This window comes from Neofelis nebulosa, chromosome 1 (genome assembly GCF_028018385.1).
Source record: "Neofelis nebulosa isolate mNeoNeb1 chromosome 1, mNeoNeb1.pri, whole genome shotgun sequence".
Classification (NCBI taxonomy): domain Eukaryota; kingdom Metazoa; phylum Chordata; class Mammalia; order Carnivora; family Felidae; genus Neofelis; species Neofelis nebulosa.
Genome location: NC_080782.1, coordinates 10180809 through 10324987, shown reverse-complemented (window position 1 = coordinate 10324987; position 144179 = coordinate 10180809).

Sequence of the window (144179 nt, the reverse complement as noted above, 5' to 3'; positions counted from 1 at the left end):
TATCATTACAGGGTGTCACTTAGCATCAGAAATTATCAATCTATATTTTCAGAGCTGCTTGCCAATTAATATTAAGACATACCATTGAAAGGACTAAGAATATTTCCATTGTCCAAAAAATAGTTTGTTAGTTTCAGCCACACGTTTGTGTTAAACAGCTTCTTTAGAGTAAAAGACAGTTTGTAGATGTCTTGCTTAAGTCAGCATTACTTTCTCATCTATATTCATGGTTTTTTCAGGGTCTATGCAGTTAGATTTCAGAATCATGAGTCACAACCTTATTTCAGAAAGAATCTTATTTCAATCCATTGGTGAATATTGAAGTCTGAAGTGATAAGATTTAACGGTATTATAGGGTGTAGCGTTGCTCTAAAAATATAGAGAATTTTGGACTCATTGCCCCATTGAGAGTCACACTGAGAAAGAATTTTAAAAGATTTACCAGTCTACACTTTTATATGAAAAGCACTTTTACAACTGAATTTTTTTTAACTTCAGGAAACTCCCAAAATTGTATTCTCTTTTCTTTTCAAGAAATGGCTTGCTAGCTAATTTATCCATATATTAAAGACTAATAAAATCAGAAGTTGCATATATATATATATATATATATATATATATATATATATTTACTTGTACTAGGATCCTTGTTTGAGCAAATATCTACAGACTTTTTCACATAGAATTGGAAATAGGTAACCAAAATAGTCTAAAAAATAAAGTGTATATAATTAGCAGTCAGGTAAAAATTACTATTTAAGATAAATATGATTTAATAATTATATACTGGCCTGAATTAATTTTAGTGAGAAACTTTATACTATTGCATCAAAAGGATCCATTGTGCTACACTTGTAAGTATTAGTTGAGTTTTAAAATGTGGGTATTTTTTTAAGTTAATTAATTAACTAATTTTAAGTTTATTTATTTTGTGAGAGAGTGAGACAGCATGAGTAGGGGAGGGGCAGAGAGAGCGGAAGACAGAGAATCCCAAGCAGACTCCCCGCTGTCAGCACAGAGCCCTACATGAGGCTCAAACCAAAGAAATCATGAGATCATGACCTGAGCTGAAACCAGGAGTCAGATGCTTAACCCACTGACTCACCCAGTCACCCTGTTAAGTTTACTTATTTATTTTGAGAAAGAGAGTGCAAGCAGGGGATGTGCAGAGACAGAGAGAGAGAGAGAGAGAGAGAGAATCCTAAGCAGGCTTCACACTGCCTGTGCAGAGCCTGACATGGACCTCCATCTCATAAACCAGAGCCATGAGATTATGACCTGAGTTGATAACAAGAGTCAACCACTTTACCCACAGAGCCAACCTGGAACCCCAAAGCACTAGTGTTTTAAAATTCAAGTCATTGTTTTTTATTGTATAAATAGGTTATGATGCTTTTCAAATTTTTTTTATTTTTTTATTTAAAAAAATTTTTTTTTCCAACGTTTTTTATTTATTTTTGGGACAGAGAGAGACAGAGCATGAATGGGGGAGGGGCAGAGAGAGAGGGAGACACAGAATCGGAAACAGGCTCCAGGCTCCGAGCCATCAGCCCAGAGCCCGACGCGGGGCTCGAACTCACGGACCGCGAGATCGTGACCTGGCTGAAGTCGGACGCTTAACCGACTGCGCCACCCAGGCGCCCCTCAATTTTAATTCTATGCTATGATCTACTATTTCTCAACATTCCCTAATTAATTTTTATATTCTATTTAGGAAAAGAATTTATTAGTCTTATCTTCCACTTAGAGGTTATAAATTCAGCGTGACATTACCTAGCAGACACGTGAATGAAAGGCTATCAAACACCAACTAGTTCGTTGTATAAGAATTTTCTGAATGAAACACTTGTTTCTATCACTATGATAGACATCGATAGATGTACTTGACAGAATAACTTCCAGTAAACTGGAAGAAATGGATTTTCCTATGGATTTATACTTGATATATAAAATACAAATAGCACAAATGTTTATAAGCACTGTCTTTACACTTTTCAACTGAGAGTATGTTCTCTTCCTCTTAGTGTATCTGCCACTATAGTCCATATACTGTCAACTGTTTTCCTGTTACCTGCACCCTTTCTTTAAAAAGAGTCATTACCAGTCAATTTCAGGTGTTATTCATGGTCGATAAAGCTGTATGCGTAAAAATAGCACTGCTCATCCAACCTTAAAATGGAACATAAGAGCTAAGAGCTTCTGGCAATGCAGACTCTCTTGAAAATATGACATTAAGTTTTTCTGCAATGAGAAATATGTAAAGTGCCCACTTCCAATCCACTGCAGTGAACAAAAGCTGTGATAATTATCTAGAGCCACATTTTTCAAGATCAGTGAGGTCATCACTGGTTTGAGTTTGCTAGTCAAGGACATGCTTCTGGCACTTAGCCTTGTCATTCAGGCACATACTTGAAATGCATTAAAAAAATAAATATATAAAAGTTATTTATAGAGCTCTGTGTTGGGTCCCCTTCTGTCCCACCATGGGCAGCCAGGCCTCCCTGTCTAGAGAAAAGGAATCAATTCAGACATTGCCTTCTCTTCCCTGCCCCCAGCTCATATCAAATTCATATTGTCTCAGTGTCATTTCATATGGCCCCACCAAAAGAAGACAGTGCCCTTGCTTTATATTCTCCGTATCAAGCACTTGGACGTGATTAAATATATGTTGGTAAAAGTAATTAATTCGATTACAGATAACTTGATGTAGGAAGAAGTCAGCTTTCAATTGGGTGGCTATATATTATATATACACACACAGATTTAAAATTTTCACCTAATAAAAATTCTAAAAAGTTTTAAACCTAGATTAGAATTCTTAAAGAATTATATCAGAATATTTTAACTTGGCCATTGGTTTCAAATGATACTGCCATCATTTTTAAATGGACTATTTAAATTATTTTATTAATATATGTGAAAATAATGCAAAAATATTAGATATGCTGTAGTGTGTTGCCATGCCTAAGACTCCAGACTTCTCTATCAGAAACAAAAATTATCCATATGTAGAATAAAAGTATTTTCTAGAACAATGTGTCCTATGACTTTCTGCAATTATGAAAATATTTATAAATGTTTATAACTCAGTGCTTTCCAATAGAGTAATTGTAGCCACCTGAGACTATTAAACATCTGAATTATGGTAGGGAAACTATGAAATTAATTTTTAAAATTGGTATTATTTTAATTCATTTTAAATTTAAGTATCCATAGCTATATAAACTTATGGGTTACAACTCATGTCTAGAAAGTCAGAGAGGAAACAAAACTATTCAAACCACTTAAAATGTGATAACTGAGAAATTGTAAACAGATATTGTAAATATGAAGGTCATAGATGGGACACCTGGGTGGTTCGTTTGGTTGAGCATATGACTCTTGATTTTGGCTCAGGTCATGATCTCACAGTTTGTGGGGATGAGCTCCATGTAGGGCTCTACTCTGACAGTGCGGAACCTGCTTGGGATTCTCTCTCACTCTCTCTCTCTCTGCCCTTACCCCACTCCCACTCTTTCTCAAAATAAATAAATAAATACTTAAAAAAATAAAGGTCATAGAATAAATGAACCAAGAATTATTATAAAATAAGACAGAAAAAAGCTTTTTTTTTTAATTGATTGAATGTCAGAAAAATAATTTGCCTTTTAATTACTCAAAAGGACATTTCAGTTTCTTAGCTGTCCAGAAATCATCAGATGACCATTGGCCTGTGATAAATATAAAACCACCAATGTAATTAACAATAATTTTGTATTTAAAATAGAGAATTCAAAAGAAGAGAAAGTAATGTAGTGTCATCCATTGTTCAAAACAAAATATCTATTTAAGTGATTTCGTGATGTAAACAATTAAAATAATGATCATTAACTTATTTGATCTCTATACTTGATCTCAATAACAAGTATCTCAACGTAGGACTTTAGTAGGATTTTGTACAATGCTCTGCACCACACAAAATCAGCTTTTTCAGTTATATTCACTAAACTTAGACCAATAAAAATGTCTTAATTAAAAATTAAAAGTATAAGTATACAATTAATTTTTTGTTTATTTATTTATTTTGAGAGATCCCCTGTGCCAGCAGGGGAGGGGCAGAGAAAGGGAAATAGAGAATCTCAAGCAAGCTTCCTTGTATCAGCACAGAGCCTGACTCGGGACTCAAACCCGAGTTTGAACCATGATATCATGACCAACTGAGCCAAGTATACAATTACTTTTAATATAGAGTCATTTTTCGTCATGCAAAATGCTGTGATGAACTGTGTATGAGAGAAAACTCAGTTTAAAAAATAAATTTTTACCCCAATGTGAATGTGGTAAAGCCATCGACAAAACACTAACTCGATATTCATCACTGTTAGATTTTGGGGTGGAAATGTTAGGTGTACTGACTAATATCCTAGACTCCCCGTCTTAGAGGACAAAATTAAAACAAACAAATGAATGACGACATAAAACCTCCTACTTTTTAATCCATTAAAAATAAGTCACGAGAAATCGCTGTAAATCAACACGTCAGCCAATAGGAGGACAGAGCAATGAGATCATGTGAAAAATCTCCAGTCAAAAGAGTTTTCAAAATATCTGCTATTGTTAAGGCAACCTCTTCCTTAGTGACCATCCTTCTTTCACCATACAGATGAAAGAATATGCCTTTCCTACAAGAAACACACATTCTTAGGTGAGGCCTCGGAAGGTACTGTGCATTTTTCATCCCATGAATAAAACTCTCTAAAGTTACAGTCGGGGAAATGAGCCAAGAAAGCAACTCTGGTGTAGAAGCACCTCCCCCAGAGACATGAGTCCAGAGAGTTACCCATCCCCCACCAAGAAAGGTGAGGAAATCATACCAACTGTGTAGTATGTTGAATTTCTAAGATGTCATTTACCATGTTCACTGCAATTTGGCTTCGATTTATAATTTTTCTTTGTCAACAAAGGGATCTTGGTGTTTGGAGGGTGAAGGGTTTTGGGTGTTTTGGGAAGGCAAGATTATGCTAATATTTTTAATTTTTTTCTTCTGAATTCATACTTCAGCTGTTTCTTTCCTGCCTTTAATTCTCCTTCCTGTTTTCTCCTTCCTATTCTTTCTCCCTCCCTGTCTCTTCCTGTAGCTTCTTTCCTGCTCTCTTCATCCTGGTCCCCTGTCTGCTGTCTCTTCTCTTCCCTTTTGTTCTTTTTTCTTTCTTCCTGAGTCTGTTTCTCTTTGTTTCTCTTTTCTCTGATCTGTCCCCATCTCTAAAATACACATAGCACCTATCCCACAAATAATCATTTTTCTGTACAGGATGGAAAATACCCTTTACTCTCTGAAAAGTCCATTTAAAAACTCCTCTCTTTCCAGCTAAATATCTGTGTGAGGTCATATTTTTTCATATATGTTAAAAAATGTATCCCAAGAGACTGGATGCTTATGCCTATATAAGATGCCAGCTCTCTTCTATTCGACTGGACATCAAGGATATTTGTAAAATTAAAAAAAAAGTTTTCACTATTTTTTGTTTTGTTTTTTAAATATGGCTATATAGCATAATCTATACTTATATGTTATGTGTGTATTTGTATTTTTCAGAAACTATTTCTATCTTATTTTCTGTCTTCTATTTCTGACAATATAAACCTTATCTTTTTGTCAATATATTTATTTTCTTTCTGTTTTGGGTTCTCTTTAAATTATCAGGTTTTGTCAGATGTGTACTGACACTTGATATGTTATTCATATATAGGATTGGGGTTTAGAAATTTTTTTGAGTATCTTGGGACACCTGGGTGGCTTAGTTGGTTAAAGATCTGACTCTTGATTTCAGCTCAGGTCATGACCTCATGGTCCCTGAGATCAAGCACCACACGGGGTTCTTGGCTGACAGCACAGAGCCTGCTTGGGATTCTCTCTCTCTCTGTCTGCCCCTCCTCGGCTTGCTCTCTCTCTCTCAAAATAAATAAATAAACACTAAACACAATTTAAATTATGCTAGATGCTCCCTTTTCAAATGACAGCATAGAGAAAAGTGCAAGAGACATACTCTTTGATATTTATGTGGAAACTCGTTTATAATTCTTTCACTTGAATGTACTGCTGCCTATTGGGTTTGTCTGTCTCTGCCTCTTTGTCTTTCTTTTTCATCAAACACTAGGTCTGTATAACTCTCTTAAAGAATGAGTAAACAGAAATCCTTTGAATGCACGTTGTCAAATATGTTCCAACACATGATTTTTTTTCCTTCATTTGCTTTAAATATTAAATTATGTTTGTCTTCATTTGGTATCAGGATTATAAGGCCTAAATTAAAACTGACTGCTGGCTCATAATTGGTCTCTGGAAGGTTGTAGAAATGTATGTGTTTTAGTATTCTGAAAGTTTAGTCTCTATTGTGCCATGTAGAGTTTGGTTATCTATCTTCTTTAGAATTCCAGCAGCTGTTAAGTTTGAATTCTTCCATCTTTCTTTTTTAGTGATTCTTGATAAACATTCCTTCAGATGCTTCTTATTTATTTCTCTCCTTTTGAGACTCCAATTTTATGATAAGTGAGTATTCCTGCCCAGGTTAGAAGTGTTGTCTCTTCTATTTCTGCCTTCAGTGTCTTTTAACTTTACTTTCATTTATATTCCTATAGTGATCACTTCTTTATGACTTCTGAAAGAGTTCCCCAATGGCATCTTTCAGCTCAATTAAATCTCATCAACTACGTATTTTGATACTTAGTTCATTTACGGAGTTTTTATTTCACCCGTGATATTGTTTGTACCTAGAATTTCCCTTTGATTTGGCATTTTATCAGGTTAGTCCTGATTTTTATTTTAAAAATTTTTAATGTTTATTTATTTTTGAGAGAGAGACACAGAGTGCAAGTGGGGGAGGGGCAGAGAGAGAGGGAGACACAGAATCCGAAGCAGGCTCCAGCCTCTGAGCTGTCAGCACAGAGCCTGATGTGGGCTTGAACTCACAAACCATGAGATCATGACCTGAGTCAAAGATGGTGCTTAACTGACTGAGCCACCCAGGTGCCCCACCTGCTTTTTATTTAAAATACTATTTCATGACTTTCTGAGGGTGTTTATGTACTTACATAAGATTTTTTTAAAACTTCTGTTATATTTAACTTTACTTATGTATGTATGTATGTATGTATGTATATGAGCTAGAGGGCAGAGGGAGAGGAAACATGTGCATGCAAGCAGGGATGGGGCAGAGAGAGAGGGAGAGAGAATCCTAAGCAGCTGAATGAACTGTGAGACTGAGTCAAAATCAAGAGTCTGATGCTTAACTAACTGAGCCACCCAGGCATCCCATCTCTGTTACATTTTTTTTCTGTTTTGTCTATTATTAGTTTTCTTAGCAAATTTATTCCTCTTTAAGGCCATTGTGGTAGCCAGAATACCAACATGGTCTTCCTGTGAGCTCACATTCCCTCGGGGTGATCAGGCCAATTGGCTATTGAAATATACAAAGAGGAAGGAGCAAATCTCATCTCTCTTTTGTGCCCCTGTTGGTGCGGATGGACAGGTGAGAAAATCTCTAGGCCAGCTACCTCCCACTCAACCACGCTATGATGGTTAATTTTGTGTGTCGACTTGGTTAGGCCACGGTACCCACTTTTGGGCCAAACATCAGGGTGGATATTATTATGAAGGAATTTCTTTTTTAGATGTGATTACGATTTACATCAGTAGATTTGAGTAAAGCATATTACCCTCCATAACGTGGGTGTGTCTCTTCCAGTCAGTTGTGAAAGCCTTCAGGAAACAAAACAAAACAAAACAAAACCCCTGAGGTATCCAGAGGAAGAAGGAATTCTGCCTTCAGATTGCTTTTAGACCAAAAGTGCAACACCAGCTCTTCCCTGGGACTCCAGCTTGCCTGCCTGAAGACCACACGCTCTCTCTAATAACAACCCTGCCCTACCTGTTTACTCATACCTGTCCCAGGGTTTCTTAACCAAAACCACGTTTCTTTTTGATTATACAAAGTATGAGAATGCAAGGTGCCTCCAGAACAACATGGAGAAGAAAGGTGGCCACCCATCAAGTCCTTCCCTTCAACGGAAATTTCGTCCTCCCCTCGCCAACTGTCTACCACTGACCTCACGCTGCTGTGCTGTGTTAGCACCGGCCTTTGCACCAGAAGGAAAGCCATTGATGCTTTGAACACTGATGTTTGTTTCTCAGTGTTCTGCAATTATAATATTTCTAGGTTTGGGTGTTGGGAATGATGTCAGTAGATATTAAGCGATATTCGGTTATTTATCTCGTCAGACACAAAGGAGCAAAAACGTTTTTTGGTTCTGTGACAATTGAAAAATGTATCTACAACTTTAAATGTCTCTTTGTCTCTTTTTTGACAATTGTAATACTTTATATTCCCTGCATATATTGAAGTTGCGTGTTTTGCTTTGCTTTTGTTTGTTCATTCATTTTCACCACTTAAAAATAAGTTTATCACATGATTCCCTAACGTAACTGCAAGTAGAAAATTATTAATACATAAAGTCTGACATGGAGGTACAACTTTTGCAATAGCAAAAAACCCAAAAACCCTCCATACAAGCCATCTATAAAGAGTGAGGAAGAGAAGGAACAACAGGAAGAGGAAGGAGAAGAGGAAGAGAATGATGTCTGCTGATGAAGAAGTCTAAAGCATAACAAATGAATAAAGCACTATTTTATTTTTTTTTCGTTTTTACTTTGATCCCCCACCCAATAGAATGCTTTAAACAATGTCTTCAGCTCTGAGCGTCTTCAGCTCTGAGAGTCCCTGTGTGACGAGGCGACACTCAATGCTCTATACTTGTTGCAATTCATCCTTATTATGCATAAAATCAAAAGTACCTGCAATGCTTTAAAATAGCTTTGTAATGATACAAAGTTGTAAATTCTGTTCAAGATCACAAAATTAAAATAAAAGTGTCATATGAAATTTTAGTTAGAAAAGGAAATTCAGTTTGAGATGCTCTAAATCAATAGGGGGAAGAGTTAAGTAAATGACAATAAGGTCATTGGCTAGTTACTTCATGGGCAGGTCACTTCCTTTTCTCATCTCACACTATAGAAAATAAATTACAAATTGATCAGACTTTTAAATGCAAACATCAGGTCTAAAGAAAATATGGTTGATTTAAAAGTTTTAAAAAAGGACACATTTTATTAAAACGTTTATTGCCTGACCTTCATGTGCATTTTTTATTTAGATTATCTTTTAAATAGACTTAAAAATAAATTCTGCCAGCTGTGTTTTTGTCATGATATTGACCTTATAAATTAATTTAGAGATAATTGCCAATATCAGATTAAATATCAGATTAAGACAAAACATTTATGTATCTCAATTTGATCCATCACTTTTTATATTGCTAAATAGATTTTTGTGACATTTTTAATACCAAAGTAATATACAATTTTTACATATTTCTTTGTAGCTTTACTTTTCTTTCATGCTTATTTATTTATTTTGAGAGAGAGCGAATGAGAGAGAGAGAGAGTGTGTGTGTGAAAGGTGGAAGCGGCAGGGAGTGGGGGCAGAAAATCCCAAGCAGACTCCTTCATGTCAGTTCAGAACCCAACATGGGGCTCAATCCCATGAACTGTGAGATCATGACCTAAGCTGAAATTGAGCATCAGAGGCTCAATTGATTGAGGTACCCAGATGCCTCTGTACCTTTACTTTTGAAATGCTATTTTGAGTTAACTATTTTTGATTGTTTATGAAAGTTATAATAAAAGAAGGTAAGTTAAGTCTAAAAGAGTCAAGAGAGATTTCTGAAGCCATTATCATTTATTGCCTACTATTTTTCTAACTTTATCCAGTCTTTCTTTTGGGTTTCTTATACCTAAGTCATTAATGATAAATAATTACAGTTGATAGTGTTTCTTTCTTGCCAATTTACATATCATTAGTCTTGTCTGCCTCTTTACATAGATTGGTTAATTCTTCCATTAAAACAGATAAATAATTACGCAATAGCAGGAATTCAACCATTTCTGATAATTGTCTGGAATGTGAAAATTTCTTCTATTTTATGACAAAATAAGTCATACTTTCAGATATATTAATAACAGAGTATCACCTGTTTTCTGGTTTACTAACCATAGATTTCTTAAGTAAACAAACCACACCCTAAGGTTTAGGGATGTTAAGGAATACATACATAGGTGGTAATACAAACAAATGGAAAATGATACAGTGAATGATTACCTTAAAATTCAGAGAAAAGAGGGACATCTGGATGGCTCAGTTGGTTGAGTGTCTGACTCTTGATTTCACCTCAAGTCATAATCCCAGGGTATGGGTCATGGTCCCAAGGGTTCTGGGATTGAACCCAGCATTGGGCTCCACACTAAACATGGAGCCTGCTTAAGATTCTGTCTCTCTCCCTCTGCCCCTCTTCCCTACGCATGCATGCTCTCGCTCTCTCTCTCCAATAATTGTTTTAAAAAAATCAGAGAAAGAAGACAGCCAAAGCAGTAAGGTTAAGAAAGTTTCTGACAATTTTTTATTCTTTCTTTGGTTGGTGGTCCCATCAGTTTTCACTTTATAACAAACCACTCACCTCCATTTTTAAAAGTTTTATGAGCATTTTGGTATTTGGCTCACATTTCACAATAAAAAAAATGATGGCCATACTTATGAAAAAAATAAGCTTTAGGGAAGATATCCAATACACTGGATAAAATTCCAAGCAACCAAAAAGTTTAAAAATAGTTTGAGCTGGCAGATTATAGAACAGTTCTGTCTCACCCACACTTAACATAATTTGGGGGTGGGGGGGGAATGGTTGGGAGTGTGGAGAGTTCTTCAAACTAAATATATCAAGAGCGTAATATAGCTTCCAAAAGGAAAAAATGGCATCGAAAGGATCAGGACTTATAATACTACCTAGTGATCTGGTAAAGTACCAACTTCAATCAGATAGAAGAACTTTCTATTCCTTCCCATGCCATGTTCTATTAACTTATAATGCAACAGAACATTTTTGCTGCTACTAATGAAATCAGCAATTGTAAGTTCATTCTATAAATTGTAGAAAGCTTATTCTCTGAGCTGATTTTCTTTCTAACAGTGCAATATGATTTTTAAGTATTTCATCTAAATTATACTGTGTGAAATATTGTGATCCATCAGCCTTGTAACTGGCATGTTTGCAAACAGAATATAGACAGAAGTGTCCTACCCATCTTATTTCCAGAAAACCTACCTAGAGGGAATTTTTAATTAAATATAAAATATGAAATATGTGGCAGTTATTTGTTTTTATAGAAAGATGTTTGCTACTCCAGATATGGGTCCTTGTGTTTTCAAGATTCCCTAATCCAGGACATTAAAGATATCAGTGTTAAATGATCAATGGTACTGAAATGTAAAACTAAGTTACCAGATAAAGTTGAACAACACTCTCATAATTATAATGCTCAAAAGTTTGATAATCAGTTAAATACTTTGATTTACTCAGTGTAAGTTACTATTTTTATTAAATTGATAATCTCATGGTGACAAGGCTTGAACCTATTAAAATACGATGGTTTGCAGCAGTGAATCCAGAAGAGACATGCTGGTTTACATTTAATTTTTATTCCTTGATTTTTTCTTTTATTTTCTCTTTTTCCTTTTACTTAGAATAATGGCTTCAAATAGTTACATTTATTGACTAAATTGAATGATTTTTCTTTAAAAAAAATTTTTTTTAACTTTTATTCATTTGAGAGAGACAGAGCTCTCTCTCTCCGGGAGGAGCAGAGAGAGAGAGAGGGAGGGAGATACAGACTCTGAAGAAGGGTCCAGGCTCTGAACTGCCAGCACGGAGCCGGATGAGGGGCTCCAACTCACTGACCTTGAGATCATGACCTGAGCTGAAGTCAGACGCTTGACCAACTGAGCCACAGGTGCCCCCAGATTGAATGATTTTCTAAATTCACACTCCTTCCCCTCCCCCCCCCCCCCCCCCCCCCATAGCATCATATTAGATATTTCACTACTACGAGGATTATAGCCTTGGGAGGCTTTACCGAATTTAAATTTCCAAGTGATTTTCTCTTTTTCAGGTTTTTGATAGCCATCTGTTTCAGAGTGGCTTTCAAAACTTGAATACAAGCATGGTGTGAAAATGCTGGAACGGAAACTTGTCCCAATCAGCACCGGGAGAAAAAAGCAGGTGAATTTCTCCGCTCGGCCACGCTCAACGCCAGGTGCACGCAGGGTGCCGCGCACGTTTTCATGCCGTTCCTCGCAGCGGACCGCTTGACCTTTCCCGGTGGTTTTCAAAAGGGCAGGTACTGAATTTAGCACAGGTCAAGAATAAAAGTACCACTGACGTACGCTCACTTCTCTGGGTTGACTCTTCTGGAAACCGAAGCGGAGTGAAGCCGTTATAAATCCTAGGGCGTCTTTCATCGCTTTTGAAATGCCATAACCGCTTCCTGCATCTCACCTCTCCGAGAGATTCTGTACAGAGTCATTCTTGTCATTCAAATGAGAGTCCTGGATCCATCAACCCCTTGGCTTATTCTCCTACATTAAAGACTGTAGCGGCACCATCAGGTAATGCAACGCCCAGGTCAAGGGAGGCTCCTCTCTGGGCTCCTGGCACTGCGCTGGGTTCTTGCAGCCCTTTGAGGAGAGCCATTTATCCCTGTTATGTTTTCTCTTCCCCATTAGGCTTAATCCGTAACGTTTAGGAGGGACTTCCAACTGAGTGAGACATCATTTACTTGCTCTAATGTCTTCCGGGTACACAGGGGAGGACGCATTTTGAACCAGGGTCTAAATTAATGCCAAATTCTGCCCTGAGAGGCCTGAGTGATCCCTGCAGGGGACTGATGGCATCTCTGTGTAACACTAAGGTTGGTTTTTACACATTGGTGGGAGGAAAGAAATATCAGAGTATTTCTACTTTCTCTGGAACTAACAGGTTGGACAAAAATAAATGTGGTCCACCAGTCAAAGACCTTTCCGGTCCTCTCCATCTTGCCTGGAATGCGTCTTCAAGAGTGTTTGCCAAGGCTGTGCACCGAAGACAAATTGAATCCAAACCCTGTTATCGTCATGTATTTGTTGCCTTTTCCAAATATTAGAATTGCTACTGTTCGTCATCCATCTGTTAAAGTTCAGGTGGTGATTTCTCCTGGGTGGGAAATACCTTTTGCAAATGCAGCTACACTGTTGTATCAGAGTGCTCCAAATAGCATCCTTATTTTTTAGGTGAAGTTAGAACATGTATGTGCATCCGTGTCACGATATCCTTTAAAACAGGACTAGTTTGCTTTAGTCGTATGTCACATTGTTTGTTTCTTTAAATGGTGATAGGCTCATTGATCCCATGTGACTATATGACTGATTCCTCAACATGAATGGATACAGAGTATTGGTGGGATTTAGGAAATAGTTCAAGATGATTTCATCTTTCAGAAACCTCTAAAACATGATTTAGGCATCTAATTAAAATCTAGTTGGAGCGATATACATTTTTCTAGGAATCTGGACAAAGGAAATTACTTGAAAGTACAATTTAGAATAGATATTCATGTTGTCTTCTGTTCATTAGTTTCAATTAATTTGTAACATCTCCAAAAGAAAAGATGGAAAGCACTTTAGCCTCTTACAGACACACCTGTACTTTCCCAAGTTCTAAATGTAATTGTAAATTCTGTGTTTCCCTATGGCCCTCTCTTAATTCCACTTAGAAAAAAATTATCATTTTTTTGGCCTTTCTCGTAAATGTCACCATGCTCTAAATTTCTGTCCTACCAAATGATCCAAGATATAAAGAAATCAATTATCTGAAATGGCAAGTTTTGATTATGATTTCATTTGTATAATCTGTTGACCTTTCTCTGAATGATATATTTTATGTAAATAAACTCTATTTTAAAATATTTTTAGACTCACAGAGAAGATGTAAACAGAGTACAGAGAGTTCCTATATGCACCACCCCCTGTTAACTTCTTACATCAACATGGTGCATTTGTCAGAACTAAAGAAGCAAATGGCATGTTCTCAGTAGCTGAACTCCACAGTGTATTTGGATTTCATTCCATCCCGCCTAAGTCCTTTTTGTGTTTCAGGATCCCATCCAGAATAACACTTTACATTTAGGTATCATGTCTCCTCAGTCTCCTCTGGTCTGTAACTTTCTCTAGACTTTCCTTTTTCTTGATGGTCTTCACAATTTTGAAGGATACTGAACTGATATTTTTTAAATGTCCCTCAATTTGGGTTTATCTCATTGATTAGACTGGGATTAACATTTTCTGGGAGAAAAACATGGAGAGGAAATTCTATTCATTGAATGAGTAATTTTTTTTAAGTTTATTTACTCATTTCTTGAGAGCAACAGAGACAGCTTGAGTCACGGAAGGGCAGAAAGACAGAGACAGAGAGAGAAGGAGAGAGAGACAGTGTCCCAAGCAGGCTCCATGCTGCCAAGGCAGAGCCCAATGCATGACTCTAACTCATGAAACTGTGACATCATGACCTGAGTGGAAACCAAGAGTCAGGCACTTAACCAACTGAGCCACCCAGGCACCCCATGAATGCTGGTTTTTAATTTAATAGAGTATTATGCAAATTGAAGCATTTAATGTATAACTCTTACTCTTTTCAACTTAACACATCCACAATTAGAGGTTATCTGAGGAGTGAACTTTGACAAAATTCATTAAAACAACAGTTTTCAAAATGAAAAGTTTTAGTAAAACAAGAATTTTTTCCATCTGGCAAAACAATTTCACTCGGGATTTTAAGACACTTTAAAATGTAAACATTGAAAATCTAAAAAAATGAATACAAAATTAAAACATAATTTAGTTATTATTAAAGTTGAGCTTACACATTATTGTAGGGAAAATTTAAGTATAAATATATTTAAATTTTATTTGGAAGGATAAGGAGGAAATCTCTATCAAAACTCACTAAGGGCAAGGCATTTGGGTGGCTCAGTTGGTTGAGTGTCTGACTTCAGCTCGGGCCATGAACTCATGTTCACGAGTTCGAGTCCTGCATCAGGCTCTGTGCTGACAGCTCAGAGCCTGGAGCCTGCTTCCCATTCTGTCTCCCTCTCTCCCCACCCCTCCCCCACTCCCCTCGGTCTCTCTGTCTCTCAAAATTAAATAAAAACATTAAAAAAAATTTTTTTAAAAAGCTCATGAGGGGTGCCTGGTTGGCTCATTTGGCTAAGCATCTGGCTCTTGGTTTCCACTCAGGTCATGATCTCAAAGTTGGTGGGTTCAAGCCCATTGAGCTCTGCTCTGATAGCCTGGAGCCTGCTTGGGGATTCACTCTTTCTACCCTCTCTCTGCCCCTTCTCTGTTCATGCTCTTTCTCTCGAAATAAAATAAAAACAAAAACAAAAATGAAAACAAAAAAAGCCTCACTAAAAATTTCCTCAGCTGGAAAATGAGACCCACAATCTTGTATTGTGAGAGTAGATGATGGGGAAACATTCACTACAAGTAACGGGAAGTCTCACTTTACATGACTTTATGGTGATCAGTGTTGAACTTCAGTTACCAAAGACAGTTGCAAATCAAGGTTCAGAAGTAATAGACCCAAGTCGCCGTTCGTGCAGAGTTATGCGGGGTAAGCAATGCAGGTGTTCATTTCTATTAAATGTTTTACTTTATTTTTGTATTTAGATTTTCAAGAGTAGATTTAAGGATGATCTTGGGAAACGTAGATGTAAATTTAGTTAAGAAACCATCTAGTGACTGGAGTGCAGATGAAGTAGAATTCTGGAGTACAGAGAGCATTTTGGGGTTTTTTGGATTATACATGGAACTCAAAACCATGAGAATAGGCTTGCACCATCACAAAAGCATAGAGCATAGAAGCATTAGTTACAATGTCTAAGGAAGGAGCATAAAAAATCCAATATAAGCCTTAGTTGTCATAGTTTAACTTTCATTATATAATATTCAAATCTCATAGGTACATTTATATATAGAAACTGTATAGTAACTGTGTGTGCCTAATGACTAATAAAATTAAAAAGCATAAACATAGAAACATTTCTATCCTTTAAACTTTAAATATTCATATTTTACATTAGTAAATGTCCTTATACTTTTTCTTTACAGAATACTTCACCTATTTCCTTCATGATTTATCTCAAAACACAATTAAAATTAAAGTCGAAAGCTAGCACCATTCTGCAGGGTATAATTGGTTATTGAATATATATAATATAAACATATTTTTGACCCTTCTTTGATAGACTGAAAATACTCATTTGGTACAATGGTTTGGGAGGTCTCCTTGCTTGAGAGAGAACAAATTTAAAGTATTTTCACTTCTAAGAATGTTTAAAACGTTAGGCAAGAAGGTGAAGGTGTCATCAAAAACAAAATACTATTAATATGAAATGCTCTCAAATGAAAAGAAATGCTTTTTTGAATTAGTAAAATGCTTTCTTTTCCTGAAAACAATCTCTCTGTAAAACTCTCACATTCTCAGAAAACACTTATTTATATTATTCAGTATTCAAGTATTACAACAATAATACTTATATAACATATAATGTGTGACAGCTTCTACTGTACAGACTTTATAAATTTTAAGTAACTTGATACCACAGTAATTCTAAAATGTAGGTACTATTATGAGTGTTTTATAGATGAGTAAACTAAGGCTTGTGCTATGGCTCGAATTCCCAAATTTCCTTGAGTTCCCCAAATTCCTATGTGGAAGTCCTACTCCCAAAGTAATTGTATTTAGATGTGGGGTCTTCGGTAAGTGATTAGTTCATAAGGGTGGTGCCCTCAAGAGTGGGAGTGGTGGTCTTATAGAACAGATGCAAGAAAGATGATCTGTCTGCCATGTGAGAACACAGTGAGAAGGCATCCATCTGGAGCCAAGAAGAGAATACTCACCATGAATTGGATCAGGTTGACCTTGGCCTTTCCATCCTCTGGATCACCATGAATTGGCCTTTCCAACCATGGATCACCATGAATTGGATCAGCTTGACCTTGGCCTTTCCATCCTCTGGAGTGATAAATAAATTTCCACCATTTAAGCCACCCAATCATCTATGGTGGTTTTGTTATAACAGCCCAAACTGACGAAGACAGCATGTGATATTTAGTAATTCATCCAGCGTCATACGTATAGTAAGTGAATTTTTGACATGAGCCTAAATGATACAGTTCCAAATTCCAAAACCTTGACACCTTGCTTTCCTAAAAGTAAGTAATTTTATCTATTGGTAGCATATAACAATTGGGACTTCAGGACTACTGGCACTGTAATCATAGTTTGTTAGATTTGGGTTCAACAAATTAAAATATTAAGTCCTTAATTTCTTATATCTTAAAATAATTATTATTTATTATTCATTTACCAATTATAAGAGGGTTTCTCAACCTCAGTATTGTTGAAATTTGGGGCCATATAATCTTTGTTTGTGGGGGCTATCCTGTGCATTATAGGATGATTAGCATCATCCCCAACTTCTACTCACTAGATGCCAGTTAACAGCCTCCCCTTCCAAATCTAACAAGCAAAAAATGTCTCCAGACATTGATAAATGTCTTATTGGTGGTGGTGGGGGGGGGGGAAATTACCACTAGTAAGAACCATTTGTATATATTAATCAACAATGGGGAAGATTAAACAACTGGGTATTGATATTTGATATTGACAGATGTGGATTGAGTAGATGGCAATTCAATATTCTGAAGTTAAATATGTATCCGAGTACACACACATATCATGTATGTTGCATTATCTATATAATTACTATGCATATATTACAGTGGACCAAGGAAAAATAAATTTGATACTATTTGAAGAATTTAATCAGTGGTATTGGGAAACTCAACAAGTTTATCCATGTCAATACCCAAAAAGCTCATTATTAATATTTTTGAGGCCAAAAGTCTCTACTGTGTGTATGAATCAGGAATTTAAGAGAAGTTTGGGATTTATTCATACCCCTAGACACCCTGAAAAGAAGGGCATTGCAAAGTGCTTCTTTTGTCATTACACAAAAACTATTGATTCATTTAAACTTTTAAAAACCAATATATTAATTTAGTCATTATTAGAAAAGCAACAAGTTATTAAATAAAACACTAAGGTACAAATGTTTGGGAATTATAGATCACAATCCATAGTATCATTCACTGAAGTTCAAGTCCCTTAAAAGACATCTTTGTACAAATAACTTCTCTGGGGCAATTTAACAATAGCAAGAATTTTAGACGTTCTTCCCCTGATTCTGACCTGACTTTGGTGAGTGTTCTCACTTCATGAGTTTATCAGAACTCATATTAGGATGCAGTTAGTACCAAATTTTCTTCAGGGGAAAGGGGGATATTTTTCTCTTTATCTTCTGCAGATTCTTTTCACAAGTTTTTAGCTAGGATGTGAAATATCGAGGCCAAATACGGAAATTTCGTTAACTAGCACTGAGGACAAAACAATTTTGAGAAGTTTAAATCTAATATGGAAAAGAAACTGCAGGAGATAATGTAATGAAAGACATAAGCATCCTAGCTCATACCAATGAGGACCTGTCAATAAAAATTTGTATCGTAATTCTCTATTTCTATTCACTCCACAAGGTGAATGAAGTGGGATCAAGTCAATAAACTGGAAACTCCTTAAGCAAAATCTGAGGACAGCCTGCCTTAACGCTAAACATACTTCAAAACACCTCAAATGAAGCATTCCTTACAAGTTCTACCTCCACAGGCCCATCTTTTTCTCTGACCCTCTTTGACCTTAAGAGAAAAATGGGACAGCTAAGCTAATGATTCTGCATAGTCTTTTCTATTCTCAAAGTGACTCAGAACAATTGAATCATTAATTTTATTGCTTTTATAATCTTAATCCCATAAGTATTTTGGTCTTTAATTATAATGTGTTATAGTTGAACATAAGCATAACTATTTCACAGTGTTTTATATAATCATTTCTATTATCAAAGGTGGAGGGACCTCAAAGTCCAGATACCAGTGGTTCAGAGAATGGTGGAGAGAGCAGGACAGGAGCTCAGGGTAAAGGAAATGGTGGAGAGAGCAGGACAGGAGCTCAGGGTAAAGGAAATGGTGGAGAGAGCAGGACAGGAGCTCAGGGTAAAGGACTGTGCACTGAGAAGCCATTGGAGCTCTCATCGCTTAGTCCCCCTTTATTAAGTGAAAATCCTGACAATACAGAGCCAGAACTCTTGTGTCTGGGAAACACACTTAAGTACATTCTTTTTTTTTTTTTTTTTTTTTTTTTGTCTTCTGTTACTATTTCAGTTCACAGTGAAACCAAGCATATTCAATAACCAATGAAGACAGATCAGGTAGAACTTAACGGATGCTTAAAATCAGGGTTTTACAATGGACCTCAGTCTGCTAAAGTTCTGAGGGTAAGAGAATAGGTACTTGTCTTTGTGGTACATTTTATGACAGAGATAGTATAGGTTGTTTGGGAAGCATCCTTTGAAGCATTTTATGAAAAATGAAATAACATAATTGTGCTTTGCATTTGACCATTGATTGCTTTCATTCTTGCCATTTAGCTGAGATGATCACAACTTCTCTAAGACACGGTGTCTTGCCAGGAGAAAATATAAAAATCAGTGTGTCACAAGCATGTAAACTAGGTCATGAGATTTAATTTGTTATTTACAAGTACTTGTATTATGCTGGAAAAATATGTAAGCCATATAAACATTCTTCTACTTTCATAAAATACGTCATGCTTTTGATTTAAAAAAAAAGCCTGTGTATTAAAAATTAGAGTTTTAAAATGTAATTTCCTTGTTAACTTATACTTCCTATATAGCGATATTTCTTTGCCATCCAGAAATTAAGAGGGTTAAGGCAGGTAATTCCCTCTAAACCAGGTAATCTCTTAAGTAAGCTAATGTACTTGAGCCCTTCTATAATCATTAGCTATCTATCTACCTGCTAAAGGAAATTGGACTATCGAATAGCAAAATCCTTTAGCAATCGTTCTGAATTTGTAAAATAGAGAGCTAACACGTCATTATCACTTGGCTAATTTTCTACTATGTATCGATAATTGTGGTCATAAAATGTTTCTGAATGCATGGCCTGCATTCCGTGAAACGTGCTCTTCGATGCTTAAAAATTCTGAAAGAAAAATGTATGTATATGGTTTTTTTTCTTAAATTCTTTGTAATGTTTTTATTTGTTTCTGAGACAGAGAGAGACAGAGCATGAGCATGGGAGGGGCAGAGACAGGGAGACACAGAATCTGAAGCAGGTTCCAGGCTCTGAGCGGTCAGCACAGAGCCTGACGTGGGGCTCGAACTCACGGACTGAGAGATCATGACCTAAGCTGAAGTCGGACCCTTAACTGACTGGGCCACCCAGGCACCCCTTACATGTTTTCTTTCATAGTTATACATGTCCTTTCTTTTTTTTATTCAATATAAGTCAGTGTACCATATTGATGAGGAGAAAGTCACCCTAATGAGAGTTTAGTGGTTGACTCAAGTGTGAATAATTGAAATACCTGTTGTATATACCCTGGTAATCAAAATGCAGCAGGAAGACAGAACCCAGTAACACACCAATACAAGTGCCTAAAATATTAAGATTATTTTATTATTACTTATTGTAGTTATTATTGCCATTATAAACAATCACACATAATTACATTTCTTCCAGATATATCGGAGCCAATTTCATTGATTCAGTTTGCGGTTTGTTGGTACCTCCGTTAGAACTCATTAGCAACAATAGACTCAATAGGTTAAAACGAAACAAAAACAACAATGACAAAACCTAGCAAGTTCAGGGAGATCTCTTTTTTGTTGAATTTCCAGTCTTAGCCATTTTCAGCTGTTTGCGGCTATTTCAGGAACAATGCAGAGTAACTATTGGGGGCGTGCTTTGATTAATGCTACGCAATTCAGGGAGGAGTTTGGACCCTCTGATCTGCCCTTTGATGATGCCTGAACAGTAACATCTGATACATACAAGGCAATGACATAATTGCCTTGCAAACAAGTCATTGTCTCACAGGTTTGGGGTTCTAATTAACAATTATATGCGTGTATGGTTGGGTTTTTCCTTTTGTGGGCTGCTATTCTAATTTCATCTTCATTGGAGAGCTGTCAATTTTTCTGACATTTTTGGAGAGGAAAAAATTCCATGGGGAAAAATGTCTGCTTTCCAGAGTAAAAGGATTAAGCAAAAACAAAGAACTGGAGACAAGCAGAATAAATAAGTTTTAGTAGAGGTACTTCCAGAAAATTATGTAAATTCAGAGTTAGCAATTTCATTAAAAATATTCAAATACATAATAATTTAAATTAAACATTAAGTGTTTTCAATGAATATTAACTTAAAATATATAATACAAAGATAGCCTATTTAAAATAATTTCTAATATTTCTAAATATTACCAATTTATTTTACTATGGAACATTGATTGTAAGTAGTATGCTATTTTAATTGCATCCATTTATAAGACTATATCCTCACGTGCCACTGATATAGGATAATACATTCGGTATTGAAAGGAACAGCTTTGAATCCAAATGACAGCCCTGCCTTAGTTTAAAGCTAGGTTCTCTTTTCTGCTTATTATGGATCTTTGATAAGAAATACAATTGCTGAGAAGTCTGTTTTGCTTGCTGTTTGCTATGAGCATTGTGAGACCTTTCCTGATTGTAACCCGCTGTAGAATGGGCTGTAAAACTTCCTAAATGTAGTCTGATATGTAATGGAATGAGTGATTGTATACAAACTAACCGGCATTTCTCGCTTCTGTAAACCTGCTTGCTTAGCACATTCCTCACCTACCCCCTTCCCCCTTTCTTCCTCCCACCACAAGTAAAAACCTCCTCTGTGCTATTTGTCTCTGTCTATAAAAATGCTATACCAACCCTAATCGTGGCCTCTTGTGTCACCGGCGACGAGTGTGCAGAGGACCAGGTTCGAACCTGCAATAAACGACCCTTGCTGACTTACGACTCTGGTGGTCTTTTGTGGGAGGTTTTGGAACTTCAGGCATTACAGTATTATGTAAACACTTGCAATAATAAGGATATCAATAATCTATAGTAAAAGAAAACAAAAGCATGGTGATTATATACATAATCAAGATAAGAAATCACAAAGCAAACAAATTACATTCAAACCAAACAAATTACAACTTTCTGAGCATGACCATATGCTAGGAATTTTTGCTTGGTTGATGGCCTTCCTACTCAAAATTGAACTGTTAAAGTGCTAATCTCTATCCACCAAATGTCATTTTATGAATATCAAATGATAGCAACTCAGGAAGTTGCTAGCAAATATCCCTCCGTGTCATTCACAGTTAAAATTAAATGTGACAGAAAATTAATGATTAACTGACATTTCTTGTTTGTTCTTTATTTCATTAGGAAGAATGGCAAGTCCATATTGTGCCTACACCTTCTGGGCATATTTATAGTTTAAGCCCTTTCTCCTCTCTAGGAAAAAAAAAAAAAAGTCATTTGTTTAAAAATCACCAGTAATTAGAACATTGAATATAACAATCCATCAAGTTCCATCAGAAAAGAACAGGAACAAAATAATTTTGGCAAATGAGGGGTAGATACAAAGGGATGGAGTAGATGTGGTAAGGAACTGGAGAGTGGACTGAGAGAACTGAAGAAGGAGTGAAATTTAATAGACGGTGATTCCCAAACATGGGAACTCTTTCTGGGAAACTTTACCAAAATGGGGGAGACTCTGCTATGGTATGAATGTTTACGGTCTCTCAAAATTTATGTTGAAATTCTAACTCCCAAGATGATAACATTAGGACTTCTTTGGGAAGTCATGAGGGCAGAGCCCTCAAGAAGGGGATTCGAGACCTTACAAAAGAGACTCTAGAGAGCTTGCTAGCTGCTTCCCCTATGTGAGGGCACAGTAAGAGGCTGGCAGTCAGCAACCTCCAAGAGAAACTTCACGAGAACCTGACCATGATAGCTCCATGATCTTGAACCTGCCAACATCCAGAACTAAATAATATCCAGAGATAAATTTCTGTGTCTTACAAGTTACCCAGTCTGTGGTATTTTGTTATAGTAGCCCCAGGGGTCTAAGACGGAGTCCGTTCTCAAAGAAGACAGAATAAGGGGATCTAGCCATTGGCAAGCCCCAGTGCTTTTGCAGGGCAGAGTACGTGGAGTATTAATCCACCTGTGACATAGTTTCCACCTGCAGGATAATCTCCCAGTACTTGTACCCAGGTCCAGTGCAGGTTAGTCCTCTTATCTCATTAACATCTGCCAGGATCTTACACATCTTTTGCAATAGCTCAGTTTTTGGCACAAGATATCATGTGGTATTTACACCCTATTCAGGGTGAGTGCCAGACCTCAGCTATTTCCTAAACTAACTAGTGTCTTCTGGACATCTGGTAATGTAGTTGGAGGGAAGTCCTATGAGTGACCTGGAGCTACGGACAGAACAACTTTGACAAACCTGTGCTGGGAAGGGAGAAAATTACATCCCTGATATGCAAACAGGGCTGGTCCCGGGGATGAACTTAGCCCTCCACTAGCAGTTAGGAACACACAGTGAAGACACATGTGTATGGAGAGTCTACGTCACCACAATTTGCATGACTAACCATTCATCTCCTACTTCCATTCTTAGGTCCCGTGCATCAATCATAACTTCAATTTCTCTAAGAATTTTATTTTTATTTTTTTTAATGTTTACTTATTTATTTTGTGAGAGAGTGTGATCAAGGGAGGGGCAGAGAGAGGGAGAGAGAGAATCCCAAGCAGCCTCCACACTGTGAGCACAGAGGCCCACGTGGGCTTCAATCCCAGGAACCATGCATGAGCTCATGACCTGAGCCAAAATCAAGAGTCAGATGTTCAACCGACTGAGTCAGCCAGGCATCCCTCTAACAATGTTTAGATAGATTATAGAAGATAGGCAAATTGACACAGACACATTTGTCTTCCTCGGGAAGCTAATTAAGTTATTGCTAAGCTGGTAAATCAGAGCCCTATTTTATGGTTTTTAGTGACATAATATTAACAAAGTATTCAGCTATTTTTCTATTCACCTCACAATCAGAATATTAGCTGATTAACAAAAGATTGGGTATAGCTCTGAATTTTAAATGCTTGCTAATCTCTTTTTGTTTTCCCTGTGATTTGGGCAAAAATTCCTAACTCTGAGGATTTAAAAGATTAAAGATTACAAGCTTCAATTGATAATAAATAATTATCTCTTTTGCCCCAAATTATGTACGTTCTCTTTAATTAAGTAAATATATGTGATATGCAGTCTCTGTTGATTTTCAAAAAAATATTCAAAATCTAAAATTTTTCAAATATTTTTAACTAAACATATAATATGGTAACACGGCACACAAAAGGAATCTTTGTTCTCAATATTGAAAGACCCATCTCTTTCTTTCTATAAGTACCGAAGAAAATTCAGCTTGATTAATTAAATACATTTTTTAATGCTGCATATAATTCTCAACTCAGTGTGATTCATCATCTAAATTTTAATTCCTGCCATTCAGGCCAGATGCATGGTTGATAATTCAGCATAAATTAACATTCATGTGTATTTAACAAATTTCAAACAATTTCTGGTGCATCTTTCCTCACCATAACATTTACCACTTACGCCAACAGTTCATATTCTTTTATTATACAGTAAGGATGGTTAGGTTGAATTTTCTTCCTCCTCTGGCTACTAGTTGAACAAGTACTTAATATGCAAAAATACATCTGTGTAAGCAAACATGAAACTATGTACACAATATGTTCTTTAGTAATAACAGCAAGTTCAAAACAGACTCTATGTATCCATCTGTCTATAATTCTATTTTAGTCAAAACAGAAAAATAAAAAAAATAATGTGCTTATCTTGCAGGGAAAGAGAGAGAGAGAAACAAAGAGAGAAAGAGACAAGATTTCTGTTCTACCACCTCCTACGGCACATCTAGGATGGCTCTGTTTCAGTCTAGAAGCTGGCTGGTGGGATGCAGGTTGTTGGTCGGGTTCAGGTTTGTGACATATGTGTTCATGGATACAGTATTGTGGGGAATAAGCTTAGAAATTCCCTGGGCTTATACCAATGGGTTAACAAGTCACAAAGAATTACAAAGCCATAGGATGCTCTCACCTAGTCTTGGGTAAACAAGATAAGACCCCTAGAATAAAGTAGGGAGGGACCAGTGCCCCCAGAATAGAGAAGGAGGGGCAGAGTCCCCAGAACAGAGAGGAGGGCAAAGGTCCCCAATATAAAGGTATATGAGATAAGCAAGATTAGGCAGTCAAGGCAAAAACGCCCCCCCCCCCATTTAGTACTATAGCAGAAAGCTACTTCCACAGGAAGGAAGGACCAAGTTATGTAGACAGGTAAATAGGGCTATAGACCGTTGCTCTGTGCTTCAGGTAAAGCAGCCCAGAGAAGAGATGATTAACAAAAGAGAGGTGTTTTGTTAACCCTGAGGTCACATGCCCTATCTGTCTCATCCCCTAGACTAGCTAAAATAAACAGAGGTGGTGCCTCATGTACCCCGTAGAGAACCTTCAGCCCAGCTGCCCACGGTCAGGGTTTTGTTTTGTATTAACCCAAATCCCTAACCGCAAATATCTTCGTGACCCCCTTTCCCTCACATCCATGAGTTAATGTTCACAATTTCATTGTCTCTTTGCGTATGTCCATCACCATGTTTGTAAGCCTTCTGGTCCTAATAAAAATGGGGCAAGGACCCTTATTTGGGACTCTTGTCTTTTCTTGGACATTAGCCATCACTCGCATTTTAATCCTGCATCCCCTTTCTTGCTAGACAAGAAAGAACTTTAGACCCAGAGTCTATGACTCTATATTAGTTTCCTTTAGAGTCTTAGGGGTCAGAAGCCCAAACCTCCAGGTGTTGACAGGGCTGTGACCCTTCCACAATCTCTAGGGAGAACGTTCTCTAGCTTGTTCTGATTTTTAAAGTTCACTCACGTTCCTTGGCTAGTGATTGCTTCCCTGTATCTCTCCAACCTCTACAACTATCATCACATCTTCACTCTCTCTTGTCTCTCTATTCTGCTTTCTCCTTATGCACACCATTGTGAATAGATTGACTCCATCCAGATAATTCCAGATTATCTTCCCATCTCAAGATGCTTAACTTGGGGTGCCTGGATGGCTCAGTAAGTTAAGCTTCCGACGTCATCTCAGGTCATGATCTCACAGCTTTTGAGTTTGAGCCCCGTGTCGGTCTCTGTGCTGGCAGGTGAGAGCCTGGAGCCTGCTTCAGATTCTGGGTCTCCCTCTCTCTCTGCCCCTCCCTAGCTTGCGCTCTGCCTCTCTCCCAAAAATAAATAAACGTTTTAAAAAAATTAAAAAAAAGATGCTTAACTTTATCACATCAGCAAAATTCCTTTTGTTATATAACAAATCTACATTTTCTGGGGTTTCTGGGATGTCTTCGGGGAACCTTTTATGCCTTCTTACCACATAATGCCAAACTACTTGGGGATTTTATTCTTTGGAAGACTCACTTGAAGGTAAGGGGCAAGCCAAACCAGGTGAGTCCATTTGAAGCCTAGGTTCACATCTTATGCAATGACATTCCATCCACCAAAGGAAGCCACATAGTCAAACTCCACATCATTGGTGGGGGCAAGTATCTTTGGCCCAGAGTTAGAAAACACCATATGAAAACCATACACAGTTGCAGTCTATTTTGTAGTGTAGAACAAAATCTTCTCATTATATAAATAGCCAAAAAGAAACCAGCATCATACCCCCGAAGAATTGTACTTCTGCTCAAATTTTCGTGTTGGGTATATTCACTTCCTTATGGGTAATATCTGTGGGAAAATATAATTCTCTTGTTTTCTGACTTTCTGGAGCGGTGTCCTCATTTACAGAGGAGGAAGATGAACAAAAGACAAGATATAAGCGATCCTGCAAAACAGATGATATACTTTGGAAAACTTTCTCTTCTGAGTCTACTCAATACCAGTTCAGTGTAAGTTTGAGCAAACAAGTCTATGGGACGATACCCAGGGGTCTTCTAGGACCTAGCTAGGGAAAGGCTTCCATGTTCTCACTTCCTGAGAATTGCTCTCTAAACAAGCCAAACGTGCAAACTTTAATAATTTGATGTATGGACTTCTGAACAGATATCTCATGCTACACACTGAAAATTATTTTTATAGAAATCTGTCTAATTAGGAAACCTTGCAAATATTGCTATAGTATCATTTATGGAGTGTAACAACTATAGTTCAAAGTGACATATTATTCTAAAGAGGTTAAAAATTTTTTTAATGTTTATTTATTTTTGATAGAGACAGAGCATGAGTGGGGGAGGGGCAGAGAGAGAAGGAGACACAGAATCCAAAGTAGGCTCCAGGCTCTGAGCTGTCCACACTGAGCTTGACCTGGGGCTTGAGCTCATGAACCATGAGATCATGACCTGAGCTAGAAAGTGAGACGTCTAACCAACTGAGCCACCCAGGCAATTCTAAAGAGGTTAAAAAGTGATTATATTTTAAGATGGACTTTAGCAATTTTTTAAGAAGCCAGGCAGCCAGTACTCTCATATAACTTGAGAAATTAATATTTATCCAATACACTCTGGCATTTTCCATTACAAGATTTGAAGAAAGCGATTGAAGATTTTTGTATGTTCTAAAGAAATAGATCATTGAGACTTCCATAGAGTAAACTAGTCAAACTAATTTCACAAAGGTCATCTTGATGTAGTAACAGCTGTACTTTGAAAAATATTTTTGCCCAGCCTTATCTTCGGGCCCTTAGAGTAGAGATTTTCACAAAATAATTTTGCTTATGGGGTGATACATCCTGAGCCTAACTAGAGCCAAAATTGCTGCTGGTTTCAGCTGTTATGTTACTGCTGGAGCCTTTCATGGGAATATCACTTTCTGATTTTCAATTGCATTTTTAAAATTTCATGTCCTAAATTGCATCTGGCATTTTATTTTTGAACAGGTAGGCAGTATTATTAAAATGGAGAGGGAATCCCCTGATCATCACATATAAAAAAAGAAATCAATCAGTTTGAATCAGTTCTATTAAATTAAGAAACATTTAAAATAATATATGAAACCTACTTTAGAAGAAAACTATACCATATTTCTAAATATAAAACAAATTTCACTAAGCGTAATGAACAAGTCTCAATGAAGAGAAAATTATTGTAATCACACAGGGTATAGTCTCTGACTAGAAGTCTTATATATTTACCTATTTATTATTTATCTATACATAACATTTCCATAATTATATCAAGGGAGCACCAGCTAGATTCTTCTATGCTTACAAATGATGTCCCTTTTAATGTCTTGTTGGCAGAAACACAGATTAGGTGCTTTACTGTTTCATTTATCACTTGGACTATCTTCTAAAATATAAATTTAAAATTGGTTACTACAAAATTAGTTAAGTTTGATTTAGTCCAAAAGGAATAAAATGAATCTTTACTCTTTATGCTCTCCTTGTCCTAATAATAACATTTCTGAATGTTTGCTTAATTAAGACCAAGAAATATTAATTTTTAATTATTACTAAAGAAAATAAAAAAAAATAAATGTTCTCAGGTGTCTAGGTGACAAGAATGAAACTTAACTTTAACTTAGGAATCCAAGTCTCACAACACAGAAAAGCCCATGACCGCATGGTTGAATTCACCACATTGGTGAATTCTACCAAACAATTAAAACAAAAAATTAATGACAATCTTCATCAAAATCTTACAAATAAAGGAATAGAGGAAACACATTCAAAATCATTCCATGAGGCCGGTTCTACTCTGATACCAAAGCAGGATAAAAACGATATAATAACCCAAAGTCCAGTTTGTCCGATATACATATTGCTACTCTGACTTTCTTTGGACATCCATTTGTGTGGTAAGTGTTTCTCCACCCCCTTGCTGTCCATCTGTATGTATCTTTAGGTCTAAAATGAGCCTTTTGTAGGCAGCATATAAATGGGTCTTGTTTTTTTGTTTTATTTTTGTTTTTTTTTTTTTAATCCATCAGAAGGGACTCCCTATGTCTTTTGATTTGAGCATTTAGCCCATTTACATCAAAGTAATTATTGATATATATGTATTAATTGCCCTTTTATTACTTGTTTTGTCATTGTTTCTAGAGCTGTCCTCTGATCCTTTCTTGTCTTTGTCACTTTTAGTCTCTCCTTTGCACTCAAAGAGTCCCCTTTAATGTTTCTTTCAGGGCTGGTGTAGTGGTCACTAATTCTTCTGTTTTTTATTTGTCTGGTAAACTATTTATCTTTCCTTCTATTCTGAATTATATCTTGCTGGATAGAGTATTCTCGTCTACAGATTTTTCCCATTCGGCACTTTGAAAATATGCCACTCCCTTCTGGTCTGCCACGTTTTTGTTGAGAAATCTCCATTTGGCCCTATGGGTTTTCCCTTGTAAGTTAAGGACTTCTTTTGTCTTGGTGATTTTAACATTTTTTCTTTATCACTATATTTTGCCTCTGCAGACAACTTGCCTAAAGGATAGAGCAGCCAAAACACTGCAGCAAAGCAAATGCAACACAACACATCACAGACATCCCCTGAAGCACCAGGTCCTAGGAATTACATGCCCTCTTCTTCATAAGACCATAACTTTCAGGATCAGGAGACATAAGTGGCTTTTCTAACACAGAGAAGGAAGCAAAGACTTAGACAAAATGCCAAGATGGAGGAATTTATCTCAAATGAAAGAACAAGATGAGGCCATGGCCAGAGATCTAGGCAAAACAGATAAAAGTAACATGCCTGATGGGGAATTTAAAGCAACAATAATAAGGATACTCACTGGACTTGAGAAAAGAATAGAAGACATCAGTGGACCCTTACCACAGAGATAAAGGAGTTGAAAAAGAATCAATGAGATGAAGAATGCAATAAGTGAGATTAGAAAGGCTTGATGCAATGAACAGCAGGCTGGAAAAAGCACAGGAACAAATGAGTTATCTAGAGGAGAAAATAATGGGAAAAAAATGAAGCTGAACAAAAGAGAGAAAGAAGAATTATGCAACACGAGAATAGACTTCAGGAACTCATGTCTCCATCAAACATAATGACATATGTATTATAGGGGTCCCAGAAGAAGAAGAGAGAAAGGGGGACAGAAGGTTTATTTGAGGAAATTATAGCTGAAAACTTCCCTAACCTAGGGAAGGAAGCAGACACCCAGATCCAGGAGGCACAGAAAACTCCCATCACAATCAACAAAAGCAGGCCAACACCAAAATATGTTGTAACTAAATTTGCAAAATGTAGTGATAAACATGAAGATTTACATGTGTATATATATGTATATATATATAAAATAACATTAATCATTAATTGTTAATAATGGTATGTATTGGCCATGTTTATTAGACTTGTTTTGTTGTTGGTTATTTTGTTTTGCTTATATGCATTTGGGGATAAACCAAAATTCATAACACTAAACTATTAAAGTTCATTTTAAAACATGAATCTCCATATCCATACAAGACATATCCTATGTTAAAGTAGAAAGGTACATAAGGATGCTGAGTGAAGGTGATGGGACAGGACAAGGGAACAGAGTTCTAGAAATACGAAGCATGGTTCTGGTTCTATTCTCCTTCCCTGCCAGCAATATGATGTTGGATTCCTATGAGCCAAGTGGCTCCTGAGACCCAGGCATCTAGATGTATCTGCATCCCAACAAGGGGGAATTGTCCACAGTTTTCACCTCATTGGCTGAGAAAATTCTCAATAACAGGGTCAGAAAGGGATAGATTCTGCAATGAGATTGATGATCCTCATTTTTGGATAACAACAACCTCATTCACATGGAAGTTTTTAATTACTCACGTATACTAGGGATTTCAAACCCAGGAAAGGCTGAGAATAAGATAGAATCAGGTTGAGTCTTTCAGCCTTTTGGAGCTGGAAGAAAACCATCTGATCAGAGAGAAGAGGTCCGTACCCATGTCACATGGTCTGCCACACTTCATATCTCCTGGCCATGTAAGTAAATACCACATTTCTAGAATCACCAGTGAACATGTTTTTTTTTTTTTTTTTTTTTAGTACTCTCCTATAACCAGACCTTAGTAAAAATATGAGCCGTATGAGAAATCAAAAATTCATCTGAAAGGACCCAGAACATAGAGATTACCAGGCAGAGTATTCACAATTCAGACCCACAGAAACAATGCTGCCAGAGGAAATTTATGAAAACTTTAATTGAAAAATTAGAGGGGCACATGGATGACTCAGTCAGGTAAGTATCCAAGCCTTGATTTTGGCTCAGATCACGATCTCACAGTTCGTGAAATTGAGCCCCTTTTCTATTGGATTCTCTCCCTCCCTCTCTCTCTGTCTCACTCTCTCTCAATATAAATAAATAAACTTTTAAAAAGAAGGAAAAATTAGGGTACCTATTGGCCGTTGTGAATAATACTGCAATGAACATGGGAGTACATAACATGTCTTCAAGATTCTGATTTCATTTCCTTTGGATATATATCCAGAAGTAGGATTGTTTGATCATATGGCAATTCTATTTTTTTTTTGGGGGGGAACCCTCCATACTGTTTTCCACAGTGACTGTACCAATTTACATTCCTGCCTAATAAGTGGAAAAAGAAAATGTGATATGTGTATATATATCTGATATTCTATTGGTCAAAAAAATACACACACACACACAATGCCGTAGTATTCAGACATAAAAAAAGAAGGAAATCCTGCCATTTGTAACAACATCAATGAACTTGAAAGACATTTGAAAGACATGATAATAGTAAAATAAGGAAGACGCTGAAAGACAGATGTTGTATAACCTCATTTATACATAGAATCTAAAAAAAAGGAAAGAAAAGGTGAAGCCCATAGAAGCAGAGAATTGGAGAGCAGTTGTCAGGGGCTGGGAGTGTGGGGGAAATGAGGAGTCAGTCAAATGGCACAAACTTTCGGTCATAAGATAAATAAATTCTGAAGATCTAATGTACGGCATGATGACTGTTAGCAAAAAAAAAAAATAGTGTATTTTATGCTTGAAATTTTCTGAGAGAACAGATCTTAAGTGTTCTCACCACATACACATGCAAAAATAGTCACTATGTGAGGTAATAGATGTGTTAATTACCTTGATTGTGGTAAGCATTTCACAGCATGTACATATATTTAATTACATTGTACACCGTAAAAAATAAAAACGTCATGTTGTACAACCTAAATACATACAATTTTAGTTTGTTAATCATACCTCAGTAAAGCCAGGGGAGAATTAAAATACATAGATCAAATGTGAGAGCATTAAGATTGAAGGGAAAAAATTATGAAAATAACAAGAAGTAATCTTCATATATTATTTATCTATCGCTGCTTAACAAAGGACTTCAAAGTTAGCGGCCTCAGCTGACATGTATTATCCACAGTTTCTGTGGGTCAGGAGTCTGCCCACAGCCTATCTGGGTCCTCTGCTCAGTCTGACGAGGCTACAGTCAAGACATCTGCTGGGCCGTGTTCCTCCACAGAACATAGTGTCCATTCCCCAAATCGAGTGGCTGTAGGCAGGAGTGTCTTGTGGCAGTAAAACCAAGGTTCCCACCTCCTTTGGGCTGTCAGCAGAGGGTTTCTTCACCCTCAGAGGCTGCCTGCAGTTTCCTTCCTACTGGCCCTCCCACAAATGATCTCACACCATGGAACTCAGGAAGAGAGCTGGTCCCTCCAAACCTCTGAAAAGGAAGTTTGCATAATTTAAATAATGAGGAGAGTGACAATCCCATATGGTTTGTCATATTCTGTTGGCTAAAAGCAATATCAGGGCTCCTAGGTGTCTCAGTCCTTTAAGCCTCTGACTCTTGATTTGGGCTCAGGTCATGATCTCACGGTCCTGGGATTGAGCCCTGCGTCGGCTCTGCACTGAGCCTGGAGCCTGTTTGGGATTCTCTCTCTCCTTTTCCCTCTGCCCCTCCCCACCCCACACACATGTGCGCTCTCTCTCAAAGTAAGTAAACATTTACAAAAAGTAAAAGTACTATTTTTTTTAACGCAAGTATCAACTTGTACCTGCACTGAAGGGGAGGGAGTTACTGCAGGTGTAACTTATTGAAGCGTGATGGCATCAGTTAAATGTCTAAAGTGTTGTTTGCTGTTCATCTTCCAGCCCATGAATCTAGGCATAAACCAAAAGCTTGAAAAAGTGGAATGCATACTACAGAAGATAAAAGAATTTTGAGATATAAAAGAGCCATAGCATAAAAGCATGAAAATATAAGTGATAGATAAAATGTAATGATAACAGAGAAATATTTCCCTCTTTCGGAATTAAAGACGTAAGAGTTAGCAAATAATTCAGATTCATGTAATGCCTTAGGAGTCCAGGAAAAGAGAAGGCATCTATAAATAGAAAGGAAAATGATTTGCAAATTTACATGGGAAAATTGGAAATGAAGAGCGATGATCCAACCAGAGAAAAAAGAGAAAACAGTGGCAAAAATAAATAAATGTCCCAAATAAGCTCACAGAAATCAAAGCATAGAAGTTGACACCCTACATGTTAATGTTCTGAACACTTCCATATGACAGAATGCCATGAAAACATACTATTAATAACCAGAAAACTATGTACTTATCCCTTTAAAAATAACAACCCATTTGCAGCAGACTTAAGATAGGTTGAACATAAAGAGGCAAGTAAAGAGACAGGCAGATGCTAACAAAGAGAAGGCAAAAGAGACACTGGAACTTAAAGCGGGGAGAGCAGGGAATCCTCTGGTACAGATGTGATCAAATTGAGAAGATATAGGTCATCTCTGCTTTTTGGTGCAGGAATGTCACAAAGTGTAAGACTTCTGCCATATTCATTAGTGTCCGGATATTATGGGGAGTATTTGAGTGTGTGAGGGTTGTGACAATTGAAAAATATGACTGGGGAAGGACTTGTTTATTCTGCCTTCTCTTTGTCTTTTCATTATTAATTTGCAAATGCCATCACATGATCTAAGACTCTGGGGTCTTGAAGTGAACTCTTAAACAAAAAGGATTCAATTTCCCACACCCTAATTAAAGGAATGTTCTGACTTAAAATGAAGAAGAAGTTGTCCCCAACTGTTGGACACATTTGAAGGTCTTAGTAAAATTATTTATTCATTGACAATTAATAAATTAAAACTTGGCCTACAGAGCAAATATTGCCTATTTTTTCATAGATTCACATTATCTATGACTATAACCAAGAGCTTAATCGAACTTGAATGAATTACAATGACTTTAATTCCCCTCCCTGCCTCACTGGGTATTTCTGGAGCACCACCCATTCTACTCTGATATTGACAATTTCTGTCTCAATTTTTATTTAGCTTTAGTACACAACAGATGGATGACAATGATAGGGAAGTAGGTACATAGGTAGGTAGACAGATGATGGACAGATGATGATAGATAGATAGATAGACGACAGAGCAAAATGTTTAAAAGACTGAAAGTTATATGCCACTTTCCACTGTTAGTAAATATGTGGTAATGTATTATTTTTCCCGTAGGGCCCCAAAAATGTGAATGATAACATAATTCTGGGCACTATGTTCACTGAAATCATTTTTGCAAAACATCAGTACACTTACACAGTGTGGAAACAAAATGTCTCAGAAAGTCAATTCAATAAAAATCAATCAGATATAGTAAAAACACTACAGATATATTGCTTAGATTCACATTGTTAGAATAATGCATTTCTGTAAATTACTTAACACCTTCTGTCTCACTTGTCTTGTTTCTATAGATGTATAGTAGTATCTACTCGGGGCGCCTGGGTGGCGCAGTTGGTTAAGCGTCCGACTTCAGCCAGGTCACGATCTCGCCGTCCGTGGGTTCGAGCCCCGCGTCAGGCTCTGGGCTGATGGCTCGGAGCCTGGAGCCTGTTTCCGATTCTGTGTCTCCCTCTCTCTCTGCCCCTCCCCCGTTCATGCTCTGTCTCTCTCTGTCCCAAAAATAAATTTAAAAATGTTGAAAAAATAAAAAAATAAAAAGTAGTATCTACTCATAGGATTATATGTGAGGATTAAAAGTGAGTTATTTTTCATTTGAAAATGATGATTGACAAATATTTATTTACCAAAATTACATTCACAACACCTATTTTCATATTTACTGTGACATGGGATATTTTTAACGACCTGTGATATTTTTAAAGTTACCATGTAGCTTAGCATAATTAATATTAGTATAGCATAGCTGAAATCATTTTCCGAGAACAAGCCCAAATGTAGCTAATTTCAGAATATAAGACACTGCAAAAATGAGAATTTCTTATATATTTTGAAATTCTAGCATAATACACAGGGCAAGTTTCTTTCTTCTAATACATTTCTGCTCTCCTTTTTTTCCCCCCCCTAATTTCTTTAGTTACCAATTTACTAGGCTATTATGATGAAAACACTGTTTGATATGTCTGGAGATTATGACATTTAGAAGCTGAAATAAACATGTAATTATCATGTCACTCAACAACACAGACAATTTTGACTAAGCAAGTATGATATTGTTGCTCAAATAAAAGAGGTACTGGGAAATTGAAACTTCAAAAGAATTTTCAAAATTGTTGTAACCAAATTTGAAGAATAATTTATAACATTAGCTAACCTATGTCAAGTTTTGGTAAATCAAAATTTTGTTCAATTGGTTTTCATGAACCAATTAGTGAATTAGTGGAGTTCACTAATTTGATTCGGTCAAATAAGTCCAATACCCAGGATTTTACACACACATATGCACACACACACACACACACACACACACACACATCCATACACTCAAACCATGCACACACTCACAGTATTAGAATAACTAAACTCTAGAAGTGTGAAATGAAACAATTACAAATGAATAATGATTCATTCTATGCTCCTAAAGTACTCATTGTTTAAGAGAAGGTAGTTTCCCCAGTAGTGGGGGTCACGTGTATTTTATTCTTTCTCTGCCAGGCATAGAGTGACAAAACCAGGGCATTGCTTGGAGAGTTATTGAATGTTTTCCAGTGAGAAAGATCTTAGTTTTAAAATTAATTTCAAATAACTGGTGTAGCAAGGGAAACGTGTGCCTTGTCATATATGATTGGTGACAGATTGCCAAGCACAGCAGTTAATAATTTGATCAAGTAAGTGCTAGTCACTACAAGAAGACACATAAAAACAGTAAGTAGGCATTGCAGGTATTTTTTAAAAGGTGACTTTTCTAGACCATGAAGGATGCTGCCTAATTCTAGAAATGACTGTAACTACAGTGTGCCTGGTGGCAAAGGTGAAGTTTTAGAACTTAACCATTGTAATAGATTTAAGAATGGTATTAGAAAGCATTCAGCATCAAATCAAAGACACACATAATAAAAAATAATAATAATGTAGCGATCTTATACCTGATTGTAAAACATAATATTACATTTTCAATTTTACGGAGTTAAATTTTACCACGGATCTATTTAAAAACTTTAGAAAATGTGTTATCTAAAAATAATGGGGGAGGACATGTGTATTTTACTTTTAAATAGCTCATAGTTTAGTAATATTTCTTAAGTTACATTTTAAAACATATGATTTCAAAGTTTATTTTTGCCACTTATTAGCATGTCCCTATATGTTTCCCTTTTTTCAGGACTTAGGATGAAAATTAAATACATTTTTCCTGGATTTTTGTAGTACGTAATATTTTACTTCTCATCTCTACTTGTGATATAAACAACTCTATGAAAGAAGAACTATAAAGGAAAGTGGTTTATTAGAAACTTTTATGAGAGCCTAAATAAAAATCCCTATACAAAGCTAAGGAACCGTAAAATGTTTTGCAATTATGACGCCTTAATCTATAACAATAGAATCTGGTGAGATGAACAAAACAAAATAAACAAATTAAAAATGCCACCCAGTCCACTCTTGGGCACTTGTAATGATGAAGATTTCTTTCCTACTAGAGGTTCATAACCAATGGTGGTTAGGAAAAGGACCGAAGCAAAATTCTGCCATTTTGCAATGTTTTTCATGGCATTTCGCAACTGCCAGCTCATGAAAATTGAGCATAGAAAAACAGAGCGCTGGCTCCTGAATATTTTTGCCTGGATGTAACATACCCTCCCACCACAGCCCATTGGCCAGTTTTTGGTAATAGAGCACAGCCTCTCTCTCTAAGGGGCTGAGAAATGTGGGAAAACAGGGTTTCATGACTAAACGATACCGGTCTCTGTTACAGTCTTCCCTCCTAGTGTTTAAATACCCTTTTGCATCCTTTTTTTCCTATACATAGAACTAACTAGATCCCTGACAAGGAAAATAGCCCTAAAGTACTGTCTCATTTGCTATCAACTGAACATTTGTGTCCTGTCCCCAAAGTTCATAGTTGAAATCTAATACCCCATGGATGGCATTTGGAGGTGAGGCTTTGGGAGGTACTTAGGCCACGAGTGTGGAACCCATGTGAATGGGATTAGTGCCCTGATAAAAGAAGTCTGAAGATAATTACTTTCCCCTTCTACCAGGTGAAGACACACTGAACAGAAGACCATTTGTGAACAAGGAAGCAAGTCCTCACAGGGCGCCACATCTGCTGGTGCCTTGATTTTGGACATGTCAGCCTTCAGAACTGTGAGAAGTAAATGTTTGTCATTTAAGCCATACAGTCTGTGGTACTGTGTTATAGAAATCCGAACAGACTAAGGTACCGTCGCTGCATCCAGCTTAATGTCTGATGCACAAATATTTCTGCATCCTCAGCAAATTAGTAACCAAAATTGTAACTTTTGGGGTCTCTGGTTTATTAGAACAAGTTGCAAAATTGTTATGCATTAATATGTATACCAGCACACAAAAAAGGAAAAGCATATACTCTGTAACTTCTCTGTAACTACTCACTGTAATCGAAGGCTTTCATTGAACTGATGGCATGTTTATAATTATCACAAATGCTATGTATGATATCATTGTTACAATTTAGTGTTGAAAAATGCCTGGAACCTTCACTTTGTTGGTAAAAGCTGGAAGGAATTCAAATTTATATGTAATAAAATGAAATACTTTTAGCCATCTGCAAGCTAAAACATAAAAGTTATCCAGCATTCATAAGTATGTCCTCCAAAAAATTTTTTTGAAACATTGAAGACAAAGGAAACATTAGATTAATAATTAAAAATGCATGAATTTAGTGCCGCTTACACACCAGAGTAGACTATCAGGCTAGTTTTGTAAAGCTATTTGATTACTTAGTATTTTATGTGAGTTTCTATCTCTTTGGTCTTCTTCCATAATGGATTGTTTTGAGGGAAAAAAAAATAATGTGCTCCTAAAACTTGACTTCTGACCTCAGGTACCATGTTTTCAGATGAATATTCTTTAGTGTATATTTTCTTTAAAAATTTTTTTCAATGTTTATTTATTTTTGAGAGACAGAGACAGAGCATGAGTGGGGGAGGGCAGAGAGGGAGGGACACACAGAGCCCGAAGCAGGTTCCAGTCTCTGAGCTGTCGGCACACAGCCCGACGCTGGGCTCGAACCCATGAATGGTGAGATCATGACCGGAGCCGAAGTCGGATGCTTAACTGACTGAGCCACCCAGGTGCCCCTAGTGTATGTTTTCTTTTAAAAAATCAAATAGTCTGTTTGTGGTTTGATACATGTTTCCATGGAAATTAATCATTTAGCTATCAAATAAAGGATTTTTTAAAATGAGGATTAGTATGATACTTTTATGAACCAGCTGAAATAATGAATAGAGAAGACCATAGGCGTCTAGCTTGTGCAGTTGAAAAGTTTGGGGAAACTGGCAACTATTACCTAGCTTATGTGTTTGTACTTTAGTTTCTTATTAAACCAGCAAATAAGCAGTGCATTGGATCTAGGACTTTTTAAAATTTTTATTTATTTATTTTCAGGGAGAGAGAGAGCACGTGCACACAAAGGGCAGAAAGAGCAGGAAAGAGAATTCCAAGCAGGCTCCATGCTGTCAACACAGAGCCTGGAGCAGGGCTCAATCCCACAAACCTGTGAGATCATGACCTGACACTTAACCAAGTGAGCCACCCAGGTGCCCCAGCAATGTGTTGGATTTAGATGCTAAGTATCAAAGTAGAACTATGGGTCAGAAAATATTTGTACAAAGAAGACTCACTAAAAAGTTGTAACTGCAAAATAAACACAAATTTATAGATAGTATTTCAAGAGCAGTCATATATATTAACTGGATGAAAAAAACCATGAAATAAGACAATAATAAGGAATTATAAAATATTATAAAATTTTTTAATTGCCAAAAAGAAAAACTTGGGAAGAAAAAGATCTTACAGACTCAGATAAAATTGCAAATGGAAGAAAATGTTTTACATGTGATGATCAAACTAGAAAGAATATAAGAGAACAATGCACAAATTACAGTATGCCAAAAAGTGGTGAGAAAGAAAATTTCTTAAACCAGAAACCATAAAACAATTTCAAAAATACATAAATACATTAATTTGGAAGGATTAAAAATACATTACAGATCAAGAGATGCTGGAAAGATACAAATCAAAAAAAAGCAGAGGACATAATTCTTATATATGAGTCCTGACCAAAAGAACTAAGAGAGAAAGACAGATACTTTATGATGATTAGGGGTACAGTTCCCACTGGCTAGCTAGCGATAGGAAAATATATGCACACAATTACATAGCAAAAACTGACATGAGATGAAATAACAGAAGACTCAAGGAGAAACAAAGATAATAAAACCTTTTTATATACTTTTCAGTTACTCAATATTTTATATGAATTTCTTTGTTATTCTTCCAGAGTGAGTTGACTTTTGGTGGGGTGGGGGAAAAGTGATGTACTTGTACCAAAATTTGATGTGTGAACTAGTGAAGCATGTTTTAAGATGGAAATTCATATGTGTATATAGCAACAATAGTAATTGTACCATTACCATATTTTATTTTTATTATATATTTTAATTTATTTAATTTAGAGAGAGAGAGAGAGTGCACCTGCACCTGTAAGTGGGTGGGGGCGGAGAGAGAGAGAGAGAGAGAGAGAGAGAGAGAGAGAGAGAATCTTAAGCAGACTCCACACATAGCATGGAGCCTGACTCACAACTTGATTTCACGACCCTGGGACCATGACCTGAACCAAAATCAAAAGTCTGATGCTTAATCTACTGAGCCATCCTGGTGCCCCTGTACCATATTTTTCAGATACAGTGGAATATTCACAACATTTTTTAATAGCGTGACTATAGTAAACAACTCAAAAAATTCAAAGGAATAATATAAAGAAATTACATACCAGGTTCTGGAGATCTAATGTGCACACGGTGACTACTGTAATTGTATTATCTACTTAAAATTGGCTGAGAGAGGAGGTCTACAGTGTTCTCATTGCACACACATACATGACAATGGTAACAATATGAGGTGATGAGTATGTTAAGTACCTTGATTCTGGTAACTATTTCACAAAGTATACATATATCAAAACATCCCATTGTATACAGTAAATATCTACAGTTTTTATTTGTCATAATGCCTTAATGAATCGGGGATTAAAAGGAAATAGTAGGAGGAATTAACAACAAACCAAAAACAAGAAAAAACAAAACACTTTATGCCAAAAATCTAAAAACAAATAAACAACAATGACAATGTTTTTTAAGGAACCCTCGCTTCAAAAACAAAATTAGGTAAAAATTTTAAATTTCTCAAATATAACGATAACATATGAATAATAATCCCCATACTAAAGAATCCAGAAAAATCATGTACCAGAGGAATATTTGTAGCATAAGACATTAATATCAATATAATTTTCAAATGACCTATAAACGTATAAAACCTATAAAAACATATAGTACTTCTCAAAGGCACATTATTATGTCAGAACAAACACAAAGCCCTACTATGTCCCCTATGTTTAAAAGACTGTGGTAGTGGCCTATAAATAGACAGACCTTTGGGAAAAAAATAGAAATTTCAGAAACATAAACTACAGCATGTGGGAATTTAGAGTACAAAAAACGTCATTTCAAAACAATTGGGGAGACCTGAATTTTGTAACTAAGAATATTTGGGATAACTGGGTAGTCATATGGAAAAAAAAAAAGAAAAGATAAAACTATAACAATTCCTTACATCTTAGCCAAGGATAAATGACAAATAAATCAAATTGTTAGATCTAGAAAATAAATGATCCTATTAAGCCATGAAAAAATATGGAGAACAAAGTGAATGTTACTAACTGAAAGAAGCCAATCTGGAAAGGGTACCTACTGTGTGATTCCAACTGTATGACGTTCTTTAAAAGGCAAAACTATGGGGGCAGTAAAAGATCAGAGGTTGCCAAAAATTGGGGAAAAAGGAACTAATAGGGGAAGCACAGAGGATTTTCAGGGCAGTGAAAGTACTCTGTATGCTATTTAATGATGTATACATGTCATTATTCATTTGTCCAAACCCATTGAGTCTACAACACCAAGAGCGAACCCTATGGTAAACCCTATGGACTCTGCACTGATGTAGGTTCATCAGTTGTAACAAATGTACCACTCCGGTGCCACGTATTAATAGTGAGGCAATATGTGTGCATATGGATGCAAAGGGCGTATGAGAAATCTTGTACGTTTCCATTCAATTTTGCTTTGAACCTAAGAACTCCTCTAAAATCACTAGTCTTAAAAAATAAATAAATAAAAGCACTCAGTGAGAAAAGCAAGATTGCCTCTAAAGATCAGCACTTAGACTGACAACCAATGAACTGAGGTCTCAACAGCAACAATGTAACTTGTGGAATAATATCACCATGCTAAATGAAAATATGCAAATAAAGATCTACTGTTCAAAAAAAAAATAAAAAATAAAAAAAATAAAATCACTAGTCTTAATAAAAAAGAAATGATTGATTCTAGTTAATAGGTAAAGAAGGAATAATAGAACTTGAGTGTTATCATTTAATTTTTTAATTTTTAATTTATTTTTATTTTTTTAAATTTATTTTAATGTCTATTTTTGTGAGAGAGAGAAAGAGGGAGACAGAATATGAGTGGGGGAGGGGCAGACAGAGAGAGAAGGACAGAATCTGAAGCAGGATCCAGCCTCGGAGCTGTCAACACAGAGCTCAATGCAGGGCTTGAACTCACGAACCACGATCATGACCTGAGCAGAAGTGGGACACTTAACCCATTGAGCCATCCAGGTGCCCCATCATTTTATTTTTCTAACGTTTATTTATTTTTGACGGGGGGGAGGGCAGAAAGAGAAGAAGAAACAGGATCTGAAGCAGGCTGCGGGCTCTGAGCTGCCAGCACAGAGCTCTACACAGAACTCAAACTCATGAACCAGAAGATCATGACCTGTGCTGAAGTTGGACGTTTCACTGACTGAACCACGCAGGCGCCCCAATGAACGTTATTATTTTAAAAACCTTTTTGAAACAAAAAATGTAGACAATAGTTATCAGTAAGGTTATCATCGATACTGGAAGACCTTGGATAGTATGTGTATTCCGTTTGGGTTGCACCTCACCATCTATGAGGCATTCCTACTGAATATGGGAACTGGATCAAATTAGATCTCCAGATTTAATACCAGAAAAAATAACTGGCAGAGTGTAGACAACACCAGGGAACAGAGGCCTATGCCATGGGAATGCATTTTGCAGAGTCTAACATATGATATACATAATTTACAGCATAAATTTAATAAATCAATAAAATGAATTATAAGGCCAGAGGAAAAGACAAGAAAGCCACAAAAGATAAAACATGAATATACAATGTATGGACTTTGACTAAATCAACTAGATTTTTTTTAATGTTGCGAGTGGAAAAATTTGAACACTTTCTAGATTAAGTAAATGTTTTATAGTAACCATTAATTTTCAGGATGGATAATGGCTTATGTCTTCATTTTAAAATATGCTGTATCTTCTTTTTAAGCATATTTATTTATTTTGAAAGAGAAGGAGAGTGCAAGTGGGAGAGGGGCACAGAGAGAGGGAGAGAGAATCCCATGCAAGGCTCAATTCCACAAACCACAAAATCATGACTTGAGCTGAAACCAAGAGTTGGATGCTTAAACAACTGAGCCACTCAGACGCCCCTTAAAACCTGTGGTATCTTTTAAAGATGCACACAAGTATTATCATGAAAATTTTGATTTCTGTGGTTGATTTCACAATAAGTGAAGTAAGTGTGTATGAATGTTATAGATGACATAAGAATAACTAAGTGTTGGGAGGGGGCTGGCTGGCTCAGTTGGTAGAGCATGTGACTCGATCTCCAGGTTGTGAGTTGGAGCCCCATATTGGGCATGGAGCCTACTTAAATAAATAAATAAATAAATAAATAAATAAAGCTATGTCTTGATGTTTGTTGGATGGCAGCTCTTTATACTTTTTTCTATCGTATACATTGGAAATTCTCCACAATAAAAAGTGTAATTTTTTGAAAATGAATAGCTTACTTCTATAGGAGTGATAATAATTTAATTTACTGTTTATGAGATGATTTTCTTTTCTCATGGTTAAATATAACTTTATAAGCTTATGTTTTCAAAATATGTTAGGTTATTTTGATGTAACCTTGAATATATGGACCTCATGGAAAACTTTGGGGTGTATTTTATACTTTATTTGACTGGATAAGCTGAAAATGAAACGTATTTCAGACAGGAGCTCAGTCTGAAACATAATGTAGAGGACACTGCTCTAGGTTCTCATTGTTAATCTCACTCTTATTTTTAGTTGGAGATCCTGCAATCAATGTTGAAGCATTAATTTAGAGCAAGAAAGTTGAAAAATCACCACTTGTAACAAATTTGGACCTTTTGTTATTGATCACGTTCCCGAGGAAATGAAGATTGCTGAAGCAGAAAAATTCTACTGGACTGCTAAATGCCAGAAACATAATGGCAAGTTGCCACTTTGACAATATTGATATTATATATATATATATATATAATATATATATTATATATATATATATATATAGTTTGAATGGAACATAGCAATAAAATAAATATTTTGGTCTGCTGTGCTTGATTTGAAAAACAGCAAAGGATGTCACAAGTGTTATAGTATTTAGATTAGACTCAATTCCAAAAAATAAAAAATAAAAAACCAAAACCATAATATATACACCACTAATATATGAACTTATATTTTGGTGGGAAGAAAATGAAATACATCTATAGTTACCTTTCATTTGGCATTATTGGGCATTAGTAAAGTGTACATAAATGAGGCACATAATCTTGTTTGCCTTTGTCACAATTTAGAGGGTTTTGAATTGAAATAATGAAATAATTAGTTGGATTCCTATTTGAATTACTAAGCTTTAATTTCTTGTAATGACTAAAAGAAATAATCAATAGTTTGCTACCTGTTTTACATCACATAACTCAATTGGAAAATAGTGTCTTGTCAAATAAAAACCATGAATTTATTTTGTGATTTCTAACAATGACTGATTGGATCATTATAGCAATCTATCTTTATTATCCTACTCTAAATTTAAATAGATTTAGTACTAATTAGTTTAGTATTCAAATTCTTTAAATGACCAAGTTGTCTGCCATGCTATGCTAATTAGTTGCTAAAGCCAACACCGTCCCTCCGTATCGCTTGAAATCATGGCAGCTCATCTCCAGAAAACGTACTTCTTGAATACCCCCCATATTCTTACAGACCCAAGATGATTGAAATAAAATATATATACAATTTTCCTGTACTGAATCAATTGTAGCAGAAGCTGTCAGCACCACGTTTAAATCCTTCGGTCCTGATACTGCAGTGATACTTGTCCAATTTCCAACAGTCAGCATCTGTGTTTCTTTGCCTGATAACTTTCTCTGTCAACTGGCACCTGATTAGACCTCATATGCTCTAGGCCTGTAATGCTATGAAATACTGACCACCATCTTCAGACCCCACTCCAGGAGTCATCCTGTAATGACTTGCAGGGCTTCATAAATAAATAAATCTGTCTCAAGTGGGATTACTTTTAGATAAGTGTTTCTAAACTAGAATTCAGGTGTTTTTTTTTTTTTTTAGTGGGATCAAGCTCCAGTTATTCATAAAGGTGATTATTGATAGTATACCATTTAATGTAGGACCTCCGGTTTCCATTATACTTTCCTATTTTATACCAGTGGAGTTCCTAGGATAAACGTCTAAATAAACTACTGGCACTTGAACTCTTGTTTTGTGTTGTAGACTCTCAGTCTAAAGTTCTCTCTTGTCTAGCAAGAGAGCAGGATGCAGGATGCAAAACAAGAGATGACTAACGTCCAGGAAAAGACAAGAGCCCTGAATAAGTGTCCTTGCCCCATATTTATTAAGATCATAAGGCTTACAAACGTGATGGGCATGCACAAAGAGACAATGAAACTGTGAACGTTAACTCATGGGCATGAGGGAAAGGGGGTTTTGAAGATATGTGGTGTTTGGGGTTTGGGTCACTATAAAACAAAACCCTGGCACTGGACAGATGGGCAGATGGTTGTTAATGGCAGACAGGAGGCGCCATGTTGGTTTATCTTAGCTGGCCTAGGGGAGAAGACAGATAGGGGGAATACCCTCAGGGTTAACAAGGCACCTTTCTTTTGTTAATCATCTCCGCTCTGGGCAGCTTCACCTGCAGCACAATGCAGGGTCTATAGCCCTGTTTGCCTGCTTTCTTAATTTGGTCCTTCCTTCCTGTGAAAGCAGCTTTCTGCTATAGTATAAAATTAGGGGGTGTTTTAGCCCTGAACACCTAATCTTGCTTACTTCATATATGTTTGTATTGTGTGCCTTTGCACCCCTCTCTGTTCTGGGAACTTTGCCCCTCCTTCTCTATTCTGGGAGCTCTGCGCCCCCTCTCTAGTCTGGGTACCTTTGTACCTCCCTATTCTTGGTACCTTTGCACCTCCCTATTCTGGGTTGCTAATCTTTTTTACCCAAACTCCGGTGTGAGCATCTCGTGGCTTTGTACTTCTTTATGTCTTGTTAACCCATTGGTGTAAGCCTGGGGCATTCCTAAGCTTATTCCCCACAGTTTTGGGATCTGATTTGGAGAGCTTAAACATAGACACCTAGTAACAGACTTTGTCCTAGCAAGTAGGTCCTTGGGATGGAATCCTGTCATTGACTGACATGCGAGCCAGATATCAGCCAGCCTCCCTTTGCTGTTTTTCATTCAGGTGATGTATATGGTATTACTGTTTGTAATACTATCACATATTGTGAATGGGGATGGCATGTAATTGGAAACATTCACTTGTCAATGCAACATCTATAGTGTTTGAGAAGAATAACAAGTGATTATAAAGATTGTAGGGTTTGTTGCTTGCTGCAAGGAGCCACATACAAATAACAGGCCTAAGATAGATAACTATGAATTCATGGCTTGGTGTGAAAGCTAGAAGGCCACTGTGGCAAGGGCTCATTTCTTTAAGCTAGACAAAAGCTGTGCTGATAAGATTCCCAGTATCAGATTGTGTGATATCAGAGTTACAAAAACATAAAGCATACAAAAATATGTTTTATGCTAGAGTTGTAGTCTGATAGGTTAGTCATGGAACCCTGAAACCTTGAGTACCTGCATTTAGGTGAATACACTTTAGATCCCCCAAATTCCAGATTTACGTTGGTCCTTACCACTCTTGTCCTTAGCATCATAGTCATTCATGTCCAGTGTCCTGAAATCATTATCTGTGATAGAAGAAATAATCCTCTCCTTTTTGCTAGGGGTAGTAGAAAGGAAAGCACATGAAGACCTCAGTTGAAGTACATCTCTCACAAGATTATAACTGATATTCTTAAATTCTGCTTCAACTTCACCTCAATAACAGAGGGAAGGATAAAGCCTTATCTCCCACTACATAGCAAGAGCAACTATCAAGGTAACAATGTTGTGTATATTATCATGAATGTCAATTCAGAGGAGCTATGTGTCATTATCAAAATCTTACCAGTTTTCAATATTTACATAGTAATTAACAAATGAGTGGTTTAGAAAAATGAGTTTTAGCTTAACACTGGCAATGGGAAGCCTTTCTTCTGATTACCTTCACTTCAATAAGTACTTGCTCCAAACACACTTTCAAAATGAAATGCTTGGCAAGAGGCAAATGGATAGAGCTATTCTATGATCAGTTGATGATTTATTAATGTCTCAGGATGTAATTGTCCTGCTTTCTATGCATTGCCATCATCCATATGTCCTAGATCACCATTCTGTCTTCCCCATTTGCTGGCCTTCTATTTTAACTGTGTTGCTTCCATATCCAAGTATACCTGATTTCTACGTATTCTTTACCTCCAAATATGTCAGCTATATGTATCAATTTCCAGGAATACAAAAACTGATGTCTCAAATTATTTTGTGCTTATGTGTGTGACTGTTGGATTGCAACCCACTCAGGAGCTTACTGGGTATAATTTGAAATTGACCCCTGTTTTTAGAGGGCAAAGAGAAACTAAAGAAAAAGGCCACTCCAGGTAGCTGGTAGCAGTTTTAATAATAGCAAAGGGAACTTACATGAGTCTTGTCTCATGTGGCAGCAAGACAAATGGATCCCACCACCTTCCCTTCAATTTTCAAAGTTTAAAAAGAGACCTTATCTCTGTGAACTCAGTCACATGTATCGTCCTGGTGTTTTCAATACCATATCCCTATCTTAAGGCTATGTCCTTGGAGCAGTTTCTGGGAGTGGAGGGGGAAAGGTACAAAGAACCCACATTGCAAAGACAGGGAGAGGATGAGGAGCCTCTGAGTGCTTGGGTCCAGTTCACCAATCAGTGGTCACATCTTTTGGATGACATTTCCCAACAATGACTCTGAAATTACATTTTATGTAGATATTATTATAATATTGTAGCACTGTAATGTCAACAAGTTTATCTCAAAGGAATTTAAAAGTAATTAATCTCAAGTGTAGAATAGGAAAATGATTATAAAGAACAAGGCAATTTACAAGAATTTTTTAAGTTAATGTTTTTTTGTTGAGATAAGGTGTACATTGTGTTGATCTGATAATTTACTACTGTAGCATTACCTCTCCCCTACATTATATTGCAAAATTATCAGTTTTGTGTGTGTGTGTGTGTGTGTGTGTGTGTGTGGCAAGAACATTTAAGGTCTAATTTCTTAGCAACTGTGAAAGATACAGTAGAGTATAGTTGACTTTAACCACAATACTGTGCATTAGATCTCCAGAGCATGTTCATCTTCTGTCAGTTTTTACACTTTGGCCTGTATCTATCTCCCCAATTCCACCACCTCCCAACCGCTGAAAACCAACAGTCTACCCTCTGTTTCTATGATTTTAACTTTTTTTAATTCCACATATAAGTGGTACCATGCAATATTTGTCTTTCTCTGACTTATTTCACTTGGCATAATGACCTCAAGGTCCATCCATGTTGCCACAAATGGCAGGATTTCCTTCTTTCTCATGGTTGAGTAATAGTCCTCTCTCTCTCTCTCTCTCTCTCTCTCTCTCTCTATATATATATATATATATATATATATAAAATAAATATATAATTTATTCAAAGGATACAGGAGTGCTGATGCATAGGGGCACATGTACTCCAATATTTATAGCAGTGCTTTCAACAATCGCCAAATTATGGAAAGAACATAAATGTCCATCAACTGATGAATGGATAAAGAAGATGTAGTTTATATACTCAATGGAATACTACTTGGCAATCAGAAAGAATGAAATTCTACCATTTGCAGCAATGTGAATGGAACTGAAGGGTATTATGCTACGTGAAATAAGTCAGTCAGAGAAAGACACATATCATAAGTCTTCACTCATATGTGGAACATGAGAAAGTTAACAAAAGACCATGGGGAAAGGGAAGGGTAATAAAATAGTTACAAACAGAGGGAGGGAGGCAAACCATAAGAGACCCTTAAATACAGAGAACAAACTGAGGGTTGATGGTGGGGGGAGAGGGGAAATGGGTGATGGGCATTGAGGAGGGCACTTGCTGGGATGAACATTGGGTATTGTATGTAAGCTATGAGTCACGGGAATTTACCCCCAAAACCAAGAGTATACTGTATACACTGTTAGCCAACTTGTCAATAAATTATATATAAAAAAATAAATAAATGAATTTGGAGATGAAAAACAAAAAATAAATGACAATATATAAAATTTGATAGGAAAGTTAATGTTTAAAAATAAGTGTTATTTACTTTAATTTGATTGTAAAAATAAGTGTTTTTATTAATTTTATGCATTTAATTTATGTTCATTTTTGGATTTATATTTTATAACATGGGTGTTTATGAAAGAAAAATGAAAATATTCCTAATGGAATGTAAATTGATATTTTATTATGCCAATTGAATAATTTTTTATAAAACTTATACACAAAGAAATGAATATCTTATCTCATAAGAATTTAGAAACATTGAAATTCATTGGGGAAACTGATTTACTTTTCCTATTGAAATTTACATAACCACTTAGTATCATTATCTGCACTTTTCTATGAATTTCTATAAAAGAAATAAACTGTCTTTTGTTTAGTATCAAAGAACACATAGATAATATATGACCTCATTTATTTCATGTTCCAACATTGGTGATAAAAAGTCACTTGACAATGATGTAATAAATCATCACTAAAAAAAATGTAAAGCTGTTAAGTCAAAAAACCAAGATGTTAAGGGAAAAGGTGGGTGTATATTCTGGAATGTAATTCATCATCATAATAATACAGTTATTATGGGGGTAGGATAATTTATATTGAGTTAGAAAATCATTCATTTTCTCTATTTTTCAAATTTTTACAGATTTCATGTAGCTTTTTTTTTACCTTAAAGTTATTTTTTTATTTTTATTATGTGTACTTTTGCATACTTTTAAACGGTAACCTTATTAGCAGTAATTATTAATAAGAATGGAATTTTTCATGACACAATTATAACCACCACACACAATCATGTACAGTATTAACATTTTAATATTTTTATCTCTAATTGAGGTATTTCTATTGCTGGTAAATTTGGGGGTATCATATATTTCAATGTGTCTACATTTTATTAATAACTTTCAGGAAGCTATAGTATGAGCTAAAACTATGAGACTCTTTAAGGATCTTTAATAGAGATTTACTAAGAGAAGATCCGGAGTTACACAGGATCTCCATAGCCTTTTAAATGGTGGATAATTTATTTTTTAGAGAAAATCAGGATATATTAAACCATTCTGCAGTTTTTGATACATTATATTGCATATTAAGATTATGTTGGGATATCTTGCCATTATTCATATATTACTGATACTTCCCATTTGGTAATATTCAGGAGCATACTTATTGGGTTAGGTGTTATGAACATTTTTAAGAATTCTTATGCAAATTGTCAAATTGTTTTCCAGCATTGGGCTGAATTCTGACAAGTGATCACAATTAAACAGAATACGAATTTTTGATCAATTAGGATGCCATTGTTAGAATTTGCAATGACTTGATAATGAGGTAAGAATTTTTTTTTTCAACCTGTTGATTAGGGTTTTGACCGTCGTCTTCCATAAATGCTCATGTCCTGAGAAAGAAAGATCTAGTAACACACTGGAGTTCCCTTTTTCACTGGGGTACTCTGACGGAATGATTTCGCCAAACAGACGGACCCCTTTGTAAACATGCTAATCATATTTGCTAAAAGAATATTACTGACAAGTTCTTATCTCTACCAAATTGTACTTAGCAGGACATATCCAATCTGCTTAAATAGTTAATAGTTAATACCCCTGCATTTTATGGTTTTAAGGGGCATGTCCAGAATAATGACTAAAACAGGGATGGCTTGCTTTCTGGTCCTGATAATACTCTGTTTTTTAATCTGTGTGCCAGTTACATGGATGTGATCAGTTTGTAAAATTTTGGCCAGCTGTCCACTTTATTTTGTGTTCTATTCTACATGCATATTTGAATAAAAATAAGTTTATTTAAAAGGAATGAGTTTCTTACGTTTCTGAGGGATTTTATAGCTTTTGCCTCTTCCTTACAAACATTTTGACTCGCCATCACTCATTTATCCACCCATTCATTCAATGTATATTTATTCAGTACCTAATGTGTCTTTCAGGCATTTATCAAAAAACTAGAACAAGAGAAAAGTATTCACCTCTTGCCTGGAGCTTGCATTCTACCAGAGACGAGCAAAATAATAAAATAAACGAGTATAAGATTTCAAAACGAAATAAGCTTTGGCTGTCAAAGGATGTATGAAGGCATTTAACAGAGGTGTTTGGGCAGATTTTACAGGGAGGTAGTCTTGTTGTGAATCTTGGCTCATGAGAAGCCAGCTATGTGAAAGGCCAGGAAAAGGAGTTTTGAATTGAATTAAAAGGTCCTGAGAAACTTCTTGGCAGGTACTTGGCATAAAAAACCATCAGCATGGTGGAACATGATTGGAGACATGGATTGGCTGGGGTCCCTTAAGCCATGGTAAAATGTTCTCAGCATAAGAGAAGAAGATCGAGGGTTGAGAACATGTACTTTGGACCCTCTACCTTGAAAAAAACAGTCCTTATTCAAAACCATGGATTTTTTTTCCCTTGTGTTATTGCAGTCCCCGAATTAGGTAAACATTTTTTAGTAATGCACTCTTTATCAATATATAACTAATCTGTGGAAGTAACTACTCTTCTAGTTGGTGGCTCTCATGTATAAAATTCCATACAGCCACAAGCAATATCACAGAACTTCTGAAAGAGTAGAAGGTCTCCTAATAAATTGCTCAGGAAGTAAAGACTTTGCTCCAAAGTCTCCATAACAAACTGCTACTTACAGCTTTAGTGTAAAACAGCACGCAAGTAATTGGTCAAATTCAGGGTAATTAGCTATAATGCAGACTGTGATGTTTAACTTGCATAACATTAAAAAATGAAAGTTGATTTGCTTGTCAAATGTTAAAGACAACATTTTGGATTAGTTGGGGTGAGGGTATTTGCATATAGGCCACTCTAATCTATTTAATTTTTATTTCAATGAAATGGAAATAATTTTAAGAGAATCTCACACATTCAACGGTCCACAGAGCTGTCTATGTGTCTAATACAAAACTTCTGCTAATTCGGATGAAACCTGAGTATAATTTATTACTCTTAATTAGTGTAAATGTGATGTAGTGAATTATGATGAAGCTGATAATATGCATTTTATAAAAATGTATGTAAAGCATACATATAAAGTATGTATGTATATTCCTTTAGTCCCTTATAAAATAAATACATGTCCTCATGCTCTCTAATGGAAAATGCTCAATGATCTCAGGCTATCTATCTCTCTGGGTGTCAGTAATCATGTATTTCCTGGTAAGTCTTTAAAAAAAACCTAAAAATATATTCAGCAAAGATTCAGACTGCAGCCCGTCATATTTCTTCGTCTTTTTCTCATTCGTGTCTTTTCTTGCCTTTTTGAAAAACCCATCTTCTGCACACTGCCGTGATACAACTTGTACCTTATCTATTCATAAATATTTATAATCCACAAACATTTTATTAATCCATACTGCTACCCACTGCTCCATAAATGCCATTGGATATACTTATGAAGCATTCAGCATGCGTTGTCTTTTAGTCAGGTAGGTACTGTTCTGTCCCGTAATATAAAAATATGGGCTTCTAGAGTATGAGTTTCTGGTAAGCCTTTAACAGGTTGCAGGACAAGAACACACCAGTCAGGTAAGAGACTCATTTCACCTCAGGATATAACATTGACAGGGATATATTTTGTCAAAACAGCTGTTTCCCAACGATTCTAAAACACAACACACTTTCCCCTGAGTAGTTACTATGGAGAAATCAAATTGGTTAGAGCAGGTGCCGTACTCCCCGATGTTACTTGCTCCTTTTTATTGCTGAATCTGAGGAAATGCACCATGACCTAGTAACTGTAACGATGGGGTAAGGATGAAAGTGCCAAAACCAGTGTCGAAACAAAACGTAAAAACCACTCTCACAAGAAGGGCATGGAAAATCTATTACTTATCCTCTAATCTTCTCCCCATGGAGATGGTAAATGGGATATGTAAGTGACGAGAAGAACTGAATTATACTGATTTTAAAAAGAAAGTGAAATTCGTCATCAAAGAAGATATCTTAGAAATATTGCCAACTGATTCAAAATGAAGGCAGATCAACCTAGCTGTGATTTTTCTGACTCTGAGGGAGGTAGCAGAAGATTCATCAGCCAAATCAGTTAACTCAGAAGGTCAAGAGCTGAAGGTCAAGGTTCAGAGTTGGGGCTCCTTATGATCCCTGCAGCATCCCCAGGAAGCATATCCAGGTTCCAGGTGGATATACTATTGCTATATAAAAAGTGAGGGCAGCCATGGTAATCAAAACTGGGGTGTTAATTGACTGGCCAGTGCAATTATGATAAGCAAAGAATGGCAATTCTATCCAAGGTGCTCTACAGCTGCCGCAAAACCATGGAGAGTAAAAAAGAAACCAGCGTGATTATGATGACCTCCTTTCGAATAAACTGATAGATATCTGAAATGTTATAACCTTCTTCCTTGGTCTATCCCTGGAAAGCAGGGACCCACACGGTGTCCAAGAAAAAGAACTTTGATTATCAGCCACTGATCAACTTAGATCATGCCCTCTAAATATAACTTAATAAAAGTATAGAGGCAGTATTATTACCATTATTGTATGATTGATATTTATTGGCTAACATTGAGATTCTAGCCATGGGAACAAGTAGGTTGCTTGCTTTCTCTGTTACCTCATGTAATCCTCACAAAACACTACACCCTATTTTTAAATATGAGGAAGCAGAGAAATTTAGATATAACCAGATTGCTTAAAATGGTCAAGCTAGAAAAATGACTAAGCTAGGATTCAAACATTGGAATGTATGGATCCAAAGCCCATAGTAGCCCCAGCAGATACGTTCTACAGTTGTGTTGTAGAGAATTCTGTTGCTAATCTCTCATAAGATTACGTGAAGAAGGACAAATAGTGGGTAAGATGTATAAGTGCATTGTGATGAAAAAAATGTCAGCAAAATATTAACAAAGAAAATCCAGCACTACGTGAAACAAGCAATGGAGACTAAATAGAATTGACAGTTTTCAGGAACACTAGTGGGCTTTACTACCAAAGAGCATTTTAATATTTCACCATGATAATACTTAAAAATTTGAAACCATATTAATTTTTACCAAATATGCTGATAGGCACTTGATTAAAGTAAAAAAAAAAATAAAGCTCAGATGAATGAATCGGAAGGATATTTACTCAACATAATTCAAAATGTGAACTTCAAAACAAGTATCTATTTCTAAAACATATGCACAAACATAATGTTAGAAACAAGTAAACATATCCATGGCTGTTTGCCAAGTTATTTTTCATGCTTTGACTAGTGTTGTACATATTGGAACAAATACATTATATTATATTATCTACGTCGAAAACCCTAGGAAATTCATTAGAGTATCTGGACTTCAGGTTGGGCATTGGTTTTTTAATAGATAAGCAAAAATCAATAGCTTGACTATGTAACAGAAATTACCAATTAAGACATATAATGAAAAACAAATCCCAGTCACAAAAGCTATAAAACTTTAAATTATGTAGAAATGGACTTTATAAGAAATTGGGAAAGTCCATATTAAGAAAATCATAAAAAGTTTTACTCTTTTAAAATAGAAACAAATGGTGATACAAACCATATAGGACAGGCAAAAATAATATATAACTTTAATGTAATTGAAAAGCAAAATATCTATATCCTTTTTTGGGTGGGAAATTGGCAAATTCACTTTAAATTTCATGGGAAATAATAAATATGTGAGAAGACCAAAAATATTTTTTAGAGATGCTTCATTATACTACATCACGGATTATGCTAAAAAACTACAGTTGTGAAAAGCGGCAAATTTCCTCATAAGAGACATTGATTAGATAAATACAACAATAGGAAATATACAGTCAGATGTATGTACAGGTTTTAATTGTATGAAAAATCATATTTTCAAATCAGAAAACAGGTTTGGACTTTATGTTAAGAATTCGAAAGAAAAATACTTTATATCTCTACCCCACATCATTTAAAAAAATAAGTTCCAAATAATTTAGGGCTTTTAAAACAGGGATATCTAAAACTACATATATCTACAGCAAACACAAGAAAAATATTATATTAATTTTGTAAGAAATAGTTTTTTTGTCACAAGAAAGCTAGAACCTATCATAGTTGTATTTATTTATTTTTAATTTTGTTAATGTTTATTTTATTTTTGAGAGAGAAAGACAGACAATAAGTAAGGGAGGATCAGTGGGAAGGAGACACAGAATCTGAAGCAGGCTTCAAGCTCTGAGCTGTCAGCATAGAACCAGATGCAGGGCTTGAACTTGTGAACCATGAGATCACGACCTGAGCCGAAGTCAGACGCTTAACCTACTGAGTCCTCCAGGTGCCCCCCCCCCCGTCATAATTTTAAAAACTGGTTGAACAAACCACATAAAATTATAAACCCATATGTGGTAAATCAAAAAATATTAAAACTTAGAAAACTAGAAAATATGTGCAATCCATATGACTATTTGAAAGAATGCTTCAAAGCGGAAACCATCGTGAGTTGGAGGTGAAGACAAGGACTTTATTAAACATGACTGCCGTAGGAGGTGGTGAGCAGTAGGAATTGGTATTGAACAAGGACTAGGGCGGAAGTGTTCTGAGAGAGGGTTGGTGGTCAAGCTAGAGTCCTTTCTCAACATTCGTGTGAATTTATAACCAGTCAGCTCCTGTTGAGGAAGGACGAAGGAAACTGCAACCATCTACCTCCTGCTTGGTGATGGTTTGTTCCTCAAACTATATAACCACCATTGCTCTTCTCAGTTCTCAAAACTGCCTTCTGTGAGAAAGTTACGGATTGCACGTGGAAGAGTACAGCTTCTCAAAAATGATTTACTGTGAGTAACAAGAAGCCAAATTAAATTGGCTAAAGCAATAAAGGAACTCTATCTCTGATATCATTATCACTGAAATGTTTTGCCTCAAGTAAGACATCCGGAAGACAAGGAGGGTCACCGTGTAATCGGTTTAAATTTGTTCCCGGGGTGTCTGTAGGGTGCCATCCTCCATATTTGTTGGCTCTCTTCTCGGCTGACTCAGAAGCTACATCACTCTCCACAGCTGGAGCGATCACATGTTTCTTTTTCATAATCAGAGACATGAAGACGGTGTAAGTTACCATCAAGTTTATGAGCATAATTTCTAGGCTTTCCGTTAATTGGCCCAAAGCAGATCTCCTTCCTACTCTTAACTCCGTTTGGCCCCACGTGGGTCCTCCCTCACCAGGCTATGAATATATATGGCGAATAAACAACCGTGGGTCTCATCTGCCCCATGTCAGGCGGTGGTGTTCCTCCCTGTAGCCCTAGAGTGAGAATCCCTCCCTTGCTTACAGGGTGGATAGGAGGCGATCAAAATATTCCTTGTCCAGACCGCCACTTGTCTAAACTCAAAACTCATCTAATAGCCTGCTGTGTAACTCTGTCTGGATGTCCAGTAAGTGTGTCAAATTAAAAACTTCCAAAAGTGAGCTACAATAGCCCAGAGCTTAGCGCAGACCTTGGTACACTGTGTGCATACAATGTGTGTTGCATAAATGGAGCTACAGGTTAAATGGGGACTCTCCTATTACCCACGTGTTCTTACAAGTTAACTTGAAAAACAAATGAGATGTTTAACAAGGATTCTAGATTTTCTCATTTTAATAACCTTCTTGATACAGATATAGGTATATGCGTATACGCTTGTGTTTTGTATATGCATGTATACATACAAATGTGTATGTCTCTATACGTATGGATGTCTTTTTTAGTATTTAGCATTTTGTCTTTCCCTCTTTTTCTCACTTTTTTTTTTCCTTGTCATGCCAGCACTTTTTCGGGACTAAAAAATTTTGTATGGGCACTCTACACACATAGACACTTAATTTCACGGCCTCTCCGGAAATTCTGGACAGGCTCTGCAATTTAAGTCTGATTTAATGACTGAATTTCACAGCAAGTCGTTCAAACACGTGCATTACCATTGAACAAGGCTCAGCATTATCCTTTTGGCTCCTCCCAGATCATCCAAATGACGGTGAGTGGTGAATCCACTTACAGAGAATGGAGACGCATCTTTACCCTGACCTTTTCTAAACTGGGCAAGGGCCATGATAAATCCTATTTCAGTGGACAGTACCATGCCAGAGTGATAAAGGTGTCAGAAGGCCGGCTACGTAGTGGTTTGAGTTCTGGGAGTTACGGGGAGGAAAATACAGATAAGAGATCTACAATCCCAGGTCCCTTCCCACAAAAAGAGAGGTGGCCTTTGTGAGCTCCGCCCTCCTCCTGGCTCACAAACAAGTCAGGGGTCCTGGTTTTTGCTTCTCTCCCCAGCTCTCCTTACCTTGTGCACCCCCTTGCAGCCCGAAACCCATGCCACCTGGCTGGGGGTGCCAAACCCACACCCTCTTTTTTTTCACTTTAATATAAACGATTCTAAACAGCAGTTCAGTCATACTATGATATTTGTCTTAGGTATTGCTTTGCCGGTGTTGACAATGCTATTAAATAAGCATTTTGCAATTTTAGAGGGTTCAGTTCACCTTCCTAATCAACACAGAGAAGTAGATTTCTTTCATCATCTCCTGAAGGGAGGCAATGAGTGCCCAGAGATAGGAAAAAGTTTGTTTTTGTTTTTTTTTTTCTAATTTGTACAATTCGGGCTGAATTTTATTTCACTGGATTTCACTAGAATTTCAAAGTAGCCCATAAATCTACTATATGCACATATAAAATAGTATATAATATATACACATGTGTTTAGCTCATTCTAGGAAAATAAAGAAATATAGAATATTTAGAGCCCATATTATATAATGATATTGAAATGTTTATTCCTCGTTGGTAAATGGAAACATAATGCACAGAAAAATAGCAAAATAATGTAATCAATTGTTAAAAGTATTATCCATTAAGTCAGGGATTGTAGACTCTTTCTACAAGGCAAGACAATAAATATTTTAGATTTTGGTTGGCAGACCGTAGCCTATTGACCCCTACTGTAGGTAGTGAAATTGTGTTTTTTTTATTAATTATGTATTATACTTTTCCAAATGTTCAAACTGACTGTCAAAATCATATATTGCTTTTCTAATAAAATGCCAGTAAATAACATTAAAAATAAGGAGTAATAATTGAAGCATGTATTTATGATAGTGAAAAAGATAAAGATTTATTTAGTTATTAAAAATAACTAATAAATGACCTATAACTAATAACTAATAACTAACTAATAAAAATAACTAATAAATAACCTATAAATGATCACTTCCTACAGTGTTGAGGAAATAACAATACATCTGAAAGTCATCTTCTAGCAAAAAATAAAACAGTTCATTTATTAGCATTGCTTAGTCCCTATGACTCTCAAGAAGCTTTTTATTCACATTTAATTCTGCTGCTCTTGGCTGGCAGAAAATTGCAATGCATTTTCACGTGCTAAATGCACTTCACACACATTCTTAAAAGTCAATCCAGCGTGGATCAGCAGTGCTGGAAAGAGAGGCAGACATTGAGAAATGGCACATCAGAAGTGTTAATCTGTCTAAAAGCTCATGAATTTTCTCAGATAGAGCTTGTCAGACAAACCTTGATTTATAAAGTAAATATGACACTTCCTGTAAATGTCACCTAGTCCTCACCTGACCTTACTGAGCCTCAGTTTTATTAGAGCAAGATGGGATTGTTGACCCCACCTCATCTATTTGTTGCTACATAAAAAGTCTATTCTACTGTCCTGGCTTAATTTCTAGCATACCCAGCATGGCTTAATCTTTCCCTCTTTTTTCCCTCTGCATTTCTAGATAGATTTTAAAGGCAAATTTAGACACTCAGGCTATAATGTTCTATAATTTCACTAGAACTCTTTATTCATACTAAAAAATTTTACTCCAGTATTCTCCAAATCTACTTATCAATAGTCTGTAAAGTAATTTAGCCTATAGGAAGAGCGCCCCCAGAGAAGAGCCAATTTTAATTAAGATATGCAGAAAATTACCAGCCTCATATCTACAAGTCAGAAGGAGTCTAGGATTAGTTTCCATGCTGTGCCTTTGGTTCTGCATCAAGCTGCAGGATTCCATTAATGACTACCATATTGATCAGTCAGAACAACTTTGTTTCTGCTTTTGTTCCTGGTAGTCTGCCCTACAGCACGAAACAATCTGCCTCATACATGCTTCTTCGGTCATCCAGGAGTTGTCTCTGCTACCACCAGCCTGAGCATGGCCTAGCACCCTTATAAAAGTGACCCATCCCATGGAATGACCCTAAAGCCATTTCAGCCTGACAGTAAATGTCCACAAATGCACCTCTGTGTTCTTACCGTAGGCCTGAATCGACTTAAATATTAATGGCCAAATGCTCTATTACCATTTGGAGGAGAAATAGATCTAAGTCACAGGACCACCTCCTCTGACCCGTATCTTGACCATTCTGACTTATTGCTGATCCTTCCAACATTCCCATTATGGGCCTGCCTAAGTAGTCACCAAATAATCTATCATTTCAGAATAGATCTACGGAACAATAAAAATAAAAGGAGAGAGATCTAGAACACCATGAGTGTCCTGCCATTTTCTTCCCTTCTATATTTTTTCCTTAGCATTTTGAAAGTTTCTCTTACACAGGAAAAGAAGTGAAGCATTTTACTTATAATTATAATAATAATAGCTGACTCATAATTTCCATGAAAAATATTATCAATCGAACATGGTTTTTATCCCACTTTCTATTCATGACTTTAAAGAAAACAAAAATGTCTTCAATTTCCCATTTATATTTAAAGGTTATTCTTTGTTTACTAAAACATAGTTATTGTGGTAAATATTATGTAACACATGCTGTAAGTTAAAAAGACATACTATAGATAAGTAAAATGCTATATTGCTATGATAGTTACTCTAATAGAAAAATATTTAAAATAACCTATCCTCAAGAACTGAAATTATACCCAGACTAATGGAAAGGTTGCATCTACCTATGCTTTTGAGAAAATTCTTGATTTTGATTTTGAAGTTGATCAGACTCAACTAAGCCATGACACTTCTTTTTTTTTTTTTTTAATTTTTTTAATGTTCATTTTTGAGAGGAGAGACAGAGACAGAGCACAAGCAGAGTAGGGGCAGGGAGGGGGAGAGAGAGAATTCAAAGCAGGCTACAGGCTCTGAGCTGTCAGCACAGAGCCTGATGCGAGGCTTGAACCCACGAACTGTGAGATCATGACCTGAGCCAAAGTTCAATGCCCAACCGACTGAGCCACCCAGCCACCCCCCAGCCATGGCACTTTCTAACTAGTATTGCTTGTTATGATTTTATTTGTTTCAAAGTCCTAATATAAACATACATAATAAAAGCCAAATGGCGACTGTTATAATCATGATGTAAAATAAGCAGCTGTGCTCGCCTCTTCTTCTTCTTCTTCTTCTTTTTTTTTAATATTTATTTGAGAGAGAGAGAGAGAGAGACAGAGCATGAGTGCGTGAGGAGCGGAGAGAGAGAGAGAGAGACACAGAGTCTGAGGCAGGCTCCAGGCTCTGAGCTGTCAGCACAGAGCCTACTGTGGGACTTGAACCAATGAACCGCGAGATCATGACCTGAGCTGAAGTCAGACGCTTAATTGACTAGGCCACCCAGGTGCCGCTGGGCTTTCTTCCATATCCCTACATATCACTACCTGACATATGGTATGTGTGCAATAAAGGAAAGCACCTCTGCTTTCATTCTATTTTATTTGAAGTTTCATGGACAATTTCAAATGTTTTATGACCAGGTCATCTACTTCGTCATTTGAAATGATGGTGGAGTATAATTTAAGCAGATACAATGACTATGAAATGATACTGAAGTGTTATTAGCAACAGTCGGTTTTAAATAATTGATCCACTTTATTCTCAACCAGCTGAAGTCACTGAGTGAGTAGTTTCAGGTGTGTATACTCAGTGAATTATAGTCATCAAATCTAGAAATTATAGAGCTGGGAACATCTGTGGCTTGCTCTGCGTTCCTGGGATGAGGTTTTGACCTCCATGTCATCTGCAGGTGCAGATTTATTCCATTTGCTTCAAAATGAAAATTGATTCTCTCTTGTCCCATCACAGCACATCATGTAGCAAATTACATCTTGACTTAGAGTTGGGTTGAGTCAGAGGTTTCCACTAATAGCCACATCTGAGGGAATTCATGACAGATGACTAAGCTGGTGTATCTCTATTGGCAAAGTAGACTATTGCACTCCACTCAGGAATTATGCCATAGTTTTGAGCCTCACAAATGCTTACACACTAGACATGTTCCTTAATTATAGCAACAGTCTATAAAATTTGACATTGCAAAATAATACTATTGGAGATAATTTTTAAAATGATGTTATTATTCAAATATAAAGCTCTTTTACTGAAATTTGTGGCTTTACTTCTAATATAGAAAAGTTGTCAATGGAAAGCTGTATATAATTTTGGCTCTTTTATTCTAGGAATAAAAAAGCCTACCAGAAAACATTTTCAAATAATTTTAGATTATATTCTCAATGCTACCATCTAGAGAGTTATAAAGTGATAGTTTTCAAATGAGAGTTGGCATCTGTGACTAGAAAGGGGGCAGATGTCTATTTGGGCATCTTTTTGAAGCACTTTGTGGACTGTTCTATCTAAATCTGTGTTTTTCTTCTTTTATCCATTTCATTTCAACATAATGCTCCCTCTCTTCCTTTTTATTTCTATTATGAAATTATTCTGTCATTGAAAGCAATGACATTGCTAATGTCTACACATCTATTTATTAATTCATGCATTACTTTGTGCATTAATTCCATAATTCAACATTTATTAAGCAATTACTTCATGTCAAGAGGAGACCTAATGAATATGAGATTAATAGATGAATACGTCAACATTTTGATGTATAGTTTACATTTGAGCTGGTGAGCAGAGTTCATATTTAAAAGATGTGATCCTTAAAAATGGTTGATCTTGGCTTCTGGCTAGAATGAAGTTACAGGGACCAAATTTATCCTCTCAGCTTAATTAAAATATTCACCAAATATATGAAACAAAGAGTTCAGATTTTGGAGAACTGGCAGTTCAGAGAGTTATCCCTGAAAGAAAGAAAACAAAAACTGATGGGAATGACTTTGCCCCAGATTACAGAATGGAGAAAATTTTCAAGTCACAATTTAGGGAAATAGAGAAACCCAAACTAAGGCTAGCTAATCTTGGTTGAGTTGAGAAACAGCTAAGTATTTATGGAGGTAAAGGCAGCCAGAATCCATGGGCTGAGTACTAAGGAGAATGGTGCACAGAGAGAACTGTACAGAAAGAAAGGTCTAGTGATCAGAGGGTTTCTCATTGAGTGTTCAGTTGAATTCCCATCAGTGCATGCACATGAAGAAACTACTGGAGGATAAGAAAGAACCACCAGAGAGAAAACAGGTGGAATCTCTTCCAAAGCTCACATTTTAGAACTGTGAGTCAATGTCAAACAGGGTAACATATATGTATTATCTCAATGGAATCATATAAATTTTATCAATAGACCTACATGTATATGATCCACTGATGTTGACAAAGGCACCAAGGCAATTCCAAGGAGAAAGGATAACACTTTCAACAAATAGTGCTGGCTCAGTTAGATAGTGATATAAGAAAAATAAATAAATAATAAACATAAGATTTGGACATTTCACAGTGGGGTTGAATTGTATGTCCCCATCCACTCAAAGAAATGTTGAATTCCTAACCCCTAGTGGCTATGAACATAACCTTATTTGGTCATGGTATCTTTGCAGATGTTACCAAGGTGAGGTCATTATCAATTAGGATGAGCCCTACTCCAGTAGGCCTGGTGTTTTAAGAAGAAGGAAAACAGCGACACAAGGAGAAGAGTGCCATGTGAAGACACAAAGACATACATACGTGAGAGAAGATGGCCTTGAAGAGATGAAGACATAAATTGGAGTTATTTTGCCCAAGCCAAAGATGGATTATTCCTAGCTTATTTCACTTAGCATAATGCCATGTGGTTCATCCATGTTGAAGCATTTATCAGAACTGCATTCCTTCTTGAGGCTGAATAGTATTCCATTGTATGTATGTACCACCCTCTTTAATCCGTTCATCCATTGATGGACCCTGGGTCACTTCTACCTCTCAGCTATGATAGATAATGCCTCTATTAGCATGGGTATGCAAATATCTCTTCAAGACCCTGCTGTCAATTGTTCCATGTATACCCAGAAGTGAAATTGCTGGATTATATAGGGACACAGGTATCCTTTTGCAGTGATGAAATTATTCATTTTTTTGATTGTGATTATAAGGACAGAGTTATAGATGTTTATCATAATTTAATAACGCTGTTTCTTGAAATAGATTTCATATAATATGAATTACAAAGATTCATGAAGAAATAGAATGGTAGAACCAAATTTGCAGAGGATGTGAGGCAAATGTGAATCTCACGTTGCTTATGTAATTGTAAAATTGTCAAAACGCTTTGGGAAAACCAAGTTTTACTCTTTCGACTTAAGTGCTACACTTAAGCCTCCATTCTTACCCAGGAACCTCATGTTTAAGTGTGTGCTTGAAGGAAATGAGTGCACTTGTACACAATAACATTCACAAAAGTTTTATGTCACCAGTTAGAAGTTGGAAACAACCTAAATATCTATGAAAAGAATAGACAAGTGTGGTCTCTTCTTACGTGAACATTACAGAGCAATGAAACAGCATTCTTCCAATTATCTCACAGCAGCATAAAATGAATTATGCAAGAACACGGATGAATCTCCAAACATTATGTTGAGAAAAAAAAATATGAACTATCCATTTTTATTTTACAGTTTTTTCTGGGTTGTTACATGGGTATAAAAATTTATTGAATTGTGCCCTAAGACTTGTGCATTTTACCCTTTGCAGATAATACCTCAAAACCCAAAAATAACACTTTGACAGTATTTTGACATCTGGAAAAGCATTTATCAAATGTTTCCATGGATGCGTGCTTACTGCTTCTTTGGGAGAGTGTGAAAGTCTCCTTGCTCTTTCTGGAATGAAGGTTGTAGAGTGAAGCTTTATATGTGATTTATGTGTGATTCTTCTGTAATGTCTAGTGTTCAAATTAATGCCAATGCAATTTTTCTCTGCATCTTATCTATATTTGGATTATAACTAAAATCATTTCTAAAAATCACTGATTCCAAGAAACTTGTCATGCATATAGTTTTGCTTGGCATATTTGCTTGGGGACTCAGACTCTAATTTGACAAGCTTCATCTTGGGGCCTTCCTGTCATACTATTTGTAAAATAAATAAAAATTTTAAATTATATTGAGACCAAAGTTCCCAAACCATGTTTCATTCTGTTTCAAACATAAGAAATATGACATAAAATAACAAAGACATAAAATAGAAGACATAAAAAAGAAAGACATAAAATGACAATAATGAACTATTCAACTATACTAAATGACTAAAACTTAACGAAGATTCTTCTGAATGTAATGTGATATTCATAATTTAATACAGGTCAGAGAAGACATCTAATTCACGGGCAATCCTTTCTGAACATCTCCTTGTGTCAGGGACATTATCAGCCCCAGACCAGTCAAATATTGTCACACATGGTGACACATTTACTGATAGAAACTCAAGCATGTGTTTAGAACGTCACGAAATCCAATGAACTAACACAAATCTTAATTTGTAGAAATAGTTTGATATTTGAGACTTACAAAGGTATTGACATTATTGCAATATTTACAAGTGTCATGGGACAACATATAACTTTGTTGGATTTACCTATGTATTTCTAATTATCTTATTCTGTTCTTGTTTTCAAAACATGTAAGGAAGCCATCATGATTTTTCAGATGCCAGGGCTGTCACATACAGTGTTAATTGTGCATCCAGTCAATGAAGTGGGCTCTCAAATTTTATCCTTGGAGAGGAAGGGCAAAGAGAGCAAAGTGTGAAGGCAGGTTCACACTTAGGATTCATCTCCTTTTTTTTAAGTTTTTTTTTTTTAATTTTTATTTTGAGAGACAGAGAAAGAGAGCATGAGCAGGGGAGGGGTAGAGAGAGAGGGAGAGAGAGAGAGAATCCCAAGCAGGCTTGATGTCATCAGCACAGAGCCTGATGTGGGGCTCAATCTCATGTATCGTGAGATCTTGACCTGAGCCAAGATCAAGAGTCAGATGCTCAACCAACTGAGCCACCCAGGTGCCCCATTTCCTCTTTTCTTAAATAACAGAGATCTTGTTAGATGAGTTCTTTTCTTAAATAACAGAGATCTTGTTAGATGAGTTAACACTTCGAAATTTTAGTTTAGAGAGAATCTCTGTCAGTTCTGCGACAATGAGATAAGTTATTGAGCAAAGTGGTCTTTTATCTGGGGGAAAGTACTTAATTGGTGATATTATCTTATCAGTTTAAGCTGTAGGTATATATGATTCAAGCACTCAAAGTTTCATAATTGATAGGAATAGCAAATATTATAAAATACTGTACTGAAGGTTTTGCATATTTTTTTACTGAACGTACATAAGTTATTTATAGAAAAACAACTATATATTTTCAGGAACATCTAAGAAGAGAATTACAAAATAAAAATAGATTGGAAGAGTCAACGGTGACCAAAATAATCTATAAAAGCAATATGATCACATTTATACTAACAAAAGACTATTTCCATGGAATAAAATAAACTGATTGTAAATGTACGGAAAAGAGAAAGTTACATCAGGAAAGATATAATGGTATGATTAACAGAGAAAGAAAGAAAATAAATTTAGAGTTTTAATCTGCCAGATTTCAAATTTTATTTTGAAGCTATAGTAATTAAAACATGTAACAATATAATGCTAGTTAAACAAACTGATGATCTCTGTATCCGTCTATATGATACGTACTTTTCTGATTATACTTATTCATGTTTACATATAACAGTATATACTCATATAAATATATTACATATGCGGGGCGCCTGGGTGGCGCAGTCGGTTAAGCGTCCGACTTCAGCCAGGTCACGATCTCGCGGTCCGTGAGTTCGAGCGCCGCGTCGGGCTCTGGGCTGATGGCTCGGAGCCTGGAGCCTGTTTCCGATTCTGCGTCTCCCTCTCTCTCTGCCCCTCCCCCGTTCATGCTCTGTCTCTCTCTGTCCCAAAAAATAAATAAAGAACGTTGAAAAAATTAAAAAAAAAATATATTACATATGCACATATATGTACATGTGTAGATATATTATGCATACATTTATGCAGAGACACACTTAAAAGGTCGAAATAAAAATAATAAATTAATTTTAATAATATATTTAACCTATTTCCAAAGTAGTATTATTTAAACATGCATTCAACATAAAAAATATTAATGAGATATTTTACAGTCCCCTTTTTTATGAAGTTTTGGAAATCAAGTGTATACTTAATACTTTCTAGAACATTTAAATTCATACCAGCCACATTTCTAGTGTTCAATAGCCACATAAAGCTGGAAGCCACTATATTGAAGAACATGTTTCTAGTGAAGCTCTAGCTTATGTTCATAGGAAAGACTGAACAAAATGTTTACTGAGAAAAAAAATTGATTTAAGACATTGTTAATATCCAACAATAGGGACCCAGAGAATATCATGTAACATATGATGGGACCAACAAAGTTTTCTTTTTCCCTAGAATCTAGGCTATACTTGTAAAAGTATGAAATGGCCCAGGGTGGTTTGTTGTAAATTCAAGCAGCACTTCTTCTCAGGAAAGGAGTATTGGGATTGAGAAAAAAAAACTTCACCATGACACGAATTATTTGATTTTATTGATTCAGGATAAAATTGATCAAGTGATAAAACAACAATAATTTCAAGTCCTGGTTTTTTAAAACAGTGTCCTTCATATCTTACATTTGTTATTTTGTGAATCTTAAATATTGCGTCTCATATGTAAACTTTACTAAATATAGTTCTCTAGAAAGTAGTACAGGATCCATTCAATGTCACTGCTTCTGTCATCACTACTTCAGTATAACTACCACTATCCCTATTTTATCCAAATCAGAACATGTTCAGAATAATTCCAGCTTTAATTTTTTTAAGGGAAAATATTGTAACAATAACCCATCAGCTCCGAGGAGCAGAAATGAGGATTTAGGAAAACCGGAAATTTTTTCTCTATTCCCTGTATATATTTTCTCTTCATAACATTTTTATTTTTATCATATGCATGCATTTAAATTTAAAGCCAATTTAGAATTATTTAAGCATATTTCATAATCACAAGCAATTTGGGTTAACGCTTACGAACACATTCTTGATCTGTAGAGAAACGTTAGTTTTGGTTTACTTTGATTTTTTCCACTCTTAGTTTTAAAAGACAAACAGTGTTATTCGATCTAATGAATCTGATTTGCCTCAATGAAATAATAAACTATATAATAAATGAGCTAATTGTAAATCAAAAAGTCCTAGGAATAAAAGGATGCAATAACTACCTAAGTTATTACCAAAAAGTATAGCCAGGAAGAATATAACTCACACTCTTTCCCTTTGTTCCTATAAATGCCCAAGTGAAGTAAGATCCCTTCCAATACCATCATAGATACACCAACAGAGTTTTTAAATGAAAAAGCAAGTATTTATAGTACAGTGTAGCTTAATTTGTTTTCCTACTAATCAACATATTGCTGTGCAATCATACAGCTGCCTCTATTTGGTTTTCCTCTGCCCAGCATCATCATGAAGATTTACATACATTTTTGGTTTTCTCTTAGCCCAAATCAAAGCTATATTTGCAAGAAGTTGCATCTAAATGACTCATATAAGATATGCAATTAAACATGCAAAACTGATTACTGCATGGAATTGCAGCTGAAACCGTAAAATTTTAGTGCAAACTTAGCATGATTTGAACATTTAACAGTAAACCATCATAGCAACTGAACCCAAGGCTTTCCTGAGCTATCAAGCCATTCCAAGTCAGATGTAGCAAACTAAACTGGGTCCATGCAGCAAGACCAACATTTATGTATTTAATCCTTAGTTGTAGTGGTCACACACATGTATAATGAGAATTGCAAGGACAAACTTGAAAGGAATATGTTGAAAATTGTTTTGAAAAGTGGATAGCACCCACCACCACTGCTCAGACATTCATGATATAGCCGCTACAAGTGTTTTTCAAACTGTGACCTTTCTTTTCTTCTTTTTTTATGTTTATTTGTAAGAGAGAGAGAGAGAGAGAGAGCAAGTGGGGAAGGAGCAGAAAAGGGGGGGGGGCCGATGCAGAATCCAGAGGAGCCTCAAGGCTCTGAGCTGTCAGCACAGAACCCGACACAGGGCTTGAACTCACGACAGAAGTCAGATGCTTAATCGACTGAGCCACCCAGGTGCCCCTTTCCTTCTTTAAAAAAAAAAAAAAAGATAGATAGATAGATGATAGATAGATAGATAGATAGATAGATAGATTTATTAAGGTGGGTTGACACATAAACATTATATATATTTGGTCTGTACAGTGTAGTTTTTTAAGGTGTATAATGGGATGACCTAATATGTGTCTACACAGTAGAATGATTACTACATTGGCTTAATTGGGGCAACCATCCTGTGACCTTTGGAAACCTAGCAGTAGACCAGAGCTCATCTAGGGGAGGAAAGGGCCTGGAGAAAACCCTTCAGGTTTTTTGGATCACCCATACTGGCTGCAGTCAAAGAAGATTTTCATTGTTTTCTACGTTTGGCAAAAATAGGAAGATGGTAGAAAGAGATGTGAAACTAACAATGATTGGAACATCCCAAAATCAAGGGGTACATTCTCGAATTTTGTAAGGGGGATGAAGTCAAGGATTGGTGGTAACTAACACAAGCCAACTGCAAAAAAGTGTTAAAAAGCCAGACAAGGTGGTTTAATATTACTCCATTATAGTGCTCATGTAAGCTGTATGGTATTCCCTACTGTGTTTATTGATTGCCCCAGCATTATCTTCACCCTTCAGGATAATTATAATTTGCCATGAGACCATGGTAGAAAATTCTTTCTAAGGGCATCTGGGTGGCTCAGTAGGTTAAGCCACTGACCCTTGATATCAACTCAGGTCATGATCTCAGGGTTTGTGAGATTACCCCTGCATTGCTGACAGTGAGGAGCTTACTTGGGATTCTCTCTCTTCTCTCCTCTGCCCCTCCACCACTCACCCATGGGGGCTTTGTCTCTCTCTCTCTTTCAAAATAAGTAAATAAACTAAAAAAAAAAAAAATCCTTTCTTTCCTCAGACACAAAAGTAAATCCTTGTAAAAATGTGATGATCTAAGAAGATCCTTATCCTTCGGAGAACTAAATTCCAAATGTATTTTTATCAACAGTCTGATAATTTATACATGACTCTACATATATTGTATATGTAGGTATATATATGTATAATATATAATTTTAATTTATGATGAATTACATTTATACTTTTTGCCTTTTCATTTAAGGATAGGCATAGTATTTTTTAAAAATAATTGAATGACACATTGTATGTAACGGCCCAAGATTGAAAATAATCAAGCAATCAATAGGGCACCAGTTTCAAATTTTATGATACATGTACACACATACCCACATACAACTTTAAGGGATTCTGCCCCAGTCATTTGCACCAATCTGCATTTCCAAAGCACTGTGTAGCAGTGTGGGTTTCTTTTACTGTATTTTCTCGCAAATACTCAGTGTTTTCTTTTTTTAGTTTAGCCACTTGCTATAAGAATTTGGTTTTAAACTGCATTTCTCTGCTAATCAATAACCTCATGCAACTTTTCCTAGATTATTGGTCCTTCGGAGATCTGCCCCTACAAAGTTTCTGTTCATGCATTTTGCACATTTACCCAGTGTATTATCTCTTTTTTAATTAGTTGCATGTATTCTTTCTTATATATTCAAGACAGGAATCTTTTTACACAGGTATCAAGAATATTTATATCTGGGGTGCCTGGGTGGCTCAGTCAGTTAAGCGTCCGACTTCGGCTCAGGTCATGATCTCACGGTTGGTGGGTTCGAGCCCCGCTTCAGGCTCTGTGCTGACAGCTCAGAACCTGGAGCCTGCTTCGGATTCTGTGTCTCCCTCTCTCTCTGCTCCTCCCCCACTCATGTTCTGTCTCTCTCTCAAAAAGTAAATAAACATTTAAAAAAATTAATAAAAAAAGAATGTTTATGCCTTCTCTCTGTATTGCCTCTTTCACTGTCATGTTATTTTTAATGGACATAATTTAACTTTACTATATAAGTTTTCCTTTCTCCATATTAGTCTTGTTAGAGTGGAGATCACTGATTGTAACCAGGTTTAGTGAAATAGCATTCAATATTGATTGCCATTCAGCTGGATATTAATAGATATTCTCTATCAGATAAGGGAATTCCTTTAAAATACTAACATGCTGAGAGTTTTCTCATGGATTGGTGTTAAGTTTTATCAAATGCTTTTTTGGCAATTTCTCTTTTGCTAATACGATTAATTATATTAATTAAATTTTCAATGTTGAATCCTTTTGAATTTGTGAGTAAACATCACTTAACCATCATGTATTACTTTTTTATCGCACTGGGCTAATATATAAGGATTCTTTTATTTAAGTTTGTGATAAAGATTGTCTATATTCTCTTTCTTATAAAATTTCATCAACTAATAATGGGAAGATTTTGCTGGTCTCATGAGAAGGTTTAGAAAGTCTTCCATATCTTCTATTCTTTAAAAGCGTTTCTGTAAGATTAACATCAATTCTTCCTTAAGTATTCAAAAGAAATTCTCAGAGGAGCCCTCTAGCCTTGGGATTTTCTTTATGGAAAACTATTTAATGATGGAGTTAATTTCTTCAAAAAATATATGACATTCATTTCATTTGTATTTCTTCTACCAAATTTAATAGTTTGTATTTTCCAAATAATGTGGATAATTCTTTGTGACAACTGTTTTGTGGAAAGATATTATATATATGTGTATATATATATATATATACACACACACACACACATATATATACATACATATATATAATTGTATGTATATAATTATACATATATTATATATGTATGTATTAGATATGCATGTATTGTATATAATTATATTATTCATATATATGATATTTGTTTGATATTTTGAACAACTACAGGGAGTTCTTTTTTCATTCACAATACTGGAAAACTTAATTTTCTATCCTTTTAAAAATAGTTTGCAACCAGGCACCTGGATGGCTCAGTCAGTTAAGCATCTGACTTTGGCTCAGGTCATGATCTCGAGGTTCATGAGATGAAGCCAGCTTCAGGCTCTGCATTCTCTCTTCCTCTCTCTCCCTCTCTCTGCCCGTCGCTCATTTGCACTCTTGTCTGTCTCTCTCTCTGTATATTAAAAAAAAAAAAAAAAAAAAAGCTTGCAACCTACAAGAAATTGCAAGTTCAGTACACAGAACTTTGATATATCTCACCCACAATATTCAAAATGTTTTTTTTTTAAAGTTCATTTATTTATTTTGAGAGAGAGAGAGAGAGAGAGAGAGGGCTTGCACACATGAGTGGGGAAGGGGTAGACAGAGAGGGAGAGAGAATCCCAAGAAAGCTCCATGCTAATAGTGCAAAGCCTGATAGAGGGCTGAAACCCAGGAACCATGAGATCATGACCTGAACCGAAAGCGAGAGTCAGATGCCTAACCAAATGAGCCGCCCAGGTATCCCAACAATATCCAAATTGTTAATATCATGCCATCTCTGTTCCATAATTTTCTTTCTTTCTTTCTGTATATTTACCTACCATCTAACTGTAATGTGTCTACGTGCAAATATCACCCTAAAATGCTCTACCATATACCTTCCCGACCAATGACAATTCATGAGTTCCATAGAACCTTGGTGATAAATAAATCAATATAGAGATATAGATACTATTCTAACTTACCTGCTTTTTGTCACACATACACTTCGTTTTCATTGGTGGCACCCAGCTGTATCAATCACCATTACAATGACTTCTAAATGGGAATTATCTATTTCTATCAGACTCTATGGAATATCAGTTTGAATTGTACTTTAAGGGAGAGCTTTGTCTTCTCAGCTAATGTATTAATTTATCTATTCATTTATTTAGATTAGTACATACTAATGGATATCTATTGCGCTCAATCTAGAGGTTGTTCAAATTATTGTTCTTCTGTATGTAGTGTGCTATTTTAATCTGGGTGTTTTAAAGATTTGGTCTTTATTTTTGAGCAGCATAACTATGGTTTAATCTGACTTTGTTCTTGTTAGGGTTTGCTTATCTTCATAAATCTGTAAATTCTTGTCTTGGACCATATTTGTGAAATTATCAACCATTATCTCTTCAAATACTTAGTTTTCTGCCACATTCCATTTCTCACCTCTATGGAATCCTTGTTACAATCTCTTTAGATCTTTGGATATTGTCCAAAAATTCCATGAGAGGCTGTTCTCTTATATTTTCTTTATTTCAACATTTTATCTTTTTTTTGGGTCATATAATTTCCATTAATATGTCTTTATGATATTGAATCTTTCCTCCCTTAAATTTCTTATGGGTTGAATTGTGTACACCCCAAATCCCTTATGTTTAAATCCTAATTCTTAGCACATCAGAATGTGACCTTAATCAGGAATAGGGTCTTTCAAATATAATTAGTTAAGTTAAAATGACATCATTAGGGTGGGCCCCAACCAATATGACTTTTGTCCTACTAAAAAGGGGAATTTTGTACACAGACTCATATTGGGAAGATGAACATATAAGGAGGGATAGTACTTCCACAAACCAAGGAATGCCAAAAATGGCCAGCAACTATCAGAAGCTAGGGATAGAGAACGGTTTCATATTCAGAGCCTTTAGAAGAACCAACCCTTATGATACCTTGATCTTAAATGTCTTGCCTCCAGAACTGCAAGACAATAAATTTTTTCAGATTTATTTCTCCAGCTTATTACTTTGATATAAAGAACCCTAGCAAACAAATGTAATCTCCATTGTACTATTGAGCTCAATCAGTAACTTATTCAGATATGTTTCCACTTCTAGAATTTTCTTTTCATTTGCATTTATATGTTTTATCTTCCTTGCTGATATTTTCCTACCTTTACATTCGTGGTAAACATACTTTCCTTTAAAATATTAAGCCCAGTTAAACATACCTTTGTAAAAATCCTAACCTGATAATTCCAACACCTGGATTATTGGGTTGTCAATATCTGATGTCTTTTTTCTTGAGAATAAGATGCGTTCTCCTATTTCTTCTAGGTCCAGCAATTTAAAATTATATCTTCATTAAGGTCTGAATAGATGACTCCCATCTCCAACTCTGTTGTGTGCTACCTACCTACCACCCCCCCTCCACCCCCACCTTGGTGAGATTTGTGATTTTTCCTACCACTCTCTTCTGTCTTTGTAAGCCAGTCTGATTATGAATATTCTATGAGAATTTTCGCTGCTGCAAGTGAAGCAAACTGCAGTGTGCCTCCAGGCTAAAAGCTGCTAAACACAAGATATTCACCTTCTGTCATTCTGTTCTTGCAAATTTCTACTTCCTTTTAGAATCTGCCTGCTTTTATCCACATTACAGAAAGTTCAGGTTGTTATTTTTTCCTCCAGAGTATATAGTTGTTATCTTTCTTTACAGCCTTTTCCTCTCAATATTTTCAAAAGATTCAATATTCTATACTTCATTCTATATACACATATGTATGGTCACTGGATTTTGGGGGGGAAAGAATTACATTAATTTATGGATAATCACAAAACTGAAAGCATTCCTTATTTGTTTTAGATTTTTAAAAAATCTGCATTACTTACTTATTTGCTTACTAATTTTTAAAAAATTTTTATTCATTTTTGAGAGAGAGAGAGAGACAGAGCATGAGCAGTGAAGGGGCAGAAGGGGGGGGCGACACAGAATCCAAAGCAGGCTCCAGGTTTGGAGCTGTCAGCACAGAGCCCGATGCGGGGCTCGAACTCACGAACCATGAAATCATGACCTGAGCCGATGTCAGATGTTTAACCGATTGAGCAATCCAAACATCCCTTTATTTGCTTAGTAGAAGAATGTGTTTTTAATTTTCTAGGTCTTTACCCATAAAATGTCACCTTTGTCTTATTACATTTTTGAATAGCTTTAGGACATATGCCTCATGGTGCACGATGACTTTAAGCACATAATACTTTCCTTATAAATTCTATGAACATATAGCAATTACTTCATCACCTCTTTTTACCTTATTTCACATTCTATCCTTCAAGTCTCCAATTCTAGTTCTTCAATTTCTTTGTAAAATTCATTCTGAGTAAATTCCTTCTTGCCTGAGATATTGCTTGCCAAGTGCTAGACTAAATCATATTTAATGTGTTTGGACTGAGGTTTAGAGTGATGGGTCCAGAGCTGAAGGACAAGAATGAGAAGACTCCTAAGATACCAGAGGCCTTGCTATTGTCAAACTAAGGTTGTTTTCCCTCTAGTGAGTCATTGAATCTAAAGACAGTTGTTGAGTTCCTGGAGGAATGTTTTGCTCTGTATTTGCCTCAAGTATTTGTCAATGGGCTGCAGGTTATAAAGAAATTTAATTTTACCTACCATTTCCTTCTTATCTTTGTTCCCCAAATCACTATGGAGGGGAGGGTGATGCTAGGCTCCAGGAAACTGAGTCTGTAGGTTTCTAGAGGTTAGGCTATTGATAAGATTACCTTTTTTTCTTGTAATTTACTAAGACAATTGTAAACTGATGGAGACTCTGTCCTGCAGTGATCTCTTATCAGTGAACCTTTGGTTTCTCCTCTTAGCTTTAGGGCAGACAGGAGTGTCTGAGGAGTGTCACATTTATCCTACAGGGATGCGGGTGGGGAGGGGTGGGAGGGGGTGGTGGAGGGAGTTTGCAGGGTATCAGCTTGCCTTCTGCTCCCTCCTCATGCTGCATGACATTGCTCAAAAGAAGGAATTGAATGGGGCTGGGGAATATTGGCTCAAACAACTCAATCAGTGAAAACTGGACTGGAATAAATACTTCATTCTTTTAAATGCAATTTATCTCTGTCATAAAAGTGTAGAAGGTGTTTTGATGGTGTTTCATTTACAAAATGCAAGGCAGTACTATCCAGATAATTAAATCATTGTTTGTAAGGTCACTAACAGAGAAGCCAAACAAACAAAGGAACAAACAAGTAAATATGCATATGTGGTGCCATTTTTTTTTTCAAGGAGGGATAAGGCCAAGATGCCATTAATATTATCCACAGTAAAATGCTTGTTACTATCTGATAACTAAAAGATTCAATCTCTAAATAATGCAACATGGACAGTTGCACAACAAATCAATCAGATTTACGTTCTGTGAGCTTACAGATATTTAAATAAATTTAAATATATGGTGTTTATCTTAAAATGTGCTTACTAAAAGAAGAAAGTGTACAATTTGACTATAAAAACCAAATGTCTTCCATTGACAATTAGTTTCTTTTGGATTCTGAGAAGAAAAAAAAAAATCATATTGATGTAAGAAAACTCCTTAACCCCTTTAAAAGCCTGTAGTCAAAAACTCAATTTTTTTTAGCAACAATGATTTTCTAACTTGTGGTACATTAGGCTAGATCATCACGTTCTTCAATACAATGGAATTCAGATTCATTTATGGTAATAAGTATTAAAACTAACTAAATCATCACATTCAGAATAGTATCAGCTGTATTGACTGGATTGATATAATCTACAGAAAAATTTGCTTTCTGTACATTAGTTGTTACATAGACATAGGTTTGGATTTTCATGTCAATATTGCTTACTTACCCCCACTCCAAATAAGTCAAGTATACCTCCCTTTACCCTTTCATTTCAAATTCAAGGTTTATATACTTGATACTTAATGTATATTTATAATGAATGAATGCCACCCTTTAATATGATTATATATTTTATCTAGCCTATTTTTACTTGTAAATAAATTTTCCAATTATTGAAATTTGTCAGATTATTTCTAAGTGGTTGAATGAGTCACTTCTCAATTATTTGATTTCACTGTCAAATTGGTCTTCATATAGGCTGTGTGCATTTTCTTTGCCAAAAACAGGTAGTGTGTGACCACTTAGGTCCTAAAAAATTGGCCAACACAAAATTTGAGCAAACTTTTATAAACCTTGCCAATGGAATTTTTGTAATCTATCACATGTATGTTATTATAGTAACATATAGTACATAATATAATATTAAAAACTTACTTTTAATATGCAATTTATATGGTTATCAGATATATTTACACATTTATTATTTTATTTATCTTAACAGTATTATATACATTTGATTACTTCTTAGAAAATTTGAAAACACAACTAATTTATAGTACTTTTTGTAATAGGTCAACTTATAAGATATCAGAAAGCTTATTGTATATAAGTTCAGCTTAAACTCACCTTTCATGAATAATTGAGATAAAAGCTTACGTAGTTCCCTTTTAGGGTTATCAGAAATTACTAACCGCCCTATCTCGCTTCTGTAACTTTGCCTTTTTGCTAAATAGATAACTTAGGTTGCAAAACACTCCCTAACCCCTTCTACCAAGATCTGGCCTAGGCAAGACCAACATGCAAAAAGTCACGAACTCACTGCCCCATGGTATCTTAGGTGTCTAACTATGATTGATCATTTTAAACCCTCTTAGGACAAAGAACTTTAAATTGATAGGTTCCCGCCAAAACTAACGTCTGTGGGTCACAATATAATTGGCTATCATGAAATGCTGTAAATTGTAATTGGTTATCTAAATAATTACGTATTCTGATTTGCTAAAATCCATATAAGCCCACTGTTACCTTTGTTCGGGGCCATTCTCTGCACTTTTCTCCTTAAGATCAGGAGATCAGGTTTGGCCCGGCCGTGAATAAAATGTTGCTTCGCTTCTATTCAGCGTCTGGTGGTTTTTTTCGACAGTAACCTGTTTCACTTTTGTATTCTTCCTATTGTGCAGTTGTGATGAATATTTTCTTGTATCTTTTGCCTTGCATGCTATTTTTTTTTTCCAATTACCTTGCAAGAGCTTTTGTTACAGTTTACCAGTTAATAAGTGGTTAAATAAAATTGAAATTTATTTTAAGTTTTTATTTATTTATTTTAAGAGAGAGAGAGAGCGCACAGGGGAGGGGCAGAGAAAGAAGGAGAAAGAGAATCCCAAGCAGGCCCCATGTTGTCAGCATAGAGCTGGATGCAGGGCTCAATCTCACGAACCATGAGATCACGACCTGAGCCAAAATCGAGAGTCAGACACTTAACCCACTGAGCCACCCAGGCACACCAATAAAGTTGTTTAAGTAACATGGGAGTTTATGTCTTTCTCCCAGGAAAGATGAAAGGTACTATGTTTGCATGACATCCTTCTTTACAGAGTCTTTCAGGAACTCTACTCCTTTTGGGACACAGTGTTTATATTTCTAGTCTGCGAGCCTCATACTCACTGTCTGTATTTGAGACCAAGGCATGGAAGAGAGATCAAAAAAAAGAGATGTAGGGATAGCCCATTTGTTCTAAAAGGAAAACCCTTGGAAGCTGCCAAACTATTTTTCATGTCTGTAAGTAGGTAATTCTTTAACCGCCTGACCTCTGGCTTTAGAAATATAATTACAAAATGTGCCTACCTTCCAAAACTTAAAAAGAAAAAAAAAAGATACCACCTCAAGCATGTGAGCAGTTTGATAATTTTGCTATGAACTTGTGCTTGATTCTGATATGAACTAAAATCCATCTTGGATCTAGGTGTTGACTTGATCAAGCTCTCATCATGGCATATTATATTATGTTGCTAATTTTATGTTTACTGATATGGGTATTTATTATATCTATGCAGTCACTTTAAAAAAAATTTTTAATGTTTATTTGAGAGAGAGAGAGAGAGAGAGAGAGACAGACTGTGAGTGGGGGAGGGGCAGAGAGGGAGACACAGAATCCAATGCAGGCTCCAGGCTGTGAACTATCAGCATAGAGCCCAACTTGGGACTCAAACTCACAAACGGTGAGATTATGACCTGAGTGGAAGTCAGACACTCAACCAACTGAGCCATCCGGGCGTCTACATTGACACTTTTTTGAAATTTAGCGATAATTAATTTTTTGCACATCTTTGCCAATGATATCTGATTTAACCAATGATATCTGATTTAACCAACTCCCAATTTGTTGGGAAGCTAATATAAACTTGTGGCATTCTCATGGAGCTGGAATGACAAAACACTGGTAGTGATGACCTGTTATGAAATGGTATGTGATAAATAATCTAGGCTTCCATTTGAGACATCCAAAACACAGCCTGTATTCTAGAAAACGTGGTCTTTCCACAACTGGCCCTAAATGGCATGATTATGCTACCTTGCTTTCTTGCCCATATTTGAGTTGGTCACTGGACTTTCGAGGTTTATGCAGAATTCAGCAGTCGGTGGCCATAATGAAGGCTCTGAAGTCTTTAACGGATGTTTGACTGCTGATGGATTGCTTCTCCCCTTTGCCCACACCTGGGCAAGCTGGCAAGCTGATCAGAAGACCCCAGTGTTCCCTCCTCTGGCATAAACTAGAGATTCAAAGCACACAAGGGGCGCCTGGGTGGCTCAATCAGTTAAGTGTCCTGACTTCAGCTCAGGTTATGGTCTCACGGTTCGTGAGTTCGATCCCCGCGTCCGGCTCTGTACTGACAGCTTGGAGCCTGGAGCCTGCTTCAGATTCTGTGCCTCCTTTCCCTCTGTCCCTCCCCCACTCATGTTCTCTCTCTCTCTCTCTCAAAAATAAACATTTAAAAAATTAACAAAAACAAAAAGCACACAAGCCTGTACACATCCTCACGAAGCCTCACCCTGTCCCCAGCCCCTAATCACAATAAGATCCCAGAAGAGTTGCCTTTCTAAGACATTCCATACTCACTTGACATGCCTGTCCTGCTCTCCCCAGAGTCCTCAAGTATGAGTAGTAGTAATACCTTTTTCATATCTTCTTGGGGGTCTGTGTGTATGTACAAGTGTGTGTCTAGATGTCATCTTTAGTCACAAAATCCCAACCAGATTTTGGGGGGAGGGTTTATCTGACTCTGAAGGTTGAACATTATAACAACCAGCCCAAATTATGCCGCACCAGCAATAGAATGTGCTTCCACATCTTCTCCCAGGGTTGGTCTTCTAGTAATCCCGCCTCCTTACAGCATTTATACCTGTGCTATTATTACAGGCCCACCATTCCTCACGTCTTTCCAATGTTTCATTATTTTATTTGCTCTCCATCTTATTACTAAATCTTCCATTTCCCTTTTGCCATTTCTTTCATCCATCTTTTTTTTTTTGACATCTCAATATTACATATACTGTTTGTTCTGCGTTGAGAGGCAGCTTTCTCCTTAGCCAAGCAAGGTGTTCCGTACGTGTTCTAGTCAGCCATGTACACTCTTATTTTTTTATTTTCTTTTTTTTAGTGACTTACCACTAGTTTAACCTGGAATGAGTAAAAGCAGGTAATGTTTGAAATTAATAGACACCCACCAAAGGCTTACACCAGAAAGTCAAATGCCTTCCCTTATTAACTCCACCTATATTAAGGCGACTACAACTGAGGCCTGGAGAATTCCCATTAGCACAGTCAGGATGGTGCTGATTTTCCAATAGAATGCTGCTCAGTGGATATCCAGCTTCATTTTGCATTTGTCAGCTTTGATATTAGAGAATTCTCTTAACACTTATTTATTCTTAAGAGCGAGAGAGAGATTGAGAGAGAGAGAAAGGATACGCGCAGGGAAGGGGCAGAGAAAGGGAGACACAGAATCTGAAGCAGGCCCTGGACTCTGAACTGTCAGCACAGAGCCCAACGTGGAGCTTGAACTCATGAACCTCGAGATCATGACCTGAGTGGAAGTCAGACGCCCAGTTGATTGAGCCACCCAGGCACCCTTAGAGAATTCTCTTAATGCAAAGGATTTACCCTCCTCAAGTGGGATTTTTCTTTCATCACATTCCCCTCTGCCTGGTGTATATTAACCTTTCTTTCTTAGTATTTGTAAAGCAATGTTTAACAGTGGCCAAAGTCCTACATTCTTAACCACCTGTCTACCATTATTTTAAGTCATCTTCAGAGGGACCTTCTAGTACACATCTCCTGAATCCATATAAACACACATTCACATAGGAAAATGGGGGACTGTCGACCCAGACTATCCATTGGAAATCCCTGCTATGGTCAACTTGTACCTGAACACCTAGCATAATAAAGGCACCTTCTTATCCCGGGTATAAAAACTACACTGACAGCAGACACAGCAGAAGCCTGAAGGCTACAGATCTTTCTTGTACAAGTTGCTGTTCTTGAACACAGGCCTGCTTTGCTAAGGCTCAGAATTTCTGGGCGCGGTTACTTTTCCCATGTTTACATTTGCACCTGCTCCATGCAGAGACCTAATGTAGGAAATTTAAAAAAAAGGTGCTTTTGGCGGGGGGAACTTCATGCCGTGATTAGAAAAGAGGGCCTGAGAAGATCTCCTTAATTTGTAGAGAAGAAGCTCCTTTCTAGCAGAATTCCAAAAGAGACAGATAAAGACAGCACATGCCAGGTAGAAGCCCGAAAACGTAAAAATCTAGCGCAGCATGTTGAGAAATCCAATCTCAACCTTGACTCAAGAACGAGTCAACAGGTACCTGGAAACCCCCTAAAAGTCCACAGTGCTCTAGAACTGGATGGAACTTAGAGACTCAGCCAACAAGCCTGAGGTCCTTTTGCAGGACAAACATGCAACCACACGTATTAACAAACCACTTTAGCACAGGGATGATGGTATTTTTATGACAAATCTTTTCTAAGTTTTCTTCTCCCTTCTTAAATGGCTCTGGAGAATACAAGTGTTTGATTTACTCATCTGCTACTTGGTTGATGCCAATAACCCAGTAAATGCCAGAAAAGCATAAAAGGGAACCAGTTATTCATTACACAGTGTATGCTTTCCTCTTGTAGCATGCTCTTTGCTCTCCTTGCAAATTATACAGTAACCGTCAGGTCTCCTGACTCTACTCTGAATTTCTCCTTACTGGGAGAAGGCAAACCAGATCCTTGGTGTATTTTGCTCTGGTACATCTGTTCTTTTGTGAAAAAAGACATAAGAAAAAAATAAGGAGACCTAGCACTATTCCCCTGCAACCTCTTTTTTTTCTTTATTTACTACATGAATTATTTAGCCACACTAAAGGAGGGCGTCCTTTGAATCACACAGCTGTAAATATACCAAGAGATGGGTAATACAAACATATCCAAGAAAATGTCAGTGAGCTTAACTTATCAGCTTCTTTCTCAAAGCCTATTGAACGTATGCCGTATCAAAGTCCACATGAGGTATGAACTATACACGAAAGAAACTCCATCATTACAGGAACTTTAATCAGATATAGAGAAATCCATTTCAAAGAAGGATAGTGTAGTAAAAAACTCTAATGTTGAGGCATAAGTGGCAGAATAATTGAAACTCTGTTAAAATAAAATATTTTCAATAAAACAGTTCATGAACTAGTAAATAAAATGGCAGGTAGGACTCTTCTAACTAGAAATAAATTTAGCCTGCTTTTTTTTTTTAAGTTTATTTATTATTTATGAGAGACAGAGACATCATGAGTGGGGAAGGGGCACAGAGAGGGAGACACAGAATCCAAAGGAGGCTCCAGGCTCCGAGCTGTCAGGGCTTGAACTCACAAACCATGAGATCATGACCTGAGCCGAAGTTGGACGCCCAACAAAGTGAGCCACCCAGGTGCCCCAAATTTAGTCAGCTTAAAAAACAAACAGAGGAAAGAGGAAATTTAATCCATCTAGAAACAACTTGTAACATGAAATCTGTTTTTATGGTTTTTCATAAATGTGGCCAAAATTGCCTTTGTTAATGGTTACAGAGAAGAAAAAAAAAGTTTCTTGATTTTGTAATAAATGTGTAGACATTTTATGAAACTGTTGCAGAGAACTATTTCCTATCTAAGACTTTTGGCATTTTTTATATGTACCGGTCAACATTTTGTCACATATAAAATATTAAGATAAACTCCAATAAAAGTTGCAGAGGGGCTCCTGGGTGACTCAGTCGGTTAAGCTTCTGACTTGAGCTCAGGTCATGATCTCGCTGTCTGTGAGCCGTTGGACTCTGTGCTGACAGCTCAGAGCCTGGAGCCTGCTTTTAGTTCTGTCTGTCTGTCTGTCTGTCTCTTTCTCTCTGCCCCTTCCCTGCTCATGCTCTGTGTCTCTCTCAAAAATAAATAAACATTTTAAATTTTTTTTAAAAATTGCAGAAATATATTGCATTGGTATTGACTTTCAGTATACTAATTAATGAGGAATAAACACTTATACTATTGTACAAAATACAAAAACTCACAACCTTAATATTAAATAAGTGTTATTAAGGTATTTCAATAACAAATACAATACCTGCCTGAATTTATTTTCATGGTAGTGTTACTCCCTTATATAATAAGTAGAATAATAAGAATTTTTGTGAAAAGGTTGGTCCCCTCTTCAGACTGCATGAGTTGGCTTATTGATGATTTCTGAAACTTTTCCCAGTACCATTTTAATATGCCAAAAGCACACGTATATGATGGCAGTAAGTCTTCAGCAGCAAAATTTTAATCCCAGGCAAATCTAACACCTTAAACACTGCACCGTGGAGCTTTTATGGTAGTGATCCTTAGAAAGAACCTAACTGCCCAAAAGTAGTATTTTTAATAAAACTATTACATACCCATAAAATGAAAGATTAGGATCCTATTAAAATAGTAATGCATGGGGCGCCTGGGTGGCTTAGTCAGTTGAGCCACCGACTTCGGCTCAGGTCATGATCTCACAGTCGGTGAGTTCGAGCCCCGCGTCGGGCTCTGTGCTGACAGCTCAGAGCCTGGAGCCTGCTTTGGATTCTGTGTCTCCCTCTCTCTGCCCCTCCCCCTTTCATGCTCTGTCTCTCTTTGTCTCAAAAATAAATAAACATTAAAAAAATTAAAATAGTAATGCATACATGCATTTATTAAAATTAGAATAGGGGCGCCTGGGTGGCTCAGTCGGTTGAGTGTCCGACTTCGGCTCAGGTCATGATCTCGCAGTGTGTGGGTTTGGGCCCCGCGTCGGGCTCTGTGCTGACAGCTCGGAGCCTGGAGCCTGTTTCACATTCTGTGTCTCCCTCTCTCTCTGCCCCTGCCCTGCTCATACTCTGTCTCTGTCTCTCAAAAATAAATAAATGTTAAAAAAAATTTTTTTTAAATAAAAAAATAAATAAAATTAGAATAGGCCTGTGATAGGTTAAGTGAAAGCAGGGATTTGGGGTACAAGTTAATCTGTATGTATTTACATTAAAAATCATGGGTTGTATTTATTAACAGACTAGTCTGTTAATGAGCATTAGGATTACATCCGTCTTATTCACTACTTTCTTCCTAGCACTCTGCTGATGTGTGTCTGAGTTGTGTGTCCTAATGAAGTCCATATTTCCATCTCATCATAGTCATTTCCATCTGGACTCTCGGTTCTCCTACTTCAGATCAAGGTATTTATCCTAGTTTGCTATGTCTACCTTAACAAAATACCATGGACCATCTCCCATCTATCTGTTTATCTATGTCTCCATGCTTTTCCAAAAGTGGGATAACACACGGACATTCGGTTAAGCTTGAGGGAGAGCCCACAAACTGCAGCTGGGAATTTATATTATAATATCATAAAGAATGTTATCAGTTTCTTTTTTTTTTTTTTTTTTTTAAATTTTTTTTTTCCAACGTTTTTTATTTTATTTTTGGGAGAGAGAGAGACAGAGCATGAACGGGGGAGGGGCAGAGAGAGAGGGAGACAGAGAATCGGAAACAGGCTCCAGGCTCTGAGCCATCAGCCGAGAGCCTGACGCGGGGCCCGAACCCACGGACCGAGAGATTGTGACCTGGCTGAAGTCGGACACTCAACCGACTGCGCCACCCAGGCGCCCCTAGAATGTTATCAGTTTCTATGTCCATTTCTATTTGGCAGAGAGATGACAGTGTCATAATAAAAGAGTTACATTTCACCTCAAAAATCCAGTCAATCTCAGCCCGCACACTCACTAGCCCAACTTCTATCTGCACTGGAGCCCGCGTGTTTGTCTCTAGGATCATGCGTCTCTGAGCTCATTTGATCGCCGTTGCAATATTGCTATCACCGTGAGTCATACGGTGGTGTGAGAAAGTACTTCACTAAGTTTTCTTTTTAAATGTTCTAGTGTCCTTTTGTCATGTGACTGACTTCTGTGATGCCCAGAATACATTTTTCATTTAACCGTTGATGTTGTGGTCTGTATTGAAGTAGACTTCAGATTCATTCACAGACGCCATTTCACTCAAAGCAAGCTTGTTCACATGCGGAGTCCACAAATGGAGATCTAAGCACCTTCACGACATATGCAGTTTACATGAAAATATCTCATGCAAGGGGTCCTGGATGGCTCAGTCACAAGACCATGCAACTCTTGATCTTGGGGTCGTGAGTTTGATCTCTCTGTTGGGTGTAGAGACTACTTAAATAAAGAAAAAAAAACTTTCAAAAAATATCTCATGCATGTCTCTGCTGCGTTGAGATCTCATGTACTCCGTTGTCAAAGTAACTTGTAGACTTTCAGATTGAGTCATTGTATAATGCATTTAGGAATCTATGTTAGATTATCACATAACAACCACCATTCTACGCCGCTTCTTTGGGTTTGACTCTTGTACGTACCTCACAGAAGTGGCATCATATAGTATGCGTCCATCAATGACTGGTTTATTTCTGTTAGTGCAGTATCTTCAACATTTATCCTGATAAAGATAAATGGTTTATCCTCAAGTTTATTCATAAAAGAAGGCAAGATTTCCTTCTTTTTTAAGACTAATATTTCATTCAGATAGATGGATGAATGGATAGATAGATAGATAGATAGATAGATATAGATATATATCTTAGGTTTCACCATTCAAAATTAATTAATTCAGAAAATCTACATAATAGGAATAAATTTCTTCCTAAAATAATTTCATGTAAGTCGTTATATTCACAAGACTGACCTCAAAGTATTATTTTAGGCTGCATTTCACATAAGATTAGTTAAATATGTACCTAGTGCTTTTAAAATAACACTTCATTAAACCATTTCAAGAAATCTTTAAAGTACATTTTATTTACATACCCTTAACAAATTAAAGAATTTATTCTGAGTGACAGTGCAATAGTGTGTCTAAATGTATCTCTAATGTGACTTTTGTAGTACTTTGATTATAGCTTAAATATTCTCTTTCCTGTAGCCAGAATTGAGAAAAATCAACCTATAAATTACACATTATATATAGTGTAACATTAAATTATAAGTGTATACTATTCATTTTAAGTATATACTTATAATTATAGGTATTTAAGTATTATTAATACATAGTAAATTATAAGTAATTATAAGTATAATATATAATTATGTATAATGTGTGTGTGTGTATATAGATAAGTAGCTAATCAGCCATAGTATACATCAAAGACTTCTGTATTCTACCCTAAAAATTAACTTACTCTTTTTTTTTATTATATTATTTTATTGTGGAAATGCATCCTAAGGACTGCAGAATTCAGATTTTTAGGACTAAATCTCTGTCTCTTTACCAGCCCTACTCATCCTTCATCTGTAGGCAGAGTGATAATCGGGCCTGGGGAGAATGAAGGGAGGTAAAATACGGAGTCAGAGACTGTAGCACAAAGGTTAGCCAAGATGATATAAGCTTAGCCAAGACTATATATAACCTATTTCACAGGGAAAATTTGAAGAGTTTTATCAAGTGCTTAAAGTAGATCCAGAGGCATTTTATATGCTATATACAGGGGTTGAGTTTGTTAATTTTACTTTGTTTCTGTAGAAAGCATCAGCCACACATATGCATGGACCATAGGTATTACTGAGTCTCCTGTTTGTAAAGATGATATTATTTGAAAAGAACTGTAGGATAAGGAGCAAGGAGTTAGCTGTGTTGACATGGTCTGGTCTGCAGCTTAATTATAATATTGCCCTTCTACTTAGTTTTGAATGACTTGAAGGTGAAACATGTCATGTTTTTGATATCAGTTTCTTTGTCTGTTGGGACTTTGTCTCTTAGATAGCAAAGGGTTATGTATAGAAGATTTAATTCTTCTCTTCTGGACCCTTCCATCTTTTTCCAGCTCAATACACTGCTCCATCTTCTATAAATGTCTCATGATTAAAACTGATTGCTTTTCTACATTATGCATCTGTTGCTTTTCCACATTATGATTAATTCTGCCAGCCCAGAGGGCCATCACAAGCTTCTCCTCTTCCTATGGAAAGTCTAGTAGAGTCCTTGAGCCTAAAACATGCACAAACCACAGATAAATTCAGACTCAGTAAATGTCCTCAGGTTTGAATTGGTCAAATATCTCAGTTCCACTAGGAATGACCCTTTTAGATATATTTTTTCTTTTTACTTTATTAAAATTTTTACTTATTTATTTTTGAGAAAGAGAGAGAGATAGACAGCAAGTGGGGGAAGGGCAGAGAGAGAGGGAGAGAGAGAATCCCAGAAGGCTCTGCACCATCAGCGTGGAGCCCCACATGGAACTTGAACCCACGAACCATGAGATCATGACCTTAGCTGAAATCAAAGGTCAGACTGAGCCACCCAGAGGCCCCTATATATGTTTTTTCCTTAATTGTATTTTAAGTGTTTGCCATAGGATTGGGGCCTTCAATGGCTTCTAATAACTGAGACATACTTCTTGCAAAGAAACCCAGAATTTATAATTTATGCTCTGACTTAAATATTCTTCTAATGTAAAATCTCTAATGTAAAATATGGAGAATTAGGAATACAAATATTTGGAAAGTAAATGCATGACAATGCGTAAATACTTATATTTAAAGCATGCAGACTAGTTTCTGATAATTACAATGCTATATTAATGAGTGATACTTTCATCTTGTGAATATAGTTCATTCATACTAAGTTCTTTAAGTTGTTAAAATTTATTATTTAACTTTAGGTCAAACTTATGAGATATATTTTAGTATATATGTCAAAAAGGAGACCTATACGATAGAGATTTCAACTAACTAAGGGGGAAATGACAGCTTAAAAAATAGTCCGCTGGAAGGGAGAAGAGTCAGGAGGAAGTAAAGAATAATCTGCCTAAATATACAATACCAAATAAAATAAAGGAAATATGTCAATTTGCCACTTTCACTAATCACAAATTTAAGTGGTTAAACATTTCCCGCTCGAAAAGATTTTGTAACATAAGGAAAATTAAGCAAGAGAAAAATAAAAGTAAAAACTTAAAAAAAAATGATAAAGTTTAGTCTTTGCTCTTTTATCAGTGAACATTATCCACAAGCTTCAAGAACTTTGAAAACATTTGTTTTCGTGCTGTTCTCTTGGTGTCAAATTTCTCAACGTGTGTTTAGCTCAAATGTCTATTTTTCTCTCATTTGGGGGATACAATGGTTGCACATAGGGTTGTGGACCAGTAGTCATTTCTTTCAAAAATTTAAAGGGAATCCATCATTTTCCATATTACATCATTTATTTACAAATGTCAGTGACTAACTTATTGTAGTATTTCAAAGCAATATGTTATTTTCTCATTTTTTCTTGATTTTCGCCATTAAGATTTGTGACATTGTTGAAGTTGTAGTAATATTTGTATTCTGAAAAATGTAAACCAGTTTCAAAGTAGAATACATTTTGAATCTGAAAATCAATTAAGGTATTAGCTGACAATATTAATCTAATAAGGGATTTAAGTGATTCTAAATTGATTTTTAATTTTTGAGAAGACGTTATATGTACTTTACCATGATTTCTAGAATAAAGACTGTGTTTTGGATGTCTCAATGGAATCCTAGATTATTTACCACATACCATTTCTTAATAGTCCATCATTACCAATTTTTGTCATTCCAGCTCCATGAGAATGCCAACAGTTTGTATTACCTTCCCCCCAAATTTCGAATTGGTTAAATCATATACTCGTTGGTAAAGGCACACAAAAATTTAATGATAGCCAAATCTCAAAAAATGTGTATATAGATACAATAAATGCCCATATCAAAAAATATAAAATTATTAGCATAATATAATATGCCATGATGAGAGCTTGATCAAGTCAACACCTAGACCACAGATGATAGTGGCTTCAGTGAATCTTAGATGTAAAACTGGATAGAATAACCATTTGCAATAACCATTTCGTATTGGCTAAGTAAGATCTTTGAAAGATAAGGAGAGTCAGTCATTGGAAGGCATAGAGAGTGAAAGGAAGGGTATTTTGTTATTAGTTTTGTTAATGTTTTTTGTTTTCTTTCAAGATGGAAAAGAGTTGGCACTGTCATGTATCTAAAAAAAGTATTAGTAAGAGGTCAAAATATTAGAAAAGAGGGTATGTTTGCATTAAACACGATGTAATTTACAATTACCCTGTTAAATCTGAGAAGAGATACAACATCCTGGCAGTGTGAAAGCAACTTTGGGATTTGGGGAACATAGGAAAGATCCCAACAAATTGTGGGTGGCTACACAGCCATATTAAACTTCAAGGGAACATGGAAGTTTGATCTTCCCATGTTCCTGGAGAGAAAAGAAAACCAGACACACAATAACCACCTCTAATGTCTAAAACAGTGTATGAGATTCAGATATAGATACCATAGTCTTTCACTGGTTACATCTTATATACACATCTTCAAATTAATGTCAAAAATCTCTAAGATTATTGCACTGTCCAAACTAGTAACACATCAAGAAATGTGTTTTTCTTCTGAAAACTCCAAGCTGTTTAAGTCACCATGGTCCTCATACTTCCACGATGCCCTCCTCCTCCTTCTTTCAAACACAACACGCTCTTCACAGCTGAGCTTATATATATCTTTTTGTGTGAATTTGAATTACTTTCCAAATCTTTATGGCAGAGTTAATTATTGTTGTTCATCATGGTGGTGGGGTTTTTTTGTTTATTATTTTAATAATGCATTTGTTTTAATGTACTCTAAATGTATACTGTGCATTTCTTTATTTGGAAAAGTAAACCAAGAGCTCCTAGAAGCCTAAGAAGCATGTCTTCCTAACCTTTCAAAATATGCCTATCCTCATCGAGAATCTTCCCATCATTACTATTCAAAAAATGACTATTAAATAAACAAATTAATAATAATGATAATAATAATAATAAACAAATTAATGTATATGAAGAAAGTGAGTGGGCACTATTCTGTGAAGGGCATTGAATAAGATGGTGTTACTAAGTTATATTGTCTCTTGAAAAAAATTATTGTAAGGACACTGAAATATGCACAGGTTGCCATTTTAGAGGCATTTGCATGATCCTTCAGAGTCAGAAGGAAAGGAGAGAGTTTGAGGAGAAGTAAGAAAGTCTTGCCCAAAAGGTGACATACAATCTTGCTCTTATCTCTGCAATATGTTGAAAGACCTCTGAAGGGAAGGAATCAGCCTGATGTATATATTCATTTCCTAGATTTGCCAGGTAGTATTGGCTTCATAAATTGAATAGTTAATAGTAACACCATTGAATTAAAGTGCAGCACATTAGTAACCATGATTTTAGAAGAAAATTAGTATGTACAGGTATAGCAATTTTTTGGATTACTCACTTAGTATTATACCAATTGCAAATATCAGAACACCCAACTAATAGTGGCTAAAGAAATAAATACTTAATTATCCTGCTTCCAGGGAATCTTACAGAAGGTCAACAAATTAACCTATCCCTCTTTTCAACCATTCTCAGTGTTTTGCCCTGAATCTCATTATGCTGTCTCCTCATTCAGTCGCACTCTTCAGTGCAAATTCAGACAGTGCATGGTAAGCAAAGGGGCTTTTCTTCACATGGATCTTTTCTCTCTCAGAAACCCACCAGAAGCCTGGCTTATTGCCTTATGGGAGATAGAAATATATTCATAGCTGGGGCGCCTGGGTGGTTTAGTCATTTGAGCATCTGACTCTTGATTTCAGTTCAGGTCATGATCTCAGGGGCATGGGAACGAGTCCTGTGTAAGGCTTTGCACTCAGCACAGAGATTCTCCCACTCCCTCTCCGGCTGCCCCTCTCCTTCACTCACACTTGCTGGCTTGCTTGCTCTCTCTCTCTCTAAAAGAAAAATATATATATATATATATAATATATATGTATGTATGTATGTATATCCATAGCCATGTCTAGTTTGCAAACTAAGCTGAGAAAACAACTATCTGGGAAAGTTGCATGGTGTTATCATTGTCACTCAGCAAAATATTTTGGCTTTATTTTGTTTTGTTTTCATAAGGAAAATGTGAAATGGCCTCTCGATAAGCAAATAATATTGTCTGCCATGAAGAAGGTATGTGATGCTGACTTATGAAAGAACGAGAAGGTTGAGATGAGTATTGAGGGATTTAGTATCTATTTAGAATCCTCTGTATGAAAGCCCTGTGGATACTCTCCATGTGTTATCTGATTTGGAATTCTAATCATTCAACATGTTGCTTATTAAGATTGCTCTGATGCATTGGCTGATGCTGATATCCCCTGCTTTTCTTCCTTGTTGCTAGCCGAATCTCTATATCTCAGCCTTGCCCTTCTCTAGATAGGGTAAAACTGAAGTGGGTCCTTCATGTGGTGTCCCTGAAGACGGGGGATGCTGGTTCCTCACTCTGCCTTCCCTTTCCTGGTGAAGGAGTCTCTTTCCAGTTAGAGAGTTACTTCTTGGCAATGAGCAACATTGACTTAGAGGTGCTGTGATAAGGCAAAAATGAAGCTTCCTCCCCTTTTTGTGTAATTATTGTCAGGTTTTTTGTTTAACTGTGTTGCTAAGGCTTTTAAGTGTACTCTGGAGTTTTCTTTGTGGACAGCAGTCTGATTATTGATCTTTGTCAGGGGACAGGGGTTAGGGACTCATACTCTGCCATCTTGGAGACACCACCCTCTCCATTTATTAAAGCCCAGGTAAACTTGGCTGTCTGTTATCAAACTATTAATGTACTTATAATATGGTATATTTGATCTACTAATTTGTTAGAATGATGCAAGCTGCTTGTGCAAATAATATGAAAAATTCTCAGTATGAAGTAGAAGTGTTAGCAAGAGCTGCCTCGTTTTTAAACTGATTACCTCAAGTACACATTTTGGTTGACTGGCAACAAAATAAGCATTATTGTAAGAAGAACAAAATGATTAACTGCAAAAAAAGAAGTTTACATCTTATCAGGCATTTGTCTCCTGATAGCTGTAAATACAGGCTTTTTTCTCTTTATAGAGACTGTGCTTCCAAGAAGTTGAATGTGTTCTATTTATATCTCTCTTCTGTGTTAGGCAAGTGTGCAAAATTTTCTAATTTAGTAGTTGAAGGGCTCTACATAAAATGCAATGAAATTCTCTTATTTCCCTTGAATAGGGAATAATTAAGCAGAGGGCATGAATCTATGAGTCTAGCCAAGAGATATTTTTAAATGTTCTAGAGAATTTTAACAATTGAATGAAGAAAATTGGTAATTCTTGTTATTTTTCTACATTTTAATCTATTTTAAGAGGAATAACCCTGGCACGAAGTTAAATATTTTATTGTTCACTGTTTCAGAGGCTATTTCTGTAGAGATGCACTCCATACATAAGAATTTGAATTGATACTGAGATTTTATATTCATAGAATCATAGTGTTTACCATCTAATCATGTGAGTGATATTTCTTCTGATATTATATTTACTAGCAGGTGAATATAAACAGGCAATATTATTAACATTTTAATGGTGAGTAAACTGAAGCTCAGAAATGTTAGTTGATTTGTTCACTGTTATATAGCTTGTTAGAAGTAGGAGCAGGACTTGAATCCTAAGACACAGTGTATCAAATAATACGCTTTTTGGTAGAGAAGTGACAAGAGCTGAACTACAGTTAATAATGTATATTGGAGTGCCTGGGTGGCTCAGTTGGTTAGGCGGCCGACTTTGGCTCGGGTCATGATCTCACAGTCTGTGGGTTGGAGCCCTGCGTCGGGCTCTGTGCTGGCAGCTCAGAGCCTGGAGCCTGTTCTGATTCTGCGTCTCCCTGTCCCTCTGCTCCTCCCCTGCTTGCTTTCTGTCTCTTTCTCAAATAATACACATTAAAAAAATAAAAAAAATAAAAATAATATTGTATTGTGCACCTAAAAATTGGGGTTCTTACTCCAATAAAATAAACTGGTTGCATTAAAATTTTAAAAAGAAAAGGAATCCTGTTACAGTAAAGCTGACACAATTCTTCCATGGGACACTTGACTAGCACAGTGTACAAAAGAACATACGAAGATATGCAAAAATACATGGTACAAATGTTTACAAATATCCCTTCAATGACATGATACTTATGAAGGAGTCTTAAGCGTATGCTGCTGGGTGCAGCCATATGCTTGCAGCTATTTGACGGAGATTTTTTTGTTTTGTTTTTTGAGAGAGAGAGAGGCAGAGAGAGACAGAGAGACAGACAGAGAGAGAGAGACAGAGAGTGAGTCCAGGAGAGGAATCGAAGAAGAGAGAATCTTAAGCAGGCTCCATGCACAGTTCAGAGCCTGACACAGGGTTCAATCCCACAGCCCTGGGATCATGACCTAAGCCAAAATCAAGAGCTAGATGTTTAACCAACTGAGCTATCCAGTTGCCCAGTTTTTTGCTTTTTTGTTTTTTGTTTTGTTTTGTTTTGTTTTGTTTTGTTTTGAGTGGAGCCAGATATTTGGGAATGAACATATCCTTAGAGAGAAAATACTATTCTCTAAATAAAGGAGTAGGGTCCTAGTTATACATTGACTGTGCTCCTCATCTTGGCCAAGTTCAGCTGTACTCATCACTGATTTTCACTTCACTTGTCCAAGGATTTCCTAAGGTATTAAAAGCTTATGGTAATCAATAGATTTATGAAGAAAGAGGCAATCTCATGAAATAGAACCCAAACCTACCTGCTTGGTAAAATGCCAATAGAAATTTAAGTATTTTAAAAATTGGAGGGGCACCTGGGAGGCTCATTCAGTTAGGCATCCGACTCTTGGTTTCAACTCAGGTCACAATCCCATGGTTCATGAGTTTGAGTCCCATGTCGGGCTCTAGGCTGGAAGCTCAGAGCCTGGAGCCTGCTTGGGATTTTCTGTCTCCCTCTCTCAAAATAAATAAATAAACTTAAAACAATAATTACTTATCATTAATTATACATTAATATTTATAAAATCAATAATTATAAGTATTATAATTCTTATTCATTTACAATTTAATATGTAATGTATAATTTGTAGGTTGATTTTCCCTAATTCTAGAGACTCAAAAGAAAAAGTGTTTGTTTTAAACTACTATTGAAGTACGATGGAAGTCACATTAGAGACATATGTAGACACACTATTGCAGTTACTCTGAAAAAATTCTTTAATTTGTTAAATATCTGTAAAAAAATAATAAAATATTAATGATTGTACCTGCATAACAGATTTTTTGAAATGATTCAATTAAATGTTAACACTCTAGGAAAATATTTAACTAATATTATGTGAAATGCCTGCTAAAATAATACTTTGAGGATAGTCCTGTCAATATAATACTTTACATTAAATTATTTTATGAATAAATTTATTTCGAGAAAGTAAAAATACTTCTAAAAGAATATATGTATGTACATATGTGTATCTCTATAAAAAAATGAGTCTTTGGCGCCTGGGTGGCTCAGTCAGTTAAGTGTCCAACTTCGGCTCAGGTCATGATCTCAAGGCTCATGGGTTCGAGCCCCGTATTGGGTTCTGTGCTGACAGCTCGGAGCCCAGAGCCTGCTTCGGATTCTGTGTCTCCCTCTCTCCCTGCCCCTCCCCCGCTCATGCGCTGTCTCTCTAAGTTGTTTCATCACTGATGAATTGGAAAGATATGCAGACTCAAAATATACAAGAAAATAGATCTTGGGTAATGCTTTTCTTATTTGTTTATTTATTTTTTTAGCAGATGGTCCATGATGCATCTTAATTTGTTCATGTACATAACTAAAATTTTGACATAACAACACATGCTATTTGATTTAAAGGTAGAGTGTTGCATCCTAATGGCACCGATATAGTACAAACCACCAAACTGGTGGGGACCTTATAAAATGTTACCTATAAGTAAAAAAAAAAAAAAAAAAACTGCAAGAATAATACAATAGTAGAGTTGCTTTTCTCTTTTTTCTCTACCAAACTTCTTATATATGGAAGCAAATGGACATATTTGAAAATTAAATAAGATTTAATATTTTGGCACAGTTCATACAGTCATTGGATTGGTGATCCACATTGACAAGTTCATATTTTAGAAGGAAAAGAGGAATATACTGAAGTCTTACATTTATCTGGTTTAATATTATGTTCTCATGGTCATTCTTAGAAGCTTCTCTAATAATATTTTGCTTATGAAATTTCTTCTTTCTTTTTTTTAATGTTTATTTTTATTTTTTGAGAGAGAGAGAGAGAGACAGAGCATGAGGGGGGGAGGAGCAGAGAGAGAGGGAGACACAGAATCTGAAGCAGGCTCAAGACTCTGAGCTATCAGCACAGAGCCCTACACAGGGCTCAAACTCGCAAATCATGAGATCATGACCTGAGTTGAAGCCAGACGCTCAACCGACTGAGCCACCCAGGCGCCCCTAAATTTCTTTCTATTCTACTTACAAAGACGATGTATGTATCAGCAAGTGATACTTGTTCCTTATTTTGCTAAGCTAATTTTTAAACAAATGTATCACAAAATACCCATTGATATTTAACTGAATAAAATAGGGATGTTGTCTCTTGGAGAAATGAATGATACTTATGTTGAAGGTTACACTCATGAGGAGAGTGAGGAGATGAGGAGATACACCATCTTTTCTTACTTATATTAGAATTCATCAAAAATTTAAATCATTAGGATCACAAATGGTACCATCCCAGATGCTTGGCAGAGTGAATTTCAGGACCCGTGAAATAATAAATGCTCATGGTTGAGGTTTTAATTTTAATAAACTTGAAATGCTAGTTGATTTATACTTTCATTTATGATTTATGTTTGCCTTTTGAATACTTAAAAAAATTTTTTTTTAATTTTTTTAACGTTTTTATTTATTTTTGAGACAGAGAGAGACAGAGCATGAACGGGGGAGGGGCAGAGAGAGAGGGAGACACAGAATCGGAAGCAGGCTCCAGGCTCCGAGCCATCAGCCCAGAGCCCGACGCGGGGCTCAAACTCACGGACCGCGAGATCATGACCTGAGCGGAAGTCGGACGCTTAAACAACTGAGCCACCCAGGCGCCCCTGAATATTTAAAAAATTTTTAATGAATGCTAAGTAAAGAAGTAAAACAAAAATGTGAATTCTATCACTGAAGATTCTATTATTATATATTGCAACTTGAAGCGTTTCAGTAACACTCATGAATACATGTGAGACTGGGGTTTCTCTGTTATAGACATTTTCATCATATTTTGTAAAAGATTCAATTTTCTTATTATGTCATAGCTTTGAATAGAAAAGCAATTGCTTATGAATTTTTTAAGTGAACCAAAATTGATATGCTTATTCTATCAAAGCCATGCTAAATGCAGAAATAAAAATCAAAGCCAATGTTGAATGTACTATTTTCATCTCTTAAAATAAATCCTGTGGTCTTGTCAAATAAGCCATTTTGTAATGTAGCATCTTTAAATATAACATGGCACGTATTCTGGAATGGAGACATTTATTCTGAGCAGCTCACATCTATCTTTGATGTCATTATAAGCTAAAGGGCATGCGAAGAAAAAAATGCCTTAACTTCCCCTATATAACTTCCACGCAGGGGAGATTCAAATGATAAATTATTTAAAGGAATTAAAGAAGACACTGCGGGGCTCTTGCTGCTTATTAAGGGTGAGTGATTTTCAAATTTGGTTAAGTTACATTTCAACAGATTTTTTCTTCTACTCAAGCTTTATTTCACCAGGATCATAGCAAGGAAAAACATGTTGAAACTTTTTAGTCATTCTTCAAAGAAGATAATGATGAGTATTTCCTCTTTCATATCATACTGAAGCATTAACTTGTAATTGTATTAGCACATTAAATTATTAAGCAGGTGATACAAAGCAAGTCCCGTAGTGATCAATTTCTTTTTGATACTCCTATAAGGAAATTTGTTTAAAGATTCATAAGATGGATGGTAAAAGTGCTGTTTGAGAGCAATATCGGCTCGTTTTATAGTACTAAAGGAAAAATAGTCAGAGGCAACTTCAGGTGAATCTAGCAAATGTTTTCAGATCAGGCTGAGTCTTTTCTCCAGGCAGTGAATTTCGCTAGCTGCTAGAAAGACCGAAGGAGGGGCGCCTGGGTGGCGCAGTCGGTTAAGCGTCCGACTTCAGCCAGGTCACGATCTCACGGTCCGTGAGTTCGAGCCCCGAGTCAGGCTCTGGGCTGATGGCTCAGAGCCTGGAGCCTGTTTCCGTTCTGTGTCTCCCTCTCTCTCTGTCCCTCCCCCGTTCATGCTCTGTCTCTCTCTGTCCCAAAAATAAATAAAAAAAAGTTGAAAAAAAAAAAAAAATTAAAAAAGAAAGACCGAAGGAGGTGGGAGCAATCATCAGGGTTGTCTAATAACTAAAACCTCGCTCCAAACCATGGAGTTGCCAAGAAACGCACAGTTAGGTCTCATAGGCTCTTCTCATAGGCTCTCACAGTAAGCTCCAACTGACTGCCTGTTGTCTTTCAGGAGCTATAAAGTCATAATGTCCCAGAGGGATTGAATGTGACCTCCATGGTTCCAAAGTAGACCTAAATCGATAAGGGGAAAAAGTAACTAAAGGTAGGTTTCCACCTGTGTAGGAAGTCTTTCCAAGAGGAACAGACCACATCCATTGACCCATGGGTATTGGTGTATCAATAAATACTTCAGCTCCTCGTCCTTGATTTTGTGATAACTCTGAGGCATATGATTTTCACTGTCTGATAGTGTTCTCCAGAAGGATTTCGCTTCAGGTACTCTCAGTGGTTACATGCTTCATACATTCTTCCCCTTATCTATTGCGTTTCCTTCACAAGAAAACCTGGGATCATCTTCCACATAAATTATTTGCACTATAAACCTTGCCCTCGTGTCTCAGTGGCTGCTATGGATACTGCTGAATTTGGTGTCCCTATAGAACTAGTGAAGAACAAACATTTCTCTCATAATCTCTCCACATCTTTGACTTGCTTGAGCTTTTCAGTATTTCACATCTTGAGTAACATTGGGTATATTTTCCTTGTAACAGCCGAACATGTTTTTGTTTTTAATTTTGTTTTATTTTTGTATACATCAGGGTTTCTCAACCTAGATTTTATTGACATTTTATGCTGGATGATTCTTCTAGTGAGGGGTTGTCCCATGTATTCGCACTGTCAGATGTTTAGTAGCCACCCTGGCCGCCACCTACCAGATGCCATTAGCACCCTCACTCCCAGTTGTGACAACTAAAAAAAGTCTCCAGACATTTCCAAATGCCCTATGGAGGGAAAAATTACGAGTTGAGAAAAACCCTGTTCTACATCTTTCAAAGTTCTCAGTTACAATAATAATAAAAACTGTGTTATTATTACTACTATATTTTTCATGTCTGGCACTGATGGTTGCTTCTAGATCACACTAGATTTTTTCCCCTTAACATCATTATAAATAAGTTAAATAATTCATACTAAAATAGCTTGTTATATTTCCAATAGAATGAAGCTTTTACACAGTTCAAATAATTAGTCAAATCTTTATAATTATTACAAGAGGAAAATTGTACGGCAGAAAAAGTAGTAAATTTGCAGTGAGAATCCCTATAATCTAGTCCCTGCTTAGGAAATTTCTTTCTGATATTTTAATACTTCATTCAACTTGATTGGACATTAACTTGCTTTCCTTTCTTGTTTTTGGTTGTTAGAAAATCAAACAAAAATATATTTAAATTTTTTGTTAATGTTTATTTATTTTTGAGAGAAAGACAGAGTGCGAGTGGGGAAGGGGGAGAGAGGGAGGGAGACAGAATCTGAACCAGGCTCTGAGCTGTCAGGACAGAGGCTGACGTGGGGCTCGAACCCACAAATGGTGAGATAATGACTTGAGCCGATGTCGGTCTCCCAGGTGCCCTGAGAAAAATATATTTAAATAATTTTTAAGCTATATAAACAATGCATAAAATATTTTAAAATATGAAATGTATTTCACAACACACACACACAAAAAACAAAAACAAATGAGAGTTTACTAGCATTGCACAATATAAAAATAATCAATGCAAACTTTTCAGCTGAAAGTTTAAATATTTATTCAAAAATAGAAATTGCCATTATTTATTGAGAATTTGCTTTTGGCATATACTGTGCCAAGTTTTCAACATATTTTTTTCCTATAATTGTTCACAACTTTCCTGTGAGGTGCATGTTGTAGCTATGCCCATTTTATAATGTAAAACCACAATACATGGGTGCAAATAATTAAATTCAAAAGTGAACTAAGCAAGAATGATGAGTCTCCAAAATCCATAAAAACATGAAAAAAATCTCTAATTTCCAAATATGAAGCTATATGGAAATATTAAAAAAGGATGATTGAGACTTAGAATTTTCACTTTCTTGAAAATGGCATTATTCCTAGTTTCAAAGACTAAAAGAGACCATTTCTTAATGTATATTTCAAGCAGTCATGTACCAAAAGGAGAGGAAAAGGAAAGAATGTCTTAAAATACACTGATTTATATGAAATTTTTACCAATAAAATCAGATCTCACATTTTGAAAACTTTTAATATGAAATAAAAAATACATATTCTCTTATGAAGGATGTTTAATGATTATTATGAGGGAATATACTTAGAACAAGCTGGCTTCATTACCAGAAATCATCTTCAAGTAGACAGGAAATTAATTTGTATTGTCTTGTATAAATACAAATTTAAATATGTATCAACTCTAAAAATTTCAATATTAAACTTTTTCCCCCATCCTGTCTTTTTAATCAGGATACTCTATAGATATAGGTAGGTAACCAATATAATAATCAAAGTTCTACTTTTCAGTTATTAGTCTAATTTCAAAGTCAGCAATTTAAAAAAATAGATTGCCACAAAATAGCAAAGCTGTATTTCTACATGATGCCAAATGTTATTTTTTTCAATAAGGGAAGATGCTAGGACTGTTCAGTAGATAACAATATATAGGCGAATTTGGAGAAAACATATTTAGTTATCTGAACTAAAGTCACTACTTTTCTAGGCTTTGCAAATAGCAGAAACTAGTTCTCATGCATTCATAGACCCCCAAAAAAAGTCAGATTAACAACAAATCAGTGAAATTAGATTCCCAAACATATCTAGTTCTGTGCTTCTTACAGGATTAGCTAAAAATTCTCACAGACAATAAATATGAATTATACTGATTAAAAATGTATTCTTAGAAAATAATTGCCCCTACATTGTCATCAAAGTTCAAAACTGAAAAATATCTTGCTGAAATACCAAATACATTCTTGGAAATACATTAAAATAGAAAAGCAGAGGTTCTGTAATTTTATAAAAAATGCACTGGGATTTTGTCACTCATTCATTCATCCACAAGTGCATTCAACATTCTGCATCTATACCATACCGTACTAAATCTGTATTAGTAAATGAACTTCGAGTATTGAATGAAAGAGATAAAAATTTCCATAGCCCTGGCTTCACGATGCTTACATTTTGGTGTGTAACGTTCTAATGTTGGAAAATATACACGATCAGTAGAACATATAGCATGTTATTTTAAGTGCAAAAGATAACATTAGGGACTGCTAGTCTAGAAGGGGATTGCAAATATAAGTAGGGTGGTCAGAGATTCACATATGGAAAAAGTGGTATGCGAAGTAAAAAACAAAAGCTGAAGAAAGGAACATGTGCATATAGGAGAAAAGAGCAAAGCATAACGGTGTGAGGTGGGCTCTGTAGGCATCATGGTCTAGAACAGCAAAGACACCTCCATGCTGCATCAGAGTGAACTAGGGAAAGAGCAGTAGAGAATGAATGCATCATAAAGCATTGGAGGAACTAGATTTTATAGGATGTTGGAGTCATTTGTGTTAAAGGGATTGGCATTTCCTCAGTTTGATGGGAGAGATTAGGAGAGGTTTTAGCAGAAGAGTGAAAATATATGACTTACTTTTCAAAGGCGCCTTAATCTGGCTACCTCTGGAAGCATCTGAATTGCCATTTAAAGGGAAGGTTGAGGACTTGAGTATAGATAGTCAAGGAGGATGCAGGGAAGACATATAAGACATATACTAAAATCAAAGAGGTGTGAAATGATGGCGGCTTCAACAGGGTAATAGCAGAGGAGGTAAAGAGAACACTCAGTCTTTGGATGTGATTTGAAATTAGAATAGAATTAGTATGGATTGAACGTGTGTTGGGACAGGCAGAAAAAAAAAAGTAAAACAGAAGAATGATAGTGGTGCTTTTCAGAGAGATAAGAGAGACTCCTGGAGGAACTTAATTATGGGAGAAGAGCAATTTGCCTTCCCAATTCCTACTTCCAAAAAGTCTAGTAACACTCCAACAGCAGTTTGGGCTCCCTCTTTTCCTCTGGGCTATCACAAGCAACTGCCTTTCTGGTGCTTCCTTTCTCAAAACAATGTAAGGATTACTGTGATTCTATTTTATTCTCAATTGCTCATATTTTGGCATTTCTTAGAATATGTTGTCACTTAATGTGGCGTATTAAACATGGCTGCCAATTCTTAACAATTTTCCCATCAAAGATGGAGCCTTCGCCCTACACCTTAAATTTGGGACGTCTTCATGGTGGCTTGGATAAATAGCACCCAGTAGAATGACACTGTACCAGTGCTCAGGAAACTGGAAGTTTCTAATTGCTGTTGAGTCTAAAATGTATAGGGCAACCAGATGTTTTTCCTGAATTCCAGTATCATAAAATCAAATTACTTTCCATGCTTTGAACACTTCCCTAAGTTTCTCTAAGGAACTCTCTACTCTATGAAGATAGCTGTCCTGTCTTTTGGAATACTCTTATCTGGAAGCCCTGAGCAACCATGTAAGAAATCTTACTACTTCTCAACCACCATGTAGGAGCATCCTCAAGTAGGTCAACTGATTGGTAGTTTGAACTAATTTCAGCCCTTTAACCATCTTATCCAAGGTTCCAGACCTGCAAGAGATGCTTTGTTGTGTCCTGTACACCAGACCACCTGTCAGTTGAACACTACTGAGAGACCTCAGTCAATACCACCTGAAATAGAATTGCCAACCAGAGCCCTACTCAAACTCCTGACTCATAAAAGTGTGAGTTGTAATCAAAAGTGTGTTTTAAGGCACTGATGTCTAAAGCAATTTGTTGCATGGCAAAACATAACTGGGACAGATCTATTTTTTATTTTTGCAAATGTTTTCTATGGAGTTTTGGCTTTCTTTTCCTAGTTACTTTGTTTGGGAAGATTTAAAATTGATCTCTATATCACCACCATCTTCTCAGAGTTCCAGTTATTTTCTCTGATGCCCTACACAACATTAATTCAAACAAGAAAATAATTTTACAGTAGTGGGAAATGCAGAGATTTGGGTTGTACCAAGAATGTGATAAATGCTTTGAATCAAATAGTAACATTTGGCCTGGATTTTCCCAAAGCAGAACACATGTATTTGGAAATCAGGAGTCCAAGTGGGAATGACTCTTCCTCTGCCTAACAATATCCTCATTGAAAATTTTCTTTCCCCAGTATTTTCCATGTTACTGCTTTTGATGTTTTAATTATAAAGAATGGAACATTTCTCAAAACTCACAGTTATTCCTTAAATTCAGTGTAACATCTGTGAATTTGGGTGTCTTCTTGCTACTGAACCAATGGAAAAATAAAGGATTATTAGATACACTGGGTGTGATTGATCCTTTCTATCTTTAATAGGCATTGAATTATGGAAAATTATTTTCTCCATCTATAATCAATGACCATGTGAGGAGAAAATATAGTTTCTTAGTAGTGTGTTTCTTAGTGTAGTAAGAAATATGAATCTCTTTCTTGGTGTGGCATATGCATACACACCAATAGTATGAATACTTTGGCCTTCTTCAGTTATCTTTATATTTATGGAACCTAGGATTTTTTTTACCATAAACTATTTAATACTTTTTATTTAAAATTTTCCAAAGATGATTGCTTCCATATTAATAAAAAATGTTCATAAAGTTTTCTCTACTGTACCATCCCTCTCCAGTATTATTATCAATGTTTTGATAGTCCAGTGATAAAACTTGAGATGTTTTCCATGATTGTTTGGCTGCATTTAAGAAGTCTTTGTATTAAAAAAAAAAGATAATTGTTACCAGGCTTTCTGGGTCCAACCATAGAGCCAAATGGGCTTAGTGTATTCTTTATGAGAGTATCTTTGATCACTATTATATTTTATCTTATTGATCAATTCTGGTTTTCAACCTTTCTTTTGTACCTCTTAATATATATATATATATATATATATTATATATATTATATATATTTGATTTTGTGTTCATTTAATCTTGATTTTCAAATAAACTGTACAGTATTTTACATACAATCCTCCTCCAATTTAATATTAATTTATTCCTCAGTTACATGAGTTGCCAACATCGTTTGACAGTTTTTTTTCTCAACTAAACTGGTGTTTCACTTGGATAGTAGCTGAACATTCCTCCCTTGGTTTTCTTCCAAAATAACTAATTGGCCTTGTGAGTCTACATTGCCACTTTCCCCTCATCTTTTCGACCTCATAGCATCTGTCTAAAGAAATCTCATAATTTTAAATATCATCTAATTGCTGTTGAGTCTAAAATGGATAGGGCAACCAGATGTTTTTCCTGAATTCCAGTATCATAAAATCAAATTACTTTCCATGCTTTGAACACTTCCCTAAGTTTCTCTAAGGAACTCTCTACTCTATGAAGATAGCTGTTTTCATTATATCTTTAATAAATATTGAATTGTGGAAAACTTTTTGTCTCTATGAGAGATGATCATGCGATTTACATATATTCTATTCTTCCCAACTAATTACTAAATTGCTTTCCTTACTTTATTTTCACACTTTAAGAATATTTACTGCATCTTTCTTCTGCCAACATTCAAATTAATTATATATCTCATATCATCCAAAATAATTTCTTATCAGGTTCATTATTTTTTAAAGTAAGATGCAATACATTAAAATATCATATTTATTATTTGAAAAAGACAAGCTTACTTTAAATATCATTTAATAGAAATATTTGCAAATGTAAAGATTAAGATAGTATTAGTAAATTATTCTTTAAAATTAAATATAAGAATGCACTTTCTATCAGGTCACTCTTAGAACTCTACAGATCATGATTTCAATGAGCTCATTACAAAGTAAACTTAAAAAAAACATTGCTTTAATGTTTATTTGTTTTGAGAGAAGAATGAGTGCAAGTGGGAGAGGGGCAGAGAGAGTGAGGAAGAGAGAAACCCAAGCAGACTGCAGTCATCCCAGAGTGTGATGCAGGGCTTGAACTCACAAACTGTGAGATCATGACTTGAGCCAAAATCAAGAGTCAGACGCTTAACCGACTGAGCCAGCCAGATGCCCCTAAAAAACAATTTTCTAAGCAAAGTATTTATATTTATTTATTTAGTAGTATAAACATAGTTTAGGTACCTGATATATATATTTTAATAGTATAAGGTTTTAATTAACTTCAGTATTAGCCTTAATACCAATTTATTTTATTTTATTTTTATTTTATTTTTTTTTAATATATGAAATTTACTGTCAAATTGGTTTCCATACAACACCCAGCGCTCATCCCAAAAGGTGCCCTCCTCAATACCAATTTAAATAATTCTAAGTAATTAGTTTCACAAAAGAGTGTATTTGCTACAACCAAGATCGAAAATGAAACCGGAGTGAGTAATCATTTACTTAGCTTACAAAATTATAATGCAACGTCTACATTACAAAATTATAATGCAATGTCTACAAAGGTAAAGGAAACCAGAAATAAACATAACAAAATGATTCTAATCTTCTGTCTCTAGATCTATGAATTCTAATTATAAGTTATTTCTTTACGACCTCCCTATGGAGAAAATGAGAACCACTCTTATTATCCTATAGCTGTGGGTTAGGAATGCTTTTAGCATGGCACACAAAGTGATATTAATAATACCCAAGATTTGTATATCACATCTCAAATAAGAAACTACCAATATCTGCTAGGTAATTTATCTCCTATAACAGCCTTAAGAGATTGGTAATAGCATTTGATTATTGTTCTTGTCCTTTATAAAGGAGAAACATGAAGCTTCAACAGCTAAATAGCCTTTCTTAGGTGATAATAAATATTTTCTTTTCCAATTCCTTAAGCTCTATTCACAGTATTCTGATAAAAACATAATTTAAGAAACTGCAACTAATTAAAAATCATTTATTTATCTCTTGTTATGGAAAGCAAATAATTGGTACAGGAGAAAATGGGCTAAATAAGATAGATTTCCCATCTTGAGGAACTCCTAGTCAAGAGGAGCCCTAGGACCCATAACTACTTTCTTCTTAATAGCATGCAGGAGGTGAAATTGGATTTAGTGATGGCTTTTATCATGTTGAACGTTCTTCAGTCATTTCTGTGATATATTTTAATATCATTTGTGCATGTATAATATAGGACTAGTCTATTTAGTTAAGGCCATATGAAAAATTGAATCTTAATGATTGATCATAGAAAAATGTATACTTAAATAAATGGAGTTTTGATTGGAATTCATAATTATAGTAGAATCATTAGCATGTTTACTAGGCAACCTATGGAAGGGAAAGATTCTAATATGTGATGAAACTCCCATCCTAGTCGAACCACTAACTTGTACAGTTGAGACTATTGCACTGTGTGGTAACTAACTGGAATTGGAATAAAAACTTAAAGAAAGTACCCTGTCATAAATGAATCAAGGTTAACACATATAATCCTTTGAAATATCAGACAAAGATAGAAGGAACACAAAACGTAGACCTTCTTTTACAGACCTACCCCAAATAAAAATATTTTTAAGTGACCATTTCACATGTGTGTGTATGTATGGGCGTGTGTGTGTGTGTATGTGAGTGCGTATGTATGTATGCCTATACACATATATACTGGGCATAAGTCATTATTTTATAAAATTGGCATTCAAAAAATAGAACTACAAGCCTTTTAGTAGTTATACTTAGTTTCATTAAGTTTTTAGGATTTTGAGAAGCAATGAAAAAAATGAAGCAAATAGACATCTAACAAATATTATAATAAAGTTGTCTTTACATCATATATATATATATGATACATATATATATATATACATAATATATATATATATATATTAATTCCTCAACAGTTGCAAAACATTAAAAATATGTATAGAGATCAGAGAAGATCCACACAGAGCTTTTAATTCAAGCCTACGACTATCAATATATTTTAGGGAAAAGCATAGAATTCAGGATGAGACTTCTCCACATACACATTTGGATAGATAAGCAAAGATTACCAAATATTGGTTATAACCAAAAGCATCAGATAAAGGATCATTTTTTTCAATGGGATCACACAAATGGAGAACGGATGTGAAGAACGAAGTATAGAAGAGAAGCACATATTAATTTTGAGAGAGAAAGAACATAAAATCTTCCCATTTCCCCAAAGTTACATGCTTATCTCCATGTATTGGATGGGAAATATTTGTAATGTGACACATAACGCCCAGCTGTGTGGGATGGATTGCCAGAAAAAGACTTTGCATTCAGTCCTTACAAACTCTAGCCTTTAATCCACAATGGTTCTGTTGCCAACACCCTGCCTATTATTTTGACTTCTGGCTTTCAGTGCTATTGCATGAATCTGATTTACTTATTCAGCCAGCATGTGCAAAACACATCCTATGTGATATTCAGTGAAAACATAAACTTTGCTAGAACATACTAGTCCTTCAAGGTATTGAGGCAGTGAAATAACTAAATTTTCATTTAACCATTTTTAAAAAAAGAATTAGGATGAAATTCCAGAGAGTTAATAATGTGCAAACATCGCTAGAAATATTAAGGGAAAATGAAGTTTCTGTCTGTATACAGGGGGAGGGGACATTTTCAAGCAGAGGAAATATCATATTCAAAGGTACGGAACACTCAGGTCATGGGACAATTGTTCCCCAATCATGCGAGAACATAGTGGCTCTGAAGCGGACTATGCTGGGTTGACATCTAACTGCTAACATTTATTAACTGTGTGATGTTGCCTAAGTTTCTTAATGTCTCTGGGCCTAGTTATCTGCAAGAGTAGAATACTAATGTTTTCTATCGAATAGAATTGTGATTTAAAAAAAATCAATGTTTATTTCTTTATTTTGATAGAGAGAGCACATGTGCACACATGTGCATGCAAAGGAGAGGCAGAGAGAGGGAGAGAGAATCCCAAGCAGTATCTGGGCTGTTAGTTCAGAGCCTGATGGGGATGGGGGAGGAGGGGACTTCATCTCAGAAATCAAGGGTCTGACACTTAACCTGCTGAGCCACTCGGGCACTCCATTTTTTTAAATGTAGTTATATGCAACGAAGAGAGTTTATCACAAAGAACCATTCAATAAATTTTAGCTATAAATAGTTAAAGCGTAGATCAAGTACTGAGGTATAATTAGTGATAATTCTCTATATGTGGATAGGAGCCAGATTATGCATTACTTAAACGCTACAGTAGGAAGTGTGGAATTTATAGGATACCACTGAGTATTTTAAGGAAATGATCCAATTCTTATTTTAGAAACATTATTTCAGTAGTAGTGAGAAAATTATAGGAAAATGAGACAAAGAAAAGGAAAATACATGGGAATGTACTCTATTTGAAAAACTGAAAAAAATTATGGGAGCTAGCAGTGATGAAAAAATAGACAATTTCTGGACATTATTTAGGAAATGGGCATATCTTAGGGATCTATTGCATTTGCATAATGTAAGATGATGGGGTTTAAATTCAGATGTATGTTTAGGTTAATTATAGTAATCTCCAGATTTTCCCCACAAGAAGAGAAAAGAGGATTTAGGAGAGATTATGAATTCAGTCTGGGGTGTATTTAGATTATCTACAGGCCATTTTAGATAGGAGAGACCAAAAATCTTTTGACTGTTTGGGTCTGAAACTCAAAAAATTCCAAAGGCTGCATTTATGTCCATCATAAGAGATACTAGTCCCTTAGTAAATTATAGTGTTCCAAAATTCCATTCAAAACTCCAGATCAGGATAACTACCCATATTCCAAATATCTTCACTTGGTTTTCTAACAATACTACAGTACTTTTTTTTTTCTATGAATACAGCAGTACTTTTAGATTGTTGTTTAAGATCATGTTTGTTTTGCCCTATTGCAAAAATACAGAAATGATGAATCTGTGGTTTCTAAGAAGTATTGTGAGGAGCCCATAGTATTAGTGTTATTAATATGACTCTATGAGATTGCCTTTCAATGTTTTACTTAGGAGGAGGGTTACCACTCAACATACAAATTTAAAAAGCACCCCAAGTATAGAGAGGTAAGACTGTAAGTTTATAGTAAGACATCTCATCAAGTTTTTCTGAATGAAGAAAGAAATGTTAATAAAATGGCAACTAACAGAAGAAAAAAAATGAGGTCAAAGAGCGGGAACTTTTGGAGGCTTCTACATTTCTAAAGGATCAGGTGTTCTAACTATTTGCAGTAAACTTTTCAGTCCATTAATTTCTGGAAGGCATAAATGTACGTGTCACTGCATCTTACTATGTGTCAATATCTATAATTATATTATGCAATCTATTATTTTTGCATGCATTCATCTCTTTGCTGGATTATGGCCTCCGCAGAGGCAGGCATTTGTGTAGTAGATCATACCCTTTCTCGTAAACCCAAAGAAATCATTCCCGAAAATATATCCAGTTTGCAAGAATATTCTGTGTTTTCTTGTGCTAGTCAGGTTTGCTGTGATAACAAAAGCCTCAAAATCTTAGTGACTTACACAAAGGATTTACAAATGGTCGTGACTTACAATTGTTTGACTTAACGATTTTTCAGTGGTGTGAAAATGATAAACATTTAGTAGAAATAGTAGTTGGAATTTTAAATTTGGATATTTTCCCCAGGCAGTGATATGTGAGATGATCCTCTCTCGTGAGGTTGGGCAGCGGGGGCAGCTCCCAGTCGGCCACTCAATAAGAAGGTCAACAACCATCAGCAACCAAGATGCTGACAACCTTCTGTACCCATTCAATGATTCTGTTTTTCATTTTCATTACAGTATGCAATGAATTACATGAGATAATCAACACTTTATTATAAAATAGGCTTTGTGTCAAATGATTTTGCCCAATATAGGCTCATGGAAGTGTTCTGGGCTTGTTTAAGTAGGCTAGGCTAAGCCTCAGGAGGCTAGCTGTGTTAAATGCAATTTCAACTTTGTGATATTTTCAACTTACCATGGCTTTATCTGGATGTAGCCCTATCATAGGCTGAGGAAGAACTGTATTTATTATTAACAGTTTATAGTAGCAGCTATGCTTTTGTCTCTATGGCAAATGGGTCTGCTTTGTTTTGTTTGACTCTTGTCCGTATACCTCCTCATACTGGGGTCCAGCATGAAGTTGCTATCTGTCTCTGGGACAGATCTGCTCCTGTGGGGAAGAAATCAAATGGAATTATAGAGTATGTATAGTTTTGGCCAGCTTTGTTTGCTCGGCAATGTTTTTGATATCAGCCACATCATATTGTGCAACGATAGTTCATTTCTTTATCTGGATGAGTAGTATTCCATTTTACAGATATTCCCAAATTTGCTTATCCATTTACTCGTTAATGGACATGTGACTTGCTTCCAAATTTTGACTTTTAGGAATAAAGCTGCTATCAACATTTATGTAGAAGAATTTGTATGGAATTAAATTTTCTGTTCTTTTGGACAAATTGCAAAGTAATGTGGGGAAATTGTATTTTTAAGTTTTCAAAAATTGCCAAATTATTTTCCAAAGTTGAAATATTTTCCATTTCCACTAACCATGTATAACTATTTGCTCCACAAATCTGCCAACTCTAAACATTATCAGTCTTTAACTGTAGTCATTATGCATGGAGTACTATGTATTGGTATACAATAGAAGCTGTAATTTGTATTTCTCTGATGACGATGAGGTGGAATTCTTGTTTACATGGTTGTTTGCCTTCATAAAAGTTCTTTAGCAAGGTGCCTAGTCAAATATTTTGTCCATTTTTGTTTTTTCATTTTTATTATCAATAATTTTAAAGGTTCTTAATATATTCAGTGTACAAGTCCTCATTAGATTTATATAATCTCAAAATAATTTCCCAATTTGTGTATTTTTATTTGTTATTTCCCAAATGGTGTCTTTAAAGAGAAGACATTATATTGATCTGTTTATCCAATTTTTATTGGCTCACGTTATTTGTGTTTTATACAAGAAATTTTGCTGGCCTAAATGTCTTGCAAACTTTCTCCTGAATTTTCTTGTAGTTTTACATTTTAGTTTGGATATGGAAGTCTATGATCCATTTCAACAATTTTTCATCTATGGTATGAAGTGACTTTTAGAGTTCATTTTTTTCCATACTGATATTCAGTAGTTCCTATGCAGCTTGTTAAAATGAATGTCGTTTCCTCATTAAATTAACGTAGCTCCTTCAGCAAAGTAACTGGTGAGAAAGAATGAATGAGAAAAAGAAATAATTAAAACAAAATTAAATAAAGATGCAAAAAACTACATGAAGGAAGAACCACTGGCAGAGCTGAGTGGTCAGAAAGGCTCCAGGGGCACCTGAGTGGCTCAGTCAAACATCGGACTTCGGCTCAGGTCATGATCTCATGTTCATGGGTTCAAGCCCTGCATCAGGTAACATGCTGACAGCTCAGAGCCTGGAGCCTGCTTTGGATTCTGTGTCTCCCTCTCTCTCTGACCCTCCCCCGCTTGCACTCTGTCTCTGTCTCTCAAAAAATAAAATAAAACATTACAAAAAATTTTTTAAACATGAAAGCCTCCAGAGACAGGAACAAAGAGGTGAAATATTTATTAGTTCAAAATTTAAAATGAGAAACTGAAAACAAAATTAAAAAGGTCACCATTAAGGAGATGGATGCAGTTATTATTTTCCTCCATCAATTTGAAAAAGATTCCTTGAAAATTGACTAATTAGCCTTGCCACCACTATCCCAGAATTCGCTGATATTTGCAGCCAGCTGGATGCTCTTTCAGAGGGTTGTCGATGGACTCTACACCTTGTGCATCTGTTTGTAAAACAAAAATTGGAGATGCTCCTTTAATGGGGGCAGGACCCAACAGGGATGGCAACAAGGATACGATTGGTGCACTGAGACAAATACTTCAGAGAAAGATGAACTAGCACCATGCCTTTCGGGGTGTATCTGTTGTCTCTGGATGTGCAAAGGTTGTAGGAGTCCAAGTTCTAGGGTCTCCGTGAGACATTCTTTGGCAGGTGAGAAACACCAATAAATTTTTGATACGAATAATTATCCTGTAATTCTCCATTTCTCCGGAGTTTTGAAGAGGAAAATAGTGACGTAAAAATATTCCTTGAAATTATTAATTTGGAAAATAAATGAAATGAATTGACTTAAGTGATTTTATCATAGCAGTGATTACACATAATATCCCAGGAATGCCAAGAACCGATGAATGTTGTGCGAGGAAAATACAGTGCGTATAAATTTTTGGACAGTAAATACCATGAAGAAAAACAGCAGAGTTAACTCCATCTATTCCAATTCCCACTAGCATGAGTTAGCATCATGTACGTTTAAATTAGCATAAATTAATGCCACTAACATTGCATGCTGAGTGTTTTAAACATATACACTGTATCATGCAGTTGTCCTAAAAGCCCAAGAAATAGGGTCTTATGGTGACAGGTATGAGGAAACTGGGGTTCACATGGATGGAACAACTGTCTACATATATTGGCTGGTAAGTAGGAAAAAGGGTGTGTGAACCCAAGACTCTCTGACTCAGAAGTTCACATTCCTGCCACTGTATCATACCGCCACCCATTAATGCCCTGATTAACATGGAAGGGGAGAAACATTTACAGCCAAATGATAGATTGTGGTTCTCTTTCACACACTCCCAGCATGCATGGCATCCTTAACACACACTGTATCCCCCAGGGACTCGCCTGGATGACTCACTGATATTTCCAGAAATCTCACTTCCTCAGGAACCTTATCCTGACCTCCTAATTCACTAGTGCACACAGCCATTCCCGCATCACACAATGACAATCGTGTTGAACCCGCTTTGCTTTGCTTTTCCTCACTAGCACATATCATCTTCTAATATACCATATCATTTAAATATTTATTCTAGATTTTTCTACCACCCCAAACAGAAGAGAAGTTCCACAAAGGCAGAGATCTTTTATTATTATTATTGTGTTTGTTGTTGTTGTTGTTGAAGTCAGTGTGGTTATTTTATGTTTTCTTATGTATCTAGAATGGTATCTGGCATAAAGTAATCATTCAGTAATTTTTTGATGGAAAAAAGTAAAGAAAGGAAAGGAAGGAAGGAAGGAAGGAAGGAAGGAAGGAAGGAAGGAAGGAAGGAGGGAGGAAATTGAAAACTATGGGAATTCAGGAGAAAATAATTTTATTCTTTATTTAAATTGGGTATATCTTCCTAGAGATATCATGCTGTTGCTACTGTAACCATTTTATTGTCAAAATTGAAATGTAAGAAACAGTATTCAAAATTGATTGAATTTCATCTCTATTTATAATTTTTATAATTACATTAATGTGCCACATTTGCCTCATAGATGATAGTCACAGTCACCTACTTGAAAGGACACTCTTCATTGGCTCAAGTTGTATTTGCTTAACTAAATCATTTAATATGATTCTTAAAGTTCTGCTTCAGCATGAAGACTTTCCAAATGAATTATACATTCCCTCCGTGCATTGCTCTAAATAATCATTTCCCACCCTCTTGACAGATTATAACAGAAGGAAACCATCATGACAAAGAATAAGGCTGCATGCCAGAAGACAAAAGGCAAGATCAAAATAAATAATATCAAAGACAGAAGTCAAAGATGGAAGAGAGTCACAAAAAGTGAATGATGCAGCCAAGTGACAGGAGTTGCAGTAAATTCAGAAAGACTTAGAACTTCTTCTTTAGTCAAATATATGACAGGCCCTGCTTTGTGCATTTACACCCCCCATGGTATAACACGCTTCCGGATTCTTTAGAGGGCATATTACTGACTACAGTGCTTTGTAGCTTGTGAGGTTCAAAGTTCTTCATGAAATACACCTGAGATCCTGCAGGGCTTTGCTGATTGATTTAACATACCTTCCGCAGATTTAATTATCTTAAAATTCAACATGAAACTACATTTTGATATACTCTCGTGAGAAAATGGTCTAATCTTTCATTATACTAAGGCTTTTACAGTTCTATGAGGCATATCTTAAAAATGAGAATTCTCTTCTGAATGGACGTAACGCTAGCCAGGTAAATAAAGAAAGACAACTTCTACATGCTAGCCTGATCCCCAGTAGTCCTCTCTAATCATGGATACCAGGGTGCACCCCAAAATATAGAGTTCTTGTCAGGGTTCAATCAATGAAAAGTGTAGTCACCTGGCAGCATTTTAATTAATACAGAAAAGAAATGAACTCATGCAAGCTGATCGAAATAACTCTTAATAAATACGTTCCAATGTCAAATAGTGTTTCGATGAGAAGGTTTTAGCTCTGTCTCCAGGGGCTAGAGGTGACGTACATATTGGCTGAACAGTAAAGATGGAGATAATTGCAATGTAATTCATGAATCGCATCTTTCAACAAGTTGAATGTTATATTCGCCCTCTCTTAAAATGATATTTATTATATCTGAACTCTAGCATCTTAAGTGGCTAGAGTGTTGCAGGGCGTATCCTGTCAGTATGAGTCTTAGAAACATAGCCTGAGAACTATACTGAAAGGTCAATCGATGTTTCCATTTCCAGTTTCTCATCGTTTTACTTCGTCATGTTAAATTACATGGTAATATAATGTGCTTTCTTTCCATTTAGATTTCAGCTTAGTAAAAATAAGACAATGGCAAGCTGGTGATGTGACACATTTTAACATTCTCCTGGCACGTTACGTGTTTGTTACTGCTGTTCCTTTTGAAAGCAAGGAGTAATCGAAGGAAAGATAGAGAACTACATCAGTTCCACTTTGTGCACGTTTTTGGCAAATAGATGTAGAGAAGTTAATGAACAATGGGCTAAAGTAGATGCGTTCTTATTTTCCCCAGAAAATATGAAATGAACAGATATGTCTTGAAACTCTCTTTGGGCTGTTATAAAAAAGTCCAAGGACATTTCAAGGTGGGGAAAAATTAAACTTTGATTTGTTCGCATTTATACCCATAAGCCTACAATGTTGGAATAACTGTAGGCATTGAAAAAACATGTCTGGGTAGAATAAACTGAGAAATAGATAATAAGGCTACCCTCTTAAAAAAAACATCTCACCTCACATCCCTTTGATGTTGGAGAAAGCTTTTTAGTTCTCTATTCGAGAACATGCAAAATTTTGTGAGATGTAACATGATTTTATGTATTCACTCCAAATTAAAAACTACAGCTAGAAGGCCACTAAATTAATTTTTTTATGTCTCCATTTTAACATCAGTTATTTAACCGAATGTAAAGAGGAACTAGATGAAGATAAATATTCACAAATATTTATCTGATTAATATGATTACTTTTTGGATACTTATTCTTGTACTCTGCACAACATATCATATCAGATTCTATAGAGAGAAAACAAATTTAAACTGAAAATAATCCAAGTACTTAAATGTTTTTTAAATTTACCTCCTACTGCTACTGATGCATTCATTTTGAAAAAAATCACACATATTCACACTCCCACACACATACACCCACAAACGTACATAGGGGCCTGAAAATCTATCTCATTTCACGCACTTACTAGAATAGGAGCAGGGCTCTGCCTGCCTTCACAACTCAAATGAGCTCTGTCCTTGGGTTGGTAGCCAGCCTTTTCCCAAATGCCACACAGCAGATAGCTAATTTTTTTTTCAAATGCATGTTTCGGTGTTGTTACAGCTTTATTGATGTATAACTGACAAAGAAAAAATTGTGCATATTTAAAGTATACAACATGGTGTTTTGATATATGTATACATTGTGGTATATTTACTACAATCAAATTAATTAATGCATCTATCACCTCATATAGTAACCTTTTAAATTAGTTAATCGAGTGATTGATAGTTGTAGTGGAAACATTTAAGATCCTTTTTTGGTAAATTAAATATCTATTTACTTCCCTAGTATTTATTGTGATATTTTTCTTCCGTATTTTTCTTATTGATATCTAATAATGCTATTGATTTCTTTAATTTAAAATTTTAATGTTGATGATGTTCTTAGTCAATTTTTCTATTATTTCTTATAGATTGTGTATTAACTTGGGTTCTCTATGTGGACAATATTTTTTCCAAACCTAATTTTCGTATGAAATCCCATTTTTATTTGAAAACTCTAAAATCTCTAATTGCATTGATTGTTGTCTCTACTACAATGGCGGATAGAAATAATTGGTGTGGGCAGATGATGTTTGCTCATGGACTTAAGAGGAATGATAAGAAATATTGTATGAAATACAATACAATGAAATATTGTATGAAATATTGTATGATTGTATTTGGAGATAAGGCCTTTAAGGAGGTAATTACAGCTAAATGAAGTCATAAGGATGGAGCCCTAATCCAACATGACCGGCGTGTTAAAAGAGGAAAAGACACCAGCGGTGTGCGAGCAGAGAGGAAAGATTAGGGTTCAGAGAGAAGGTAGTCATCTGCAATCCGAGAAGAGCAGCCTCACGTGAAACGAGACCTGCCAATTTGACACTGGACTTCCAGCCTTCAGTACTCTGGAAAAATAAATGTCTGTTGTTTAAACCATCCAGTCTGTGGTATTTTGTCATCCACCTCTACAAACTTTGAATATAGTGACATACATTTCAAGTTCTTCTGCAATGTCTTTGCATAGCTTGATAGCTCATGTCCTTTTAATTCATTCACTTATTAAAGGACATCTTGGTTGCTTCTCAATTTTTACTATTATGAGTCGATCTGTGCTAAACATTCATGGGCAGGTTTTGGGGTGGGTATGCTTCCAACTCACTTGGGCAAATATCTAGGAAACTGAGTGAAGGCTTATATGATGACCTGATATTTAGCTTGCCAAGAAACTGCCTGACTGACTTCCAAAGTGACAAACGGTGAAGTGGACACCATTTTGCACTCTCACCAGCGATTAATAACATTGTTAATACTGCTCCATACCCTTACCAACATTTAGTGTTGTAAGTGTTTGGGATTTTAGCTTTTCTAATAGGTAAAGAGCCTGAATAGACCTATTGACAGTGAAGATATTCACATGGCCAAAAGGAACATGAAAAAGTAGTCAACATCTTTAATCACTAGGGAAATGCAAACCAAAACCACAAGGAGATATCAATTCATGCCTGTTAGGTTCAGGACCATTAATATCCAATGAAATACTATTTAGCCATAAAACAGAAGGAAATCCTATGCTTTGTCAAAACATGGATAGACCTTGAGGGCATTATGCTAAGTGAAATAACAGACACGGAAAGACATATATGGTCTTTCTTATATGTAGAAACTTAAAACAAACAAAACTCATAGAAAGAGAAATCAGACTTGTGGCTGGCAAAGGGAGGGGTGGGGGGTGGGAGAATTAGGAGAAGGTGGTCAAAGGTACAAACTTCCAGTTATATAAGATAAATAAGCACCAGGGATATAATGGACAACATGATGACTATAGCTGATAATGCCGTGTGTTATATTTGAACGTTGCTGAGTTTTAGACTTCAGTTACAGAGTTTGGTTGTTGTGAAAGTCATACATGTAATTAAACACATAAAATGAACATGATACGGTGATGAAATGCGAAAAAATACATATTGAAAAAATATAAGTGTTCTACCATGTGTGGTTTACATGAAAATATCATTCATGTAATTTTAATCTTACAAGCATTTAATAATAATCTATATAACTGTATATCTATTATTATCTATCTATCTATATATCATCTAAGTATCTATCTATCTAGAGAGAGAATTGGAGAGAGAGAGAATTGCACAGAATCTAGTTAGCTTAAGAAAAAGGAGCATCTGTAATGGAAATTTATATTTAAGTTCTAAATTCTAATGTTTTTTTGATCAACAGATACTGTGTACATTTGAAAGCTTATATGTAAATACTGGTATAAGCATCATATTTATACAACTTTACATAATACTTAAAACTATAGCGTCTGGTCATTTGGGAGATGAGAGATAAGGAGTATTCTTTTTAATGGTAAGTTTATAGCATTACTGGACTTTTAATTATGTACAAAATAATTGTGATGAAAATAGTATTAAGTAGGACAATTATATAAACTCTACTTTAAAAGAAAGTTGCAGGAGAGGCGCCTGGGTGACTCAGTGAGTTAAGCCTCCAACTCCTGATGCCATGTCAGCTCTTGATTCCAAGATTGTGAGTTCAAGCCTCACATTGGGCTTCGTGTATAAAAACAAAACCAAACAACAACAACAAAATAAATAAAATGATAACATCATCTACATGAAACAATGTTTACTTTTTCATAATTATCATTAAGACAATGATGATTTTGCCTCATATTTGCTTTTGCCTTCGATTCATATAGTGATTTTTAGTGTCATACAATATTGTCTATATAATAAAATTTGTTATAAAGGACACAGGTGTAATAAAAATAAGATAAAATCCAAATTTGAAAAACCTCAAGGCTTAGACTCAGCTGTGTGAAAGTAATTGAAAGCCTCTAATAAATAAAAGAGGGGCACCTGGGTGGCTCAGTCAGTTAAGCGTCTGACTTCGGCTCAGGTCCTGATCTCACGGGTCATGAGTCCCAGCCCACCCCACCCCCCCATCGGGCTCTGTGCTGACATCTCAGAGCCTGGAGCCTGCTTCAGATTCTGTGGCTCCCTCTTTCTCTGTCCCTATCCTGCTCAAACTCTGTCTCTTTCTCTTTCAAAAATAAGTAAACCTTCTCTGTCTCAAAAATAAAAAAATAAATAAATAAACGTTTAAAAAAAAATAAGTAAACCTTAAGAAACAATATAAAAAAAGATTATGAAATAATTATCTGTGGATACAGGGATAGTAACTACCCAAAAGGAAAAATATAAGTTCCCTTAGAAAAGAAAACCCAACCACATTTATGAGTAAATTCCAATGAGGCTGAGAACAAACAAGCAGAAGGAAGAACTCTACACCAGCCAAGCAGGATGTAATCCATCCGGGAAATCACAAAGAGGCAGAATAGCCCTGGAGAAATCCCAGCTGAGGTCCAGAGCATATACATAACCTAAAGACATAACCCCAGTTGTCAGAAACTAAAATGAGAGAGCAGCCATGGTGGGGAGGAAGGGGGGGCTGCGGGGAGGGAAGGTTATTTAAATAACAAATACACTCAGGAAGGGGGAAAATCTAAGTAGTGAATATGTAAACATAGAAATAAAGAGCTTCAAAAAACAGCAGGAACAGCAAATACTAAAATAAAAAGAACATAAAAGCATAATACACTAAATTTGAATAGGAGAAGATTGCCTCAGAGATCAGAATGAACCAGCCATAGCAGGAAATCTATAGATTAGAAAATAGTAATGTCTTCCTATGTTGCTCACAGCATTTAGTAGAAAAGGATGAAACCCAATAAATGGACAAAGTTACAAGTGCTTAGGGAAGGTAAACAAATATCACTGGGCAAACTGACTTATGTTTTTAACAGCGTGTAAAAAATTATGCTCACATCGACCAGTTATAGGCGAACTATCGCATACATTAATCTTCAGACTGATTTAAAGGTCAGTGTTGACTATGGCACTATAATTTTTCAATTCTAAAGAATGGCATCAACCAAAGAGTCAGCAACATTTTGATTGACACATGAAAAATTAAAACCCAGATGTTTCATACATGAGCATTGCTTTATTGCCACGGGAATCTACGAATCTATGGCAAATTATGTGCTAGATAGCTATATATTGCATATATTTTCGAGCAGTCAAATGAGGATAAGAGCAAAACTATTCCGTGGCATGTAAGCAACTCATTACAAATCCTTAGTGCACAGCTACTCACACAAGCCACATTCCAACGTTTACTGCGCACATGTGCCATTGGCTGGCATGGAGGCAGGTTGTATCTGTTAAACACATTACATTACAACACAGGTTGTAACTCAGCACAATTTCCAGATTGGAGCATGACTGATCCTTAGTCCATTGCGCGAAAGGACAGAAATTTTGGTTGACTGTTAAACCACCTGTTCCTTTAAAACCTCATCCTTTTAAAATATGAAGTTATATGGATTTAGGTTAATATTGAACAGAGAGAAAGAAAAAGAGAGACAGAGACTAAATAAAGTATACAGTAAGGTGGGGAATTATTAAGGTTAGGCATAAAATAATAAAAATTAAACAACTGCTTATGAAAATTAAATAGCTATATATTATGACAAGGTAATGCCGTTTCTGAATCTGCCTCTTTTTAAAGAAATGCTCACACAGAGCCACAGCCCCATGCACAGGGCCAATCACCTGATTCACGATTATTAGCTGTCAGTTGGATTTAACACTAGGTTGGTTTAGTGACCAACACTAGGGGAAGAAGTAAAACCTCATTGATTATTGTATGGTATGCTATGCACCAGAGGGAAGCCAAGGTCCATAACTGTATAATCCTGAACATATTTTGAAAACACACGAGTCAATGAAGAATATGACATAGAATGACATTTGCGGAACAAGATGTGTTCAGATTAAATTGTATACGTGCAATATCTAACCTTTGCTGTTGTTCACGTATACATACGTATGCAAGGATATGTGCATCAAACACTAAGAATGAGTACTTTTTATTGAAACGGGAAGTAGGCATCATGAGCCTTTGCAGAGATTGGATTAATGATGCTGAAAATTTGATATGTATTCGATCTTGTCAGATGGTCAAACCAAGGTATAGAATAAAATGTACAGGTTTATTTCTATTTATTCATTAGAAAATTTTGTATTTAAAAATATGAATTCGGTTTTTCTTTTCAGGAGAAAAGCAAAACAAAAAAATAAATTTTAATCATGATGGAAAATCTATAAATTGGAAAGGAAGGTAACTAATCACAGTGCCACATTCTAGGACTATTCCTCTCTTGTTGTACTTTTATGGGTTTTCTAACAAAGTTGGCATAATTTTACTACTGTAGAACTTTCCAGAATTTTATTATGCTTAAGTAATTTAGACCTTTGCCTAACAAAGAAAATGTAGTTTGCGTTTTTTAAATATAATGATCTCAGACATTAGGGGGATTTTTATTTATTATTATTATATATTTTTTTGCTTTATTTGTTTTAAAGGTTATCCAGCAGAACAAGATTCCTTGGGATACACTTTGGTAAATCATGGTCTATAAAATATATATTTGAATGAATCTTGGTAACAGGTTTAGACTTTGGAATTTTAAGTGATGTGTTAATAATTTGTTAGAAAAATACTAGCAACCTGGAAAGGATATTATTTACCAAAGTAAGCTACATGCTGAAATGGAGGTGATGCAGGGAGGTCAGGGTCAAGGGCCCCGAGGGGTCCAGCAGGACCAGCCAAGAGGGTGGTTGGCTTCAAACAGGATGCCAGCAGGAGATGGAATCAGAGTTTATTGAAGATACAGAGAAAGCAAATACAGATGGATCTGGACCATCTGGGAGATCCGGGGTCTTTCCTTAGATCTTCTCTATTCTAGTCATTAACTCCTTGTCCCTTATAAGGAAGACAATGCTTTTGGTATTACATGACATGTGTAGAATGGGGTGGAGCACCGGTCTTAGCAAGAGTAGAAACCAGAAAAGAAATAAAGGAATGGGGTCCCTTTGGTGTCACTGAGTGACCATTGCTCCCATCCACATTCACTGACTTCTTTCAGTGATGGTTTCTATCATTCACTATTACACTAAATTTTCAGTTCAATCACTGTTGTCTACTTATATGGATCACTCAAATACCTGCAGTTTTGTGGTTTTTTTTGCTTTTATAGATTATAGAACAGATCTATAGATCCCAAAACCCTAGTCTACCTCTCTTTACTACAGAATGAACCATAATCATTCATTTCATTGCCTTACCTAATAGATTGTTAGTAACATTAATAAATGTTATAATTTAAATATATAACAAAAGAACATAAGAATGAATTCAAAATTTATTAAAAGCGCATACAAATAATTTTTTATGTTGCACTATGTTTCGCTTCATCAACACAGAATATTTTTTTTTAATCTACCTGTATCTGTTCTTCCCCTGAGTAAGTACTGAAAATCATTCTCCCTTTAATCACATTTTTGAATCTAACAATTTCTACTTTTCATTATATGGAGCTGTTTTATAAAACTTGCTTATCTAGAAAGTAAATTTAATCTCTAACGGAAGGGATAAGATGGCACTATGATTCCATTTGAATATTATTATATTTTAAACAATATTCTTACATAAATGATACTTGTAGTTTCCTTCAAAGACTTAAGAACACTTGAATATTTAGTAGTTACCATAAACAAAAGTGGAGTTTCTGAAAGTGTTCTATGTTTTAACAAGCAACCAAATTACTTTTTCATTTCAAAAGCTTGCTTTATTTCTGTAGCAAAAAAAAGAGTATATTTAGCACCATGATCCCAAACAGTGATTATTGTTCAATCATTACCATTTTACAAAATGTTAACGGATATGTGGGGGCACCAGCAAGTTTTCCTCCATAAACTTGCCAGCTGATGGGCTGGGATACTGTGGCACGAATGAGAGCTTTGCCCCTTGTGAGCTATAGTTGTTGAACAAATCACTTAACCTCTGTGACTTAGCAATGAAATACTAAAATAGGAATGCATATGTCATAGGGTGGTATAAGGATTAAAACGACAGAATGCAAAACAGCACTTCCCATTGAGATTAGCCTAATGAAAGTCTTTGATATTTAGATGCTCTAAATAGTTATCTATTAACTTACATTTGATAAATCAAGATTATTGATCATGAATAACCCTTATATTAGAAAATATTTTTTGTTTAATTATTTTCTTGAGAGAGAGAAGGGAGAGAGAGAGAAAGAGAGAGGGAGGGAGAAAGAGAGAGAAAATCCCAAACAGGCTCCACACTGTTAGCCCTGAGCCCCACGTGGGGCTCCAACCCAAGAACCATGAGATCATGACTTGAGCCGAAATCAAGGGTCAGATGCTTAACGAACTGAACAACCCAGGTGCCCCCAGAAAATAATTTTATTCTATTTGATAATCCTCGTTTGGATAAAAGGAAAATAGGAAAAGGAAAAAAAAAAAGGCTTGGAGAATAAATATATCATCATGTCTCATTTCTTTTCTGATCTCTTCTTTGATCCATTGGTTGTTCCAAGCGTGTTATTCAATTTCCACAACTTTTGTGAGTGTTCCAAACAGTTTTCCTTCTGTTTGATTTCTAGTTTCCTTCGATTACGATCAGAAAAGGTATTTGGTACAGTTTCCATTTCCTTAAATGTGTTAAGATTTGTTTTGTGTTAGGTCCATTTGATCTCTAGTGTTGTTCATGCCTGCTGTTTCCTTACTGCTTTTCTGTCTGGATGTTCTCTATCCATTATTGAAAGTAGGGTGCTGAAGTCCCCCACCATCACTGTATTGCTGTTCCTTCCTTCAGAAGATATTGTAAGTTATGTCTTCCTAATCCTCTTATAATTATGTAATGATCTTTTTTGTCTCTTATGATAGTTTTTTTACTTAAAATCAAGTGCAAGCACCCAAGTCCCTTGAGGTTACCATTTGGCTGGAATATCTTCGTCTGTCCCGTCACTTTCAGCTTATCGATACATGTTTAACATAAACATGTAACAGTGTATTCCAGAACAATTCTAGTCAGCATCTGAAGAGCTTGCGTTTTTCTGTCAAAAACAACCTAGCATCCATGTCCTATGGTAGTCTGGCAGGAGACTGTCATATTCTCCTGTCACCCATCTGGGAAGAGAGATAAGATTCAATAGAAGAGACATACCAATCAATGGCATGTCAAAACCATCACCAAAAACAATCACATCTGACAGTAGTAGTTTATCTTTTTTGTCAACTGCTTTACAATATATGTAATGATAGATTTCATTCTTTTTATAAAAAAGTTATGGAGCCAATCTGGGCTTGGAGAATATAAGGCACATTCAATAGTTCCCTGTGTCCACATGGGGTATGTTGTGCAGATGGCAGGATACTGTCAGTGAATTTAGGCTGTTTGGAAACCGGAATTAGACCAATCCATTTTTGGCGTAGTTAAGAATTCATATAAGGCCTTGGATAGAGATGACTGTTAATTAGAAGTTATTCAACAAATATCTATTGGGATATGATTATGTCTAAGGCATGTGAGTGATAAAAATGTGAACAATTCAAGATAAACCTTACGTGAGATAAAATTAGTGTAACAAATATAGAAATTATCAAAGAGCTGGGAACAGGGACAGAATTACCAGATGCTTCAACTTGCAAAATAGTTGTAATGATCATTTATGGAAAATTCTACATTTGTTTTATTTTATCCTCCATTTTATACGAATCTAAAATAAGTTAATAATGTAGTTCTTTCACTTAGAGTTTTTTTTTATTAGTATTTACAGTTCTCTTTGTTAAGAAAATAAATGTGTTTCAAATTGTGGCTTTTATTTAGCAAGTAAAGTTATATCTCGAATGTCAAAGGAAGCACTCATTACTCGCTTGCAGCGGACGAACAAAACGCTGAATTTATGGCTTCGTAAGTATGGGAGAGCAGTGCTTGCAAAATACAGACTCCTGGAAAATAGCAAGTGCTGTACTTATGGGATCTGGGGGAACACAGAATTCAAGACGCGGTGGACTTGACCAAGTTGGAGTGTTTATAAATTGGCTGACTTTCAGCTGTGGAAGGACGTGACTGGGGTGTGAATCTCACTGACCCACTCTCGGAAGCTACTCACCAGTGCCTGTTAGCTCCTCGCTGACTGGCTGACTCAGAGACAAACTGAGATGAACCTTCACTAATTGGGCCAGGACCAATTTAATACTGCTTTTGCAGCTACTTGTTCGTGGGATCAGGACGATGGCCAAAGAACAAATGATCTTTTTTGTGTGTGTTTGGAGAATAGAAACATTTTATTCTCACATACGCAGGTTAGTTAAGTAAGGAATTATTTCCACCCCATGAAATGTATACTGAATTGAGTAGCTTTGTGCTTCTCAAAATTATTGGTGTTGGCTGCCTGCAGATTTTTTGACTTCCTAAACTAGTGATGATAGATGCATTTATCTATACAAATTTATCTATACAAATGAAAAATTCTAAAGAGTATAGAAATTGACTTGACATACTACAATTAAGAGTTTTTGTGAGGAATCCTTACATTATAACCAGACCAGGATATTAGTCTTTTAAGAAAAAAATGTATATTCAAATTTAAAATCCTAATATTCACTTAATATTTTAGTATGTATTCTTTTATAGAAAACCAAAATAATATATGCATAAAAAGGGAAGAAAAAGAACAGCTGATAAGATATAATTTATTAAATTAAAAAACAAAGCTTTTTCACTACTTTCTTATATTTTCTACTTAAAGCGCTCAAAAGAAATAAAGTACATTTAGAATTATAGTTGTATGTGGGGCGCCTGGGTGGCGCAGTCGGTTGAGCGTCCGACTTCAGCCAGGTCACGATCTCACGGTCCGTGAGTTCGAGCCCCGCGTCAGGCTCTGGGCTGATGGCTCGGAGCCTGGAGCCTGTTTCCGATTCTGTGTCTCCCTCTCTCTCTGCCCCTCCCCCGTTCATGCTCTGTCTCTCTCTGTCCCAAAAATAAATAAAAAATGTTAAAAAAAAAAAAAAAAAAAAGAATTATAGTTGTATGAAATTGAGGACTACATATAATCCTTGTGTACTCTAAGTTAAATTTTAATTTTTTTAATGTTTATTCACTTTTGAGAGGCGGAGAGAGACAGAGCATGAGTGGGAGAGAGGCAAAGAGAGAAAGACACAGATTCTGAAGCAGGCTCCAGGCTCTGAGCTGTCGGCACAGAGCCCGATGCGGGGCTGGAACTCACAAGTGGTGAGATCATGACCTGAGCCAAAGTTGGACGCCTAACCAACTGAGCCACCCAGGCGCGTCTTATATTTTAAATGCTTATATTGTGTATTTGCAGCATACATTTATAATAGTATGCCATGTTAAAATAAGCATTGTCAAGCTATTTTACTTACCTAATTTTTCAACTGTATCTCTGCCTATAGAATTCAGTATTTTGTGGGGCTCTATTTTAGCAACACCTGGTAGAAATGAATTACTATAGAATTTGTCAAGCTGATAGAAGGATTAATTACTAACTCAATTTCTTGAAGCCAATCCTTTAAAATGCAGTTTGAAGAAAGTAGGGCTAAATCAAGTGAGTTTTCTTATATATATTTGCAATTCCCTTGTAATATAGAAACTGGGGAAAAGCTTTTCCATGCCATGGTGTGCAATGTATGCTGTTTAAATATGGACAATATGATAGTTTCTCAGTCTTAGCACTGTTGACGTTTGAGCCTGGGTAATTCTTTGGGGGATCTGTTCTGTGTTTACTAGCATCCCTAGACTACCTACAGTAGCACCTCAAAAAGGAAGTATGACCCCAAAATGTTTCAGGATATTGCTAAATGTTTGTTGTGGGGAACTGGGGAACAGAAAATAGTCCCAGTTGTGAAACTCTGGTCAACTGTGAAGTACATATTTATTTTGCTTAATGCCTCCTCCTGATGTCACCTTGAACTGTGATTATATGAACGTCTACATGGGAAAACCACCAAGACAACAAAGTAGTTTACCTGTGATATCTTAACCAGTTTCAAGTTTGCTAGATTCAAGAGTCATTTAAAAAGAAAATCTCATTGCTTTTGGACCTTCATAACCAATTAGAAAAGACAATGTAAAAAGAATCCAATAGTGTTGAAAATGATAATGCATATAGAAATTACTCTGGGGGCGCCGGGGTGGCTCAGTCGGTTAAGTGTCTGACTCTTGATTTCGGCTCAGGCCATGATCTCAGATTCATGGGTTTGAGCCCATCACTGTTCTCATATTTTTAGTATATTTTATTTCAATAGATTTTTTTTCTTGTCTATTAATTAGTTTAGTTAGTGGACTGCTTATTTTATTATTTTTATCAAAAAGAAGGCAGATTTATTAATTAGATCTTGTTTTCCTATCTTCTGTCTCATTACTTTCTGGGTTTATATTTATGATTGCCATCCTTGTACTTTCCTTTGTTTTATAGTTTTTGAGACTGGATTTGAATTCATTTTTTAATCATTTCTTATTTTTGTTTATTTGTGTTTCAGTCTTAAAATACATTTCACTGCTTTAAATATACCCCATAAATAGTGATGTTCTGTCTCCACCATTATTATTTAGCATGAGATGTTTAAGAGAAGATTATTAATTTCATTTCTAGTTAAAGGGCTCTTTTTTTGCTTTGCAATTATATTAGATGTCTAATTTTTAATGCATTGTTATTAATGACATTTAAAAATATTTCTATTCCATGATACTTTCTGATGGTCTCTTTATAACCTTATATATAATCATTGTTTTGTGATTATTCAACGTGCACATGAAAAGAAGGTATATTCTGTATTAGTGGGGTGTGCAGTTTAACACATGTGACGATTATCTACCTTACCAATTTGCATTTCGGTCTTCTATTTTTTTAAAGATTTTGTGAGTATATCTGCTCTATGCTGATACTGGTGGCATAATATCTTATATTTTTAAATTATTTTTATTAGGATATTTTATTTTATAGCTCCTTGAATATACTGTAATTTCTAATTTTTAAAGATGTTCTGTTATCTGGTGATTACATATTCCAGTTTATAACTTTATTGTAAAGTGATGTTGTTTCTGGGAAAGAAAAATAACTTTATTGTAAACTGTGGTTCTAACATTAAAACATGTCTTTCTTTGGCTGCTTCAATGATTTTGGTCTTGCATTGTACTTTGTTTGATATTAAGATCACAAGCCCTTTTTTTCTTTTATTTGGCATGACATTGACCACTCTTTTTCTTCTTCTTTTTTTTTTTTCTTGCCATTTGAACTATCTTGAGCTAAATGTGCATGCATCCTATGTAACATACACCTAGGCCTTTCTGTGTAAGTAAAACTGAACATGTTTTTTAATCAAGTGGGTTAATAGCATTTGCATTAATTGATAAGATAGACAGCTTGATGTGTGTTCTCTTATTATCCTGTGGCTATCATGTTTGCTGTGTCTCTTTCTCTGTGTCATGTGTTGTCTTTGTTCTTTATAAATTGTTTTAGAATTTTAAAAGGTTCAGAGTTTCATTCTAGTGGTTACCTTTGAGCTTATACTTTTTGGTGCCCTCACCATCGTTTCCTTATTTTATCTTTTATTACCACTGTGCCAATGGTAGAGATTTCTTTCACTCCCACCCACAGCCTATGCAGGTAATATGTTTAATCTTCTTTCCTGTCTCCCACGTTGTTCCCCTACTATTGTTTCAGTTGCATTATTTATTGGAAAAGTATGTAAAACATTTATGCATTATTTTCCCGCCTTTATCCCTGCCTTCTGTGAATCTTAGATCTGCAATTAGGTACACTTCATGTCTACCCGACAGCCTTTGCCCACATCTTGTCCTTCAAGATGTTGAACTTCTCCATCTTGTTTCCTTTTCTTTCATCTTCCAGTTCCAGAATTCACCTGCAGCTTCCTTCATACCTGCTTCTCTTTCTGAAGCATTGCCTTCAAAGACTGTCCCACTTGTGTCTGTCCATCTAGTTATAACCTCACTGCTTTCTCTCCAAACAGCTTTTTGCTCATTTGCTGACTTGTTTGTTTTGTTTGTTTTGTTTTGATTCTCTAGCTCTCCACAAAGACTTGCAGCATGACCACAGTGTTTTTTTTTTCTGTTACAAATAAATTTTTATTTTTCAACTTTCGTAAGATTCCATGCCTTCCAGTTTTGCAGGGATATGTTTTTTTGTATAATTTAAGGTAGTGTGCACAATATGTTAGAAGATTTAGTAGAGATGTATGGAGATCGTCATAATTAGGGAGTTTCAAATGGCCACCACTAATTTAGCTATCCAAAAATAGCCATTTTGAAAATTTTTGAAGGAGTTGATATTAATGTTTACGAATAACACTAATATAATCTGAATTGATTTCATTTTAGATTTTTTCCAATTTTATTGACATATAATTGACATAACTACATATGAGTTTCAGGTATACAGCATAATGGTTTGACATATGTATATATCACAAAATGATCACCACAATATATTTAATTAATATCCATCACCTTATATAGTTACAACTTTTGTTTCTCGTGATGAAAACTTTTAGGATCTACTTATTTTTTAAGTTTTATTTTTATTTATTCTGAGAGAGAGAGAAAGAGAGAGAGAGGGAGAGGGTGACAAAGAGCAAGTGGGGGAGGGGCAGAGAGAGAGAGAGGGAAAGAGAAAATTCCAAGTAGGGTCTGCATGGACAGTGCAGAGCCTGTGCAGAGCCTAATGAAGGGCTTGAACTCATAAACTGTGAGATTGTGACCTGAGCCAAAATCAAGAGTTGGTGGCTCAACTTACTGAGCCACCCAGGAGTCCCTAAGATCTACTTTCTTAACAACTTTAAAATATATAGGGTCACCATGCTATACATTATATTTTCAGAACTTATTTACCTCATAACTGGAAGTTTGTATTTTTTGACCACCTTCACCCATTTCCCACTTCCCACCCCACACTTCTGACAAGCACCAAACAGTTCTCTGTAACTATGAGTTAGATTTTTGTTCCATGTATAAGTGAGCTCATATAGTATTTGTCTTTCTCCATTATGATATTTTATATTAAAATTTCCTAGAATAATAGGATCTCATAAGGGGAGTAGATGGTTTGCTTACATCAAATGCATTATCTTAACAAACTAACATTTTTGGTGTATAATTGTATAAGTTGTTTTTTGTGTCCCCCAGATCAACTCTTTCCCTTCCCCCTTCTTCCCTCCAAACAGAACTTTGGTTTATTCAGATATCCACTCTTTTCCCATGTTATCACATGAACTTTAAGATAACATGGTTCCAGACCCATGTCCAGGACTAAACTGTCATAAACTGCACTAGGATGGTTTCCTGGTTTCATATCCCTTGTTTCACTATTCACTCAAAGAGACATGTGGTCCACGGGCACCTGGGTGGCTCAGTCGGTTACACATCTGACTCTTGATTTCAGCTCAAGTCATGGTCTCAGGGTCATGGGAAAGAGCCCCACATCAGGCTCCACGCTGAGTGTGGAGCCTGCTTGGGATTCTCTCTCTCCCTCTTTCTGTGCCCCTCCCACCGCTCTCTCTCTGTTTCTCAAAATCAATAATCATTTTTTTTTTAAGATTAAAGAAAAGATATGTGGTCCCTTTGGGCCAATGATGTGTGAAGAGAGGCACATTTGCATTTTCTGAGAAAAAAGTTTCCTTGTTTCTTCTGGGAGAACTTCCAGAAACATCATTACAATCTTTAGGAGGGAGCCTGATGCCCTACATATCATTACAGCACCCACTACCATGAAGACACGGACCTCAGGACGGAAATAGCACAGTGCCTAGAAAAGCAGAGTCAGAAAGGCCCTGGGATCCCTTTGCAACCTTTCTGACATCTGTTTCATATAAAAAATTAATTTATAATCCCAGAATGAGCCTAGCTTTTCATAGGAATATGAGTTGGGTTTTTTGTGTCTTAATTCCAAAATTATCCTAACTAACCCCTGATTATATTCACTGCTTAGCTGTTTGTAAAATCATACTTTGTAAAGCATGATTATTTGTTAAATCCGAGTTAAACATATAATCTTCAGTGAGAAGTCATTGGTATAGGCATAAAATAAAAAAAATACATATTATGAAGTGAGACTTTAGGAATTTTCCAGATTTATCTCACAATAAACTCTTCACAAGCATTTACAGGGATCATGAGCTTGCTCGTTTATAAGGTGTACCTTCCATTCCTGAAGAAGCCTATTTCTTTTTAAAGTTTATTTATTTATTTTGAGACACACACACACACACACACACACACACAGAGCGAGCATGAGTGGGGAGGGGCAGAGAGAGAGAGAGAGAGAGAGAGAGAGAGAGAGAGAGAGAGATAGAATCCCAAGCAGGGTCAGTTGCTGTCAGAGCAGAGCCTCAGGTGGGGCTCAAACTCATGAACCATAATAAGATCATGACCTGAGTCAAAACCAAGAGTGAGAAGCTTAACTGATTGAGCCACTTAAGCCCTGAGCAGCCTATTTGTTAACCAGCTACAGCGTATCTGAAGGATATGGAACAACTGTACCCACCTTACAAATATAAGGAAATTTACAGATACCACCTCCTTCTTATTCAGAAGAGCTATATTTCTGAGATAAAAGTCATTGTTTTCCCTAATGTATAATACATTTTTCTTATCCAAGTGAAATTTTCGTATCCATTTTAGCATGGCATCTCAGGAATCACAATGATGCCACACATCATGTATAATATTTTTTCAACATCCAGTACAAATGACAAAGGACTTTATAAGTTCTTGGATTGCTTTTGTTGTCGCTGTTGAATTTTTTAAACATTCCCTACAAATATGTCTAATCCTATAATGGTATAATTATTCTCAATGCCTTGTGAATCCTGAATCTGTGGTTTTAAATACTATTTTTACAAATATAGTTCACATATTTTTCCAGTTTACATTATTTAACAGGTTGATCATACATTTTTTTTGTTTTCAAAATTTGATTTTGTTACTTTAATGTGTCTTGCTTTGTCTATTTATAAAGCATCCTTCCACAATGGCAAAGTGCCATCCCTGCATCTCTGAATGGTCACAGAATATTTAGAAAGTACAATAGAAAGTAAAATGGAAAGTACTCTATTTTTATTTGAAGGTTTAAGCGGTAATCTAATACAGACAATTCTTTACATAATTTTATTCCAAATAAAAAGTCATGTAAACGAACTCTTCTCAAAATGGTGATAAAAAAATATTCACGTCTACAAGCCCTTATTAATCTAACTGCATAATGAGTTATAATGTTTAAGCAGTGATTTGATTTGGATGACATCTTTGTGCTCATTTCATAATGCAATTACTGAGGCCTAAACATATTCATACCACCCAATTAGGGGCAGAATTAAGACCTGAATGTAGGTCTTCATTTGCTCTTCCAGTCCAGATTCTAAGCCAATATGATATTCTGTCTCAAACTAAAAGAGGACTTTCTAAGATGTGCTCATTCTCTTTATACAAGCAAAATTGTTGTTCAAGTTCTTCACGTGAAAATTATTATTCCCCCCTAAACAAAATGGAAAGCCAAATAAATTAATACTACACATTAACAGATGATGAAAATATCAGGTGGATTTTCATGGAATTTGAGAATAAAAATATCAACAATAGCCAACGTAATTTAAAAAAAAAAAGTATCTGTACCTGCCTGATGAGATATTACAATAGCTCACACCTATGTAAGTGTGTATATATGACACAGAAAATAGCTGAAATAGCTGTATTATTGTATGCCAAATGGATGGCAGTCACTAACTCCATGAAAAGAAGTGGGAATCCTGTGGAGTCAATGGTATGGTCATCGCGTTGCATGGTGACAATGGTAGCTACACTTTGGAGAGCACAGCATAATGTATAGATGTGTCACATCACTACGTTGTACACCTGAAACTAACGTAACATGTGCATCAACTATAGTTCAATAAAAACTTAAAATTAAAAAAGGGGATTTTGTCTGTACCCACTTTGAATTTGTAGAAATGGTGCTCTATTTATGCTAGTTATGTCACCGAAGTGAAAAAATGTCTGAAACAAAGCTGGTATTGCTATGGAGAAAGGTCTTTGAACAATGCCTCTCTCATTATAAGCAGTCAGTTTATTTCAGCTATAAGTACTATTATTTTTAATATACAGCTCTGAGCAGACTGATACTTTCCACTTCAGGCTAACCTGTTACTAAGCATTATTAGATCTTTCAAGTTTCTCTATTTTCCATCTGAGAATCAGAAGCCACTATTGATAATGCTACCACTGTGGGCCAATATTTCTTTGCCTGTTGTACTGAAACTTAAAGAAATCTCTGTATATAATTCTTTTGTACATTTACTTCAATGAAATCTGTTCTCAATTTTTTAAAAAAAACCTACTTGAAGGAGAAAAATAGCAAATCTTTACATGGGTAAATAAAATCACTGCTATGTTAATCTTTTCCTGGAAGAAACCAGATAAAAGTTATTTTGACATGGGAAGAATAATATTAGGGTTAAAGCAGGGTTTAGGAAAATGAGATTAGTTTTTCTGTACCTGGTATTGACAAAACTATTTCTGTCTGCAGAAGGGCATTCTGCCCTGTCTCAGGAAAATTTAGACTTCAGGATGTTTAGTAGATGTTACTCGTATAAATCTGGAGTGTGATTGTGGACCTACGTGTCGTATATACTGCAGGGTAGTGCCACAGAGGCGGTGGACCATAGGAGCCGACTTGAGCTACTCCCACCCAATCAATGTTTGTCTGTTTCATTTTCCTGCCTTTTCTTTTCATTGGTCATCTTCACTGATCTTGCCTCAACTATCGCCCTGGCCTCATGCATCTTCTTTCCATGAATTACAATTTATATAGAAATTTGTGAATCAATAGTTTATTTACCTGGGCCTTGGTAATTGAAATATTTCAATCTCAACCAGATTCCTGTACAGAAGCAACTGTAAGAAACTTTCTGAGAGGCTTCATTTCCTGCTTCAAAATGAAAGCCAAAATCAGTCAAATAAGTAATTGCTTATTCCTCAAAATTTAAGATAGATTTGGCCACGTTCTTATTTACCTAAAATAGCCCATTGTCAAGCTGTGGCTCTGCTCTGTATTCTTTATAGTTAGGAAAAATACAATACAGCCTCTTCTTTCTAAGCCTCACCTACGTTGCCAGGGGAACTCAGGAATCCAGATGCATATAATGGTAGTAAATTTGTGTGTGTGTGGTAGAGAATGTCCTCCTTCTCTTATAAAACACACTAGGGAAGGTCCTCATTGTCTTCTAAGGCGCACACACACACACACACACACAAACAGATGCAAGTGTGTGTTTGTGGAGGGGGATGCTTGACCAGTTAAAAGAAAACCAAGAGCAAACACATTCTTATATTTAGTAAACTCCACCTGTTAAAGATCAATTCCAGGAATTAGGATTCTTGGATTAATTAAAGTCTAAACAGGAAACATACAGCATGTCCAAATTAAGAGACTGAGACAATTTTATTAAAAAGACTGATTTTATAAATACAGATGGAGGTTGGCCAACTCACACAGGGTGGTGAGTGGGGCTGTTAGCAGTCCTATGCCTCATAGGGAAGGAAAGGCTGTGTTACCTGTGTCCAGAAATGGAGAAGACTCTGTAGAAAGAACCACCTTATTGGTGGTGAGATAGTCTCCTACAGATGTAGGCAGGCAGCCTTGTGAAGAGGGAGCCGGGGATACAATCAACCACACTGACCTTGTTCTCCACTCTCCATTCAACGCTTGACAGTACTTTCCATTGTCCAAATACAAAAGGAAGGCAGGGGATAAGTAAGAGCTTTGAGGTCTTCAAAACAGGTTAACGTCCTAGATGTGGAGAGTGGGTTAAGCAGCAGAGTCGTCGACAGAAACATGAGGCACAAAATCAAAACGATTAAGGAGAATTGACTTTAGCTTTTGTAAAATAAAAATTGGGAAGAAAATGGCTGTGTTCATTAAAGTCTAGAAAACTCTTCTTTCTGACCAAGGGAAGGACCAAGAAAGTTTATTTCCCTATTATCCAAAGCTCCAGGATGGAAAAGTGAATCTCCAAGTAAATGAATGGATGGATGAAAAATACATAAAGCTTTGACACATTTGAATGTGGGGCCTCAATTTATATATGCGGTATAAACACACTAACAGCCCTATTGTTGAAGCCACAGGGATCTTGAAAACTCTTAGAGGGACGAACACAAATCAAGAGGCGAAAAGACAAATGATTCTTGCTCAAAATGAAGATACAATAAGAAAAAAAATCCACTCCTCTTCATTACTACCCAAAATGTGATATGTTCTTGGAAACACTTTAACATGAATTAATGATAAATATTGGCTTTTGGGCTTTCAAGGTCTTTCTCTTCATGACTAGTTATTAGAGGCTGAAACCTCAGTAAATAAACTAATTATTTTTAAAATAAATATAAAGACTCAATCATCTGTAACTAAAAAAAGGAAGTATTAGCTTTAAAGAGGCATGTGTTAAAATGGAATAAGCTATAAGTTTCAGCCATCTTCAATGCTATATGCTTTGATGAGCAATCATGCAGCCTTTAAATAGCAACCCAAACCTTATCCCTATGCGTTTGAAGCTCATGAAAGTTTGCAAGTATCATGTTGCTAGGTGTTTTAAGGTTAAATTATAATTGCATTATTAAAAATCCACAAGTGATATTTTAAGTCTGTCTTACTGAGGTGAAATATTCTTCCTTTTTTGCTTTTGAATTTGAATGCATTTTAAACTTACTAAACATGAAATAAAATTATATCCCGTTTTCTAACATATACGAGTAGATTTTTCCAGACTGTACTATTAAGGGCATGTTTCAAAATGTCTAATTTGGGATAAAAAGATCATCAATCATCAGGCATATGTGCATTATTCATTGCACACAGCATGCATTAAATTGTGAACGTCTTTCCTCCAGTTCCATGCTACTGAGAAGAATCAATATATGGCAGTGAAATTAACTGTAAAAAAGGCTGTTGATTCTGTCTAAAATGATCTACTCATCAATCAAGTTAAAAATCATTTAGGCTCTGATGCAGCTTTGTGGATTTTCAAATGATAGAAGGATTATGCTAAAGAGGAGTTAATAGCACAATGCCAATCACAGAAAGAAGCAACAGTTATAATACCCTTTTGGCATTTTTATCAATACCTTGGTAATGAGATCGAAAATTGATTCAATAAGGAAATGGCTATCACTGGTGATGGAGGCTTCCATAATGTTTCAGGTATCTGGGGATATTATTGGAAGCATGCTCAGTGGCCCCAATAATTGTCATCAAATCAGAAAGTTAGGCTTATAAGATGTAGTGCAGCTGCTCACAGAAAGAACTTCAACCCGCCCACGATCCGATTCAGATCCCAGGTGAGACAGTGGAGCAAGTGATCGCATTAACTTGGCAATAAAGAGACATACTTGGCATTAAAGGCAGTGGGATTGGCCACACCCCATTTCCGTTCCCTTTTGCTGTGGATAAACGGAAGTTTGCAGGAAAGCCTGCAGCAGAATGGGTCCCCGGTAGACTACGGTGAGCAGCGCCCCCTCCTGCACCATGTTTGAAAGGCAGCCTAAGTTAAAAAGCACTTTTTTGTTCAATCTTGAGATTTGGAAGTCATAGCCTACTGCTGTGTGATGTAGCCCATCACAACTGGCGCAAGATTCTTGGTCTTACCCATAACCACAGCCAACAGGAAGTAGCTGGAGAGTATGTACCCCTAAAAAGAGGGAACAAATCAAAAACAAGGAAGACTTGTGACCCACCCGACAGAAGATCCAGCTCAAGAGACTGGCAGCCAATGCCGAATCCAGAGAGCGTATAATATAAAAAGGGTGACTGTCGTGATGAGGCAGTTGCTGCAAATGACAAAAAAAAAAAAAAAAAAAAAAAAAAGAGAAAGAAAAGAAAACAATGACAGATGATATAAAATGTTTCAATATTTGCACAGTAATTTCCAGGCGATTGATAGTTCTCTCAGGATTTTAGCAGCAACTATAGGTTAAAGTAAGAAAAAAAAAATACAAGCAAAGTCATTATGCGTTAAAGGAAAAATAAACATTGCACAATAAAGTTGACAATCATAGGAGGTCACTTTGCCTGGCACAGAACATGATATTCAAAATGATTTTAAAGTAAAACGATAATATTGCAAAATCAGATATCATGCAAAAGACCATTTTAGGTGGATGAGAAAAATAGAGGTGAAAATGGGTGTGTAAACAAGAGAAATCTTTTAACCAATAGGTTAAAGGCCAATCGATATCTACTGTCTAAAACTGATCATGTAAGAAAAAAATCATAAGCATATTCCTTAAAATATAGAGGTCAAAATGAAGAAGTAAAAGTGATTAATTCCAATGGACAAATGGAGCGCTACAAATGCAGGTTACAAAACAGACCTGGTCTCTTTATATCGTACTTTTAGTACTGTGTGATTTTTAAAAATACAGTGTACATATTACGGTAGAATTCTAAGTTTGACATTTAAATTGTTAGTCACGTTTCTGCACTTTGTACGGCCTGTGAACATGTTCCCTGCAAAACTTTGGCATAACCCAAAACACATCTGGAAGCTGCATTTCTCAACGCTAAAAATAGGACACAGGGTTCACCCCAAGTTCTCTGAGAAGGGTGGATTAAAGGGCTCCTAAGACTCCTGAAGTGTTTACAGTTCAGACACCTGAGGTACCTCTTCATAAATCTGCTCTCCTGTCAGTCTCGAGACCCCTCAGGTCCTTCGCCTGTCACCTGGATTGAGGATTATCCACTCGCGATTTCTAATGCACACTGGGGGAAGTGTCTTTGGAACAACACTGTGTAAAGTCATTTCTAAGGTATTCGAGAGTTTTGGTAAAATTTCAGTGCAAACACTTTTTAAATGCCTGCCGCATGTCAGCTGGGTCTACCGTAGACAATCAAAATCACATCTTGAAGTCATTTATTTTCCTCCTCCAATACCGTGTTTCTCTTTGTTGACTTGTTTACCATGCCAGCTGTAGGACTGTCAATATTTAAAGGGTAAAACTATGTTTTATAAATGAGCCCACTGAAACCATTTCTGAGCCTAGCCAGGATTTACTCACTTCCATAAATAAATTGCTGTGTTAATGCCATGCCATGATTTCAAAAATTACTCACAGTCCTAACTAAACACATGTAATGCTTTCATGGGTGTTGAAAACATACAAATAACAAGACCCATAAAACCACTGTGTTAACATTATTCAAGTAAAGGCCTTTAGGAGTCCAGAGACTGTAGTTAACTATTCCAAATCAGGAAGGCGGTGGATATTTCCTGTGACTCTATTAAAAGGGTCAAGAGGAGTGGGACACCTGGGTGGCTGAGTTGGTTAAGTGTCTGACTTCGGTTCAGGTCATGATCTCGCCATTTGTGAGTTCAAGCCCTGCGTCAGGCTCTGTGCTGACAGCTCAGAGCCTGGAGCCTGCTTCAGATTCTGTCTCTCTCTCTCTCTCTCTCTCTCTCTCTCTCTCTCTCTGCCCCTCCCCAAGTCTCTCTCAAAAATGAATAAACATTAAAAAAATTGTTTTAAAGGGTCAAGAGAGAACAAAGGTGTTGGAAGCTGAGGGGAAAACAGCTACAAAAGCATGGAATGAATGGTCGAGAGGGATGCCCTGAATTATATTCAGGTAATTGTGTTTGGAATCAGCGATCCAGAAGGCGAAGCACCGGGGGCTACAGTTACTCAAGGGACTAACATGTGTTGAACGCCTACCCTGTGCAGATGCTGTCCATGTGCTCTGCAGATGACAACTCATTAAACTGGGACCAGGTGTAATGTGTTCTTAGGATATGGAATCAACAGAAACTTCCGAGGATAGAAATGATGTAATAAAATATGTTTTAAAAGGAAAATGCTGAAGACAATGGTGAGGAAAGAGTAAGTGTATGGGATGTGGGCTCTAGGTGTCTCGAAGGAAAAAAAAAAAACTTGCGAATCACTGTCCGTATAGTTGAATTATGAAATTTATAGCACAATCAGTAAAGGGAAGAATGCCCGTCAATGTGGTAGAGATAAAGAAAGAAGTAGATGGAAATTAAAAAGTCAAAGATAACTACACGTGTATTTTCTTGGTAATCGAGTTACAACTCTGAAGAGTAAAACATTTATCAAATATTTATGAAGATCATATTTTAAATGTGAACTTTCAGAATAATTTCAGATTGTATACATGGCTTTATTGCTGATAGCAACAGAAATTAGTACTTTGACATTCCAGTCTTTAAGCATCTTTATTGGAAGGAAACGTTTAAAGATAACTTAAAACAAAATTTCTACTTAAAGGATTTTTTTGCATTTGTTTGAGAAGTATAATATCTTTTTAATGATATTTTAATGTGAATAACAACTATGCTAAGTTGTATTTCTATAAATTTAAATTGGTAGGTCCTGTTTACCTAAGGCTGTAATGATATGATTAGCAAATAAATAACAGAAGCTATTATTTTTGTTTGAAGATGTAAGTTGGCTTTTAAAGATATTAAATAATTGGAAATATTTAAAATATTAAATATTAAAATGTGTAAGTATATATTTATCCATGTGGCTCTCTTTCCTGGACTCTCGATTCTTTGTGAAAATGTATATTCATCTGGTGTCATTTTCCTTCTAGCTTATGCGCCTCCTTCAAGGACAAGTTCCTTGTACTGTAAGTCCACTGGTGGTGAATCCTTCTGGTTTTGTAAGTCTGAAAAAGTCTTTTATTTGTCCTCATTTGAAATTTTTTTTTTCCTTTGCTGGCGATATAAATCTAGGATGAAAGATATTTTTTTTCCCTTTCAGCATGTTAAAGATATTGCCAGATTTTCTTTTTCACTTGCGTTGTTTTTGATGAGTAATCTGCTGACATCTTTAGTTTTGTTTCACAGTACATTATATGCCTTTTATAGTTGACTTCTTTTAAGGTTTCATTTTTAGTACTAGTTTTGAAAATCTTATTATTATGACGCTTGGTGTAATTTTCTTCTTCTTCCTCCTCTTTCTCCTCCCCCCTCCTCCTCCTCTTCCTCCCCCTTGTGCTTAAATTTCATTGAACTGCTTGCATCTAAGAGTTTATAATTTTCATCAAATTTGGTAAATTTCTAGCTGTTATTTCTCCAGTTATTTTTCCTCCCCTTCCCCATGGGTATGCCAATTATTCTTCATTACATTTAATGAAGTTTTCCCACAATCATTGATTTTGTGCTTGTTATTTTTTTTTATTTCTTGTTTTATGGCTTTTCACTGTGTCTTCATACTCACTAATCTTTTCTTCTGCAATGTTAAATCTTCCATTAGTCTGATCCAGTTTAACTTTCATCTCCAACATTGTGACTTTAATTTCTAGAAGTTTCACTCTGGTTTATTTATAATGAACAGATCTATATTTAACAGCTGAGCATATGGAATGGAGTTATAATAACTTTATTTTCCTTGTTTCCTCATTCTAACATCTGTGTTATTTCTGGAACTGTTTCAACAGATTGATTTTTTTTCCCATCACCATGGGTCATATTTTTCTTTCTTTGCATGTTTTTTCAATTTTGATTGGTTGTCACATATTATCAATTTTATTTTTTTGAGTGCTGAATGAATTTCTATAAAGAGAAAGAATATATCTCTATATATTACATATGCATATATATGATTTAGCTCTTCTCTGGGATTAATTTAAGCGACATGATCACTTTTCCCATTGCCTTTAAATTTTGTTGGATGATACATGAACAATGTTTAGTTTAGGACTTAATTTGCTACTGAGGTCAGCACCTTCTAAATACTCTACTAAGTGGTCCATGATTTAACAAGTTTTCCAGTCTGGATGGTAAAAACAAGAAATTTTCCAGACCCTGTATAGTCCTAGAGGATGTTTTTCCCTTCACTTCCTTCAGGCAGTTTCCTTCCATGAATCTATCTGTTGAATACTTTTGGGGGAGGAGACTCCATATATCTGAAAGGTTCTCTGGTACTCTGTCCTATATCTGGCTGCCTTGATTCTCCTAGAATCTCAGTTCTGTGTCCTCAACTCAGGAATCTGCAGAAGAGGGTCTACGTTATTTCTCCAATGCTGCAGTCTGGAAAGTCTCAAGGCAGTAAACTGAGGCACTTTCAGATAACCTCACCTGTTCTGCATCTCTTAACGGTCACTGCCCTTCACTGTATGATGTTGAGGACACAGAAAACTGCTCACAGTTATTTTGTTCAAGTTCTTGTATTTGTTTGTTTTTTATCCCAATTGGAAAGGGAATTCTGGTCCCTACTACTCCATCTTTGCCAGCAATGGAAGTCCAAGCATATTGTTTTTATTCATTCATTAATTCACTTATGAGATAGCACAATGTTTAAAAATGGTAATATTTTACTCTGGGTATTGAGTCACATGTAGATGTAACATTATAAGAAAATATCACAAATGATGGAGTTCTGGCAAATGAAATTGTGCAGTACAAGATTCTTACATATGCATAAAGCACTATCTATACATTAGCTCTAAAGAGACAATGATAAGTTAAAGGTGATTTTTTATATTCCCAGAAAAATAACTAAAATATAAACAAACAAACAAGAAAATGAGCCAAGAGGCTTAGCTAAAAGCTAGTAAGAAAATTTAATGGAATACTAAAAATATTAATCATCCCTAAAAAAGGCAAGACACTTGAAACAAAGGGTAAAAAATAAGTCAGAAGGAGAGAAAAATTGCAGAATCAGGTATTAAGTCCCAAAATAGCAGTAACTAAATTAAATGTAGGTTAAAAATACCAGTTAGGAGGCAGAGATTATCATTTGATTTACAATAAAACAAGACCATAAGCTATCCATAGGAGATGAATTTTAAAAATAAAGATGCAATATGTTAAAAGTAAAATAATGGATAAGAATTGAGCATAAGAAGGCATTAGTGGCTACTTTAAAAGCAGCCAAAATAAATATACAGAGATAAAAGACATTAGCATAAAGATAAACATTTCAAAATGACAAAACAATAAACTCATAAGACATAGCAATAAATATATTTCATACTTCCCTGTTACATATGCTAAAACATTTAAAAATATGCCCCAAACATAAAATAATCCATTTCTTTCTTTCTCCTTTTGTCCTTTATTCGGGTCTTTCCAGAAAACTTAAACTTCCTTAAATAAAAGTATATATCTATAATGAAGCTAGTTAGGTAAGGCAGGAAGTAGGTAGGGTAAAGAATTACACCAACTTTCAGACATCATCAGCACCCATAAGAGAGATGGCCAGTTTGATAAATTGTAACACATCCCCATTGTAAAATATTAAGTTAAATAACCATATTTGTTAGCTATAAGTCATATTAAGTGTCATACTTTCAACTCATGATTGCATGAGTCTGCTTTAAAATAATAAAAATAGGGGCACCTGGGTGGCTCAGTTGGTTAAGCCTCCAACTCCTGATCTCAGCTCAGGTCAAGATCTCATGGTTTGTGGTTTAGAGACTTGTATAGGTCTCATGCTGACAGTGTGGAGCCTGCTGGGGATTCTTTCTCCCTCACTCTCTGCCTCTACCCCCCTCTCAAAATAAATAAATAAACATTAACAAAAATAAAATAATAAAAATAAGTAGAAGACTTCCTATTTGAATTTCAAAAAAACACTAGGGGAGGGGAAACATTTTAGAATCTTTGTAATGTTTATAGATGAACATAAATACTTTTGAAAACCACTGGGCAATATCAACAGGAGTAGTTTCCAGACTTGAATGGAATAGCTTACAAAATTTGCAGAAGGATGTTGAGTAAGAAATTGCTGCAGCTGAGGTCAAAGAGGTTGTCTTCTGCTTTCTCCTCTCGGGTTTTGATGGTTTCCTGTCTCACATTCAGATCTTTCATCCATTTTGAGTTTATTTTTGTGTATGGTGTAAGAAAGCGGTCTAGTTTCATTCTTCTGCATGTTGCTCTCCAGTTCTCCCAGAACCATTTGTTGAAGAGACTGTCTTTTCCATTGGATACTCTTTCCTACTTTGTCAAAGATTAGTTGGCCATACATTTGTGGGTCTAATTCTGGGTTCTCTATTCTATTCCATTGGTTTATGTGTCTTTGTGCCAGTACCATACTGCATTGAATGTGTAGATTGCTTCAGGTAATATTGATATTTTAACAATATTTATTCTTCTAATCCATGAGCATGGAATGTTTTTCCATTTCTTTGTCTTTTTCTTTTTTTTTTTTTTTAACATTTTTTATTTTATTTTTGGGACAGAGAGAGACAGAGCATGAACGGGGGAGGGGCAGAGAGAGAGGGAGACACAGAATCGGAAACAGGCTCCAGGCTCCGAGCCATCAGCCCAGAGCCTGACGCGGGGCTCAAACTCACGGACCGCGAGATCGTGACCTGGCTGAAGTCGGACGCTTAACCGACTGCGCCACCCAGGCGCCCCTCTTTGTCTTTTTCAATTTCCTTCTTAAGCTTTCTATAGTTTTCAGCATACAGAGTTTTTACATATTTGGTTAGGTTTATTCCAAGGTATTTTATAGTTCTTGGTGCAATTGTAAATAGGATCACTTTCTTTATTTCTCTTTGTGTTGCTTCATTATTGGTGTATAAAAATGCAACCTATTTGGGGCACCTGGGTGGCTCACTTGGTTAAGCGTCCAACTCTGGCCTAGGTCATGATTTCGCTGTTCCCGAGGTCGAGCCCCACATCAGACTCTGTGCTGACAGCTCAGAGCCTGGCGCCTGCTTCAGATTCTGTGTCTCCTTCTTTCTCTACTCCTCTCCCACTAGTGCACACTCTCTCTCTCTCAAAAATAAATAAAACATTAAAAAATTGTTTAAAAAAATGCAACCTATTTCTGTACAATGATTTTGTAGCCTGTGACTTTGCTGAATTCATGTATCAGCTCTAGCAGACTTATGTATCAGTTGGAACAGATTGTTGGTGGAGTCACTTCATCAAGATAAAAAAAACTTCTGTACTACAAAGGAAACAATCAACAAAACTAAAGGCAACAGAGGAAATGGGAAAAGATATTTGTAAATGACATATAGGATAAAGGGCTAGTATCCAAAATCTATAAAGAACTCATCAAATTCCACATTCAAAAAATAAATAATCTAGTGAAGAAATGGGCAGAAGACATGAATAGACACTTTTCCAAAGAAGACATCCAGATGACTAACACATGAAACGATGCTCAACGTCACTCATCATCAAGGAAATACAAATCAAAGCCACACTGAGATACTACCTCAGACAGGTCAGGGTGGAGGTTCATCGAAAAATTAAAAATAGAACTACCCTATGATGCAGCAATAGCACTACTAGGGATTTACCCAAGGGATATAGGAGTGTGGATGCATAGGGGCACATGTACCCCAATGTTTATAGCAGTGCTTTTAAATAATAGCCAAACTATGGAAAGAGCCTAAATGTCCATCAACTGACAAATGGATAGAGAAGATGTGGTTTATATATACAATGGAATACTATTGGCAATGAGAAAGAATGAAATCCTGCCATTTGCAGCAACATGGATGGAACTGGAGGGTGTTACGCTAAATGAAATAAGTCAGTCAAAGAAAGACAGATACCATATGTTGTCAATCATGTGTGGATCTTGAGAAACTTAACAGTAGACCGTGGGGGAAAGGAAGAGGGGGAAAGTTACAAACAGAGAGGGAGGGAGGCAAACCATAAAAGACTCTTAAATACAGAGAACAAACTGAGGGTTGATATGGGGTAAGGGAGAGGTGAAAGTGGGTGATGGGCATTGAGGAGGGCAATTGTTGGGTTGAGCACTGGGTGTTGTATGGAAGCCAATTTGACAATAAATTATATTTTTAAAAATTGCAGAAAGATACATCAAAAACATTTTCCAACTTTTACTACAAACTTTACTTAACTAGAAAATAAAAAAAAGTTGTGTGGAGTGCCTGACATGAAGCTCTGGAGAACTGAATGTAATTTTTGTGAAATCTGGCTGGTTTTGCTCTTTGGACAAAAGCCAATGCTTTAGAATCTTACTTCGGGAGATGAAACCTTCACACAACTCAGTGGTCACAGGTGTGTACTCTTCTCTTTTTGCCAAAGTTTCCTGTATTTTTGCATTTTAAACTGCACTGTTCCATCGTTCATTTCAGCAAATGAGGTAGTTTTTGAGGAGAGTAATTCCCCAATTTATTCCCCCATATTTTAGTGAAAACATTTACCTAAAATTAACTACATTGGACTTGCATTTTTATTTATTAAATTAGGCAAAATAAACATAAGGCATAATTTTGTTGAGTTCATAAATATACTCAGTTGAATTTTTATGGTGCTAGACATGATGAATATCTTGAAATGCATTGTATATTTAAGAATATTTTGACCTTATGAATATTATACTTCAATAAAAACTTCCAAAATATAAATGTAGTCCATTGCTAAGTATTTGATTTAGCCTTTCTTTTAAATATGTCTGTCACTTTTTACTTCTAATGAATATATTCTGATATTTTGTTTTTGGGTCATCTTGATATCATATTCATTACCGCCTTTGTCCAGTTTTGTTTTGTTTTACAGAGGGTTGATATTCCCCCAACAAACTGTCTGGCTTCTGGGCTGGTCCAGATCACCTGATTTCTTCATAAATAAGAAATTTGGATAATGGGCGGTGACCTCTCCAGTACAGTAGCCCCTTACCCCCTTCCCTCAGGTGGCTGTTCCCTCCCTGGTCATACTTCCCACTGGGAAGCCCCACTGTAACTCCACATGGTCACATCTGAGATAATCAACGCCTCAGTTCTCTCCTCCAACCCTGATTTGCTCTTACTGATACCTGGGTTGTCTCACCCTCGCTTGTGTGTCCTGTTTTCTATCAATTTTGTAACCAGTTGCTATATTAAATTCCATCTACTAAGCTACCAGGCATAGATTATGTTTTCTTGAATGGACTCTGATTGGTAAAAACGAAAACAAAAAATTAATTAAAATAGAATTAAAAATCTAAACTTTGTATTTACTCTTTGGAGTGTACAGGATAAGGTAGTGTTTTATGTCTTTTTTCCTTCAGATGACAAGCAATTGGCTCTACCTCATGTATTTGGAAGTCCATCTAGACATTCTATCTTCTGCCGTCATCATAATAATATATTATGTTTCTTTACAAG